Consider the following 143,677-nt stretch of genomic DNA (forward strand, 5'->3'; position numbering starts at 1 on the left):
ATATAGTTGCAGCATTTTATTTCATCCCCAGGGTTTCTGTTGGCAACGTCGTCAAGGTATGTGGTTTATGCTCGTTTTTTATTTTCGCCTCGTAGAAATATTTTTTTTTCCTGTTTTGATAACGCGCTCAAGCTTACTGCGAGTCTCGTGGGAGAGGCAAAGCGAGAGGGAGTTTCACCCTGCAGAATATCCTTGACCTGAAACCGCGTATCTGTATCGTACGCCCATATATATCGTCTTTTCTTTTGGCATCCAGGTTGGTCTTTACATGCGTTTGCTTTTGCGTGTGCATATATGCTTTTGTACCCTTTAGAATGTTTGCTTAAGGTGCATCAACTTTCAGCCTGTATTATGTTTTTATTGCTCCATTTTTTTTTCAGATTTCTGAGAGCTAGAGAAAAATTTGGCCATTATTATATGCTAGTGCCGTAGTGCTCCGTACATTGTGTGTTGAATGGTGAATGGTGCATACATATGCGTCTCCTGTTTGTATTCATTTAAATGCAAAGAGCACATCTAATAAACTGAAATTACATCTGTATTGCGCTGCTATTTCCTGTTATATGGGCGGGGTCTGGCGACTTTTTGAATTAATATTTACTTTGTGTGTAAAATTCTAGAACATTTCATGTTCTTGTGGCGGGAGCAGCGCAGCACGAAACAAAGAAGAGAGGCGGGAATCAACGCTGACTAACAACCAGGTTTTTAATCCACGTTCCATCGAATATATACATCTCGCTCGTGCAATAAGGAAAGGACAGAAGCATGACAAACGCATAAGATGTACACGTGGTAAAAGATTAGGACAGCGCACGCAAATAATCAATTTCTCTGTCACGAAGCGCTATCGAAAGTATGCTGACGCATATACGTCGCTCTTTTGTCGATTGGTGAAGGCTTTTTCAATCTCCCTAGTCCGTTGATCAAAATACGATCAAAATACGAGCCGCATTGACGAGATCCTGTCATCATGAGGTTCAAGGCAGTTTTTGACACCCAGAACCGTCGGCTGAAAGCAGCAGGTTGTGCGACGAGGCTGCTATGCAGTGTCGCTGAAGGGATTCTGCAAGCGCCTAGAGGCAGAAAATATGTCACAACCACATCAGAATAAAGGAAGCCGCACGCGGTCATTCCTTGCATTAATGGCAGTTCCCACAGTCTCAAAAGGCAAGAGCTGGTGTAAAAGTGCTCATGTCAGCACCCAACAAGTTAAGGAGCCTGCGCGCCAGTCAAAAGCGAGCAAAGAAAAAAAATCAATGCAAGAAAAAACACCTGAAAAAACATGTGAAATGTGTGAAAAGCGGAGTTTATGAAATACCTCTGTCATGCGGACGCACCAACATTGGTCAAACAGGGCGCTGTTTGAATAAACGGTTTCGAGAGCACAAAATGTCCCTAAAGAGCGCCATCAGCAGTGAATTAGCAAAACATTGCAGAGAGCATGAATGCGCTCAGCAGCTTATCAACACAATGGTCATCCCGTCGTATTTTGATCAACGGACCAGGGAGATTGAAGAAGCCTTCAACATCCGACCAAAGAGCGACATATGCGTCTGCATACCTTCAATAGCGCTTCGTGACAGAGAAATTGATTATCTGCGTGCGATGTCTTAATATTTCATCACGTGTACATCTTATACGTTTTTCATGCTTCTTTCTTTTCCTTCTTATACGAGCGAGATGTATATATTCGACGAACGTGCATTAAAAATCTGGTTGTTATTCAGCGTCGTTTGGTTTGGTTGGTTTATGGGAGTTTAACGTCCCAAAGCGACTCAGGCTATGAGAGACGCCGTAGTGAAGGGCTCCGGAAATTTCGACCACCTGGGGTTCTTTAACGTGCACTGACATCGCACAGTACACGGGCTTCTAGAATTTCGCCTCCATCGAAATTCGACCGCCGCAGCCGGGATCGAACCCGCGTCTTTCGGGCCGGCAGCCGATCGCCGTAACCACTCAGCCACCGCGGCGGCTTTATTCAGCGTCGTGTCCCGCCTCTCTCTTTGTCTCGTGCTGCGCTGCTCCCGTCACAAGATCATGCACCAACCAGCCCAAATTTTCACCTTGTTAAAGCACATTTAAAGTAAACAGGTAAGTCTGAATGGCCTAGCCAGCAAGCATTCACGCGAGTTGACTATCTGGTGGTGCATTACACCACCTGTAACGTAAGCATGTGCCTGAAATTTGGCACATATGTGCGCTTAGATGCCTGAAGTCTGCATGAAAAAGAAGAAATAATTTTATTGAGCCAGAGCCGAGAAATCTAGCATAAACCTTTTGGGGCTGTCCCTGGGACGCACAACTTTTTGGACACGGCTAGTTGTGGGGACGTTTTTTGGACGTCTTCGGGAAAAATGAGAACCTCCTGGGGACATTCCAAATGTCCTGATGGGATATTTCTGGGAAATTTTGAGGAGGTTTTGTGTTTTTTGGGGTATTTCGGTGACATACGCTGCAAGCTTGACCTCCAGCTCCAGAAAGCGTCCCGACTTCGGCCCGCGGAAACCTCTTCGCTTGGAGTCGCAATCGAAGATTTTGTCTCGCTGCTTCCGCCACTCCCGCACCAACTCAGAAACGTCGAACTTGCGGCCCGCCGCGCAGTTGTTGGTTTCTTCGGCGTAAATGATGGCCTCCCTCTTGAACGCTGCAGTGAATGAGCGCCGAATGCTTTTCGAACCTGGAGAGCTCACGGCGAAGCACGCGGCCGGCAGTCGAGTCAAAAGCACGAACTCCAAGCATCACCAAACAAAGAGTGATCGGTGTCGGGCCGTCGGCTCTTCCAGCAAACATAGGCATTCCCCAGAAGCGCCGCTGTTACGTATTGCGCAACCAACTGAAATAGCGGCTCTTCCATCAGCTAGCGACACTCCCGGGCGCTGGCGCAGACTCCGCGATTGGAACAGCGGGACAGCGGCCCTTCCCGCGAGTGAAATGAACTGAAATTGGTTTTGGGGGGAAGGAAGTGGCGGAGTATTTGTCTCAAATATCGACGGAAACCCAGTTGTAAGGGAAGAGATAAAGGAGGGAGTGAAAGAAGAAAGGAAGAACGCGGTGCCGTAGTGAAGGGCTCCCGAATAATTTCGACCACCTGGGGATCTTTAACCTGCTGTACTGACATCGCACAGCACACGGGCGCCTTTGCGTTTCGCTTCCATCGAAACGCTGCCGCCGCGGTCGGGTTCTAACCCGGGTATCCTGTTCAGTAGCACTGAACCATCGCGGTGGTTAACGGTGTGCGCAGTAAAAATAAAAAATGAAAAATCCTGGCCAAAAAGCCCGCGGAATACCTGAATGCTACGCTTGGAGCCGTAGAGCAAACAAAAACTTCTAACATCGCAGTAGCGTCCCTGATAGATTGTTTTTTTTTTGCTTTTATTGGCAGTTCAAGGTTTCGTTTCGATTGTAAGTCGACCCCCCCCCCCCAACTTCGGAATTTTAAATTTCAAAAAAGGGTCGACTTACAATCGTGTAAATACGGTACATATCCAATAAGATGAACAAAACCATGCAAAAGGGCAATGACTCACAGTGGCATGCAGTTATATGCAGATGTCTTGGCTGGCCAGATATGTAACGCATTTTATAAAGGGAATAAAAGATACCAGTCACATTCCCGCTGTTGTGAAGAAGTTGATAAAAAAATCAATAAAATAAAAAATGGAGCAATTATAGCGCAGGTACGACCGAAACAGTGAAGTGTTTAATTTTTTTTTATGGTCAAATGTTACTTCAATGTGTTTAATGTTCTTTATTTTTCTACCATTTTTTAATGTTACTCATAAACGTTAGAATAGTCTCCGAACGTTAATGACACATGTCAACAACATAAATGTAACATTCTCGGAAATGGCGAAGCAGTGTCTGGCAACTAACATTATTTGCCTGCTTTGTTTCTTTTTCAGCTTTTTTTTGTATATGTACATTGGGTTCAATAAATAATGACACAGCGAGTTAGAAGTGTTTTCTTTTCACGTTTAACATACGCATGCATTTATGACACCTGACTAGAGCCATTCATCTATCTAATTTGAGATCATTGTTTTCATTACTGTAGACCAGCTTCGCGCCAAGTTTTAAGCAGGTTCTTTGCAGAGATATCGACAGCAGTGCATAGGAAGTACTGTAGACATTAAACTGCCCTCTGTGTGCATCTACTAGATGTACAAATGTTCAGCCGTAATGTCTGTACAACATCCTATTTGAGAGGTTTGAAGTTAGAAGTTTGAAGTTTATTTCTTAAAATACATGAGAAATGCATGCATACACTGATTGATCGTACAGGAAGAGGTCCCAGAGTAATATGCTGTAATGGGTCCTCTTATAATAAAATGGATGAACTAGTGACAATATTTAGCAAGCAACTGCAAACAGTAATGAGTTAAAGCATATCAGGTAAGCACTGTGACGTATTAGATAAAAGTACATATTGAACACAAAAGCCAGAGAAATCAACAATAGGATAAACACAAAACAATTAAAAGAAACAAAAATCAATTAGCCTAGCAGTTGGAAATAAACATATTGAGCTGCAATTTAAATGACAACAAAGAGGAAGCTATTTTAATATCATAAGGCAATGAATTCTAAAGTTTGATGAATGAAAATCCAATTAACTGTATGAATTCTAAAGTTAGTGTGAATTTTCGGAACCAAAAAATTATTCGAATGTGAAAAGCGTGTAGCATTTCAGTTTGTGATGTCCTTTATGAGTATGAATTGCAGATGATTATGATCATTAACTACCCTAAAACCAAATACACTAACGTTGAATTGAATGAGATTATTAAACTAACATTGAATTTAATGAGATTATTAATGCTCAGTACGTTAAGCTCGTTATACAAAGGGGATGTAGGAAAATACCAGTTATTCCATGTTAGAATTCTGACAGCCTGGTTCTGATCAAGTTGAAGAGATGATAAATGGAGACGGCATATATGTCAGCCTCCTAGAAATAATGCAATAATATAGATGGCTATCAATGAACGCATAGTAGAGAGTGATTAAAGTATGCAAGTTAAAGAAATGACGTGCTTTTAGTAATACTCTAATTCCAAATGAAGTCTTTTCTGTAATGCCTGTATATGCCAGTCAAATTTTAAACAAGAATCTAGAACTATGCCATTAAACACGCATTGATCAGTTGGATGGATAGTATGGTAGTTAATATACAGAGGACAAATGTCTTCTCTAATTACGGCCTTGGAGCTTAATATCATAAATTTTGATTTGAGAGAGTTAATCTGAAGCTTGATTTTAGTACACCACGCAGCAACATTAAGATCTTGATTAAGAGTCTTACGGAAAACAAATACTTATTAGATGATGACAGAGTGGTATCATCCGCATACAAAAATCAGGCAGAATAAGTGAGGCAGTTTGGGAGGTCATTAATGAATATTAAAAATAGAAGAGGACTGAGAATTGAAACCTGAGGGACTCCGATGTTGATAGTTCTTTTGTCAGAGAGGAAGCCAGAGAAGCTTGCAATTTTCTCCCGGTTAGGTAGGTATAGCTGCGTAACAGATTTAGTGGGGTTCCAACGATACCGTAACATGCAAGCTTAGAGAAAAGAATGTCATGGTTAATCAAGTCAAATGCTTTTGAGAAATCAAGAAATACTGAACCAACAAAGTTGCCTTTGTCAATTTCTAATTTACACCAGTCAGTAAAATATTTTAAAACCCAGTTCGAAATCCAAATTGTTTAGAATATAAAACATGGAACTTTTCCAAGTAGATTGACAACCTTCGATGAATTAGCTTTTCAATGAATTAGCTTTTCAATAACCTTACTGAAGAAAGGAAGAATAGAAATAGTCTGGTAATTAGAGAATGAACATTTGTTGCCTTTTTTAAACACCGGGATAACCTTGTTCTTTTTTAATTATTGTGGGAAGACATCTGTCATGAATATAAGGTATGTTATGTAGGTTAGCACATCTGCAATGATATCAATTATCGCTTTCACATGACTTCCATGTGAATACTCTCTAGGCCTGCTCCAGATTGCTTGATGCTCATAACAAGGTTTCTTATTTCGTCAGGGAAAGTTGGATAAAGGAAGAATGATTGAGAACAGTGCATGGCTTGGCAAATCAGGAGGCGCTGAAGATGTTTGGAGAGGGAATGAAGAAAAAAAGGAACTACATGTGCTAGCTATTTTGATAGGGTCAGATGGACCCCTCATGATTTATATTATTTATAACATTACTTGAGCTCCTATTAAGGAAAGAATTGATCAAGGGCCATTGTTTTTTGCTATCTGAACCATTGATTATGATTTCATTTTTGTAGTAGTTATTTCTAGAGGCCTTTAATAGCACGTTTAATATGTTACTGCACTGTCTATAGCACTTTTTGAGACGAATATTCAGAGGCTACTTTTTAAATTTTTTATACAGGTTCTCCTTCTGTGAGTTAACCAGGGGTATTGAGACGATGCATAATTTTTCTAGCATCGTAAAGACGTAGAAGATGATTATAGACATTCAGTGAGAATGTTCCTGAATTCAGTATATGCCAACTCCGCATAAAATAATGAGGTGATATTTGTCCAAGCTGAGTTTCTTCTTACTTGGATAAACTTACAATAATCAAATATGGTCTTAACAAAGGAGCTATTGCCAATGCATGGACTGCTGTCGAAGCGGAGAAGTATGGTGAAGTGATCAGTAATACTAACCTGAAGAAGAAATGCTGACGGAGGAAAAAGGAGGTTGGTTAAAATATGGTCAACCATAGTTCCTGAATCATTTGTAGGGTATCGAGTGGGAATGTAAAGCAGAGATTCAGTGCTGCACCCTTGATACCAAAAAACATACTGGGGCTTGATGGGGGAAGTTGGATCTAACAATTTGATATTAATATCTCCCATGAGAACAATAGACTTGCTTTCTTTCGAAATAATATCAAGAATATTACTAAGGCCTTCACAAAAAGCAGGTGTGGATGAATGGGGAGATCGGTAAATGAAAAATGAAAATTAGTTTTTGGGGAAAGGAAATGGCGCTGTAGCTGTCTCGCATATCGGCGGACACCTGAACCGCGGCGCAGTAAGGGAAGAAGCCAAATATAGTATTTTTATTATCAGTACCTAAAACACTGTGCTCGACCTCAATCCAAACTGACTCACAGTCATCGACACGCATATAGAGATCGAGCCTCCGTTTATACCTTATTCCTGGGAGAATGAAGATGCCATGAGGAGAAGAAGCATGATGATTATATTCAGGAGAGTAAGAAGAAAAATAGTGTAGGTTGCGGTCGGAATCACACAGCCAGGTCTCCGAGAAGCATATAATCGAAATTTAGGGATGAAGACACGATGATAAAAGCAGTTGAAATTCAGGAAAGTGTTTGCGAAGACTGCGAGGATTAAAATGAGTAGCAGAATGATAAGACCTATTAAAAATGGAATTAACACTAATGTAGGACATGATGAGCTCTATAAATAACAATAAATCTCAGCCCAACCAAAAACGCTCAAATCGGATTCATTCCTGATCCGATAAACATTGCCATCAGAAGTCTGTCTAGCCTTTATCACAAATTCATCGGTCCACAAAAATTCCCAACCTTTTCCTTTGTTCAGTTTCAAAGCTTTACTAATTTACAACTGCTTGCTATGGAGGGTCAAATGATCATTCACAAACACTGGCTTACTATTTGTAGTGCTGGAGCCAATGTCACTTGTTTGCACGCAAGCTTTGTGGGCTTTATGATGAATTCAGAATTCAGAGTGCAGGAATGAAATCGGGCTATTAAGTGCTTGAACTCGGAATTAGAGGGGACTCTGTGGACAACCTCAATGTCTGTTGCCGAGACAGGACAGTCAGTTTTAGTAGCGATAGACTGAAGAATAGACGAGCACTCTTCACCCTGTGTGACAGGAACGCCCTTGATTTCTATGTTACTTTTACGGGAGTGTTGCTCCATGTCAGCAAGTCGTTTCTCCAGGGATCATTGCGTGCACTCAAGGTTTTGTTGGCAATGGTACAGATGCATTTCTGATAATCCACTGTGCATCCCCTCAATGCTGTGTGAACAAATCTGGATAACTACTCGACATGTCCAGCAAGTGCCGTATTTGAGAGAGAGAGAAGGTTTATTGACGGGAAAGGCACAAGCTGGCCGGAAAAAATAAATATCTGGCCTGCTACTCTGCACTGGGGAACGGGAAAAGGAGAAAAAAGAGGGTCACGATGGGGGGTGATGATGATGGGAGGAGGCAGCTGAAAATATACATAAAAAAACAAGGCACACTTCCTAACATCACAAACGCGAGGCAAGGCCCGTGGCGCTTAAAAACCGGGAGAGCACTCGCGTTGCTTGCACAGTCTAAAGACTGTATGCGGTTATATGGGACCCTGCACAAGCATGCAGGCCTGCCAGTTGTGACGGCACAAGCAACGCTTTGCAATAACCAGCAACGAGGGCGACACTTCATACCTCCGAACGAATATCATGCAGCCAAGCATATATACCCATTACTGAGGGACGTCACATGAGTGATAGTGGCGAATGGGTAAGAACCAAAGTCTTCAGACAAAATAATGGGGCTGTTCATGCAGTCTGTGGCGAGTGCTATCTAAGAGATGTGTTCGAAAAGTACTGCTATAGTTGAAAGACATCTTTATGGTAAACACAGTGGGCAAAGTTCTGGAAATCTGTGATCAAAATATATTTGCAATGTCGTTTTATAGTTACGACCAGAGGTGGGCAAATGCCCTCATTTGTACTTTTCCTCCCTCACCCTAACTTTTGAATCCATGGCCCTCCCTCACCCTTGCCCTCATTTTGAAATGTTATCTGGCCCTCCCTCGCTCTCGCCCTCACATCGTTGGTCCTCCCTCACCCTCACTAACAGTCATTTTAAAATTAGAGTTATATTTTCTAGTCTGCAACTTCTGGCGACATTACTCAGTAATAAGCATACAAGACAAGCCCTCAAGGCACCATTGGGCGAGAGGCTAGATGTTTATACTGTTGCGTGTGTGCGGGTACATGTGTGTGAGCTGTTTGAGCTAATACGTGAGACAAAACCGAGACAGTTACGAGTTGGCCCGAGAATATCACTCCGGCTTTACTTCTGGCACGCACTGCATGCATACATGTGGCCTGCACTGTATTTATTTCGACAGCACTCACTGTTGAACTTTGTTCCAGAAAAAAAAATACCAATTACTTCCTTTTCCAGTTCCTCGCTGTCTCCTCGCCAAGCTGTTTTACTCCGTACGTGATCAGGTTATTTCTCCTGCCTCTGTTTTCTAAATCGTCTGTCTGTTTCCTAACTGTACTAATTAAGCTGCCCCTGATGTTCCGATGTTGCCGATTCCATGTATTTTACCTTCGTGGCTAAGACATTTAGGCCCGACAACTGTTTCTCAACACCATCAATTCGCTCAGTGAAACCGGAAAGTTATTGTCAGTTATGTTTTGAGACGCCTTTTAGTTCATTTGAATATATTCTCAATCTTATAAATGTCATGCTTAAAAAAATGCTGTTGCGACGGCGTAGTGGTCTTAAGTAGCGGCCAGCGGAACTGATTTTTTGGTGCCACCGCGAGTTCGGATCCCGCTTCCCCAGCTTTAATTTTTTTTTTCTCTCTTCCCCCGGTGCGGTGCCGGCTTTCCGCTGCCGTGAGACTCTTATGCGGTCGCTTAAAATAAAACATTATTGAGGCCACTTCAAAATCAAACGGCTCGCTAAAATGCAGCATTTGGGCAGAATAATTGTAATCACTAACTCCCCGAGTCTGGAGTGAACGATTCCTGTGTTCGCCATTTTAGTGCTCTAGCGCTTCCACTCCGCCGAAAAGTGGTTGTCTGTCTGTACGAAGCCTGCTTCTAGCACGTACGTTGTGACGTCATAACAAACTGCCCATCGGATTGTGAGCCCACCGTGGCAGTTCAGTTTAATGATTAGTCGCGAGAGATGCCCAAGGAACAACATAGGTTTCACAAGCCCTACCGTTGGCAGCACCTGCCATCACAGGGCAGTGGCGCGTGGCTTAACCTCTACGCGTCCCTTCCAGGTATCTGTGAATTTAGAGAATGGCCAATTCTATCGCAGTACAAGTCTAAAATGATGCAATAACACGCAAACTTACATCATATGACATGCCAACCAAAGAAAGCATGTTCAGGCCAAGCAACAGCACAGAAAGTCAAGATAAACCATGCATGCGAAACAGGACTAACGGGGCTAGCGCACGATAATTCTTGGTTACCCCCAAGCCAAACCGCCAGTGATTTTGTTGCTTGGACGTCTACGCCTTACTCAAACACTGAGTGTCAATTCACTACTATGCCTGCTAGAAATTTGGTTCATAAAATCAGGCGCGCGATTGCGCGGTCACAGGTCTTACTAGGAACAGAAATAAACCAAGAGATGTTGTTATTTGGAGAGCATGTAACTTTTTTTCTTTTTTAGCACATCGTACATTGCAAGGCGGAGCGAGCGATGATTCAGATCAAGGTGGTTAAAGTGCTGCTTTATTTTCATGGTAAGACTACAGTGGTCGCCTTTGCCCTCTACACTGCGGCACCGCTTTCCTATACCGCAGTTCCAGAGAAAATAGAATATAGACAGAAGATATGACTGTACCGAACTATTCACTGCGTGAATAAAAAAAATGCACACCAACGCCGCCAACAGGCTTTGATTTGACAGTGGAATTTCTCAAAAGCATTTTTTTGCGCTGCAGCTAATTCTGTGAATCGTCACTTCATGAGCTGAAATCGGACTTAGTACTGTCGAAGAAGGCCTAAAACTGGGGAATTCAACAGGCTTACTAGGTATAATTTCTACATGTTTTACTCTACTCTCTGATCATCCTACAGACTCGGGGCTGATAATGAAAATGGTGACTGCGGTGCCACGGTTCCCGCTAGACTGGCGGCCACCGCACGGCCCGACCAGTGGCCCCTTGTTAGCGCACTATACAGAGTGTTTCACCGAATACTTAACTCAATTAAAAAGAAGGTTTATGATTTAGAATAGCGCTTTTTTCGGCGGTGTAGTACATTACGGCGACGGAGAAGGTGTGCTGCACCCTCGTTTCGTGTTCGCCTCGTGTAGCTCCAGAGTGCAGAAACTACGTCTTCCTCGAGATCTTCACCCTAAGAAGTAGCGCTTTAAAACGGGAATTCATAACGTGCGGCACAGACAAAAGCGCTAGCCGGGTGTACGGTTCAGGCCACCACCCTCGCCCTCAAACAGTGAATTCTGCCCTTCCTCATCCTCACCTCACCATGTCTTTCCTCTCTCACCCCCATCCTCACGTATTTTCATCCGCCCATCCTTCCTCACCCTCACCTCACCGAGTGAAATCCTCATGAGGTGAGGGTGAGGGTGCCCTCATGAGGGTTCGCCCTCGTGACGATGCCCATCTCTGGTTACGACTCATAACGTTTAGAAAACTATATTAAAACAATGTTTATTAGAGCGTTAAAATAGCGTTTTCTGTACAACTTAAACGTTCTAGTTAACTTTTAATGTTAATATAACAATACAATGCGACAAATAACATTACTGCAACTTGTAGGGCATTTTTATAACACTTTTCTAATGTTCGGTGCTACCTGGGAGGATATATAGCTTACAAATTTGGTTTATACCTGACGAGACAGCTTTAAACTTGTGAATTAAAAATGAATCCCTGACTTCTCGATCGTAGTGATTGAAACCCATATTCCAAAATGGTGGTTTTTAATTTAATTATGAATTATGAGTGACCCGAACGATTTGTATGCTTAGATAATGACAGGTTGCGTAGACTTGCATTGTGAGCCTTATGGTTGTTAAAGATGTCTGAAAGATCTGAAAGATGTCGCAATTTGACCTATATCTTGCAGTATATTATCGTTCAGGATGTGGCCGTCCTCGGAAAGGTGCGCTGTATCGACCACAGAATGGTAAGGTCTCGAATTAGATCAGACTTGAAGATGGAACGAAAGAAGCTAGTGAAGAGGAAGTCCATTAACGAGTTAGCAGTAAGAGGGAAAGTACAGGAATTCAGGATATCGCTGCAGAACAGATATTCGGCTTTAACTGAGGAAGACGATCTTGATGTTCATACAATGAACGATAATCTGACAGCCATCATTACGGAGTGCGCAGTAGAAGTAGGCGGTAATACAGTTCCACAGGATACCGGCAAGCTATCTCAGGTGACGAAAGATCTGATTAAGAAACGCCAAAGCATGAAGGCAACTAACCCTACCGACAGAGTAGAACTGACAGAGCTTTCGAGGTTAATAAATAAGCGCAAGGTAGCCGACATAAGGAAGTTTAATATGGAGAGAATCGAGCATGCTCTAAAGAACGGGGTAGCCTAAAAGCGGTGAAGAGGAAACTAGGCATAGGCAAAAACCAGATGTATGCGTTAAGAGACAAGGAGGGCAATGTCATTAGCAATATGGATAAGATAGTTAAAATAGCCGAAGAGTTCTACACAAATCTGTACAGTAGCCAATGTAATCAGAACGTTAATGAGAGATACAGTAGCGCACAGCAAGGCGTCATCCCGCCAGTAACGAAAGAGGAAGTAAAGAAAGCCTTAGGAGCAATGGAAATGGGAAAAGCAGCTGGGGATGAGGGTCAGGTAACAGCAGATCTGTTGAAGGATGGAGGGGAGATCGTGCTAGAAAAACTAGCCACCCTGTATACGTAATGCCTAATGACCTCCACAGTACCAGAAGCTTGTAAGAATGCAAACATTATCTTAATTCATAAGAAGGGAGGCGCCAAGGACTTGAAAAAAAAAACAGACCGATCAGCTTACAAGATATTTACTAAGGTAATCGCTAATAGAGTCAGGGAAACCTTAGACTTTAATCAACCAAATGATCAGGCAGGCTTTCGTAAAGGGTATTCCACAATAGATCATATTCACACCATCAATCAGGAACCGTTTATTGGGAAGACCAGCGCTCACAAAGAACTGAATGACTCGGCGGCGGCGTAGCAACAAGCATGCTCGGCGGTCGTCGATCAGAATGGTCGCCGCTCTCGGCCGTGCTCAATTTAAAGGCGACAGGAGAGTTTCGAGATGGGCCCGCGAGCAGAAGCCACAACAGTCTGGAACAACGTACAGAATCGGCTCCGCCTAGGTTCGATCAATCGAGTCGATCAATTTAGTCGCGCGTCTCGTGTCACAAACCGAGCGATAAAGCCTCGTGTCGGCAGCTTGGAAGAATGATCGAACAACCAATAAAAATTTTTGCGGCATTACTCCCCTCTAAAAGAACCGATGCTTTCTAGAAAGCATCGACCCGATGCTTTCTAACGAAAGCAAATTTGGCCAGAAATGAGCAAACTGAAAAAACAATCATTGAAAATGCAAGCACACTGTCTATTAGCGCGCACAGTAAGGTTTTAGGCGCACAACGTGTACTACAACTCGTCGTGCACGGCCCGCTGAGACGCTGTCACTCCGTCGGGAGCTACTTTGTAGTCGAGCTCTCCAAGTCGACCAACGATTCCGTACGGGCCGAAGTAACGTCCCAAAAGCTTTTCATTCTATCTGCAGCGGTGGATGGGGAGCACACCCATACACGGTCACTCGGCTTGTATTCCGCATGTCTTCAGCGCAGGTTGTAGCGTCGGGCGTAGGTGAGCTGTTGGTCTTTAATGCGCAGGCAGGCCAGGCGTCGTGCTTCTTCCGCGAGCTATAGATTGGCGGCGACGTCGATAAACGTTTTCTTCGGTAACGCTGGGTAGCATGTTGTCAAGCATGGTCGTGGCCTAGCTCCCTGCCATGTACGAGTCTAAAAGACGTTGCTGTGTGGTCTCTTGCACTGCGGTGTTGTAGGGGAAGACGACGTAAGGCAGCATGGCATCCCAGCTCTTGTGTTGGGCATCGGCATACATGGCAAGAAAGTTAGCGATGGTTTTGTTCAGACGCTCCGTAGGACCGTTGGTCTGCGGATGGTGTGCAGTTGTCCTCCGGTGGCTTGTTTGACTGTAGCGCAGGATGGCTTGCGTCAGCTCCGCCGTTAACGCTGTTCCTCTCTCTGTGATGAGCACATCGGGGGCGCCGTGACGCCGCAGAAAGCACTCCACGAAAAATTTGGCGACTTCTGCTGCTATTCCGTTCGGTAGGGCTTTTGCCACGGCGTAGCGGGTCAGGTAGTCGGTCGCTATGATGATCCACCTATCTCCAGACGGTGACGTTGGGGAAAGGGCCAAGCAGGACCATGCCGACCTGCTGAATGGGCCTTGAGGGAAGTTCAATAGGGTTCAGAAACCCTGCTGCTCTGCTGGGAGGGTTCTTTCGCCGCTGGCAATGTCGGCAAGTTTTCACTTAACGTGTCAAACAGGCAGATTGTTGGGGCCAGTAATACTTGTCTTGAATGCGGCGGAGGGTTCGAAGAAACCAGAGATGCCCAGCTGTAGGCTAGTCGTGTGAGGCCTAGAGAACTTCTTTGCGAAGACTTGCAGTATACAGTGAGGAGGTAAACGTTTTTTTTTTGGTGCGATTTTCTTCACGAGGTGTCGGGCATCATCATGTACGCAAAACGAAGACAATACCCGCTTGAACGAGGCTTGGGGTAAAGAAACCTTGCGTTCCAAGTACTCGATGATGCGTTGAAGGTCCGGGTCGAAGCGTTACTGCTCTGCAAAAGAGCTGGAGCTGATTGGTCCTACGAAGGCGTCGTCATCGTCGTCCAGCGGCGGTACATATATCTATACAGGGACTCGTGACAGGCAATCGGCACCAGAGTGCTTTCATCCGGACTTGTAAACCACGGTGACGTCGAACTCTTGGAGTCTTAAGCTCCATCAAGCTAGGTTGCCAGACGGGTCCTTTAAGTTGGCCAGCCAGCATAGCGCGCGATGGTCAGTCACAACTTCGAAAGGCCTGCAGGCTGTACAAGTACGGGCAGAAATTCGACGTAGTCCAGATGATAGCGAGGCACCCGTTGTCAGTCGTCGAATAGTTAGTCTCGGCCTTGGATAAAAAAAACAGCCAGCGTACGCGACTGATTTCTCTAGTCCGTCGCTTTCCTGAACAATGACAGCTCCTAGGCCCACGCTGCTTGCGTCGGTGTGAATTTCAGTCTTATGTTCATCAAAGTGCCCGAGGACCGGACGGAAATGTAAAAGACGCTGGAGTTCCTTGAACGCTTCTGCTTTCAGCGCTTCCTATTTAAATGGCACGTCTGTTTTTGTCAGCTGGGTCAGAGGCTCGGCGATGCGCGAAAAATTCTCCACTAGTCGTCGCTAATATGCGCACAGTCCGAGGAACCTGCGTACAGCTTTCTTGTTGACCGGCAGGGGAAACTGTGCAGTAGCAGCTGTTTTCTGCGGGTCTTGGCGTACTCCATCCTGGGTTGCGATGTGGCCTATAGACAGCAGCTCTTCATAGGCAAAGTGGCACTTCTCTGCTTTCAAGGTTAGCCCGGACGAGTTGATTGCTTCCAGAACGGTTCGAAGCCTTTTCAGGTGGCCATCAATGTTCGAGGCGAAGACAACATCATCTAAGTATAGCAGACAAATCTGCCACTTCACTTCCAGTACTGTCTCCTTTACTCGCTGAAACGTCGCTGGCGCTCATCAGAGTCCAAACGGCATCACCTGGAACTCGAAGAAGCCATCTGGTGTGATGAATGCGGTCGGCTCTCGCTCTCTTTCATCGACTTCGATTTGCCATGCAGCCGACTAGAGGTCCATCAAAGAGAAGTACTTGGCGTTGCCTAGCCGGTTCAGTGTGTCGTTGATGCGGGGAAGGGGGTAGACATCCTTCATCGTTATGTTGTTGAAGTGGCCATAATCGACGCAGAATCGAAGTTTGCCATCTTTCTTCCTCACCAAAACAACCGGTGCCGCCCAGGGGCTCTTCGATGGCTAGATGACATCGTCCCGAAGCATTTCTTCCACTTGGTCCCGGATGGCTTGGCGTTCTCGAGGTGACATACGGTATAGGGGCTCTGGCGGAGAGGTTGGGCGTGTTCGTCGGTCACAATGCGATGTTTGGCAATGGGCGTTTGTCGGATCGTTGACAACGAGAAGCACTCGCTGTAGCTTCGAAGCAGACTGCGCCTCTGGTCTCGTCTGTTCAGGGCAGGGCTGGGTTTATGTAGAAGACAGGCGTGTCATCTTCTCTAGGTGAATCATGGGATTTGATCGGACAGAGCGAAGGCGTCGCGAACTTCAGATAGTTCGTCTACGAAAGCTATTGTCGTTCCTGTGTTGACGTGCCGATATCCTTCGCTGAAGTTCGTCAGTACCACTTCAGCTTGTCCATTGCGGATATGGGTGATGCCTTCGGAATGCCGCTTCCTCGTTAAAGGAGCAACCACATGTTCTCCTCGATGGTACTTTCGATTTTCTTAGCTTCCCTGACACCTACGATGACCATGACGCTTGAGCGGGGTGTGACGTTCACTTGTATATTCAGGACACTCAGGCCAGTGTGATGCTCCATGGTCGACATTGAAAGGATGGCTTCGTCCGCCCAAAGCGTGATAAGCTTGTAACGCAGGTCGATGATCGCCTTATGCTCATTAAGGAAATCGATACTGAGCATCCGGCGGTGCGAATTTGTGGGCCATCCCAAGCGGTCGTGACTCCTCACCTCAGTTGCGTGGCGAATGTTTCATTTATCACCGAATAATAGGCTCCCGTATCGATGATGGCCGGCCGTCGATAGCTGCTTCGAAGTCCGATGTCCTGGCTCTTGCTTTGCACGTCGCCCTCGGCGTTGGGTCACGGCTTCGTCGGGTGCGTTTATCATGGCTAGGGCGTGTCGTCGGGGCTTTTATGGGTGGCCGCGTCATTCTGAAGTCCGATCGCGTCGTGGTCGAGCTCGTGTTGGTGTGCGGCGGCGGCGTAGCGGGTGCAGCGTCGTCATACGGCGTGGTCAGTGGAGGATTTTCGTCGTTTCGCTGGTGAACAGCCCCGCCTCCAAAAGTTGCTTTCTTTAGTTTCCCTTTGGGGGCTGGAGGACCTTCCGCGAAGAACCGCTGCGTAGCTGCAGCCCGGCGACGCGAAACGTGATGTAGTCGGGGATTGTGAGCGGAAGGGGCGGCTCGATGACACGTACTCCTCTCGACGCAGGTACTCGTCGATATCCTGTGGTCCTTGGCCGGGACGGGGTCGTGGGGCATCAACTGAGAAGCCACGCAAGCCCATTCTTTTGTATGGGCAGTGCCGAAGAATGTGCTCTGGTTCGCCGCAATGGAAGCAGGGCGGGCGGTGCTGATCGGGGGTCCTCCAGAGGTCAGCTTTTCTTGGCATAGCTTGCAACATACGTGGGCGGGTGGGCGATTAGGGTCTTTCGAGCGATGCATAGGTCTCCTGGCGCAGAGTGGAAGGACGACTTTGGCTGCGCACCGCGGCGGCATAAGTCATGGCCTGAGGGACTTCATTGGGACTCATCGTCTGGCGAACCTCTTCACGAACCTCATCAGTAAGTGGCTCAACCTGAGGTGGCGAAGAAGATGGCAAGGGTCGGCGAAACTCTTCCTGGACCATCTCACGGATGATATCCCGTATACTGTCGTTGGTGGTCGTTGAGGTGTCCGCATGGCTCACAGAGAAGGCTGGTCGCGTCCGGTCGTACTGCCGAGCCCGAATGTCGAAGGTCTTTTGGGTTGTACACGCTTCGGTTGTGAACTCGGCAACGGTTTTAGGTGGGTTTCGAACCAACCCTGCGAAAAATTCTTATCTGAAACCCCGCATCAAGAAGCACACCTTCTCCTCGATCTTGCTAGGGTCTGCGCGTCGGAACAGATGGCACATCTCTTCGACGTACACTAGGGCGGTCTCATTGGGCAGTTGAATGTGCTTCTCGAGCAGTAATTCGGCCTCTTGTTCGCGAACAATGTTTTTAAATGCTTTCAAGAGTTCTTTCCTAAATTCCTTCCACGTTCGCATGGAAGCCTCGTGGTTCTCGTACCAGGTTTTAGCTGGGCCATTCAGGACGATAAAGACGTACCGCAGTTTTGCTTGGTCGTCCCATCGGTTGAACGTCGCCACAGGCTCAAACTGGTCTGGCCATTCCTCGGCGTCTTCATGAGGTAGACCACTGAATACAGGTGCAGCACGTGGTTGAAGAACGAGCGGTGATGATGCAGCGTCGCCCTCCATCTTCAGTAGCAGTGCATGTCCACGGTCCAGCACCTCCACCAGATGTCACGTAGTGGGGATGGCAGTCAGAAAGACAGTGAAAACGGCTTCTAAAAAAAAGTTTCTTGGGCAGACGTGCGCTTACAAAAAGCTGAATTACTTGGCAGCGGCGTAGCAACAAGCGTGCCCGCCGGTCTCGGCTGTCTCAATTTGAAGCCGAAAACGAACTTTCGAGATGCGGCGAGCAAAAAAACGTTGAGATCTCTGCTGCTACCCGCATTTGAGGAATGCAAAAGCATTGACGCCTTCTCGACACTCGTCGCCTCTCTTTGCCTTTCTTTTAGTGGATTGACGTTTGCTTCTAATTAATTAATCTATGTCAATCAAAGTTTTTGTTAGATTAATTATCACTCATCAAACACATTTCAATCCATTTCAAACTTTTTCACTTCTCTGCCTATCTTCCCACTGTTTTGCTGTCCACGGCTGTTTTCTCGTCCACTCAATATATCGACGTCCACGCTATTTCGATGTTTTTTAGACATTATTGGCTCTAATTAACTAATCATCCTACTGACATCAAATTTTTTTGCACATCATCCTCACATCGTCCTCTATCAATCACAACCATTCGTTTGATGCTATCTCTTCTGAGACCGTCACAATCGCTGCGGGCAAGTTTTGGTGACACGCTTTGGTGACACGAACCCGTCGACATAGCCTAGAAATGCTTTCGCATTAATAACCAAAACAGCCTGGAACAACGTAGAATAGGCTCCGCCTGTGTGCGATCAGTCGAGATAAATCTGGTTGTGTCTTGCCATCACAAACCGAGTGCTATAAAGCCGCGTGCCGGCTGCTTGGGAGAATGAACGAACCACAATTAAAAAGCTCTACGTCAATATAAAGATATAAAGCATGTGTGAGGTCCAATTTGAAATATGCGTCGGCACTGTGACACTCTTGACTGTCAACAATCTCAAACGACAGGCTTTTTTAGTCAGAACAGCGCTTTTTTCGGCATAGAGTTGCCAGCTAAGACGTGGTAGCTATAGTTGGATACAACTTAAATCTGCAGTGAAGCTCCGCCCAGATTCAGGACCGGCGCACAGAATTCCTCCACGAGAAAAATGTAGGCCGTTGTTAAAACTTCTCTTGTCACCTAAACAAGAAGCTAACCATGAGAAAAAAGTTATAAGCTCTAGAATTTTGATACCTGGCTGGTTTAATAAAGTCAAATATTAAAAAGCTGATTTCGTTCACTTTTGTGACTGGCTAGCGGAGTAATACAGTACGCCGCGGACCGTGGCCCAGTGTTAACAACTGCTGTTTTTTCAAGTTGTATCCTACTATAGCGCGTATACTGTTAGGCTTCTTATCTATAGGATTGTAGCCCACCGTAAGTATACCCAGATTTTAGAATTTCGAAAATGCCATTCCCATCGTTCCCGTCGGCGCTGCAGCGCAAGACATTTTTTGGGCCACACACGGGTGAATGCGAAATTGCGCGGCCTGGCCAGAAGAGCGCTAGCCACGCCTACAAGTGTCCGATTGGGAGCGGCGAGCGGGCAGAGAGCACGTGTCATGCGCACCGATGTGTGACGCGAATTTTAGTGCGATAGCACTACTTAACACGGGTCCCAGCCAAGAATCCTGTGTGAAGCCTCGGAGCAACAAGTTCGGGTTAGTTCGGAGGAGCGTCGCGCGAACAGATCAGCTTCGCTGGCCACTGCACGAGGGCACTAGGCTGTCGCCGCAGGCGACCACGCCTCGCGTTAAACTGCAACACACTGCCGCGCTGTGCATTGCGCGTCGTCACCAACTTCCATCTGCGGCGCGAACAGATCAGATCAGCTTAACCCCATATCAGAGCTTAATACGACTCTCTGCCAGACGCGCAGACAACCCAGCTAAGTAAACCCATGAGCCAACCAGGCTAAACGCATGCTTTCGCTAGTCTACTCGGTTTAGCTACGTTAAAACACTACCACTTCTTTAAAGCTATAGGCGTATAGAAAAATTTCTCGGATTGCTTCTGAAATGCAGGTACTCGATTACAGCAAGCGCTAGTGTCTTAAAGCACTTAAGTACGACATAACCGATAGCATAACGAGAGCAGCATGCGCTGTGTGCATCGCTAACCACCGATTGTTTTTTTTCTCATTACTATTAAGGGCATCATGCAATCTCCTAGCGACGCATCGTGAACGCGGCTTTGCACTGGGCTTTGCCAATAGGTTTTGACACCAACGCAAGACTCTTCGCTGTCAGCCCGGCAGCAGGGAAGAACCAGGCCGACTGGACCTGCGGCTGAGTGTCGGGATTCCAGGGACCTTCCAGAACCAAAGATTAAATTTACGCGTGGAAAACCAAAAACCTTTGCCGAGAAAGGGGGAGGGGGGACAAGCCCACATGGATGGTTGTTCGGGCTAGTCCGTTGAAAACGCGTTATTTCGGAAGAGCTATATTTGACAAGGACACCGGGACAAAGACAAGGGGAACAAATGACGCAGAGATCCAGTTCGGAGCAATTCAACGTTTTGGGGTTCTGTTGTACACTGCGCGCGCACACAAAGTTACACGTTCCAAACTATTCACTGTAACGCTACATAAGATTGTATTCACCACGCGCGTGCAGAAGAGTCAGCAAAGAGGGACGTTCAATTAAACAGCAGTATACGTAGGCAAACTTCCGAAGTCATTGTCCTGCAGAGACGAGTCCTGTTTATTCACCCTTTCGATCGCCCCACATCGCTAGAGCGTTATCGCTGGCGTATATGCTGATAACAGCACCTCCATATGCAGCACGTGACGCTATTCCCTCCAGGAACGCGTGCATTTTAGTGCTTGCTTGATGAGCAAAAACCGTGTGGATGCTTGACACATTTACTTCCCGTTCTTCGCTCTCGCCGCCGAACCACGTCACCAGCAGGCGTGAGGGCTCACGCAGTACTTTCCCTCTCTGCAGGCGTCTTCGTTCGTCGAAGTTTTCGGTCTCACGCAGGCGTTGTGAAGGGTGCTCGGGCGGAATTTTGTATGATAAAGGAGGAGGAAAAGAAAAACGCCTTAGAGAGATGCTAAAATCATCTGAATTGATATCTGGCAGTCGTAAGCGGGCACAAGCGCTCGTTTACGAATACAAAAGCAGACATTAAAAAGATAGCACGCAAATTAAAGCCCGGCTTGCGGGCGTGGTGACGGTGGGCGACGTCAGACGTCGGGGACGACGTGATGATTGCCCCAGTCGTACAGCGTCCTGCCGACGGCGTTGACGGTGAGCAGAACGACGCCGACGAGCACAATCTTAAGCACCACGCCCAACACCACCTGCAAACGCACGGGTACGCATTATAACCAATGTAATGCTTTTAACGCATTTCATTCGGAGAAATTGAGAATAACATGGTTTCGTTAAGTGAATGCGGCCACTCGCACATTCTATTCGCCAGTATTCGCGCGTTATAGTTAATTAGGAACTGAGAACTGATTCGCTCACTCTATTAGATTAGTTCATCCAAAGGTTACCAGGAATAGTAACGAACATCTAAAGTATTTTTTTCGCTAAAAAGGAAAGAAAGCTTGTTATATGTTAAAAAAATGCGAATGACACATCGCTCTGCATTTGAGCCGTGGGCTCATATATGTTGGACGCATATCGTGGGCGTCGGCTAATTAGCTTAAAAATAACTTGAAACTCTAAAAATAAAAAAAACAAGCGACCAATTCGCGACCTAACCGACCACTATCCCACGTACTTTTTGAAAGCTGCGCATGGAGAAGGCGAAGACAAAAAAAAAACAGCATGGACAAGTGAACCGGCGCAGGCCATTAACAGGCGTTGTTATCACTTCTTTTATCTCTTCAACTTCCCTAGGCGCAGCTTACACCATGTGTCTTTCCACCAACCATGCATTCACCATTCACTTGGATGCATAAGGTGGGCGCATACGTACGAGTCGGACGAAAGGCACGCGTCCAATCTCGTGCATCACCACCATGGGTATGGAGATGGGCATGATGACGTTGCTGGACGCGCCCACCACCACCGGGATGGCGTAGTACATCGGGTACATGTTCTTGCTCTCCGCCTGCGGTGAGGGAAGACACGCAGCCTTGCAGGCATGTCGCGCCTAGCGTATACGCGCGCTAGCTAAACGGCAAGAGCACTGCAGTCCGCGCTGGGAGCTTTATATAGTTGCGGAAGAGGGCTGTAGCTCCTGAACTTGTCCAATCCCTGAAGTCTGCTCGTGCATTTGGAAATAGCGAGGAGCTAGGTAGAGTTGTAGCAGCTATGGAGCCAACGCCACCAAATCAGCTGTTCAATTCACAAAGGTATACTTTTAGCTTTTAGCAGGTGGTGTATACGCGCATGAATTAAAACAATTACATATATATCGTTAAGACATTGATCAGCGCATTTTGCAAGTTTGGCTAACGAATAGTAACGTTAAGTTATTCAAGCAGTCTGTTACCAAAAACGAACTACTCCTGCATGGAGAGATCTTCGTGGAATCGGTGCATGGTTTGCTGATGCGTGTTATGTAAATGGACATTAAACAGGGTTAAGAAGGAGTTAGCATTAGACAGTGGTTGCAAAGTAAACGCTCTTTTCCGAAGATATCCAGCCGACCTTAAAAATGACAGTTCGCACATTTTCTTCGGTGCAGTGTCAGCCGGCTCACTATGAATTCGATCGGCAGGTCAGCGTACGTATAGAGCATAACGTTACAAAGCAACGTGATCAGCCGCTGCGGCTTACCACCATCCGAGAGTGGAAAACACAATCTCAATTCTGCAAGTTCCTCCAACTCTCAACAAGCGAGGAGCAAGCTCGACGACGGCAAGAGAGGGCCGAATTCTCGTCAACGTCTAGCTCAGGTTTTTTTTGCGTGGACAGCCTATATCTTCCATGCAGATTTCACTTTTGTTGTTCTACTCCGGACGCTGGATTGAGCGCCCCACACGGGCATGCGGTGGTGGTGTAGACTCACGATGTCTTGCACGATCGGCATCATGAGCAGGCTGAGCGTCCGGTTGTTGGTGGTCTCGGCCAGCACTGACGAGATGGTGGCCAGTATGGCCTGCACTTCGATGTGCGAGCGCGCCGTCCAGAAGGTGGGCTTGAACAGCTTGAACAGCTGGGGCAGCAGGTCGTAATCCTGCGCCCACGCGCAGATATTTTCAATGAGACACTTCCAATAATCTCACCCTGCTGGGCGTCGCCATTCTGCTCGCTGGACTGCAGTGTACGTACACCTGGTGTTAGCACGGTGGAAGCGGCAGCGGAACCGGTTCACAACAGTCCAGAGAGGAGGCAAGTTTGGCATCTACGTGTACACGATGGAAAGGTCCATATACCTCAACGACCTTGCTGGCCACCTGGACGGCTCCGAGCACGAAGACTATGCCCCAGGGCACCCTGGACCAGGCGTGGCGCACCATGGACCACGTCCTGGCGAAGAGCGAGCCGGACGCGCTCACCAGCAGCGCCGCCGACGCCAACAAACACAGCAGCGTCAGTCTGTGTGGGTCGCGTGCGCATGGGAAATGTCAGCGAGACCGCAGCGGTGGCCTACACTGGCTTCAGCATCTGGGTCGAATGCGTCGAATGTGGAGTTCGGCCCCCAGTGCCGATGGGCGCCAAATGGGTACGGGCCTCCCCTTGGCTAGGTGTGCTCGGTTTATGCGAGGTGAAAGGCTTGGAAAAATCTGTCGTAATTGACCCCACTTAGTGCCGATCTAAAGAAGAGCAAAAAAAAGGAACGCGTACGCCAGAAATATCTTTGGATAGTCTTTCCTTGCTGCGATAAAAACAAGTCGTAAATGTCAAGGAGTGCTCTTCCTGTTAGCGCCGTCTATCGAGCCCTTGACTGCATATGCTCATCCATCAGGTGCTGTTCGGTGTTCCCCGTGGGTTGAGGCGTAGTTAAGTTCTGATTTAAGGCCGGTTTCGGGAAACGCTATGTCCACAAAGGAACCATGGTTACGTATGACACAAAACTAAGCGCTCTTGACAAGGCGAGTAACCACGAACCTTCAGTCTGGAACTATGACAGCTGTCGCAGTGTGAAGAAATTTAATCCTCGCGTCACACGACTTGTCTTTGGGCACCCAACAGTGGCTGGCGTCACTTTGCAGTTAGTTTAAAAGGAAGTAATGGCTGTCGAAATGGAGCTACTTCGCAAAGGACAAACCGCTCTCGCGTGAGTAGCTAATCAACCACTAAACAGCAAGCAAATGTGGGCTGTTCCGTTGCTGTGCTGTTTTCCTCACTGTGTACTGCAAGCATTCGGATGCCGATATCCGCTTTAAATTTCCCTCGAGGTGATTTCGAGCACATCTAACGCGACCTTCACCGCGCAGAGTGCAAGCCGTCCAGGGGGCGTTTTCTTGCCTGATGTCACCTCCTATGTATCCCGCGGGCACGCACATCACCAGGCACAGCACGAAGCCGTGCACGGCGAGAGCGCCCGCGAGTCTGCGAGAGAGAGAACAGGAAGAGTCCGTTTCATTTCACAAGCTTCCAATCAGGCCGCGGTCCGTGTACTCACGATTGCGTGCCGAGCGCCTTCAGCTTGGTGAAAGCAGTCTGCACGGCGGCTGAGTGCTCTGTGTTCGTGTCCTCCGGCTCACTGCGCAAGTGAGGCAGACTCGCAGTGCATCTACCTCCGAAAGATGACATTCGCCGCGTAATACCCCTGTCACACGGGCATCTCGAGGGCCCTCGAACCGATAGTCGATCGTCTCAAAGGCGATCGAGCGCTGCCACACGGGCAGTTTCAATGGCGATCGAGTCAATAGCCTATCGAGTCAACGGAGCAGCGCGGAACTCCATCGAGATTTCGAGGGCCTTCGAGCGCTGCCCAAGGTTGCTAGCGTTGCTTCGAGTGGCGCCAAGCGCACTTTCGTACACGACGCATTCACGATGCAAAAGCATGAACAAACATTATTCGCCTAGACTTTAATGCAAGCAGTCTGTACAATAATTCTAGAATTGTATCAGACTGGTTTTAAGCGCGTTAAGCGCATTAATTTGGCGTTGCGGTCTTTGCGTTGTTTGCGTACTTTGACAACATGGCGGCGCCCTGCCCGCTCGCTTCGCAGCGATAACAACTTCGTCGCTAATTCCTCAAAGCAATGTCGTCTTCTAAGCTGTTGTATTCGCCTTCGATTTGCCCATTCTTACCCTCGCATAAAGTTTCAAGAGACAAATAGCTTTTGTTTTTCAGATATCAAGGCGACTTCCCATGTGTTAAGCCTGACGAAGCAGCGCTCCGACGCTAGAGTGGCTGTACCGACGCAGTTGGACTGGCTTGGGTTTGACTCGTCTTGTATTAGAGTGGTTACAGCAGTGTCTGCATCTGTCCGTCGCGTACGTGCAATTAAAAGGGTTTTAAACGACATGCGCGTATGCGTGTGTTTAAGCATTTCGTATACATTTATCAAATATTTTTGTTATTTTGTAAAATCTAAAGTAGCGATTGTGGCGCCACACAAGCGTAGCGTGAGACACGAGAACCATTTCAATGACCATTGAGATTTGCCGTGTAGCAGCGACACAACTCCTTCGAGTTCGATGGTGGTTGAGAATCTCGAAGACCCTCGACTCAATCGGCATTGAAACTGGCCGTGTGACAGGGGTATAAGTCTCCAGGTAGATTCCGACCACATAAGTGCACCAATGTCTCAATAATTGAGCGCATTTCCTAGCGTGCTTAGTTAACGAGATTTCATAGATTGTAGAATGCTACGTCCTGCAAAAAAGTGGGCAACAGAACAGGATAATGCAAAGCGCTACTCGTGTTAAAGGTGAGGGGAAGGGGTTGAAGCAGGCTTCGTAGACGGCGCCTGATTTCCTCCGTCCTTGAGGCCTTCATTTTACTGCGTTAGCATTAGAGCCCTCATGTTTGAAAGATTTGGCCATCCATCCGGTCCGTCTGAAGCCTGGGTTGGCAGATGGCAAAGTGAAGCGAGGAAAATCCTCCTCTCCCCTTTCAGGGGCAGGAGGGAGACCGAAAGTGGGAGAGGAAGGACAAAGAGAGGTGGTGGGAGCAACACCCTCTTGGTGGGAGGCGCCGGGTGGGGCAGAGTGGGTTCGGCGTCTACCGCTGTGATTGATGGATTGGATCGGGGGAGTGGAGCGGGGTTGTACACAGCGTGTCACACGGTAACTGACGGACTGCATCATACCACCCGCTCGCACGGTCTGAACCCGGCAGCGGCTGCTCCATCCGGGGGGGGGGGGGGGGGGGGGTTGACTATAATGATAACAGATATTTTGCCGCATCAGTCGCACTGATCGCCAAAGATGTTTTCCTCACCTTTTTTTTCGCTCCTACCGCATGTCACGGCCAACACACAAAGCCGTTGGCCAATAATGTGTAAATATTGCTGAGCAATTTTAAGGCATACATGCCTACCGTCACGTGATCCATGTGAGCTTAGGAGTTCGTGCCGAGGGGCAGTCGTAAGCCGTTGCAGGCATACGTGCTTAAGATTTTGTCCAGCACAGAAGGCACCGTGCGGCATGTTTTATTTCCATTTTTCATGCCACTTTCATTTACTTGCTCGTATATTTTTTCGTACAAAAATAATTTAACAACAAGGACAGAATACTTTTGCTGATGCAATAGCAGCCAGAAAGGGTGACGAGTGAGTGAGGGAAACAATATATATATTACCCACATCGTCTAGAGCGCATTAGTTAGGTGGAGACCATCCACAAATTATAATCTCCCATGTAGCAGGAAGTACAAAAATGGAAAGTTGATACATTTGATACAAAACGCAGTATGATGTATGCATGAACAGTCGGAGCTCGGAAAGTACAGCACAATAACAACTAAAGTTATTAACAGGCTCTTCGTAAGAAAGGGAGAACAAATCGGCGTCACTTGTGACAATTATTCCGTGGTAGCTGCTTTCTTTTATTTAAAAAAAGGTTAATTGTTTATGGAGGTTTAACGTCCCAATGAGACTCAGGCTATGAGGGACGCCGCAGTTAAGGGTTCCGGAAATTTCGGCCTATTTAAAAAGGAATGACGGATCGAAATGAGCGCTGAGGTGTCATACGCAAACATTTCCATCGAGTTTTTTTCCCCCACGACAATGAGCATGCTGGATCTAAGGCGATGGCGGTGGTCATGCAGCAGGGAACCGGATGCGATCACCTCGATGAGCGTGGAGTGGGTAGCGAAGGTTGTTTCGAAGTAGATACGAAAAATTGGAGCGGACACTTAAGCTCAGCCTTAAAGGTATGACTCTATAGCGTAATGGGTGAATTCCTATATATACACAAGGTCGTTCTCTAATTTACATTCATAGATCCCTGGGAGTCCTCACACCCCTCCTGACGCAGTCGTGCAGTGGTTAAATGATGCGCCACTGCTCTGCGATGGGAGGTGCTGCCACCGTTGGGCCTTGTGAGACCCACGTTGCTTTTCCCGAGCGACCAGTCATTTATTTAACTGCCACGTGCCACGGTGGGCATTTGCTCACTGTCCCGTGGGCATGTTGTGATACCGCCACAAGATCACGTCACCTAGGTGGCCCACCTTCATCCTCTGGGCCCCACCTGCCTGAGATCATGGTCGCGATTTTTCGCTCACAACGCCAACGCCGACAATAATAATAATAATAATAATAATAATAATAATAATAATAATAATAATAATAATAATAATAATTGGTTTTTGAGGAAAGGAAATGACGCAGTATCTGTCTCATATATCGTTGGACACCTGAACCGCGCCGTAAGGGAAGGTATAAAGGAGGGAGCGAAAGGAGAAAGGAAGAGAAAGGTGCCGTAGTGGAGGGCTCCGGAATAATTTTGACCACCTCCCGACAATGCCGATACCGGATTTTCTGGACAACGGAGCATTTAACGCCATCGCGTTAAAACAGCAGCAGACGGGGCCAAAAATGATTGGGAAGTAGTGTGACGGCTTTTCACCGGCAACACTGGCACGCCGATCGCTGATCGATCGATAAGTGCGGAGCAGTGCGCACTCACTAGGGAAGCACGTGCGCCCAGGAGAGGTAGCAGTAGGCGACCAGCAGCGCCGCCACGCAGCCGGGAAGCGTCAGCACGCACCACGAAGAGGCCGTCATGTCCGCCTCCGGGGAGGGCACGCTTCTGGAGGAGCCAGCAGTAAAGCATTAGTAAGGGCAAGGCGTTTGTGGTACAGCGGCAACTCAGACGACAATGCGCCAACACAAGGTGGCTTGTGGTCAGTCGCAGCAATAACGGTAGCTAAACGGATCCGACACTGAGGAGGAACTGAAGTCGGCTCCTACCAATTCTATTGACAAAGCGAATACTCTCACCGAAAACGCAGCCTTGATCAGAAGCGGTTTGACTTTTCGGTTTTTACTTTTTGAGAATTCGGCGGACTTTTGTATTTCAGAATGAAGTTTCCGGTTTTTTTTTTTCTCATTGAATGTTATTTTGGGCGGATGAATAACCAGATGTTTTCGGTGATGTATGCGTAGGACCCTTCGTGTTCGGGTAAAACCAGATTTTACCCGATATTTGCACCCCGCGCCAATTTCTTAATCACGCGACAGTTGGTTTCTACCCGAAAATAAGCCTTCCAGGAAACTTAGTTTCCATGTGGACAAAGCTGAAGACACCGCAAGAAAAGCGTTTGACATCCTGCGCGGACATCCTGTGCGGATATCCAGACGGGTGTTTTCAGTGAAACAATGATTTTAAACTTATGTTAGGAGTTTTTATTCAAGGCGGCGATTAATTTGAGGCCAAGTTAGAACAGTGTACATTTGGGAAGCGAGAAGCAAACGCGCGATTACCGACCAGACGCCTTATTCGCACCGCTGCATTAAGCGCTACCAACACTAACTGAGTCTTTGTCCAAGGATCTCCAGCGTATAAAATGATCGCAGTGGCGCTGAAAGAATGTGGTCGCAGTGTATAGGTAGAAGCAATGTGAGAGGGAACACGGGAGCGCGTGGCCTCCGCGCTTTGTGAAGCCCCGCCGCCGAGAGCCGGTAGGCATTTGCGACAAAGGCCCAGTAAGCATGGTCGACTGCTCTGTTCGCGCATGCCCCTCGTGCCGCCAATTCTCGTCGGCCCTCGGCGGCAGTAATGCATAAATTAAGACAGATAGGTGTTTCACGGACGCAAAAGTGCGGCGTAGTACGTGATATTGTACGCGGCAGAGTAATTAACAAATGAGAAAAAAGAAGTACCTCAATGTAGAAAAGATTTACAGTAATACCTACTATTTGCAATTGTTTACAAATCAACGTGAAAAAAAAGAGCATTTTATGTCCCTCACAGAAACGAGCGCTCATAGCAAATTGTCTGCTGCTACAAAATATGACCTGATAAAACGCGAATTATGAAACCTTTTTCTGGATAGCCCGATCTGTGCCCGAATTTGAGGTGAAAATAAAACTTGAAAAAAAAATAGCCCTATATATGTGGCACTCCCGTGCAAGCAAGAGTCACCTATAGTTCATCGTGCCGTTTTTGTCACCCTTATGGCATTCGATTTGCCAGTAATTACCGCACAAATAGGCGTGTTAGAGCTTCGCGTGTGCAAGGGAATGCTATCGTCATTAAAAAGTGAAGTCGTATGATGCAACTCTCAGCGAAAAACTGAAGTGCAAGTCGGCTGCCAACAGGTGGTTTGTCTCGTTATCCTTGGGTTGTTGCTTTGGTTCGAGCTAGAGGACAGGGCATCACGCGGTCTGCATGTTCCGTGATTACTGCAAGGCAGCTATCCATTTTTATTGCGCGTTCAGGAATTCTTTTTCAGGATTATATCGCCCGTAAGGCGTCCTATTTTCCCAGGTGTTTCTCATAGGCGACAGGGAGGAAGTGGAGGCACGTTTAAATTTCTTCTAATGCGGTGTGCATATACTATGTCAGCGACTGCCGAGGTATCGAAGTTACTTGGCGAGGGCCGTGAGTGCGTCGGCGGCTGGTCCGGTCCAGTAGCTGCACAGGCTGCCGAGAACCGTCATCAGCGACGGCCCCATCAGGAACGCGTTGTGGATGTCCGCGCGACGCCTGCAGAAGCACCAAAAAAGGTGTATAGTATACGATATGTTAATTAGACTTAACACTCCCAAGTGTGCACAAGGCCTATGAGGGATGTCGTAGTGGAAGGCTCCGGATGAATTCAGAGCCCTCGGGGTTATTCAACGTGCACTGACATCACACAGTAGACGGGTGTCTTTCGCTTCAGTGGAAGCCTGGCCGCCAGGGCCGGGAACCGATCCCGCGTCCTCATGCACAGAAGCCGAACGAATGAATGAAAAGACTTGATTGTCGCAAAGGAATTCTCCCTGCGAAGGTGGGGCCCTCAGTACAGGGCCTCAGTGACCCTTGTCACCCGCCGCGGTGCCTCAGCGGTTAGGACGTTCGGCTACAGAGCCGGAGTACCCGGGTTCGAACTCGGCCGCGGCGGCCGCGTTTCGATGGAGGCGAAACGCAAAAGGCGCCCGTGTGCTGCATGACGTCAGTGCACGTTAATTTCCCTAGTGGTCTAAATTATTCCGGAACCCGGAACCCTCTATTACGGCACCTCTTTCTTCCTTTCTTCTTTCACTCCCTTCTTTATGCCTTCCCTTACGGCGCAGTTGAGGTGTCAACAGAGATATGTGAGACAGTTACTGCGCCATTTAGTTTCCTCAAAACCACTAATAATAGTGGCCCTCACAGTCTTTTGAGCTCTGTCGATCAGTCTGAGCTGTTCATGCTTTGAGCAAGTCAGCGCAGCTTCCCACTGCTCCGGTGTTGGTGTGTTGTTTATTAGCGCTACCCCTGTACTTTGACACGCCAATTTAACGTGCTAAAGCGTTGGGAGTTCCCAGCATAGCGGAATTTATTCTTCTGTGTTGCCGGATAGAATTTGCCGAGTAGACAGATTGGGGTATGTATTAGTCTGCATTTATCGCCGGGCAACTGACTGCTCTCTACTAAGGTTTTTGTGGGGAGGGGGGTAGGTCCTCCTGAGGGCTCGTTGGTGTTCTCAGGTGGCTCCATGTCACCTAGTGACTGCGTCCAGCTCGCAGTCGTTGTGCGCCTCCCGGGTGGCGTATGCTGGGGCATCGGCACGTTGGTTCCCATTGGCAGTCTTATGGCTTGGTGTCCATGTGACGAAGCATTTCGAGGTGATTTTTCTTGCCTTGAAAATGCGGATGGCCGCATTGGACATGCGTCGAACCTTCACGTTTTTCACGCGTCTTGCGAGTCTAATTATTCGTGTAGTGGTCTCCTCGTTCTATTTGGCGATGGCGAGAGCGATCGCCGCTTCCACAGCCTCGACGAAGTCACGCCCTCTATCTTTGGGGGAGATGAAGATGGGGCTGTGGAAAAACGGTTAAGCGACCTGTCAGCGCAGCTATGTGCGAAGCGCCAGCCTGAGACAAAACGGCGAGAGAGTAAACATATAACGCTGACGGGCAGACAACCACAAACAATTACACAGTGCTGGAATTCGTGGTTGTAAAGTGCAGGCACCTGCACAGTGCAGACTGTCTAAACTTAGCGACGTGATTCACTACTCATATGCCCACAGTGTGTGTTGTGTGGTAGCACATTTTGAATTAAACTGTAGGACGCGTGTTCAGGTTGTGTGTATTGGGCGTGCAGCGTGTATAGTCTAGCGCCTCGGGTGTCGCCGCTGTTCCTTTGCGGCAAGGAACTGAGAACTTTCTTTGCCCGATTCAACCGCCTACATCCTCATCGTCATATCATGGTTCATACTGCAGCACAGCAACAAATCACTATTATATGGGGCCCAAGACGAGCCCCTTAATTGACTGCCACGCCGTCATACAGCACTACAGACAATAAAGCCGCATTATACACTCTCCTCTATGCTCCATGCTAGACCACTTACAAAGCACACATTGACTTCAAACCAAGCCATTACCATCCCCACAGTTTGCCCACTTGTTCCACACCACCCTCTTCCCTTCGCACTGTACCACCTGCGGAGCCTGCACCCCCACACTCTATCACTACATCTGGGCATGCCCACATCCCATCTGTGTACTGTTATGACCTGCTGGCGACACGACATTTGACCATCCGATGACCCAAAAAAAAAAGGATTCCCGCTGGTAAAGTACCTGCGGAATGTTTTCCACGCTCGGTTCGGGGGGGGGGGGGGGGGGGGGGGGGGGATGGCCTTTTTTTTGACTGGTTCTCAGCAAGAAGCGACCGACGATGGACATACGACAGGGGAGTGGGGGAACGGTGTCTTCAAGTAATTAACCGTGACCGACAGGAGCAAGCTCCCTCAGGAGAGAGCTGCAGTTGTGGCCCGCGGCGCCGCACGAATCACCTGTGTGCCGCTTGCAAGACTGTTGCACTCATTAGGAAATAGTAGCGGACATGTGAGTTCTCCTCGCCCATTGCCACGAGTGCCTCCGCTTGCTACATGCTGTGCAACTCTCCCATCTTGAAGAAATGTGCCACATATTGTATTGGCCACACGCCTGGTGAAGGGGCGGACCTTAGGGGGTTTAAGGAGCGTGCCGAGTGAGAACGAACGCTCTAGGCCCTGGCGACAAGGCTCATCCAGTCGCTCGACGCATGAACTCTTGACTTTTGACTGCTTGCTTTTCTTCATAATTTAAATACATTTCTTGAAACTTCTTGTAAACCCGCTTGTTATCGTTTTCCCAAACTTCATGTTCCATCTTTAATCAGCCCGAAGGCTCGAACACGCTCCCCAACGGAGCCCGGGTTCGAGTGAGCCCCTGCGTCAACAACAGTACCACCCACACCTACCTCAACCTCTTGGTAGAGCGCGCATCTGGCCGTACGAGCTGGTGAACAGCGCAAGCTGATTAACTGGGCTAGGCTGGAGGGGAAAGCCCGACGGGTTTTGTACTGAGTAGCCCTCCCGGGAAGGTTTTTATCTTTACGTTTATTATCTCTCTCTCTCTCCCTCAAGCGTCCAGCCAGAACGCGGCAGTGACTGCGTCTCTCCTGTTATAAAAACCTAAACACATTGGAGGTGTCTATTTGGACAGGGTATGTTGCTGGGCTAGTTGGTACTTGTCGAACATCATGGAATCGCAGCGCTGGCAGACGAGGACACAGATGACATGCTGTTGTGTGTGTGTCCTCTCCGTCCTCGTCTGCCAGCGCTGCGATTCTGTGATGGTCTACTTGGAGTGACATTTTCCACGTCTCCTTCTTGCGAATACAAAAGCTACAGTGCGACGTATGTTGCAGCTCAAAACTCTCAATGCAGAATCTCTTAAAATTGTACGCTGACAGAAACCACGAAGTGCGTTGTAGTAGCCAGGACAAACAACATTTAGTTTCGAGTTTCGACTGTAATTTGTATATAAAAATCCTGTACTCCTAGCTAAACGTGTACAAGAGCCTTTTGCGCCTTGAGAGCTTGTTTCATTTATGTGCTCGAGCAATAATGGCGGAAACCTTGCAAAGCAACCAGTGTGCTGATGTGCTGGTGAGGACATATAAATCTAACTACAGCCGTTTGGCTGCAATTGCTATTCGTCTGTAACTACTCTATGATTCCGGGGGCTCGAACTTGTAACATATTTGTCGGAGGAGCTCTTTTCCTTGGGGGAAGAGTAGTTCCTCCGACAACGGTCGTGTCCGTTTATTTCTGTGAGCAAAAGCCGTCCCGTTCTTGTGTTTAGGCCGAACTGGCATTGAAGATTTTATCGTCAGCGCCATATGATCGCCTCTCCAAAGTTCTCTGTATGAAATGCCTGCCCCTCGAATGCCTGCCCCTAATGTACTTTTTGTTGCCCCGCTTCACTTGTCTAGTGTGAATGTCCATGTGAATGTTTAGTGTGAATGTTCATGCATCGCACTCCCGTTTCAATTGTACATATGTAAATGAACTTTTTTCTAAACACACCTCAACCGCGCCATGGGGGAAGGGAGGAAGGCAGTGTCTTGGGCGAGCCGAGAAGCCAACAAGAATTGCCCAGGTAATGTAAAAAGCACCACTGGCGACAGTCGCATAGTGACCACTTTGAGCCGAAATTCGATCGTCTTCGGCGTAGACCAAAGCGCAGTTATTAACCGGTTAAGGGCAGGTAAGGCGCAGCAACAGTCTCCCTCGGTGGACACCTCAGCCACACCAGGAGGGAGTGGAAGAAGAGAAAAAGGGGTGCTGCAGTGCAGGGCTCTGGATTAATTTCGTATCACTGAGGCTCTTCAACGTGCACTGGCATCGCAGCGCACACGGGTGCCTTTAACCTGTCGCCTCCATCGGGACGATAGAATACAATGGCTTGCAGACAGGACTAAACACATGCTGTCATGCGTTTGGGAGTAGAAACGCACGGTAGCACTGCGGCACATAATAATAATAATAATAATAATAATAATAATAATAATAATAATAATAATAATAATAATAATAATAATAATAATTGGTTTTTTGGGAAAAGGAAATGGCGCAGTATCTGTCTCATATATCGTTGGAAACCTGAACCGCGCCGTAAGGGAAGGGATAAAGGAGGGAGTGAAAGAAGGAAGAAAGAGGTACCGTAGTGGAGGGCTCCGGAATAAGTTCGACCACCTGGGGATCTTTAACGTGCACTGACTTCGCACAGCACACGAGCGCCTTTAGCGTTTTGCCTCCATAAAAACGCAGTCGCCGCGGTCGGGTTCGAACCCGGGAACTCCAGTAGCCGAGCGCCCTAACCACTGAGCCACCGCGGCGGGTTTGCCGTTCACAAGATTCCGCGGTGCTGCGCGCACTTCTCCGGTAGTCTGTTGTAAGGATTATTACATTTCGTTCTTCTTCTGATAGCTTGAACACGCTCCCGTGCACTTTCCCAATGCTGCCACTTGGATGCATGCCAAAATGCCGTTTGAAATAATCGGATATGCCTATGCGTGTGGGGCGAGCAGCGGGGCCGGCGTGGCGATTAATGCTCGCAAAGTCACAACACCACTCACTGAGATGGATTCGGTGGGTGACACGAAGAAAAACGTCGGAGGAATGCGTGGTGTGCACTTGCCCGAAGGCATGGTGGTCGCTTCGTGCTTACTTTTTGCCAGCGGCATAATCCGTGTACGAAGTTGGCCGCTTTATCCGGTCCTTTTCGCAGCCGCACCTGTCCGTCACGTTGCTGACAGCGTGCGACTTCCCCACAGGAGCCACCAATAGGCTCTTCGATAATCGAAGCAGTGAGCGATTTGGGAGCGCAGCCAGTCTAGGATGTAGCGAAAAGCTCACGACAACGCGAAAAACGCATACAGACAGTGTTTGAGAATTGCACCGTTGCGCGTGATACGGAGCGCTTCATTTTGAGAGATGTGAGCGCAGAAAGTGTACAGGGACACAGAAGTAGTCTACGACAAGACGACAGTCTTCTATGTTCCCGTACTTTTTGCGCTGATAGCGCGCAAAATTAATAGTTCTGTGCAACTAGCCCAATTTTCCGTTCTTCTACATGGAAGGCATCACTACTGAGTTGTGCGACAAGAGGGCACTAGTGGTGCGTTGTGAGAAGCAATAAAAAAATCTGTATTTCTTATTGTGAAGAAAGAGCGACTCTAATAGTTACGGTAAGCAGAAAACCGCGCTTGGCGAAGCCTAGCAGGTTTGCGCGGAGAAACAGCTCCCGTTGATTAATGCGTTACAAGCGGCTAAGCTTAGTTGTATGCGGCCATTGTTTTTTTTTTTTCAGTTTCAGCACAAGCTGCTCAGCGGCGGCACCTTGCAGTACTTACTTCATCTGTCGTTTTCTTCTCGACAACTCCTCGTTTAGAATGGCTGGAAGAAAAACAGACAAGCTGCTGATAATAACACAGCCAGCACGATTATTGACAGCGCATGTACTACAGGATGCTCAGCTAATGCCATTGAGATTGTAGTCGCACATATCCTCATGGCTTTCACGCACATCAACAAACGCGTCGCTCCCAGTTTCACGGGTCGGTTGGCTCTCACGTGGATTACATGGTTTGCTGCCTCACTCTTTGGCTTGTTACCCATTGACTAGCTTGACTGGCTGTTTCTCTCATGGGCTGCCCCGACAGCCTCACTGATTTGTGGATTGGCTAGTTGATTGACTGACAGTGATTGGCAGTGACTGAATGAGCGGTCTTTCGCACCCTTCAGCCGACGTGGATGGAGCTATCGTGTACTGACGCGGCGAGCGGCATACCGAGCGAGGAGGCGGGCCGGGGTCCGCGCGAGTCTTCCCGCGACGACACCTTGCGCAGCGAGATGCTCTTCCGGGGCAGCCAGCGGCGGTCGGGCGACGTCGACGCCGCCTGCCCCGCGGCGCTCTGCGTCGAGAGGCTCGTGTCCGACAGGATGCGCGGCTTTTCAACCACGTCGCCGGGCCTGCGCGCCCAACACGCGCAAGCCATGTAGTTGCACGTGGCTCCAACATGAAAGGGAACAAGCGTATTGCAAGCGTACAGGAATTCTGCTGTAACTCCTAGGCAAAAGTTGATAATGTTTCAAGGGACATCATCCGTCCCCAGGAAAATTAGAAGCAACGAAAATGGGGGCTTTTCACTCAAAATAATGGAAGATGCTCATTGGTCCAATGCTGTACGAGAGTCTCCCAAGGTGAGGTCGGTTTGTAATGGGGGAGTAATTACTCATTGGCATCCACCCAAACGCAGCCGTAAGGCTGAAAAGAAAAGCTATACAGCTTCGAAACTTGGCAGTTAAAGAAAAATTCTTCCTGGTACGGGGCACAAACCCGGAACCACCTCTTCACCTGAGTAATAGCTCTTCCAACTATAAGCTAACCGCGGCGGCTAGCATATGGTATACGGCGAAAGCGAATTGGTCAATAACTCGAAGTGGGAAAGGTGTTGGTTCAATGTTTTAGGGGAATCCCCCAAGGTAGAGTAGGTTCGTCCTGGCCCGGACCAGGACGAATTTTTCTTTTAGTGCGAAGTGTCTGTGGAAGCTTTGCATCTTTCCTTCGTAGCCGTATGGCTGCGCTTGGGTGGATGCCAATGAGCAATTATTCCCTTATTACAACATAATCATTTGTTGAAAGCATATATCAAGTGTTGCAGCTCCCGCTGTCCATTTTTTTTGGTACTATCACGGCAGCGTCGTCCAGATGGTCCTTCAGCGTCTACCGTTTAGCTGACGTGACAACGCTTACTGCTCGTCTGTTCACAAGTAGACGAGCTGCAAATGCAAAGCGCTCTGCGCGCATGCTCGTAATCTTGTTCATTTCGCAACTGCGCTCCTTCGGGGACGCGAAACGACCGTCTCTGGTCGACGTTGCTATACTGTATCACCAGAATACTGGAGGGCTGTGCACGCGGTCGTCCACTGATAGCGTGAACACGAATGCGATCCTTTAGGCATCAGGTGTAGTGCGAGTACGAACCTATACCGCTGCACGTCCTAGCGGCACGTCCCTGCGAAATAGCTCGAACGATCGAAAGGTGGCTGTCGTGCGCGGCTGGCTTGGGCACATCCGGAGCCCCAAGTAATCAGGTACGGAACGCCGCCTGTATGTGGACGAGAGTGTGTACGCTGTGATCCATTTCCTTTTGACTCCACATGGTACTAACGAGTCAAGCGGACGGCGACGGAGGGGAGTTCGGTGTGCGCAGGCGACCCAGCTTGGCCGGGCCCCATTGTTCGCAGCCGCGCTCCGAGAAGCAGCAACGAAGGCGCGTCGCCTTTCATCCCTACCGCGGCGACGCTGCCCAAGGCCATTACCCGGGCGGCGGTCGTTCAGTGTGTGGCTAGGAGGCAATTTTGAAGACGCGTTCCTCATGTTCACTGTGAGCGCTTATCAGCTCCATATGACTGCCAGGCACTTCCTGTGCACGTGGGGCATCAGGAAGAATTGGGGAGCGGTGGCGCCTTAAGTGGCACGGCTTTCGACAATCTGTGCGGCCCTCGCATGCTCTTTAAGCGAGTAATCATGCCGCCCCGCGGGGGAGGATGGAGTGATCCGAGAGGGGAATTGTTAGTATTCGTGACAATGACCTGTCCCCTCTCCCCAATCTTTGATTGGGCGTGTTTTACGCTCCTCTGTCTCTTTTTCAATGTGTTTTCCTCTCCCATGTGTTTTATTGGATGTGTTTTCCTTTCCCCGGTCCTTGATTGGATGCGTGCTTGTGTTTTGACCTAATTGGTCGGTGTCCCCACTGAGGGCGGGGACTTAGGGATTAAAAGAAGACGTTTTGGTGGGACCGGGGGTTGATTTCGTCTGGTCACTCTGCGGATCAATCACTATGTACATAGTTGTTCTCCTTGTTGTACCTTCCGTTCTGTCTTAACTATTTTATGTGTGATTAAACAGTTTACTTCCTGAAGTTCCACGAGTAATGTGACTGAGCAAGTTTAGAACCTCAAGACGTCGGCATCCAACAACTTCTACCTTTCCCCTTCGGGCTGACATCAAGGAAGAGAAAGGGGTAAAAGGAAGCCAACTGGCGCAGTCGACAGAAATGCGACGTCTTCCTACTCGAGGCAACTGAAGGAGGGCGGAAGTACAAGGCGGCGGACGAGCTATAGCGTGGCACGTCCAGAGGAGAAGATTTGAAGAGTGACAGCTGGTCAACGCCGACGTGACGGTGAAGGTCCAAGTCAGCGGGCAGCTGAAGAAACCAGGTGACCAGAGTCAAGGAGGGCGCTGTTGATCAGGAGGAGCCGACGACGACGCGGATCAAGGAGACGAGTTCCAACCGGGACCGTGCGGCGCAGCGACCAACTTCCGGGCCAGTCTTCCATGCTGGGGCACCGGCAGCCTCGTAAAGCGGAGCTTCGGTAGCCAGGCGAGTACCTTTCTGTTCCTGTCGGGCTTGTGCTTATGCCAAAGCCTTGGGTTTTGAGAAGTGACAGTGTTAAACAGAAAGAGATGGAGAACGGGGCAGGAAACGGAGAGTTGGCAGCCGCGAGTCAGGCAAATGAGGGTCCGACGTACCCTCTGACAGTTAGCGCGCCGGCGCAACAAATGACCGAGTTGCAAGTGCAATTACGAATTGCTGAACTAGCGGTGGAAAAGGAGCGGTTGGCTTTGGAAAATACAAGGCTGAATCTTAAGCAGAGCGGAACAGCGGGTGGGCTTGGTGAGAGCGCGGGAGCGAGCGTAAGAATGGACGAGGACAGAAGGTTGAAATTTGCTAACCTTATGAAAGGCGTCCTCACGCCGATGCCGCTTCAAGAAGCCCTGGTACCAGGGTGGTTCGAGGACGTAGAGGCCACGTTGGGGTCATACGAAGCTCCAACCCAGTGGTGGGCTGGACTAGTTTTGTCACACCTAAGCGGGAGGGCACGCATGCTACTCACGCGGTTGTCCGCAGAGGAAAGGAGCGAGTACGCACTCCTGAAAGCTAAAGTGTTAGACGGCTTGAGGCTCACTGCCGCCGAATACAAGCGTCTTTACTCATCCGCGAACAAAAACCCAAATGAGACGTGGGAGCAGTTTGCGGTACGCCTGCAGAACTACCTGGAATACTATTTAAACAGCTGTCAGGTAACTTCGTTAGAGGAGTTCAAACTGCTAGCCGTCGCGGACCTACTAAAGGAAGCCCTCAGTGCAGAGGCAAGAGCGCACGTTGCTCTAAATGATAAGCCAGGGTTCCTAAAACCTAGTGAGATTGTCACGCTGGCAGAAAACCACGACGAAAGCCGAAGATATAAGGTCGGGAAAGCAGCGAGCGCGGCGGTGGCGACGAACGAGGCAGTCGAGGTAACACAGCGCGACGGAACCCAGTCCCGACCAAACAACACGCGGCCCCGGGGACGTGGACAGTGTTTCCATTGCCACGGGCATGGGCACATCGCAAGATTTTGCCCGAAAAGACAAACCGCGGAAAAGCCAGACATGGGGGGGCGGACGCGCAGACCAGAAATCAGTAACCGCCCGAATATCGGTCCCCTTGCATGACAGGGAGACAGTGCACGGCTCAGTGGAAAGGCAGCCCGCGGAGGAGAAAGTCAGCGCCGGAGAGGTGACATTGTTGAGTAGCGGGAACGCTATAAGTGCGCGCATTGACTCAGGGGCCGACATCACGGTCATCCGCAGGTCGCTCGTGCCGCGATATGAATGCGCGGGGGCAACAATAAAACTCACCGGGGCTTTCGGAAAGCAGGTTGTCGCGGAGCTGGCGTACGTACCCCTAGTAACAACTCAGGGAGCACCGCGAGTATCATTTGACCCGTCGGAGCGGGGCATACTGTGTGCAGTCACAGACGAGCTTATAACTGGGATAAGCGCGTTAATCACTCCCGAAGACTATGAACAGCTTCTGAGCGATCGTGTCCATGCGCAAGAACAGGGAGAAGCCGAGGGTTCTGACGAAGAAATCGAAGAGAGGGAGAAGCGGGTTGACGAGGTTCTAGCGGGCGCGGTAGCAGCAGATTGCAGCGAAGGGGAAACCGCGGTGGCACAGACGACGCGGCAACGGTTTCGCGAGGCGCAGATTGGAGACGAATCACTCCAGGAAGCGTGGGCTCAGGCTAGAGAGGGAACACACGGCATGGCGGTCCGGGACGAGCTTTTGTTCCACCAGGAGCCTGTTGCTGGGCATCCATGTACTCAGCTTGTCCTCCCAACCGAGCGACGCGCAGAGGTGTTAAAAATGGCGCACGACTCAGTGTGGGCAGGTCATCTCGGCGAGCGGAAAACGCTTCAGCGGATAAAGGCTTCATTCTTCTGGCCCGGGGTCACACGCGACGTGAAGCAGTACTGCCGCTCATGCCACTCATGTCAGGTGAAGTCGCGTGCACGCACAGCAGATCGAGTGCCGATCGCGCCGATCGCTAGACCAGAGGCCGCATTCCAAGTGGTAAACATCGACTGCATAGGACCGATAGAACCACCGTCAGCTCGAGGGCACCGCTATGCACTTTGTGTAGTGGACATGAACACGCGTTGGCCCGAAGTCGTGTGTTTAAAAGCGCTGACCGCTAAGGCCACGTGTGACGCTCTTTTGCAAATATTCGCGCGCCTGGGAGTCCCTGAAACAGTGTGCTGTGACCAGGGCACAAATTTTACCGCAAAGCTTACACAAGAGCTTCTCAGAAAATTGGGCGCCTCTCCGAGGTTTTCCACGCCGGACCACCCTCAAAGCAACGGTCTGGTCGAGCGCTGGAATGGAACATTCAAATCCATGCTATTCCAGATTATTCAGGAGCACGGACGTGACTAGGATAGGCTTGTGCCATTCTTGCTCTGGGCTTACAGAGAGGTCCCTAATGAGACGACCGGGCAGTCGCCGTTTGAGTTAATGTATGGCAGAATACCGACCGGACCGCTATCCATTCTCCAAAAAACTTGGACGGGAGACGGCAGTACCAGATTCTTTGGCAACGCCGGCGGCAGAGTACCTGTCAGCTTTGCGCGAGAAGCTGGCCGAGGCAAACGCAAAGGCTAGTAACAACAGCACGGTAGCGCAACGCAGGTACACTGGACAATACAACTTGCGCGCTGTCGATAAACACTTCACAGATGGGCAGCAGGTGTTGTTGCTTGAAAGGGATGGCGAGGGAAAGTTGATGTCCAAGTGGACGGGGCCTGTGACGGTAATGCGGAAGACGCGCCCGTACAGTTATCTGATCAAACTCGACAATGGCGCATGTCGGACTGTCCACGCAAACAAGCTCAGAGCATACCACGCACGGGTGAATGTAGTAGGGGTGATATTCGAGGGCGACGCGGAGTTCGGCGACGTGCCCACGTTCCCCATGCGCTCAGTGCCAGGCGACGCGCTGCCGCCGGGTGCTCTCGAACATTTGAACGAAGCGCAGCGCCGAGATCTAGAGGCACTGATCGAGGACAATGGCCAGGTTTTTAAGCAGTAGGCCCGGCAAATGCACGCTAGGAGCGCACAAAATCGTGCTAAAGGAGGGTGCTCAGCCACGGGCTGGCCATGCGTACAAGGTCCCGATGGCGTATCGGAAGGAAGTGGAGAGGCAAGTAGATGAGCTCCTGGAGTGGGGACTAATATATCCCGTTGAGAGTCCTCATGCTCACCCAGTGGTTTGCGTCGCTAAAAAAGATGGGGGGCTGCGCCTGTGCTGCGATTATCGGAAGTTGAATGCGATAACCGAGCAGGACGCCTTCCCGATGAGCCTACCGTCCGAGCTGCTGTTCCGAGTAGCGAAGGCCAACTTCATCAGCCTAATAGACATGCTAAGAGGCTTTTGGCAAATATCCCTTGACGAGCAGGCACAGGCCCTCACGGCATTCGTCACTCCGGTGGGGCAGTACGCATGGAGGGTCATGCCCTTCGGCCTTCGAAATGCGAGTTCGACATTTCAGAGGGTCATAAACCAGGTACTAGCACCGCACCGCGAGTACGCATGCGCCTACATAGATGACCTCGCGACTTATTCAGACACCTGGGAGGAGCATTTGAGGCACATTCGGGTGGTGCTCGCTTCGATCGCAGCCGCCGGGTTCACCGTGAACGCAGGCAAATGTCATTTCGCGAGACGAGAAGAATTTTTGGGCCATGTGTTTGGGTCGGGGAAGCACAGCGCTAATCCAGGAAAGGTCAAGGCAATAGACGAGATGCCGAGGCCCCAAACAAAGAAGGAGCTCAGAAGCTTTCTGGGCTTAGCTAACTATTACCGACAATATGTCCCCGACTATTCTCGCGTCGTGCTCCCACTGACGAGCTTAACTAACAGGCGGACACCGCAGCGGCTCCCATGGGATGACGAGGCGCGGAAAGCTTTTGATGAGGTGAAAGCTTGCTTGAAGAGCGCATCCTCACTTCATGCGCCTGACCCAAGTAAGGAGTTCGTGCTCGCAACCGATGCTTCGGACTACGCGGTGGGTGCCTGCCTTGCCCAGTGCGATGACGAGGGCCGCGAGCAGCCTATCGCTTTTCTGAGCAAAAAGCTCAGCCCGGCTCAGACCCGCTGGGCGACTATCGAGAAGGAGGCTTATGCCATCATTTGGGCATTAGGGCGACTTGAAGTCTGGTTGTGTGGCGCACAAATTAGGGTCATAACGGACCATAACCCGCTCAAATATTTGACTCTGAGTAGTCCGCACAGCGCCAAGCTGACACGCTGGGCACTCGCTCTGCAGAGATTCGATATCCGGGTCGAGCACAAAAAGGGGGAGCAAAACGCTAATGCCGATGCAATGTCGCGACTCGTAGCTGCCAACTAGAGGCGTGGGGGTATCCGGGGACTGGAGTTATGTCATTTATGGAGGTGTACCCTGAGGCTTTGGCAACGCATATGGTTCGGCAGCGGCAGGTGGTGCTTCTTCGGCTCCGGGCCCGCGGCACGTTGGTCTGTTCGGTTTTCTGTGTGTGCTTCATTCCAAGATGTTATGCAGCACACTTGGTGGGGAGGTGTCGTGCGCGGCTGGCTTGGGCACATCCGGAGCCCCAAGTAATCACGTACGGAACGCCGCCTGTATGTGGACGAGAGTGTGTACGCTGTGATCCATTTCCTTTTGACTCCACATGGAACTAACGAGTCAAGCGGACGGCGACGGAGGGGAGTTCGGTGTGCGCAGGCGACCCAGCTTGGCCGGGCCCCATTGTTCGCAGCCGCGCTCCGAGAAGCAGCAACGAAGGCGCGTCGCCTTTCATCCCTACCGCGGCGACGCTGCCCAAGGCCATTACCCGGGCGGCGGTCGTTCAGTGTGTGGCTAGGAGGCAATTTTGAAGACGCGTTCCTCATGTTCACTGTGAGCGCTTATCAGCTCCATATGACTGCCAGGCACTTCCTGTGCACGTGGGGCATCAGGAAGAATTGGGGAGCGGTGGCGCCTTAAGTGGCACGGCTTTCGACAATCTGTGCGGCCCTCGCATGCTCTTTAAGCGAGTACTCATGCCGCCCCGCGGGGGAGGATGGAGTGATCCGAGAGGGGAATTGTTAGTATTCGTGACAATGACCTGTCCCCTCTCCCCAATCTTTGATTGGGCGTGTTCTACGCTCCTCTGTCTCTTTTTCAATGTGTTTTCCTCTCCCATGTGGTTTATTGGATGTGTTCCTTTCCCCGGTCCTTGATTGGATGCGTGCTTGTGTTTTGACCTAATTGGTCGGTGTCCCCACTGAGGGCGGGGACTTAGGGATTAAAAGAAGACGTTTTGGTGGGACCGGGGGTTGATTTCGTCTGGTCACTCTGCGGATCAATCACTATGTACATAGTTGTTCTCCTTGTTGTACCTTCCGTTCTGTCTTAACTATTTTATGTGTGATGAAACAGTTTACTTCCTGAAGTTCCACGAGTAATGTGACTGAGCAAGTTTAGAACCTCAAGACGTCGGCATCCAACAACTTCTACCTTTCCCCTTCGGGCTGACATCAAGGAAGAGAAAGGGGTAAAAGGAACACAACTGTGGCGCTCTCGTAGCTTTGCTGTTGCACCCGACGAACAGCCCGTCACCAGCGTGCGCCTTGGCTTCTTGATAGCCAGTAGTGGTCCGGAAGGAGAACCGCATCACTGACCTCCTCTTTTCTCCCCACGCCCATTATCGAACGGCTTGAAGATCGGCTTTCATACCGAGCCAGCTGCTAACTCTTCTCTTAATCTGTCCCACATGCACTTGTTACAAAGATAGCTGCACCAGGGCTCGAGGTTTTTCGGGAGTTGCGATGTCGTCGCGGCCGTATTGCGGTAGAAGGCGCCCGTGTGCTGTGCGATGTCAGTGCACGTTAAAGATCCTCATGTGATCGAAATTATTCCGGAGGCCTCCACTACGGCACCCCTTTCTTCCTTTATTCTTTCACTCCCACCTTTATCCCTTCCCTTACGGCGCGGTTCAGGTGTCCAACGTTATATGAGACAGATACTGCGCCATTTCCTTTCCCTCCCCCCCCCAAAAAAAAACAATTATTAATTAGAAGGAGCACTAATATTATTAACAGCAGTTCTTTCAAGACGGGAAGCTCAATGCCTTCAACAAACTAGCGTCACGTGACCACATTCTAACCGTGAAAAGCAGTAGCGGGAGTGTGCAAACGGTGGTCACGTGATACTGGTTCATGATGGCTTGGTTTTATGGGGTTTAACGCCCCAAGGCGACTCACGCTATGAGGGATGCCGTAGTGAAGGGCTCCGGATAATTTCGACCACCTGGGGTTCTTTGGCGTGCGCAGACATCGCACAGCACACGGGCCTCTAGCATTTCGCCTCCATCGAAATGCGACCGCCGCCGTACGGGTTCATGAACCACGGAGAAGATAGTTCATCCCGGGGCGGGGCAAGAAAGTTGGCAGCTTTTCTTTTTTCAGTTACAGGTGCTCTCTTCTTCGCACCTTGAAAGCGAGCCAAGTGGGCGCATGCGTGTACTCACACGTATGCGGCGTACTCGTCGGCGCCAAAGTCGACGACCGACGCCCTGCGGCCCAGGTTGCCGCGGACCACGGTGCCGCGGCCCAGGGTGCCACGGCCGACGCCCCCAAAGCGGGGCAGGGCTCCTGGCTGTCTCAGAATCGAGGCCCGCCGCTGCATCATCGCTGGCGCCGGAGCCTCCACGGGTGTCAGCGACTGATCGTCCGCTGAGGCCTCTTTCTGGGAGCGGGTCGCATTCTCCGTCGACTTCCGCTGGGCGGGGAAGCAAGCGCGGCGCGGGCGACGGGAGCGACTTTCAGGTTAAACTTCGCTGAGAATCTTAGTGCGAGGAGCATTGCTTTGTCCTGTACTCGGAGAATTCTTATAAATTCATCATCATCAGCCAAGTTGTGCCCACTGCCTCTCTCATCTCTCTCCCCTGTCCTGTGCCAGCTTCCGGGCACCTACCCCCGCAAACTTCCAATTTTCATGCGTCCACTGCTACGTTTACCTTCTGTTGAAATCGATTATCACTAGAGGCCGGATTTTTAGGCATTAAAAAAGCGCGTTTTGGCGACAAAAATAGGCAGGCAAAACAACGTTTTAGGCCTCCAACGTCGTAAAAACAGGCAGAATAAATTTTTACATGAATGCAAATAATTTCAAATGAAGACGTGCGTGACATGTATCTACGACAGGAAATCAAAACTGTTATTGTTTATGATGTCAGAAAGGCGCCAACAGTTGAACATAGCCGTGCAATTGTCCCACAAAACTGCTGGACTAATGACGATCAATTTCCTTAATTCAACAAGCACACTGTTCATATTCCTGCTCAATGGCCACTGTCGCTTACTCGAGCGTCACATATAGTGAAACAGGCACGAAAAAGAATAATTGAAAGCTGGAAATACTGATTAAGAAAAGCGCTACGTCATGTCTGCCTGACGCAATTAAATTAAGACACAACAAAAAGGACAAATTATAAATGCAAGAGAGAAGACGATTTATTAAGCAATTAACATGTTCTTACATGAGGACTGTTTAGGTACAACTCTGGCAATTTTCTCGTATACAATGACATCCTGCGAATTGCACAGACAAGACGTCCGAACACTGCCAAATACAGTTCCACCCATTCTGAAGTGCACGTTTGAAGAAATCTGTTTGGAGAGCAGGCGGAACGTAGTCTAAGTATCATTGTGAAATTTGTGGAAGCAATTGCAAATTACCACCATCTCCAGATTTATCGATTCAAAATTGTGCTTCTTGTCACTGAGAATGAGCTTGTACGCTGAGAAGGAACGCTCGACATCGACAGATGTGATTGGAGCGTAGATGTACTTGGGAACATTCGATGACTTAACTTACACAGGGATCCTAGAGGGCTCACCAGCAAGGACTCCTGAAACTTCTCTAAGGACAGAAAATTCCTCGTTCTTGTCCAATAACGATTGTAAATTCGCACGTGCCTTTTCGGCTACTGGTGCTTCACGAACAGCAGAGATTCTTTGCTGTGCATGGAGAATTAGCGCAATGTTCGTAATTAGAGTTTCTCCCGAACTTTCAAGTTTCTCGATAGTATCTGCGAGGAACGTGAAGTTGGCGCACAAGTAGGCGAGGTCTCCTTGGAGGCTATCCACAGAGAGGACATCTTGAGCCTTTATGACTGCAGCACTCTCGTCACCTGAAAAGCCATTAATCACGACCTTGATGTCCGAAATGTAGCAGTTGTAATACTCAAGAGCTTCTAGCCATGTTCCCCAACGTGTGACGATGGGCTCTGGCGAACGGGGTACGTCCGGCAACTTCTAGTTGAACGAGCGCACGTGAGATGGTGCCTCCAGGAACACGGCCCTGGCTGAAGCAATGCGCTCGTTGACGTCAATGAAGTGCTTCCTCAGTTCTTCACAAACACAGTGGAGCGCATGAGCTAGGCATGTGACATGCACCATCTGCGGCTAGAAGGTCTTGAGAAGATGAGCTGCCTTGTGCATGCAGGCTGCGGCGTCTGTGTAGAGCAACAAAACATTGGTGTCATCGACTCCTGCAGGGCGCAGAGCCTTCAGGGATCCGTTTACAAAGTATGCCATGGACTCCCCGTTTGTTCTCTACAAAGGCTTCGAACACGCAAGGAAAGCCCTTGTTTTATCGTGTGCTGCAAGCTTCCCAGCTAGAAAGTGAGCGACAAAGCGCCCCTTGACGTCTGTTGTTTCGTCTACGGAAATCCAAATGCGGGAGTCGCTACGCTCTTCTCTGATTCTTCTTAGCGTTTCTTCATACAAAGGCCGGAGGTAGTTCTTGCGCAACGTAGACTCAGACGGCACGTTGTGGTTCTAATATTTCTGTAGGAATTGTTTCGGTACAGGATTTTCTATCTTTATCCAAGGAATATTTGCAGCCACTAGGGCCTCCCACAGATCGGCGTTGAAAGCGTTCGTCCTGTCGCCCTTGAATGCTATTGTCAAAAACGACTGGATGTTGAGGGCTTGTTGCGCTTAACCTTTGTAAGGTGACCTTCCGTCTTCTCATGTTGTGCCAGGGTACTTTTGCTCGCAAGGAATCTGCGCAAATGCGTTAGGATTTTTTAAAATACGAAACGTATATTCAATATCACAGCATCGATAAACGTGCTAAAATACCAAGCATGCCGACATGCTAGCACAATATAAATAAATACGATGAGCATCAATAAACATTCCAACTTTCACAGCGAAGTGCTCGAACCTCCCTGCCGCGTCCCATTTCATGGTAGAACTGCACTTCATCAGAGGGCTGCCACGCGCGTCATACGACCACATCGTACTTGAAGCGCCAGGAGAAGCTCTGCTTCCACGGGCGTAATATTAATTTGACTCAGCACGTGCCCGGTGTACGACGTCAGTCCGCTAAATTCCACTGTGGCAAATATTAAAGCACCACCGCAGCGGATAAGGTACCAGAATTCAATCGGGTGCTAACATGGCGTGGCGTACCTCGGTAATTCTTGCTGGCATACACATGTTATTTAGCCGTGCAACTACCAGGCGGACCTAGTTCTAACGAATGTTTAGAGCACAGCATAAAAACATGCCCCCCCCCCCCCCCCCATCATCTTTTTTAAACATCGTCTTTCAGTATCAACCGATCATTTGGTCGTTCGATCAACAAATGTCTCAATGTTCACTTAACGCAGCACTCAGGGACGGTACATAGAATTGTGACTCGCTACCACAAGGATTCTAACTCATTTCGTCCCAATAATCTCATCCCATTTCGTCCCAACCTTAATGGTACTGAATGTTTAGAACTTTATAAACAAAGCTTGTATGCAAAATAAGCAACGTATGAGCGAAAGCAGGCACCCAAAGGAGCGCTGTCTGCACTTTTCGAAACAATACAGGCGCCTCCTTCCTTTTCTTTGCGCAAGGGGCAATATAAACGAAAGGCAACAACAGCGAATCCCGGCCATGACGCCTAGACGCCAACCAACGCGGCGCAATGGACGACTTCACATTTCCGGAATGAAATGAAACGACCACGTACAGCACGTAAAAAAACACGTCGGCTCACCTTTTTCCCGCGTGGTTCGCAGAGCACGGTCTCTCCGTTTATTCTCTAGCATGGTGTGTCAAGTGTCCACTGTCGAATCGACACAACTCCTGGGTGTCTTTCTTCTCGGCATGGCTGAGAAGGGCGGACCGCTAAGAGACCAGAAGGGAGGGATGGCCGGGTCGTACGGGCTCCCTAGCCGGGTCGAATCGCGTAGAGCCAATTTATCCCCCGGCGGTGAACACCTTAAAAAGTAATTTACAAACAAAACAAAAGCCGCGTGCGCAGCACATCATCTTTTGCTCTTCACTCTCATTTCCTCTGACGGCTTTCCGCGGTTTCGCATTCGCCAACCGCTCGCGCCATGTCAGCGCGGCGGCGTATGCTGGCCGGCACGTCCCATTTCAGTGCTGCTAGCGGTTGTTTTCCGGGAGTTAGTTGAACTAGAGGACTAGGTTGAGCATCATAGAGTTCCGAACAGTCAATGTTGCCGGGTAACATGAATAACGGCCTCAAGCTCCACTCAAAAGCGAAACTTGAGGCTAAACAGTGTTCATATAGGCGCCGATTTTGAAAATAGGCTTTTATAGGCATTTATAGGCAGTCAGGCACAAAAGACCAAATAGGCATTCAGAGGCACTATAAAAACCCCATATAAGCCCTTCTTAACCTTTACTTCATGCTCACATATAAAGTGGGGTGATAGGAGCACAAGGATCAAAATAGGCATTTGCCTAAATACGGTCTCTAGTTATCACCTCTCCGTATTCCATTGCCCTGCCCGTGCCCACTCCTTCTTGGCTTCTTGAATGGCTCGGTACAATTACTCGTCTTTGTAGAGGAGACCGTCACAGACGCCGAATAAGCTTTTCAAAAACCTATTTGTCATGTGGTTTCGTTTCGTGTATCTTTTGTAAAGCGAGCGTGGTATCACGTTAAATACACTACTCATGTTCTTTGCACCTTAAGATCAAACAAAAGATCTATTTCAATGCGCTTTTGCGACGCTGCTTTGTCATATCAGTGTCATGGCACTTCGAAGCTGCCGGATTTGAGTCAAGCCATTTGTTTCAGTAGTGGACTTTCACTCTTCCATGACTCATTTATTATTATTATTGCTTAGGTAGACTACATTTCAGATCCCCACATAACGCGACACAACAGAAACGAACTGTATGTTCAGTAGACGTTGTAAATTGTCGAGGGTGCTAGATCGGAACGAATAATGGAACGAACTCGGATATGAGGCGCAGTTGACATTGACAGGTACCAAGGCTGGAATTATAGGCGCTGTTGCTCTTGACGGCTAGCAACGTTACTTGACCTTACTTGTAACGCGGTAGGGTTATGGGGCCCGTGTCGTATAGAAAAGCCGGCGTTGTCGCTGTTGCAACAAGAAAGTCCACAACTTAAGCAAATAAATGAAATAGTCTGATAAATTAGTGCCAAGCATTATTATTGGTCCTAAACGTCTCAAAATAGATTAAACATGCAAATTAAATGCAGTGAAAGGTAAATTTGGATGAATTAGCTGGGAATCGAACCCAGGACCGGCGGACTGCGAGATGAACACGGTACCCACAGGCCACGAAAGATCATTAGGTCAAGCTGAATAACGGTGGACCTAATGAATGCGTTGTCATGTTTGATTTAGTTATGTGTCACACAGACAAGCATTGATGCGTAAATGAATAATTATGAGTATGCTAATCAGGAATTAAGTCGTTGTGCGAGTGTTCAGTAGGCAATGCGAACCGGACCCGGTAAGGCTATCGAGTTCTATAGAACTCAAAGGCGAAGCTCCATCATCCCCCAAGTTTTTGATAATTTGCGCGGAGAATGATGAACCGTCCTGTACATGGTCAAGTCCCATAGATTTAATGAACTCAATTCTCTTGTCTGTATATTTTCGCACGTTTCTACGCGTCACTGATGTTTAGGCTAACCCGGCGGGCATTACTTCCGGTTAACACTCTGTGCTGTTCATTTATATTTCCTTCAGTATGGAATCACTGCTTTTTCTGGCTTGCCGGGTCTATTGCAATGCGTTTTTGCGACGCTGCTTTGTCATATCACTGTTATGACACTTGGAAGCTGCCGGGTTGGAGTCAAGTCATTTGTTTCAGAAGTGGACTTATACTCTTCCACGACTCTAATAATATGATTTCTTACATAGACTATAATACATTTCAAATCCTCACATATGCGACCCAACAGGAAAATTCAAATAACCACTGCAATGGATAATCTCTGAAAAGTTTCAGCGCGGTGCACATCTGTATCAAAGATGCTGCTTGCGGTGCTGCTTGTGATCAAAGGTGCGTTGCTTGCGTTGTCTGGCGATGCTGACGTCAACGCTAGCCCCAGGAGAGATGCCATTTCTGGAGCTCAGACAGACCCTTGGGAAACATCATCTGTACTGCAGGCAGTCCACCGTATAAAATGCACATGTATCTATTGTCAATTATTAAGGCTCTGCCGCAATGGCAGAACAGTGGTAAGGCAAAACTCGGAAAGTTAGATGAAGCAATAACATGCCTTGAGCAAGCGTTGTTAGTAGCCGATAATATGTGTCTTACTCGAGATTCGTGCCATCCTCATATCTAATCGGAGACGTCGCAAGCTAATGCATGTTTGAAGGCGGCGGCAGGCGATGCTGGCAACGCATCACGCCGCAATAATCTTCTTGCTTGGGAAAAGGGTCAGATACCCTTTTACCAAGTATTTAACCCCAGAAGAGCCGAGCACCAGGCCGGGGAAGATCTTGTAGCTGTTATAAAACCGATGGCTATCCAACGGCCCTTGGGATCTAACCCACACTATAAGCAGAAAGGAGTAAAAAGGGAGTGAGCTGACCTCTATAACGCTCTCTTTTATAAAAGGGAGTGTGCTATAAAACAGCTTACTCCCTTTTTTACTCCCATATAGGCGTATTCGTGTTTAGAGTACAGCAGCCCTCAAAAAATTCAGTGGGGCACTTTGTTGACCTAAAGTGCGTTGAGGCGAAAGCCTTTAGCGCGGTATTCCTGATTGTGTCACTGATGTGTGGTTAAGATGTTAAGTACACTAAGTACACAATAGTTTGTGAATCTTAAATGCTGGAGACACTGGAGGGTGTTTGGAAGGCATCTGTCTGATTCGACGCCTTTCTGCATACACTCTCCAGCGTCCCAGACAAGGAGAATTACATATGCGTTGGCAGGAAGTAGCGGAGTCGTTAGCCCTCGGCTGCTGAACGGAAGGTGGTGGTTCTAATCCCATCTTGCACAAAGATCTTTTTCTTATCGATTTGAAAAGCGTAACGGACGGACGGACGCGAGCATGATCCATTAAAGGCTTTAGCCTTAATACGAGGTGGATGCCCTACCGCAAGGTCACTGCTTAGGTTTCAGCGTCATGATCAGACCGAAACGTGGGATGGATCCAAGGACTTGGCCATTTCTTTATGCTTGCAGAATTTGGCCATAACTTTTAAAAAGTCAACATTGAAAGAGCGCATAGGATTGATTGTTCACAGGACAATAAAAACGGTCCGGTTGTTGGGAAGTTCTGCTACTTTAAAGACAAAATTCTATTTTGCTTCAGGGAATACACTGAAATTACCAAATATGCTGTGCGAGATTTTTCGTTGACAATACGTCAGACTCGCATAAAGTTTTTGAATTTGCGAAGGCAAAAAGCACTTCCTGCAAGATACCGTACGATAAACTCTTGCTTGACGGATTGCGTTTATGACGCAGTTATTTTACACTGTGGTTAAATCGAAAAGCTGACTATATGATAGCGCAAAGGGAGTAAGTAGCTGGGGACAGTCGCCCGAGAGGCTGCCATCCTAAATCCGTCCAAACAGATCGTCATAGTGAACTGAACTTTTTGTTAATAAACTGCCGAAGCTTAAAAAATTGTTGCATTTACTAGCCTTATTCTATTGGTGGAAGCTAAAGTTGTAATTGGTACTGAATCTTGGCTAGATGAAAGCGTTAATAATGCAGAAGTCCTTTGATTTGGGTTTGAGATATAGGAAAGACCGGGATGAGCATGGTGGTGGTGTTTTTCTTTTAGTCGATAAATCACTCCCATGCGCTCACATTAAAATAAGCTATGTTGTATATGAAAGTGCCTAGCGCAAGCTTATGCTTCTCAATGGTGAACATGCCGCGTTCGGATCGTTGTATGGAAGTCCAGGTGACAGCAACATGGGACCGCAACAATCGCTCTCAAGCGTAATGGAGGGCTGTGACATTGGCTTTGTGACGATTTCAACATGCCTCGTGCGTTGGGTTAACAATCTTCCCGTTACTAGTTGCCGCTCTGCTCTCTGGTTTTTAACAGCATGGTTGCCACAAACGACCTGTATCAGTTAGCAGATTTATCAGCTGGCAGTACGAAGATACAGCTTCTAGACTAGATATAATTTGCGCAAACTCCAGCAGCATGGTGCAAGCTGTCTTGGCTCTCCATGGCATTAGAGGCCATTGCGCTGATCTGGCCCGGATATCGTTCAGGAAGCCACGCACCATTTCTACTCCACCTAGAAAGGTGTGCCTCTGCTAAACAGCCAACTACGCCTAGGTCTCGAGGGCTACTTTGAGGAGTTTTTGATTGCGAGTACATTTTCAAATGTTGATGCCCCAAAACAGCTTTTTAAGAACGCCCTCTATGCACCCATAGAGGAACATGTTCCGTCTAAAATCTTCATTTGCAGCCAAAAGCGAAACAAACCGTGGTTCACCGGGGAAATTAAACGTCTACTAAACCGCAGTCCCGGCTCCTTAGGAGGTGTACTAGAAGCAAGAACGTTGAATTACTTAACAAAGCAGATTAAATAAGGATTGCAATTAAAGAATAAAGCGTGACAAGGATACATTTGACTCTACCCTAAGCAATAATATTAAGCGCTACCCAAAGGAGCTGTGGAAATTTGTAGTTATTTCCTTTTAGTCGATAATGCATTTCTGACCGGTAAGATTAAAATAAGCGATGTCGAATATTTAGGAGTCTATTGCAAACTTATGCACCACAATGGTGAAAACAAAGAATTTTGCTTGAACTCAAAATGGCAAACACGAATGTACCATCCTCTCCTATCTGTAGGGGACAATTAGCTACATTGTTGATGAAGTGAAAAAACCAAGCCAAGTTCTTCTAAGTAAATTTTATGTGCACCCGCCAAGATTCGGTTCTTTGAGCCAGGCAACTATTATTCGCCGAATATTCCAGGTATAACCGTTTATTACGATGGGATACAAAAATTGCTGTCTGAGTTAGCCAAATTGTACCATCGACCCAAATGGCATTCCATGTCTTGTGTTGAAATCTTGTGAACTTGTTGTTGCAAAATTTATTGCTATCGTACTCTGCCACTACCATCGAAGCAACTACCTTAGACTGGAAAACAGCTAACGTTTTTCGGTTCTTAAAAATGCTCTTTTTCGGGGTTTCAATTAAAGGCCCGCTTATCATAAGCAAGCGTAAGCAGCAAGACATTAGAACGGATAATATATTGTAACGTCTATCATAATTTAGCGGAAAACAAATTCTTCACTCGCGTTCAGCATGGCTTCAAGGACCAACTGATTTTTTCCATGACACTTTTGCTTAATTTGATTCTGTTAAACAGACCGAATGCATCGTGTTGGACAACCAAAAGGCTTCTGGTACGTTTCCGCATTACCTGCTCCTTTTTAAACTCTACTACTTAGGCTTCGAACATTGTGTTCTGGGTGGCTGGATTATTCGACAAACCGGAACCAAAAGTAGTAGTAAACGGATCAGAATCAGAATTAGCTTCCGTGTCATCAGATGTCTCAAGGTGGTGCGTAATCGGACCACTTTTATGCTTAATACTTAATAATGATATAGGCTTCGACAACAATCACGACGACAGAACATTGGACGGAGACCTAAGCCGCATGCTTTCGTGATGCCGAAAATGGCATATGGCGTTAACGTGCACTGACATCGCACGGCGCCCGTGTGCTATCCGATGTCAATGCACGTTAAAGATCCCCAGGTGTTCGAAATTATTCCGGAGCCCTCCACTACGGCACCTCTTTGTTCCTTTCTTCTTTCACTCCCTCCTTTATCCCTTACCTACGGCGCGGTTCAGGTATCCAACAATATATGAGACAGATACTGCGTCATTTCCTGTCCCCAAAAACCAATTATTATTATTATTATTATTAAAGGGAAGCTGAACTCTTTGTTTTGGGAACATCTGGGGATAAGAGTTAATGACACTGCCTTGTTAAGTCACTAGGGGATGAAGTGCAAAGCATGATCAATGACTTAGATGGGCAGAGTAGAACGGTGGGTGTGAAATTATTATGCAGAAAACACAAGTAATGTTCAACAGTCTCGGAAGGGAACAGCAGCTTACAGTTGCTACCCGGGTGCTGCAGGTGGTAAGGGAATATGTCTACATGGGGCAGGTGGTGAGCGCTTATCCGGATCATGAGAGGGAAGTAACTACAATAATAAGAATGAGGTGGAGCGCATTTGACAGGTTCTCTTAGATCATGAATGGCAGTTTACCAGCATCCCTCAAGCGAAAAGCGTACAACAGCTGTATCGTACCGGTACTCACCTATGGGGCAGGAACGTGGACGCTAACGCACAGGGTTCAACTTAAATTGAGGACAGGGCTACGAGCTATGGAAAGGAAAATGATAGGTGTAACGTTAAGAGACAATCACGAAAGGCATCATGAAAGAGGGCAGGGTGGGTCAGGGAACAGACGCGAGTTAACGATATCCTAGTGGAAATCAAGAAGAAATGGGCTTAATTGTGTAGGACATGTAATGCGAAGACAAGATAACCGCTGGTCCTTAAGGGTAACGGGGTGGATTCCAAGAGAAGGCAAGTGTAGCAGGAGGCGGCAGAAAGTTAGGTGGGCGGATGAGATTAAGAAGTTTGAGGACATACGGTGGGTGCCGCTGGCATAGGACGACGCGAATTGGGGAGAAATGGGAGAGGCATTTGCCCTGCAGTGGGTGTAGTGAGGCTGATGATGATGAACTATTGAGAATTCCACGATGCTCAAGGATACACATCTATGCGAGATTTGTTAGCGCTAGCATATAAGATGGCTACGTAATCGCCGACTTAAGCTACGCGGTGTCAAAACAGCGTCGGAGAAGTGCGGAGATGATTGGTGATGACGTCTCGAACCGTGAGATTTCAAATGTCCGCTGCTTTCGCCCACATCCTGACATACGCCGTCGTATGCCACCCAACAACGTTCCGCTGAGTTTCCCTTTGGCGGTGTTGATTTCTTTGCTTCAAAGCAACCGTTTATGCGTCGGAAATGTTCCGCCGCCGTAGATGACGTCATCTCCCGGCCACAACTCGGCTTTGTTTTCTGGGTAGGAGCCTGAAAGCCGTCCCGGCTTTAACAGGCCATTGCGTAACCTTTTGAAACGCTAACCCAAAAAGACTTCGCAAGCTTTACATGCAAGTTTCACACTGAATTCGCTTCCTTTAAGCTCGACGAATTATAAAACCCCCTCAGTAGTTGGCCTTTTAATGTTGCCACGAGCTATAACATACGCTTCTGCAGAAAACGGGCTTACACAGAAGGAAGGAAGGAAAACGTTTATTGAGCTCTAGAGAGTAGGTGAGCAATTTGGCGGAGTCAGATGGCGTCTTCCGTCTCCTCAGCAATGGTTGTCTGCCCCTAGTCCAGGGCTCCGCTGAATGCCGCTGCCAGCTGTGCTCGCCGGATGAGCCCAAGTTGGACGTCCTGACGGTCGCTGGAGAGCATTCCTTCCCATTGCTCCGCACTCGGGTTGGGTATTTTTGGTGCCACCTCTATTTTCTGGCAGGCCCACGTTATGTGATAGAGTGTGGGTGTTTCATGGCACCATGGGCATTTGTCTGTGTATTGCGTGGGTTGTATCTTGTTGAGTGTATTTAGATTCGGGTATGAGCCCGTCTGTAGCAGCCTCCAGGCGACGGCGTCTTCCCTGGAGAGAGATTTATGTGGTGGGGGGTACCGTTTCCTGCAGCCCTTGTAGTGGTTTAAGATTGCCGAGTAATCTCTAGGGACAGGTTCGGCTTCCTCGAGGTCGCTTGTGGGGGGAGCTCGGTAAAAAGTGTACCCTCAAGCTACCCTGTCGACCGCTTGGTTGCCTTCCACTCCCGCGTGTCCCGGCGTCCATACTGTTGTATGTTTTATTGGTTCTTCTTCAGTGCTTTGTTTGGGTCTGTCCCCAGAGCGGAGTATGCGGAGCGCTCTGTGACCTATTCTGCCTAACATGAAGTTTCGGCATGCCGTTTGAGAGTCGGTTAGTATTGTTAAGGATCGCTTAGTCCGGTAGCCCTCCGCTGCCACTAGAGCGACGGCCACTTCTTCAGCCTCGACTACCGTGCAGTCACGTAGCGACGCGCTGATGATCTCCCGCATGTCCGAGTTTATCACAGCCGCTACCGCGTTGGGGTTGTTTTGTTCCGTCCTTCTGGGGTATGTGGCTGCGTCCACATACACCGTTGTTGTCTGGCGGGCTAGTGATTTTTGGATGTACTCGGCTCTCGCCTTTCTGCGTTCTTCGTGTAGGTTGGGGCCCATGTTCTTGGGGATGGGGGTCACTCTAATTGTGCCCCGTATGCCGTCCGGGATAGTCGCGGTTCGCTGGATTTCTTGTATTTGTTCGTTGCATCCCAACTTCTGCAGAAGCTCCCTGCCAGACGGAGTCTGCTGTAGTCTCTGCAACTGGGCGACGTGTTGCATGCGATGCACGTCCGCACTGCACCGCAGCTGAAGGCCCCGGGGGCTTACACAGAAACTACTTTTTGGATAGACAGCAGATATATATAACTGAAGAAGCAGAATACCTGGAAGTTACACTTTTGTTAAACGTAACCTGAAATATATATGCAAACCACGTAAGAGTAAACGTTGGCCACGTAATTAATTTTATTCGGAGAAATTTTAGAAAAGTATCGCGAGAGGCCAAAGAGGTATACTTTTCTAACGTGCGCCTCATTTCAGAATACGAAGCTGCAGTCTGGGACTCCGAGTCTGTAACCCTCCCTAATAAGATGAAAGCCATCCAAAATAATGCAGAACGATTCGTAACAAACTCCGGTCACATTAACGCTGGTTTCACTGTCCTAAAGAATGTGCTGAAATGGGACACGCTTGCTGCGCGCCGTACAAAAGATATAGATGTTCACTGCTAAATCAAATAGTTGAGCATTGCATGACATGCAGTCAACCGCTATGTTTTCTTAAAGCCGCCTATTTTCGTGTCACAAATAGTGACCATAGCAGAAAACTACGCGAAATTCGCTGCCGAACGAAAGTATTCGAGTTTTCGTTCTTTCGCCGAATCATTAACTGCCTGAGGTCGTAACTAACGTCGGGCAGAGACAAGCAATTCGCAAGTGTAATAAGGGCGTGTCTTTGCGGCAGCTTGCAGTAAGTTCAAGTCCACGTTACGTTTTGCAGCGTATTCGTCTTCGTTCGCTTTCCTTTCTCCATAGCAATGATTCACGCGGATCTTTCTCGTGCTTCTTTAGGACTGTTTTTGACGTTACACATGCCGCGCATGGTTTATTAACATGCCTTTGTCGCAGTGATGATAGTTCTGTTGCCGTGCTGCACTTTGTTGTTATAGCGCTGATGATGCTTTGTTCACTTAAACAATGTTCGCGTTTTTCACTGTCGGGTGATGTCATCTAGAGTTATATTTCTCCGCGGAACGGAAGTCGAATGTTCTACACCTTGCGCTTAGTTACTTGTAATGGGTTATCATGCGGAACTTGTTCACCAATGCTAGCTCCACTTTAAGTTATAGAAATTATGGGAACACATGAAATAAAAGTATCTGCTTGCTACTGTTGTCGTGGATCTTCGAGGTACCATTGAAGAAGCAACGCAACTTTTCATGTTTCAGAAGAAGGCGCTGGTGTACTTTTCAGGCCGATGCTGACACTGTGGCCGCTCCTTTCGACAAGGTCACGCGCAAGCCTCTTTCGTTCATAACATAGGGTGCCTCAATGCCAGCGCCGGGGTGGAGACAACTTAAACGACGCCGCCATATTGAATCACAACTGGCCTCACCCATGTACCGCGAAATGCTCGACTGGTAGCCCAGTGTAGCTCTCGCTGCAAAAGGCCGTTCAAGTTAAAGGACTAGAAGCGCGCCGAGAGCATGAACGGCGCCGTTACAAACGCTAGCGCCGCTGATCCCGTGTGATTTAATATGGCCGCGCCGCTGAAGTTGTCTCCACCCCGGCTGCGCTGGCATTGAGGCACCCTATTCATGGATGGAATGGATGGATGGAAGGTAGGAGCATCCCCTTTGAAACGGGCGGTGGTTGTTGCCACTATGCTCAGCTTTTTTTCCTTTATTTTTGTTTACTCTGCTGTAAGTAGTTAACACAATTCGCCATTTCGTTTAAAAAAACACGGTTGACAAATAACACGGTTGACAGCGCCACAGTGCGGCAGAACAAAAGATTGAAGTTTTGCCTTATTTTTTCGCGCTCGGCGGGCATTTTTAATACTGAGAAAGAGGACAACGCAGGTGGTATGTTGTCAGAATAAAAACCTCGCAGGACGGTTACGACTGCGTAAGGGAGATTCAGCGATAGCGGTTTAGGAGTTTAGTTTGGACCTTTGGTCACGTGACCACTGGTGTAGTAGTGGTCACGTGATAGCGGTCACGTGATGCACCCCTGCGCTGGCAGACGGCTGTTCCAGACAGAGCCACCCGTAGGCTTATGCGACCCAGGTTGACCGGCGTAACCAGTGGATGCTAGCACACCCACCGGTTACGCCGACGGCGACGGCGGCGAGAGAGCCAGGGATGAGCGCCTAACAGCTAGCGCTCTAAAATGAATCGGCTGCTCCTGAACCGCCTCCGCAACTTTACAGGGTTTGGCCTAAAGCGAATATGCAAAATTAAACTTAGCTAATCAACCAATGAACGAAATAAAAAATAACTAGGTGTTGCGAATAACACGTAGTTAGCATCACCCATCCTTGTCTTGCTTCAAGTAAATCCTCGCCTCAAGTAAAACACCTTGTGTACGATAGCTCTTCTACTGCCTGCCTTCCTCAAGAGGTCGAAGCAAGTCGACATGCACGCAATTTGAGACGCGTCCGACTGAGACGTGGTGCAGTTTGTTTCCAACTAACTACGCGGTACGTTGCGTTAAAGGCTGTCTCGCTTGTCTAGCTGGGACCGCTGCTAATGCTTGCCTACAAGTGACCCCCTGGCTGGGTCAGCCTGCCTGTCTTACCTCCTTGGCCGCCGCCAGATGGGACGGACTCTCGTGGATGACCAGCGTGCGCTTTTCCGCGACGCTGGGCGCCTTCTCCGACGACGCCTTGTTCTGCTGGTCTCCGGGGGCCGGTCCAGTCGGGGACGTGACGGAGGACGGGTCTTGCGTGCCATCGGAGGCCACCTCTGGCTGGGTATCGCTGGGGGGACTCTTCACGCAGCTGGGAGAGCCGACTAAGTCGGGGCTGGCGAGGCCAGCATGCCCGTGCGGCGAGGTCTTCAAGGTCGCCTGCGCGCCAGTGTCGGGCTTGCCCCCAGCGTCCGTCGGGCGGGCTTCGCCGACGGAGGGGCTGACAGCGCCGGGACTTTTGGCGGCATCGGCGCTCTCCTCAGCGGCACGTTTTTCCGCGTCCAACCTGCGATCCTTCCTGTGGCTCTTGTGTTCCCTCTTGCCCGATCCTTTCCTGCCGCGCCGGCGCGACTCGAATGCACCGCTGTCTTCGAGCGGCCGGCTGCTGCCTCCCGGAACAACCAGCGCCGACAAGTAGGCCTCCGGACTCAAGATCGCCTCGGGGCTCGCCGCTGCTTCGGCACCTAACGGCGTTTCGTCGTTCGGAGCCCCTTCGGGACTCAGGGCAGCTGTCGCGCTTAGGCATTCGTCGGCCTGCGCAGGCGCTGCTGTTTTGTCGGGACTGCCGACGTTGTGTTGGTTGCCCGCCCTTTTGGACCTCCTCTTGATCGCCGAGCGTGTGGCGGGCTCCTTGCCGCCGCCTTTTGGGTCATCCTTCGCGCCTTGCTTTGACCGTCGTCTTGGGCCGTCTTTCTTTCCGCCACGTTTTGTAGTCTTAGTGTCCTCGTTCGCGCCGTCGTCGTCACCTTCGACGGCGCGCTTGTCGTCGTCGGTTGTCCGCTGTTTCTCGCCGCCCGAAGCCTGACGCCTGTCATTTGCCCCGTTGTTATGCTCGTTATTGTTTCCGGGGTTAGGTGCAACTCTGGCCCCGTGGCGAGCATTGTCTTCTGCCGCGAGTTGGTGCTCATCCGCGGCTGTGGCCGTTGGTGCTTCGGTTTCACCTTGAGGAAGTGACGTGTGATCCACGGGATTGGGAGGCTGTGCGGAGGGCTTGGTTTCTTTTGGTGCCACTACAACCAGGAGAACCAGCATTTAGGGCGTCACTGGCACTGTAGCTGCGTAGCGTATAGTTCTTAAAGTACAGTCGCCAGTAAAAAAGATTATCGCTAGTGACATGCCACAGAGGCGGCAGATGGCAACGATCGGCGCTGCGGTTACGAACACGCCGGTAACAGAAGCGCCAGGCGTGTTCGCAAAGCACGGCGCTGCGCCAGCCGCACGATGCGATTCTCGTCGCTGCGGTGACGTCATTGTGCTAATCTTATTTCATCGCGACTATGTTACTGTCAACGATAAAACACAGCCTCTATGCTTTGGTTTTTCTCGCAGAGTTAAAGATTCTTTACTTGAGCTAACTACCGCAGCCTGTAGGTTCGTGATGGCAATATTCCTAGGTTCTCTCCGGGGGTTTGATGCCTGAATACGCCAGTAATGATTTCCTAAGCACTGAAAACGAGCAGTTGGACTTACGCCTTGCGGAACATTATGAAGAATTTAAGTTTAATTTAGCGCTGTATCTTTAATAGCCTAACTCACCATGCCCAAGAGTCGGTGCTTTTTTTTAACATCATATAAGCCTCTACCTCTTCCAGATGTGCGACGGACCGGGAGACAAAGGACAAGAGTGCCGACAGCATGAATCAATACGCCACTTAACGCGATTCCTCGTTCGTTATACCACGGGCAGTTTGGTGCGCGTAACACAGTCGATGTCGGCAGCTTTCGCCTCCGAGAAACGCAGGCGAAGACAGACGTTAGTCTAATACAACGTACCGCCTCATTTTCGATCTTTTGGCAGATTTTTAGTTAAAGGGGTCCCAATTTCATTTCTATTCAAAGTGTCTGCGTCTTTTTTGTTTTTCTTGTTTTGCAAGAGAGCGATATTATCATAGCTGCTCAACTTGTGGCAAAACACGAGAACAACCGCGTCCACATCAGTAAGACGGCGCCGGTGACGGGAGTTATTGTTCAGAGCCTGTCCGCGCGAGGAGCGCTGGCTGAAGCAGAACCAGAGCGTTCGTAATTAAATCCCTTCCCTCGGTCAACAAACTGCACGAGAAAGCAAGCGGACCTTCGACATTTGAAATAAGTGTGCGCTAAACAGACGAAGACACAGGCAGAACAGGGCACTAACATTAAAAGGGCGCAACTTAAAAGTTTAATTGCGGCTGTTATAGAAGCAAGCCTGGCTTAATGCGCCGTCATTAAAGCTGGAAGTTGCCGTTTGTCCCGTTCTTACTGTCCTCTTCTGTCTTTGCCTCCGTCCATCAAGCGTGTACTTGTTTCAAGGATCATGAACCAACTCGGCCGTGGAAGTCTTACTTCAGCAGACCCTCGAGAAATCGTACTTAAAGTTGGGAGTGAAGGTTTCTTCGAATTACGCGCAGTTATAATTTATGCGAAGCTTTCCGATGCCCTCGACGTTGACGAACCAAAACATTAGTTCGAATAAACGGGAAGCTCGGGATAAGAGTTGGAATTACCTATAGAGTCTACTCAGACCGTAGGCATCTACAGTGGTCAAGGCCCACTGGTGTGGGTGACCTGTAGCCGGACTGGACGAAAGTAGAATATTCGGGACTGGAGTGCAACCTCGGAACGTAGCGCAGAATTCCTTTTGAATACAATTCGTTCAATCCTGTCAATGAGAAAGAAGCAAGGCGCGGGAGGCTGAAGGATTATCTTTCACGGCGTCTAAAAAATTTGGGAGAAACACAAAGGTGTTTCGGATGATTCCAAAATTTGCCCACGAACCTCGACTGAAACTGTTCAGTTTGGATCACGAGATTCTTGTTGTTTGCCACTTCATACATGAGCTCGTGAGTTTTCAGACAGTGCATAACCCAAGATAATTATGAGTCTAGTGTTTGGAAAATTTGGAGTTCCGATTGAAACGTCACAAAATTCTGTTGTTTGTTGCCATTAGCAGTCGCTGAACGGAATGGGTGATCGTTTCCTCAGCAGTCGCTGTGTGCGTAAGGTGCAAGGTGGCACTTGCCAATAGCTTTTTTTAGCTGAACAGACAGCTCTAGAGAATATTCCTTGGACCCTGATTGGTAATCAGGACATTTACACATGTGGATGACTGTCTCGTTTTTACTGGTGCGGCGTGTCGACACCAACCACCGAAGATCCGTTCTTCCACCCGCCACTGTGCATGCCATCGCTCTTCAGTGAAATAACCGCGCTGTTTAGGTACAGCAACAAATCCTGCAGATAGGTAATGAAAGCAATATAAATCGATAAGGGAAAGGAGCAATGAGTGAGTCAGCCTTCCGTCGCACTTCAAGGAGAATAATATGCACTGTTGACGAATGTAGTACGGAGATCTTTTTGTTTAGTACGTTTTGTTTGTTATGTAGGTGGAAGCTCAACGTAATTTAGGCTTAGTGCAAAATATGTGGAAAGTCAGCGAATGTGTTGTATTTTTTCTTACTAACGTGTCTCGTCAGTGCTGTTGAAATGAGTATTACGGTGTCTGGGATTCAACGTCCCGGATGTGCACGTGGGTTAGTAGGAATTACACTTTTCGTTTTGAAACAAAAAAAAACGATAAAGGTACGCCGAATTAAATTCTCGAAATTCAGTTTTCACCACGAAAGGTGAGCATTCTTGGCATGCGCACTACGGCTAGTTGACTTTTGAGTAGCAGGGGCGGGGTGAGACGATGTACCGTTTAATTAAGTAGCGCAGTTGGGCACTTTAAAGTATCGCTCCACTATAACTTTACTTGCACGCCTCTGCATAGTGACTTCGGCTCCACTTCGCCACCAAACGTCGTCTGCTATATATAGAGTAGCGCTGTTCGCTGTCGCCATCCGTTTAGGGCAGTTATTTAGTTACGCACGTTTCTCCACTACATGTGAGGACGCTCGAAACCATGTCATGGTGCATGGTGCTCGCTGAATTCTGACATCTAGTAAATTACATGCTCATAATTACTCACGGACGCCTCAGTACCGATCTCGAGGATACGTTTCTAAGAAACCCGTACATTCACTAGACACACCTTTATTCATGTTCAAACATCGAGCCGTTGTGGCGGAGTGGAAGCGAAAATTGGTTGTTTGGGAAAGGAAATGGCGCAGTATCTGCCTCACATCTCGGCGGACACCTGAACCGCACCGTAAGGGAAGGGATAATAGGAGGGACTAAGAGAAGAAAGGAAGAAAGAAGTGTCGCAGTGGAGGGCTCCGGAATAATTTCGACCACCTGGGGATCTTTAACGGGCACTGGTATCGCACAGCACACGGGAGCCTTAGCGCTCTGCCTCCATAAAAACGCAGCCGCCGCTGTCGGGTTCGAATCCGGGAACTGCGTATCAGTAGCCGAACGCGCTAACCTCGGAGCCACACACAACAATTTCTCACCCTTAAGAGTTTAAATCAGCTGTCCCCAGACGAGCACCCTTTTCCAATTGTTCGGTGCTAAAAAAGGGTGCAGAGATCAGCACCCTTAAAGAAGGGTGCACTTCATGATACTTTAGAGGATGCAATGATTGCACCCTAATTAAAGGGTACTATTTTTCCATAACACCTTTACGAATGCATTTTGGAATAATAATTGGTTTTTTGTGGAAAGTAAATGGCGCAGTATCTGTCTCATATATCCTTGGACACCTGAACCGCGCCGTAAGGGAAGGGATAAAGGAGGGAGTGAAAGAAGAAAGGAAGAATTAGGTGCCGTAGTGGAGGGCTCCGGAATAATTTCGACCACCTGGGGATCTTTAACGTGCACTGACATCGCACAGCACACGGGCGCATTACCGTTTTTACTCCATAAAAACGCAGCCGCCGCGGTCGGGTTCGAACCCGGGAACTCCGGATCAGTAGTCGAGCGCCCTAACCACTGAGCCACCACGGCGGGTTGCATTTTGGAAGGGTGCTCCACACTGGTCACCCATGAAGCAAAATCCTTCGACTGATGCGCGCCCTCTAAACTTTCATGTTGTGAACCCTTTCTTAAAGGTGCTGATCTCTGCACCCTTTTTAACACCGAAAAGGGGTGTTCGTCTGGGGACAGCTGATTCGCACCCTTAAGGGTGAGAATTTGTTTAGTGTGCACCGTGGCGGGTCCGTCTCGAATAATAATAATAATTGGTTTTTATGGAAAGGAAATGGCGCAGTATCTGTCTCATATATCTTTGGACACCTGAACCGCGCCGTAAGGGAAGGTAAAAAGGAGGGGGTGAAAGAAGAAGGGAATAAGAGGTGCCGTAGTGGAGGGCTCCGGAATAATTTCGACCACCTGGGGATCTTTAACGTGCGCTGACATCGCACAGCACACGGGCACCTTAGCGTTTTTCCTCCATAAAAACGCAGCCGCCGCGGTCGGTTCGAACCCGGGAACTCCGGATCAGTAGTCGAGCGCCGTAACCACTGAGCCACCGCGGCAGGGCCGTCTCGAACGCCAAATTGGTTTTTGGGGAAAGGAAATGGAGCAGTATCTGTCTCATATATAATAATAATAATAATTGGCTTTTGGGGGAAAGGAAATGGCGCAGTATCTGTCTCATATATCGTTGGACACCTGAACCGCGCCGTAAGGGAAGGGATAAAGGAGGGAGTGAAAGAAGAGAGGAACAATGAGGTCCCGTAGTGGAGGGCTCCGGAATAATTTCGACCACCTGGGGATCTTTAACGTGCACTGACATCGCACAGCACACGGGCGCCTTAGCGTTTTTCCTCCATAAAAACGCAGCCGCCGCGGTCGGGTTCGAACCCGGGAACTCCGGATCAGTAGTCGAGCGCCCTAACCTCATATATCCGCGGACACCTGAACCGCGTCCTAAGGGAAGGGATAAAGGAGTGAGTGAAAGAAGAAATGGAGAGGTGTGCCATAGTGGAGGGCTCCGGAATAATTTAGACCACCTGGGGATCTTTAACGTGCACTGACATCGCACAGCACACGGGCGCCTTAGCGTTTTGCTTCCATAAAAACGCAGCCGCCGCGGTCGGGTTCGAACCCGGGAACTCAGGCGCGGTTCAGGTGTCCGCCGATATATGAGTCATATACTGCGCCATTTACTTTCCCCAAAAACCAATTATTAATTATTATTATTTCACATATCGGCGGACACCTGAACCGCGCCGCAAGGGAAGGGATAAAGGAGGGACTAAGAGCTGCACTAATAAGCTGCATCTAAACGTTAATAAAACAAAGTATGTTATATTTAGGTCAATAAACAAGGCACTTCGTGCTGATTTTACAATCATGTTGCGTTGCAAAATATTATAAGAGGTAAAAGAGCAAAAATTCTTAGGCGTTTGTTTTCGAAATGACAGGTCGTGGAATACACATGTACATAAACTAGCCGCAGAATTAGGTAAAGCTGTTGGATGCATATATAGAATAAGTAAACTTATTCCTCTATGGTTAAAAAAATTGGCGGTGGTTTAGCTCTGGTTAAACCCGGAGTGACGCGATAGCTACAGCAGGCCGAGTGGAACTTGCTCAGTTGAATTGCAAAGTCCCTCTTTCGCTGCTCCGTTTCGCTGGGCGTTCCTTCTTCATCTTCGTCCCACTTCACACGGCGCAAGCGCACAGCTGAGGCAGCTCGGTTTCACCGGCGCGCCGCGCCGCCGGCAGCAGCGGCTGCTTCACACCACGTGGCTGGTCACGTGACCAACCACGTGACGAACCAAGTGATCAGCCACGGCGCCGCGCCGCCGGCAGCAGCAGCTGCTTCACACCACGTGGCTGGTCACGTGACCAACCAAGTGACGAACCAAGTCATCAGCCACGGCGCCGGCAGCTGCTCCGCATTACGTGCGAACCACGTGACAGCGTGGCAGCACAGCCACCCTGTGGCTGCGCCGCCACGCTGAAGGCTTGAAATGCTACCGTAATGTAGCTATCGCTAAAAAACATTGTACAACACAATTCTTGCTAAGCTATCACACTGCGCACTAATAAGGGGAACAACTACTGCTAATAATTTTAACCTGTTGTTAGTATTACAGAAAAAGGTATTAAGAATATTTGAAAACTATCACGGTAAGCTACGCGATCTTATTACTGAATGTCTATTTATCAAACGTACAATGTGTTTCCAGTCACACAGGTATACTACTACAAATTATTGCAACACATAAACAACGGTAAGCTATACCTAACTACTTCAGGTCAGACTATGTAAAATTAGTCCCTGCATAAACAGCAAAAAAGAATGAAAGTAACTAGAACCAGCTACGGCCGACAGACCTTAAATATTCAAATACCGCATTTATTAAATAACATTTCAGGAAAAGTCGACTTTCAACATCCCAGGTTTAAACAATATGTCAAATTATATTTGATAAACCACCCCATCTATTTTCCTTAATAGTACCATCCACCATGCCTATCATAAACAATGTGTATATGTATAGTCAATATTTTCTGTGCCATATGAGATGCCATGTTGTGCATATTCGTTATATGTGTATGTACGTATACATATCCATATTTTCTTTTAAGTGTCACTATGTTCCGTATGTAATATACATATAACTTGTGTTTTTTAATAATTTGATCACTTTTCATACAATTTGCATATAGAATGAACAATTTTTGTCTGTTTGCACACATTTGTACTGTACATATCCACAATGAATTTTTAGTATGACCACCATCATGTATTTTGTGCGCTCTGTTGAAATTGCTACCTGATGCAGGAGCCTCTGTCAGGTCTTGTGCCTTTAGCTCCTGCTCCACTTTCACGGTAGAAATAAAGAAAAAAGGAAAAAAATAAAAAGAGAAAGGCGCCGTAGTGGAGGATTCACCGCACAGCACACGGGCGCCTTTGCGTTTCGCCTCCATCGAAACACGGCCGCCGCGGTCGGGTTAGGACCCGGGTACTCCGGATCAGTAGCCGAGCGCTCTAACCAGTGAGCCGCCACGACGGAGCGAACGCCAAAGGCACTGGTTCGTTTCCCGGCCTAGACCCCGGTTTTTTTTCCTACTACAGCTACTACTACTACTACTACTACTACTACTACTACTACTACTACTACTACTACTACTACTACTACTACTACTATACTACTACTACTACTACGACGACGACGACGACGACTTTTTGACCGAATGAGCTGTATACGCTGTCGCGTAAAATGGCTCAGGCCGCCGGCTGAACAGTTCACTGAAGCCGCCGGCGTCAAAGCTTCAGCTGAAGTGGTGGTGCTAAGTGCATAGTCGACCCCTTATTTTCTTAGCTGAGCATTCCCTAAACTTATAAGAGTACAGCTTCTTGCTGTAAAACAACTCGTTCTTACCGAGCGACCCGTTAGCGTTGCCGACTGTGTTCATGCGTGCGGCGCCATCCGCGCCGACGGGTTCTGTAGCATCTGCGCCTGATTGACCCTGACGGTGTCCTTCTGGGTTGGTCTCCGGCTGCTGCTTCTTTTGGTCATGCTGCTGAGGCTTCTTTTGGTCATGCTGCTGCTGCCCTTTCGTCTGCTTCTGCTCACCGGCGACTGTAGCCTGCGTGGTCATGAGCGCCACAGTCGCAACTCGATCCTGTCAGAGCTAACCCATCGGGTTTATATATCCCGAATTCCTGCATCGTCCGATGGACCAAATTGCTGCAGGCGGTTAAAAAAACACAAAAAGTAGCCGAAAATCCAACACAATATATGAAGCCGCACGTGGCTGCGTGCGTACATTGACCTAGCGTGCATTGACCTGTACGCAACGCCCGTTGTCAAAAGCGTACATGCCTGACGCGCATGTCTGTCGCTGAATTTAGCTGCAGCATCGACTACAATGCAAATCATGGCAGCTAAAGAGGTCATGGCGGCCCTATCACGCGAAAAATGCAGCAACCTCATAAAGACGTGGCCGTATATGCAGCTATTCGTGTAACACACCACGTCATCATGTCATCGTCGATTATTCTCTGGGCCACGAAAGCGTAGAGGGCTGCAATTACATGCATTGCTTTCCTGTTTGGCCATGATCTCGCCTTGAGCAATAAAAAAAAAACTACCTGCGGCTCAACTACAGCTAAACCTGGTTAGAGAGCGAAAGCTGTGGTGTATCGGGCAACTATAGACGCGGCTTGGCGTCGGTAACGTTGAGTGCGCTCCGCACACTGGATAGGCAGTGCGCCCACCCTGCCACCTTGGCAGGTGGCAGTTCAATTAATGGTTGATCGCGAGAGGTTGGTCACCCAATGAACGCTGCGGCCTATAGCTTCAGTGCCGCGTGTCTGCCTCAGGGTTGTCAGCGCTAACGCACTCAGCCCACATATCTCTCTCTCTCTCTCTCTCTCTCTCTCTCTCTCATCACCGCTATGTAACTCAAAGCGCGACTGAGAGTTGGCCAGTTATGCGTCTTCCTTTCCTCAAAATCATCCGAGTCAAGAACGCTGTCATTGCCAACGGCCGTGAACACAATGAACGCCCGCGGTCTATAGCGTCAGTGCCGCGTTTCTGCTACAACATTGTGAGCGCCAACGCATGCAGCGCACATTTGTCACTACGGCCACGTAGGTTAAAGCGCGACTGAGGTGTCCACTGTCACAAGTGGGCGGGGCAGCCATGCGCCTTTCCTTTGCCTTCCAAGAAAATTGGATTGATTTTGAAAATTGGTTTTGAGGAAAGGAAATGGCGCAGTAACTGTCTCACATATATCGGAGGAGAACCGCGCCGCAAGGAAGGGATAAACGGGATTGGGCTGAAGGTCCTTCAAGGTCATTCTCCGGCCCATTCGACGACTGCTTTAATTGCCTAGCGTAGTGAAGCTTATCGCTTCAATAGAATTGAAAACAGCGCCTGCGTTGTGACGTACGTCCCAAAGCGACTCAGGCTAAGAAGGACGCCGGAGTGGAGGGCCCCGGAAATCTCGACCACATGGGGTTCTTTAACGTGCACCGAATCCATGTAGTACACGGGCATCTAGTTTTTCGCTTCCATCGAAATGCGACCGCTGCATCCGGGATCGAACCAGCGTCTTTCGGGTCAGCAGCAGAGTACCATCGCCACTGAGCCACAGACAGAACAACCGGTTAACACACTAACAATTTTTTTTGTTTTCTACTAAAGTTGAAAACAATTTTTGAATATTATACGCGAACCCGCTGCAGTGGCTCAGTGGTAAGGGCGCTCGGCTACTGGCCCGGAGTACCCGGGTTCGAGCCCGACCGCAGCGGCCGCGTTTCGATGGAGGCGAGACGCAAAGGCACCCGTGTGCTGTGCGATGTCAGTGCACGTTAAAGACCCCAGGTGGTCGAAATTATTCGGAAGCCCTCCCCTACGGCACCTCTTCTTCCTTTCTTCTTTCACTCCCTCCTTTGTCCCTTCCCTTACGGTGCGGTTCAGGTGTCCGCCGATATGCGAGACAGATACTGCGTCATTTCCTTTTCCCCAAAACCAATTTTCAATTTTCAGATTATACGCCAACTAGAAGACATCTAGTACGAACAAAAAGGAAAAAGGGCGCTTGTCTCGCATAATCACGGAGCAATAACTGACTTCTGTTCCCTTTCATATTGGAGGGTCCCATACACTGCAACAAGCAGCTGCCCATACGTGCCTGCATGCGTCCACATTTCTAGCGCTAAATGCGGGAGCCCGTTTACAGGCCCAGAATTCCTGGTAACTGCGTGGCTTCGACTTCCGTCGGTCATTTATTTGCATAAAGGCGTGAGCCTGCCAGCGACACAATCAATATCCTCTTCTCTACAAGCCTAAGAAGGAGGCAAGATAAACAGCAACTCTTTTCAGAGTTTTATTACACACCTTGTCAATAGAACATAAAAGAATTGCGGAGAAACTTTAATATTTTCTTGTAGAAAAATTCCGTTCACAAATGTGGAGATTAGTTGCGAGCACAATGAAACTCACGAAAGCTGATTAGAAGCCATCTTTTAAAGCAGTTGTGCTTTAAATATATAATGCAAAATTAAATATAACAATTCAATAAATGAAATATGCAATGATTTACAAATTTAGAAAACGCCGCTCGGCCGCTCCAAACCACGCGAGCAGGAATCCGCCATTTTGGTGTTTTTTTAACAGTGATTCAGTGGATAGGAGGCAGCAGCTCTCAGACAGCAGATTAACCATGACCTGCATTTTCAACGGCATGATATTTGAATGCTAATTAAAGACTCGCTCATAGGTAAGGTGCTTCTGAATTATTATCCACAAGCGTGCACGCTGGTAGCAAAAGGAGTATGTGAAGGTCACTCAAGCAGCAACGTGCCGTGGTCAATAATGTTACTTCGGGTGCTGGTCGTGGCGCATCGGGTTACTCGCCAATCTCACTCCCTCCCCGCCGACCACTACATGTGCTGCATGCATCCACAAAAACCCAGGGCATTACCGCCGCAACTACTGAGGTGATACACCCTCGTATCACTATAGATTCTCGGACTGCCCGCACGTTGAAATCACGACCGCCCGCAGCAGAGCTTGTCAGTGTCGTCACAGATCCTAGCCCAGAACCAGCAAATTTTGAGGGCCAACTGGCTCACGTTACCGCCCCAGCTTCTCCGCGCATGTCGGGAAGCCGCGGTTAAAAAACGCCGTAACTGGTGTAGGGCCATATAAAAATAGGCATGATATTTCATTAAAGACGTTTTTTTTGCCTCTATTTCTCTCTCACTCTCTCCAATTCACATGCTCCAAAACATAGTTCAGGTAGACCGGCGGTTGTAATAGACAGGGAGATATCAGAGTGTATTAGGGAACGCACTCGCCCTTAATGCAGCTTAGCCGAAATGAAGATAAAGAGTTTAATGCGGGGAAAATATAACAGATGTTTTCTCAGGTTAACGGAATGGATTTGAAGCGAAGACCAGTGCATCTGGGGCGGCTTTAAGTCATGTGGGTATTCGAATGAGACTAGGAATTCTGCGGCGCAAGGCGGCGGCATGTAGCACGGGTCAGGGTTAACAGGTGAGATACGGGAGGGGCCTTTGTCCTAAAATGGACCTAATCCGGATGATGACGAGTCGATTTTATATTTCCGGTTGAGCGTACGCCTGCTAAGGTTGCGCAATTCACCTGGTCAACAGAGAGCCTCTTGGGAAGGCTGTGGGAGTACACGGCGAGCTTCTCGAAGAGGCTGTCCACGTCCCGCTTCACCGGGGTGGCCGTGTTCGACGCCGCGCCGGAGCTCTGCCGGCTGAGCGGCGATTCGGCCACCTGCTGGTCCATGCACTCCTTGTAGATGACGGAGAACACGCGGTCCACCATGTACAGCAGTGGCACGCACAGCACCGTCGTCGATATGAGGGTGGCCCCGAGGAAGGTGGCGCCGCACAGCGACAGGAAGACGCCGTTGCGCCGCAGACCATAGCGGCTGCAGCCCGTGTACGCGATGCGCTTCACCAGGTCGGTCAGCGAGTCCACCAGTACCACCAGGTAGAGGAGGATCACCATCAGCAGCGCATCCACCTGCGTCCGGCCGAAGCAACCGAACCGATGTCTCCGAAATGAAGCAGGCTCCAATCGGATCTCTGCGCTTTGTCACCTCGCTACGACACAAGTGGACGCCTGCCCGTAGTGACAAGCAGTGCAGTGTTGAGACGATCGCGGGCGGGCGTCGTGCGCGTGTACAAATAGTTTGTTGGTACTAGTGCCATTTACAATGTTCCTAACCTTTTCCTTTCTCCCTATCGCTGCCCGATTTCCCTGCACATTCGCTGTCCCTTTATTTCCAATGGTCGCTGCTCATGTGATTCAGTACTGATCGGATAGCAGATTCTGCGGCTGGCAAACATGTTTTCCGTTGTTTTTGTTTTGTTTAATCACCTTAGCATAAATAGGGAGCAGTCAATCAGCCTCGCTCACCTGTTCGCTTTTTCTAGGCGCTCTGACGCTCACGGTAGTTTGTGCATGATATCCATCGGCACTCACTCGCGTGCAGTCTTACGGCTGCTGACGTTCGCCGAGACTAAGTCACGTTTAGTACATCAAGTGCCGCTCGCGTTCACTTTTGTGCACTAGCATTCAAAGGCCCCCGCTCGCTTGCGTCGCTGGCGCCTGCCGTGAGAATGTCGTACCAGACGTAGTTCAGTGCGACTGCAGAGAGCTAGGGTTGTACGATTTAGCTAACACTCATATTTTAGAGCACGGTTTGACCAAATAGTCTTGTATTGCAAGAAACACAAGGCACGAGTGTGTTCATAAGAAACTAAGAATCATACTTCTCGCTATACACCGCCAGCATTCCCAACCACACTGGCTCATCCTGTGTCATCCTCAACGGTAATACAAGCGGGAGCAGCATTTTTCGTTTGCAAAGGCGCAACTCACACTCAGCCTTACACAACCCTTCGCTGGACTACGCACTGCAGGAAATGGGGGTGGACGGGAAAGGCCTAATACTACTGCGTCAGTGTGCTGCAGACAGAACGCTCGACCAGAACAAAGCAACCTAAATGGGTTTGTAAGCTCGGACAGTCCTATCGCAGAAACGACGTATTGATAAGAGGAGATTTCAATGTGTTGCATGAGGGATACCGGCACACCGCGGAGAGGCAGAAAGCGACTCGAAGCATCGACACAGGGAACAGGCCTTCTGCTTGGTAATGATAGTGACTACCTAACGCAACGAGGCACTCAATCACACCCGAAATACACGTCACCTGACTTCACACGTGCAAGCTATGCAAGATGGCGCTGCGGCACTGCTTCGATGGACTGCGACCATTTCGCGATTCTGTGTGCGCTCAGCTCAAGGCTTTATAAACTTAAAGAAAAAAGTCTCTAGATTAAACTGGCAGCTCTACCGAGAGGAATTGCAATATCACGCCAATAACTTCCTGCGGAGAAACTACAATACTACGGACAAAGGAAGCGGTCGCCAAGGCAACTTATGAAGATACCCTCACACACCCGACCAACATCTGTTAATTTTGTAAGAAGCGCGGGCCTGTGCTGTCAACGAATAGGTGAAATCAGAAAGAACTTGCTCAAAAGTGGACAAGAAGGAACCAGCTGAAGCCAGAAGGTATACAAAATGCATGAGGAGACGTTTTGGTCACTGCAACATTTTTTTTTCCGCAAAACTGGAACGCGAAATCACGGTCACACTTTCAGGGCCATGCAAGAGAAATGTAGAAGTAAGGAAAAGCTTGGAAATGATTCCAAACTTGCTACTGACCAAGAAAGTGGGTCAGTTTCACTCGGCGCTCAAGGCAGCTTCGATAGTTAGTGGAAGGGCCGCAGTTCCAATCGCGGCGGCACCGCCACTCGGAACGGCAGCGGCGCCGGGGAGTGTCGATAGCCGACGAAAGAGCCGACTCCGCTCGCGCGTAGTCTTGTCTCTGACGATTTCGACTACTGCCGGGCGCGCGTTTCACAAGTTTTTATAGTAGTGCTTCGTCAATCGTCATTTGTGCTCCGGGCCCGGTAAGCGACCGGCGCTCGTACACGGCCACATTCAAGATTGCTGTTGTGACGTTCCTTGTGTGTGCTACGAGGTTCCGCATTCGACGGCGCGGCGTAGACGGAGACCCAGATGACAGCGGCATCATCAATTACCCAGCCATGCTCTTTGAGAGTGACGACCAGAACGAAGGGGTTTAAGCCCAACCGGACCCAACCGGACCCGCCGCCGCCGCCGCGGGGAAACGGGCTTTATTCTCCCCAATTGCCGTGGCGGTTCCAGGGGAGGCCTCCCGAGCACATCCCAGGACAAGGGACCACTTTCCCGGCCGATGACCCGCGGGAACTGTCAGCGGGCCAGAGCGCGCCTTACCTTGAGGAGCGAGTGTCAGTTGATGGATGGAGAACGGAGGCCGGTGACCCGCGGGAACTGCTGTCAGCGGGCCAGAGCGCGCCTTACCACAGCCGACGCTATGCGCTACCTCGAAGACAACCTTCTTTCCCTCGGACTCAACATGTGAGGGGGGCGAGACCATAAGTGCGGTGGTATGTTTGTGCGCCCAAGTGAAAGCCCTAGCCCCCCTCCTTCCCCTCCGGCGTGGGCGTCCTCACCCTAGGGAGTGGGGGGAGAAGAGGATATAAAAATTGACAAGCAGTACGGAAGAAGGACGCTCAGGACGACATCGTTCGCCAAGAGGGCCTTCAGCGCCGAAGCCCGACGGCGTGCAGCTTCTGCCAGCAACCGCTCGAGCCCAACTCCGGAGCCACTCCATCGCCCCAATGAAGTCGTCGGCACGTAAGCTCGGACGCCCCAGCCTCTGAATCTTAATCATGTATAATTATTGAATATATCTGTTTGTTTAAACTGAGCCATACGGTGTCTCTTTGCCTCTCCGTCCCGTGTGGACCTGCGCATTATGGGGGTCATCACACTGTCGTCCTTTACGGCGAAGAAACGAACTGCGCGCCGGGGCGCAAGTTTGACGTTCGCAACGAGTGATGCAAGTGTGGCAGCTGCAGCGAGACAAAATTTTCAGCTGTTCCAGTCGATGCCATGATTTGGTTGTTTGCTAAGTGCGGGATTTCGCTGCACGACGACGTTAGAACGACGTGCTGCAGCACCGCAGCAGCGATCGCGTCGGCAACGCTAGGTGGACGATTGCGCAAGTGTAGACAAGTAGTTCAGTGATTAATACATTTTAGTTTCGGAATGTGCCCACGGGCACGCCCGCGCGGGGCAGCGAATAGCGGCTGGCGATAAGCGGCGGCCGCAGGAAAATGCTATCGCATTCTATTATTAAAGGTCAAGCTTAAACGACCTCCAAGATTTTCTTTCTGAAATGCGATATGGGGGGTAGACTTATATTCGAGTCGACTTACAATCGTGTAGATACAAGGAGCAAATGTTCCAAATTTAGCGTGAAGTTAGCAGTTCATCATCTTTGCGGGGCAAAGAGAAACTAACCTATGGCAATCAGGATGCAGGCGCCGCGAATAAGTTTGTTCCTCTGCCAGCCAACAGTGTACTAAAAGCCATCTTCAGAAATGCTGAAAGCATCACTGACAGAGAAACACAGACAAGGACGAGCGCTTGTCCTCGTCAGTATTTCTCTGTGTCTGTGATATTTGCAACGCTTCCGAAAATGGCGTATATGCACCAACTAGCCAAATCCATTGCCCTCCCGAGCACTAAAAGGGCTAGTAGCATTTTGAAGCAATAAGTTAAAGATCATCTTTCAAACAAATGCAGCAATAGGCCACGAGCCTCTGCACCGTATGTAAACAAGGGGTCTGCACAAATACTTCAGTATCTTTCTCGATCCCTGAATTAAAAAAAAATTAACATTGCCCAAGGAACCGGTAAAGGAACTCTCCAGGTTCAGAACTAAGCACGAAGAAGTTTGCTTCCAAACAAATAGCCTTCCACAAATTTTAACTATTTCAATCCGGACTCCCTGAACATTGCACTGCATCATTGAATAGTGCCATTCTCTGTCAGTGAAAATATAGCACAAGCAAGGAAGTTGAATTAGTTGTACCACGTACATGACCTTGACTGCAAGTAACAGAGAAAGTAAAAATTAAATAACCTGAGAAGTACAGGCAGTAGCACAAAGTAGTTTTCATGGAAATGTACATAAATACAACTGCTCCTAAAAAATTATCACCAGAATGGTTAAATTTGTAGCTGATAGGTGGTGCCAATATATAGAGTACCGCAATCCCACTCTCTCCACCAAAAGATTTGAAGGGTATATGGCTGCCACTTCTCGACACTTCCAGCAGGACGACCATGCCTGTGGTGTCCTGTGTATGTTTTCGTAATATAATTATTATAGATGACAAACTTCTGCATAACTTTCAGAGCCAGCTTCAGTGATATTGTAAACTAGCAGTCAGAAGAAATTGAAAACACTGATTTTTGAAACTTGTTCAAGCAACATCTTGTACATGTGTGCAGGACCCAGAGGAGAACCCAAAGACTTTGGAAGGGCACCTGTGTATGCAATTCCCTACAAATACTTGTTCTCGCTGTTCCGACCATATTGGGCCATGATAGCCATATTTCTTCCAAGCTAGACAGCGCGGGGAAACGTAATCCGGTACTCCTTTAACAATGCGTCCGCGCTAGATCCCTCGATTTAAACCTCCCTTGCTTTGCGTCACCGTGCCGGTCAGGCCTACAAAAAATTTTTACGCCGTTTCCAACGTATCCGCAGCAGGAGTATCTACGGCCTGAGGGATAAGGTTTAAGTCCTGACTTTGCAGCGAATTTCTGCCTCAAACTTGCCTTTGGGGATGTGCATCAATGCCGTTTTCATAGAGGTACCAATAGCCAGAGTTAGTCTTCTGGGCCCATTTCCAAACAGCCAGCAGGTGTATCAGTACGGACTTTATTACAAGCTTCCGCCAATCGATACCAAGTGTGTGCTTACGGTGAGGTACTGCGCGGCGAGCTGTTCGGCAGACATGAGGTTCATCAGGGGCAGGTTCACCATGTGCAGGATGGCAATGGCCGGTTTGGGCGCCGCGTTGAGCGCCCACATGATCAGCACCAGAAGCAGGCAGTACAGCGACGAACTGAACTGGACGCACAAGTACGCGGTAACGAGCGTGACAATTTAAATGTTTCATCACAGCCGAGACTTACCAATCTACATATGCTGGATTGCTGGAGGCCTGCTGAGCACTTGAAGGAGCAGGTGCGTGCCTCGCCCGGCCGCGCAGCTACCACTGCAGGTGCGCAGCAGGCATCCGATAATTCGGCATGCGTCTAGATGAGCACGTCTCAGCTATGGCAAAACTAGAGGCTTTTAGCAGAACGCAGAGGTACCAGAGTAGACGGGTAAAGATTTACAGCACACCTCCTGCGCAGCACGCCCAGTTGTAGGGGCACGGCCACTGTGCGTGCGCAGCCGGAATCCGATAAACCTGTAAACGTCCCCATTAAAACGTCTACGGTATGCTAAAAGCTTCTACTATCTAATTAAGCAGAAGCACTCACACTTAACGACAGCGCGCACTGTTTAACAAATTGGCTATCTATGCTGCCCTTCTTCGGCAGATAGTGCGAAGAAATGCAGCCGCTTCAGCGGCACTTGACGCGAATCCCAGCCTTCCGACTACTGAAGGGCAACCGCTGCATAGGCTGCCGTCAGACAAGCACCTGTCTCCCTGTTTTGAGTACAATGTGGGTAAGGCGCTCAGAGAAAAGACGATAATGGCGCGAGCAATATACTGCATCTTTGAAGCGCTTACTGTATGCCACGAGGTGATAAGTAACGTGAAAGCAAGCAAGAAAGCAATTTTTAACGCACAGATAATGCAGCAGTCGATAGCCCGATGACTTACGAGGGGCACGCAGAAAGACTAAGGCCATGTGACGTGATCGCATAGTTGGGACCTCAAACAGGTGTGCTAGCCTTGCGTAGATTTGTTCGGTTTCCTGTCAGATTGAGATTTGGCTTGAAAGAGGTACCATCTGAGAGGCGACCGGTGCACAGTTTTATGTTAGCATGTCATAGGGATGGAGATGTACTATAGACTATAACTGTTGCTGCCCTGACGATGACTGCCATAGCCATACCCTGCTAAATACACCGGTTCTCGCCCTGACAATTACAGGTTTACTCGTCCAGACGCTGATAGTAAACTGATGTTCAGACTCTGTCACACCTTTAGGTTAAGTTTAAGCCTTGCCAACCCTGGGAAAGGCGCGCCATCATAAGGTTAGTTTATTCTTTTCATTTCAGGATTGGCGCGTTCTTTACGAAGGGGGCCTGAGGCGAAGCTAAATTTGACTCAAAGTTTTGCTCCTCAGATTCTTCTTTGTGCTACGTTGCTGGAACTAGACAGGCAGGCGTGGCACTTAAGGCCAACTACGTGTACGTCGTGTAAGTGCGCTTTTTTCTTTTTTTTTCCGGGTGTGGGGGCCTACAACTCATGGCATCTAATTTTTGTTCAGAGGACAAAAGCCTCCAAAATACAGTGCGAGCACGGCGAGATATGCAAAGAAACACAGGAGCGGCAAGGGTGTAGTGGTTCAGCTGTCCTAGAGAGTATGGCCCTAAGGCCGCATACGAGCAAGCAAGAGCAATCGGTGCACTTTGCCTGGGCACAAGCAGAAGACTCAGGAGAGGAAATGCTGAATGCTGCCCAATATGAGCTAGAGGCGCTGTTTTACAACGAGAGGTGTACGCGGGAATTTCTCCAGTGGGGAGAGTGTATGCACGGTAACCAGAAACTGCCGCCTTCAGCAGTTATCCAGAGGGAATGTCGGTCAACTCCATATGTTGCTTGAGCTGTGAGGGACAGGCCTGAGAGGGAGCGCTTTAGATACCACGCCGTCTGTGGACATTTAAAATGAACCGAGTGTTCTCTTTCGTACTGCTCATGACTGTATGCACACGAGGCGAGCTGACTGAGGCGTGGGTCCCCCAACATCACCGCGAGGAAGAGAGGCCGTACCAAGGTCCTGTAGTACAACATGGGCGACAGGTAGAGGGGCATGAGGAGGCCCAAGTGTGACACGCTCCGGCACCGGTCGTCATCGGTTGGCGTCCAGTTCCGCAGGGAGTACACGGATTCCTTGCGACCCCTGACGAGCGGCACCGGCGGCTCCGGGACCACTGCGATGAGCTCTTCTGCGAGAAAACACGCCGGACCAGGCTAGATTCTGTACCCCACTCTACACTACGCCCAGAAAGCGTGGCTTTTTTCGTTGCCGCCGCGGTGACTCAGCGGTTATGGCGCTTGGCTTCTGACCTGAGACACGAATTCGATCCGGGCTGCGGCGGTCACATCAAGATGGAAGCGAAATGCTTGAGGCCCGTGAACTGTGCGATGCCAGTGGACGTTAAAGAACCCCAGCTAGTCGAAATTATCCGGTGCCCTCCACTACGGCGTCTCTTATAGTCTGAGTCGCTTTGGGACGTGAAACGCCACGAACCAAACTTTTAAGAGAGGTGGAATCATCACGCCAAAGGAGAAGCGCTTCAGAAATAAGAAAATTTGCGCTTGCTAAGCGTGGCGCAGGCAAATATAGCAAATATTAGTCCCGCACGTCTGCCTACCTGCTCCTGTCTTAACGCTTGAAGAACCACAGTTACACCCGGTTTGCAAAAAAGAAAAGAAAAACAATGCACGGTGCATACATCGGAGCGGCCTTCCCCCCGAACCACAATGCATCCCCGGCGACATAAACGTAAGCAGGTTAGGCCTCCGTACCACCGAGCTGAAGCTAGCAGCGCCTGACAGCACGCTAAATGCACAACGCGCCGCGGATTTCTCCCTGCCTGTAAGTCTTTGCCTGAGTGAAGTCCGCAAAATTGGTTGGTGAGACGCGGCTAGCTCGAATAGGTTCCATTCACGGGCAGTAGACTGTTGAGACCCATGTATTGACCTAACATTTAAGTAACCACCAACCCGCCGCGGTGGCTCAGTGGTTAGGGCGCTCGACTACTGATCCGGAGTACCCGGGTTCGAACCCGACCGCGGCGGCTGCGTTTTTATGGAGGAAAAACGCTAAGGCGCCCGTGTGCTGTGCGATGTCAGTGCACGTTAAACACCCCAATGTGGTCGAAATTATTCCGGAGCCCTCCACTACGGCATCTCTTCCTTCCTTTATTCTTTCACTCCCTCCTTTATCCCTTCCCTTACGGCGAGCTTCAGGTGTCCAAAGATATATGAGAGAGACACTGCGCCATTTCCTTTCCCCCAAAACCAATAAAAAAAAAAGTAACCACCACCCGGTCGCGGGTGCCAGCAGTAGCCCTCGGACCGGACGTTTGGCTGTCGAAGCACTTACTGCCTCCCGGCTCTTGGCTGGGCTCCATTTCTCTCCGAGATCGACTGTCCTTAGGGCTACGGCGAAGGCCAGCGCGAACTGTGCGCGTGGAAGAGCGTGCTGATGCCCCCTCTCGTTCTTGTCGTCTTTCGTCCTTTCAGCAGGTGCGCGCGTCTCTCGGGATGAGCTGATGCTCTACCCTTCGCGTTATCCCAGGTGTTTCCTAATCGCCTGGTGAAGTTTAGATCGGTTTTCTTACAGAACTGAGCGAATAGGTGCTCACCACGAATGGGAATGCCGTATAGACCAATCGCACAAGAATTCGCCCAAAGCTTCATTTTTTTCCGCTTTGCGCGGTTTAGGTTTCTGGAGATGATAAAAAAAAATCCCGCAGTGCTGTCATCAGAAGTGCAACGTTATTTGAAAGTTGCAAAAACCTCATGGGCGCAGATAATTAGTGACCACGACCGACGCTTGCTTGAAACTCTTTATCAAAAAGCGTGGCAGACAAAAGTGCACGCATTAGCTGAAAACAGTGTGAAGTGTCTAAATAAAGGAACACTGAAGACACATTTAACCTTGTCTATGTCGATAGATTTTTCTGATGTCAAAGACGCCACTTTCACTGTCTAATGACGAATCAGCTACATTTCCTGAAAACGGAGCTTTCAAGTCCAGCTTTTTTGGACACCACTTTTAGTTGTGAGGCTTCACTGGAACGTTTTAAGGTATGCTGTGAGAACGTACTGATGAGACTGGTTTAACCTTCTTATCCGTAGCATAATCTTGGTTTTAAAATTCGTCCCGTGCTCACACAGAGTAATCAACATGACTGATTGAAACAACTTTTATTTCCATCAGAAAAGGCGCCTCCCTCCCAACCGCAAGGCATAGAAACCAATAAGGTGCGTCTCTGACCAAACAAAAAAACAAACAAACAGAAAACCAAGGATATGAGAACATATATTTATTTATTTATTTTTATTTATTTTATTTGTACAAACTGCAGCCCCCCAGGGGCTATTGGAGGAGTGTGGAAATAGAGTACATGGAAAGAGTAAATATGTTCATAAATGCAAGCGTGCGTACATAAAAAGTAGAAACAAAATACAATATAATATGAACAAAGCAAGGTGTCAGTGACATTCAATGGCAGCCAAAAATTGCGGAAAGTGAATCAATTTCACCAGGCAGGGAGTTCCAGCACTCGATGGTACGAGGGAACAAGTTGGATTTGTACATGCGAGTTTCAAGTTTCAGGTTTCAAGTTTATTTTATTTACATCATAGATGTGGGTAGGTCCGGGTAATAAGTGCTCGCAGATCACTTGAGGGACCCCCGGACCCCCTTCACATGGCATACAGAAGGAAATATGAGTACTATGTAAAAGATTGCAAACATCGGAAGATTGGCCAACACTATAGACAAAACTTTTTTACACAGACACAGATATAACTACAAAATATTTTATACATAAAAAAATAGATATACTGAAACAGCGTTTTATTGCTTATGTAAAGGCGGCTTTAATTTAGCGCAAGCTGCTTTTTGAAATATCGACATTCATATACTGTGATTGGTTTAATAATTGTGGCATATTGTAACGTAACATTTGATTCCCATAGTTGGCGCGGCAAAAAGGAATAAACCATTTTGCTGTCTGTGCGTAAAGTGGAGAAATTTTTAAACAGTCGTGGCGCTTAGTAGATAATGCAGCAGAAAAGGTAACATGCGTGTTCGTTGACTTAAGACACGGTGAGTTAATGGTCGTGTAAATACATTCGAGGCACTGGATGTACCGGCGTGTTGAAACCGGAGTTAGAGACAATGCGCGACCCCGCCGCGGTGGCTCAGTGGTTAGGGTGCTCGACTACTGATCCGGAGTTCCCGGGTTCGAACCCGACCGCGGCGGCTGCGCTTTTATGGAGGAAAAACGCCAAGGCGCCCGTGTGCTGTGCGATGTCAGTGCACGTTAAAGATCCCCAGGTGGTCGAAATTATTCCGGAGCCCTCCACTACGGCACCTCTCTCTTACTTTCTCCTTTCACTCCCTCCTTTACCCTTCCCTTACGGCGCGGTTCAGGTGTCCAATGATATATGAGACAGATACTGCGCCATTTCCTTTCCCCCAAAACCAATTATTATTATTATAGACAATGCGCTAAGGTTAGACGAGGGCGACAATTCCCTGTCATAGCGACAATAGATAAAAAGAATTGCCTTCTTCTGGACAGATTCAATTTTATCGCAGTATAATTGCTGATACTGGTTCCAGAACTCTGAGCCGTATTCGATAAGCGGTCGGATTAGCGTTTTGTAAGCTAGAAGCTTCGTATGAAGTGGTGATGCACGTAAAGTGCGTCGCAGATGCCCGAGTCTCTGAAGTGTTTTACTGCATGTTAGATTGATGTGCTTCGACCACAACATGTTAATAATAATTGGTGCTGGGGGAAAGGAAATGGCGCAGTATCTGTCTCATATATCGTTGGACACCTGAACCGCGCCGTAAGGGAAGGGATAAAGGAGGGAATGAAAGAAGAAAGGAAGAAGAGGTGCCGTAGTGGAGGGCTCCGGAATAATTTCGACCACCTGGGGATCTTTAACGTGCACTGACATCGCACAGCACACGGGCGCCTTAGCGTTTTTCCTCCATAAAAACGCAGCCGCCGCGGTCGGGTTCGAACCCGGGAACTCCGGATCAGTAGTCGAGCGCCCTAACCACTGAGCCACCGCGGCGGGGCCCACAACATGTTACGGTGCATTTTCACGATATGCGAAAAAACTGCGTTCATAAACAGCATCATGCTAAAAAAAAAGAAACACTTATCCAGATTTTCTGAGTACGGGAGAAAGTTAAGTATGAAACATTAGCATCGCCACCACCAGCCATTTTCGAAAGCGAACTTCAGTGGCAATCATGACAGATTTTCGCGCGGTTCCCTGAGCGTTGGCTGCACCGCCATTCACTCCCAGACAGTGTTGCCGGAGTCCCTTTAAGCCTTCACGTCACAAGTCTGAATCGGCGGGCGGGGAAAAAAATCCATTTTTTTAAAATCTGGTTTTCTCAGCCATGAATCTCTTGCTGCCGGAAAAACATCAGTATAATGGGGGTTTCACTTAAGGTGTTACGAAATTTGTAAAAGATACAGCTAAGACGTGGAAAAATGCCATGACAAGAAACGCTCAAATAACTCAAAAAGCATATTTCTGAGACTAAGAAAAGAAGCGTGCTGACGTGTTCTTGCTGGCCGCTGCTATTTTCTACATCTTCTGGTGGTTCCGGCTTGTTCATCCTTGGTGAGCCCGTGCTACGTTGGTAGGTGCTGGCCAAGGCGTAGTTTAAGACGCAGTTCATGTGAACCTGAGAGCGCGTTTTGCTGAGAGATGTCGTTGACCTCCCCAGGTTGGAGGGTCGGCAGCTTGGTTTGCCAGCTTGCTAGCCCAAAGCCTGCCACTTGAGTCCTTCCACAGAAATGGCATTGATGCAGTTCCCGTGGCTATCGTCCCAATCGGTGAGGGTGTGATCAAAATGAAAACCCCCAAACTCATTCAGCAGGAGCTAAGATCATTGACTGCCCAATACCTGCAGATCTCTGAAGTGCGTCGAGGAATTGTGTGCAAGTCCGCGGACATCGCTTGTGTTGCAGACTTGCTTAAGTGCACAATTTTCAGCTCGCTGCCGGTGAAAGCATTCATTCCCGAACAGCTTGCATGTGTCAAGGGTATCGTAAGAGGTGTCGACCCAGCATCATCCCCGCAAGAAATTCTACAGGAATTTCAGGATGCAGGCGTTGGGGTCCTTTCAGTCTACCGCTGCAGTAGAGAGGTAAAACGGCTCGCGTGTTGCTACTGAGTCGGTAATAACAACTTTTGCTGGCTCTTCCTGCCCTGCTGAACTAAAAATCTGGCCGATTGTATACCGTGGGGACCCTCTAGAACCCCGCCCTCTTCAATGCACCAACTGTTGGCGGTTCGGGCATAGTGGCAAAGCATGCAAGTCGGATACCCGCTGCCGTTTATGTGGAAAGGGTCATTCTGCTGATAATTGCACCTCAGAGCAGCCTCATTGTTGCCTCTGCAGCAACAGTCACTCAGCTGATGATGCCAACTGCGCAAAACGTAGTGAAGAGCGTAGCTTGTTGGACATTATCAAAGAAGCGGTGCTCAAGAGCCAATGCTTACGCTGTTCTTAACAGGATAAAAGATTCATATGCTAGTCGTGTGCGCGCTTCTCTTGGGGACATTGAGTCCAACTTGACTGCCTCAATTGTGACCACAGTAGAAAAAGCTCTTAATAATGTGGTTGAGCGAATGCCAAACACTTTCTCTGAGGCGTTGGTTCAGTTTGTTGCAGTTCAGTCTGCGTCACCATCAACACCCGTCCTGGCAGCAACGTCTGCATCTGTTTCAGCTTCTGCAGCTAGTGCTAGCCGCTCTACATCACCTTCTGATGCTCCCCAGGTCCCACCTCACATCTCTGTTTCTAGCAGTGAATGTCGCAGTGACATATGCACAACATATGTCGAAATGTCGTGCCCTACGCAGAAGCGCCGTGCTTCCTCATCACCATCTAATTCTAGTTCTCCACAGATGAAAGCTAAAAAGGGACCTCCCAAACTTCATCCCCATGTTGATATCCTTAAAGGCGGTTTCGGCCTCTTCAATTGGTCAATAATCATGGAAGGTATCAAAGTGTTACAATGGAATTGCCGTTCCGTCTTGTCTTCTCTTCCATATCTAGACATACTTATTCACAAGCATAAGCCTGATATTGTACTTTTACAAGAAACGTGGTTATCACCATATAAATCATTTTCAATGAGAAACTTTCGAGTTTTCAGGTCACATCGAAATGTTGGCGGGGGAGGTGGATTGGTAACCATGCTATCTAAAAATTTGTCATCAGGCATCTATCTCTAAGAAAATTCTTCTCCCTGACTGTGAGGTTTTAGCGATCAAAATTTCATTTCCGCATTGTGCTGATATTACAATTGCTAATGTCTTTTTTCCTCTAGGTGTACACAGGAAAGACTGTTTAGACAGCTCGGTGAATGGCACAAACAGTGCAGTCATCGCAGGAGATTTTAATTCTCACCATAGTGACTGGGGAAGTCGTACTGATTCCTGCGGCCAGCTTCTCTGGTCGTGGCTGTCTGCAAATGCGGTACGCTGCTGCAATTCTAGAGAAATAACCTTTATGCGAGGGGTTGCTCGCTCAGCCATTGACTTAACATTATCAGCACGTAGGCTAGATGTGACTGATTGGTCGACAGAGGATTCGGGTACGTCTAGTGATCACTTTCCTATAACTTTCACTATCCGGTTATCTCCTGTTAAAACTAGTTGTGTAACCCATAAATTTGTCAACCACAAAATTTATAAAAATCTGCTGTCCCTGTATAGATTCATGGAACGTAACAAGAGTTCTGCCGTCCCTCTTCTCACTAGTTCAACACTGTTATCACCACAAAAGGCTCAGGAGAGCCTGGAGTGTATTGCTCAGGGATTGGCGTTACGCTTCCAGACGCAGAGAAACGTCCCTTTGTGCACAATTTCACCCTCTTCGGATTATACCGAGGTTGACGCATCAGAGCTCCTCTCAGTCCTGGCAATGTTGCATCCTGCAGCTCCTGGACCAGATGGTGTCACTGTTGGTACGATTAAAATTTTAGCCCAGGAGTTTACAAGCGCCCTCTTAGATATCGTCAATGCTTCTCTGGAAAATGCATGGATTCCAAGCATTTAGAAGACGGCGAAAATTATTTTATTAATGAAAGATGTAGGAAAAGGATACGTCTTAGATAATATTCGGCCAATTGCGCTGACTTCAAATTTAGTCAAATTAATAGAAAGAATAGTGCACAGTCGCCTCACAAAACATGTTCATGACATCAACGGTTTCAGCTCAGACCAGATTGGCTTTCGTCGTGGATGCTCTATATGGTCCGCGCATGTGGATCTAGAGAGCAGAATCCGGCTCTCGCTACGCAGAAGAGAAGTTTCAGCTTTGGTCACTCTTGATGTAGCAAAGGCCTATGACAGTGTAGAGCATACTGTTTTACTTAACAGACTTGCTCAGTTACATTCTCCAACCTACATTTATGCGTGGATATCTGAATTTCTGAAGGACAGATTCTTTTACTGCGCCGAGGGAACCCTATGTTCAAACACATATTACCAATCAATAGGTGTGCCGCAAGGATCGGTGCTATCCCCTCTGCTTTTTAATATTTTGGTCTGTGGCATCCCCATTCGTCCTGATATAACAGTTTTTGTGTATGCAGATGACATAGCTTTTTCCGCCTCGGCCAGGGATATCCACTCCCTTTACCACATTCTGCAGGGATATCTGGATGCTCTTGGAGTATGGTTGCAGGGTATTAATTTATCCCTGAATGTAGACAATTGCGGAGTTTTGGTATTTCCTCCAGACAGGCCTTTGCACATTTCATTAGTCGATCGCTCTCTCCAGATTCCACAAGTGGAATCCGTAAAATATCTGGGTGTTACTTATCACCCACCATTAGATTGGAGCCTTCATATAAAGAACAATGCGTTTAAAGGAGAACGTGCTCTAGGCCGGCTGACAAGAATCGCCAATAAAAAGTTTGGTATGCGCCGCGACACGTTATTGTTACTATACAAAGCCTACGTAAGACCTATACTTGAACTTGGTTGCATTCTGTTCTCTGGTAGCGCAAGCTACAAGATTCAACCCTTAATCTTACTGGAAAGGCACGCTCTCCGTGTCTGCCTTGGTCTCCCAAAATCAGTTTCAAACGCCCTGCTTTATCTGGAAGCCCGTATCCCTGATCTAACTTCCCGTTTTCAAATACTCACGGCGCGAACTTTCCTCAGGTCGATGGACCCAGTGACTGATGTCAGTACTCCTGTTTTTGTGTCTCAGCCGGCCTTATTCTTTTCTCATCATTGGTCACGGTATCAAGTGCCACAAATTATGTTAACGCAGAACCTTTTAACACAGATTGGTGTTGATCTCAGTTCTTTGCAGTGGGTTGATGACACGCCGGCAGCAGTGGAATTCCATTTCGACCACATCTTCCCATCTCATGCGAAACACATGCCCGCAAACATTTTAAACGGTATTCTCTCGGATCACATAGAGGAATACCCCCATCATACGGTGCTTGCTACCGATGCCTTCGTCAACTGCCAAAAAGCTGCAGTTGGCATCTTTTCGCAGGATTTGGCATGGAGATATTCTGTCCGCATCCCAGATTATATTCCTATATTCTTTGCGGAATTTTTGGCTCTTAGAATGGCCCTTCACAAAATTCCATGCCATGTGTTTCATGTTCTTATTCTCGCTGATTGTTTGTCAGTGTTAGTCTCCCTTGACACTTCACAAGAAGATTTTTTGAGCCGTATCCTGCGATTTTTTGTCCCATGCACTTTGAAAGTGGTCCGTTTTGTCTGGGTCCCTGGCCATGCAGGTATTCATTCAAATGAGGTGGCTGATTACTTAGCAAGGTCGGCTCTTGACGGGTCAGTGACACATCCCGTCCCGAATTTCAGCCTGCTGGCGATTTCCAGGTTTCAGCGGTTCCTGCATGTATCAGCCAGGTTACGAGATCCCTTACTAAATACCACAGACTATCAGCACTTAGCATATAATTGGAACGTCCGTTCGTGTAAATCCAGGCTGTGTGAGGTAACAATGGCGCGGTTGCGGTGCAGGATTCCAAGTTTGAATTTATATCTATGCAGGTGTGGGTTGACACCGACGAACCTATGTGACGCATGTGGGAAAGTTGAATCTTTAGACCATTTTCTCCTCTACTGCCCAAAGTTTGCACTTCAGAGAAAGATTTACCTGGAGGTCCCTCTCTCCAGGTTACGGCTCCCTTTATCTTTGCCAGTATTATTATCGTTTGGTGCGAAGGCCAAGGGATTTGCATTGGGTTCTATTTGCGGGTTTCTCCACGATTACATAATTGCAACTGGTAGGTTGATGTGCTAATTCTTTTAAAGTTCTACGAGCTCTTCTTTTTTCACCAAAATGCTGTCTGTTATTTAACTGTCAATATTGTTCTGTTGTTTTTATTCATTGATTTTTCAAAATTCACGATTGGTGCTACAATTTTGTCGTCATCTTCCATGGAAACTTCTTTGTTTATTCAACTACGCCTTGGCCAATCCCCCCGCGTGGGTATGTGCCATATACCTGGGGGGAAGAAGAAGAAGAAGACAAGATTGGCATTCCACTCTATACCTTGGCCAATCCCCCCCACGTGGGTATGTGCCATATTACTTGAGGAGAAGTAGAAGAAGTAAGAAGTGACACGGACAAGCGCTTACTGACAACTGATTTTTTATTCAGGGAAAACACGCAATATATAGGCGAACAGTACCGGTGATAATCAGAGGCGGTAAACGTCACATGGTGTATAAGGCCATAAAAGCGATAAAAGACTTGCATGGTGAATATGTAAAAACGATAAAAAAAGAGCAATTTCACGTGGTGTACAGGCCACATGAAAAGGAAAGTATAAAAGGTTTTTTTAAAAACAAACATGAATTTCAGTTTTTTAGGCATGCGCAGATGCCAGCTTTTTTACACATGTTCCAAATTCAACCGCGGCCTTCTAGGAAAGCCAGTTCACGTTCATAGAGCAATTTTGACGGGTCACTCACGCATTCCAAACCCTTTTTTTGATGAAAAACGCCTCTTTTAACTCGCGAGTTAAGCTGTCTCGACTTCTGTCTAAAACAACAGTATCTTCTAAGCGAGGCATGCACTTACATTTTTTACAATGAATCGGAATATTAGATCCAGTGCCCTTGTCGAGTGTTCGGTCATGTTCCTTCAAACGCTCGTTCAGACACCTTCCTGTTTGGCCAATGTAAACCTTGCCGCATGTGAGCGGGATCTGGTAAACCACCCCTTCCTTGCATCCGACAAACATTCGAGCATGCTTGGTTCCACAAGTTTGCTTTTTTGGTTTTTGGTTATTAATCCGAGGACACAAGGAAGCCAGCGTACAAAGGGCGGAAAAAACTACAGGGATGTTGAACTTATTCGCCACTTTCTTCAAGTTATGTGCCACACGGTGCGAATACGGGACGACTACAGGTTTTACCCTCCTGTAATCCTCCGGAATGTGACGCCTTTTTGTACCTTTTAGTTTTTGAAGCAAGGACTCAGTTACTGCCGACAAGACGGTCTGCGGGAATCCTGCCCTTTGCAGCCGTTCGATCTGGAGTTGAAAGCTCCTTTGCATACAATGTTCACATGACCTCTTAATCAAGTATTCTAATGCTGATATGGCTATGGCTCGTTTGAATGTTTTTGAGTGGAATGACTTATATGACAACAGGTCTTTTTGAGCCCGTGGGTGGTACATCCAGCAAATTCCATCTTGTACCAAGGTGAGTTCCATGTCCAAAAACTGCAACTTTTTGCCTTCGGGATGTTCACAGGTAAATTCCAATCCATGGCTTTGCTTTCTAAATACTTCTAGAATATCATTCATGGTGTCAGGGTATGTCGATGGATCCTGTTTGTTTAAGACGACTAGAAAATCATCGACATACCTAAATACCTTCAGAACTTTCCCTTTGGCCAGAACAGTGTCCAAAACTTCATCAACGGCTGAGAGAAAAATGTTACTTAAAATAGGCGCCACACAAGAACCTATGCAAATACCTTTCTTTTGAATGTAGACCCGATTTTCAAATTCGACCACCGTGGCACTTAGGTAGAATTCCAACAACGTTATAAAACTGTCTATTGACATTCCCGCTGCATTTTGAAATGACACAGAACCTTTTTTCTCGATACAAGACTGAACGGCTAGGAATAATTCTTTGTGGGGAATAGAATAAAAAAGATCCTTAACATCGACCGAGAAAACGCTGCCTATAGTTCCACAAGTCTGAAGAAAGTCTATTACATCAGTTGACGTTTTCGTTGCAAAGGGATCCTCTACAACAAGTGAATTCAGATGTTTTAAGAGGAATTGGCTAATAAGGCGTTGCCAAGACTCGCGCTCGCTCACAATGCAGCGGAACGATACATCTACCTTATGAGTCTTGGCAGTGAAAAACATGCTTAGAGTCTTTTCCTTGCACTTACTTATAGCATTTGCAATCTTTTCCGAATCCAGGTTCCTACAGAGGGTGACTGCTCGAGATCTCACTTTTCCCGGCTTGAGACTTGTCACAGCGAAATTCTTTTCCACTGCAACGCAGGTCTTTTCTTGTAGCATCCCGGTGGTACCACCACAAAACCTCCTTCTTTGTCTGCTTGTAATAACCGCAGACCTCTGTCCTTGAAAAAAGTGACGACGGTGTTGAACTCCATTTGGCCCCCTGGGGATTTTTCCGAAGCTGTCCTTGACAGAGCGTCTACTCCGTCCAACGAGCATCTCTCACGGTTCTCCGGCGAAGCCTTCCCAGACACACGCCTGTTCAATGACAGAAGCTCGTGAGCCACAGTCCTATGTGCAAGGCTAAACTTCGACCCCTTCGCCAGAAACCGGCTCACTTCTTCTTTTGTGACTTGCGCCTGCCCCAGTACCTTCACTTCAGCACTGCAGTCCTTCATGTCAGGTGCCTTATAGGTGCGTTATTCAGCATATGGCACCACCAGAATTCTACAGCCTGAGCTGCGAGCTTCCTGTATGCCCGGAACGTTTTCTCGGCGATCCATTCAGGGTTTCTAGTGTGACATGCGACACGTAGATAGTCGTAATAGAGCCGCACTTGCCTCCACAATTCCGATCGTAAGATCCTACACATCCGCTTTACGTGGGCGTAGGAAGGCCGAACGGCGCCGAAAAGAGCGATGAATTCACCCGGAACCAGGCCCTTCTTGAGACAGAACGCGATGTACCTGGCACGGCAGGTTGACCATGTGATGTTTGCGACGAGGGCAGACAGTTGTGCCGTAGGAGAGAAAACACGTAACGAAGGGCCCACTGTATAAGAAAGGTATTCAAGTAGAACTTTTTGCTAGGCTAGTTGGTGCATGTTACTAAGAAAGAAGCGCCAACAGAGACAAGACGTAAGAAGTGACACCGACAAGCGCTTGTCCGTGTCACTTCTTACGTCTTGTCTCTGTTGGCGCTTCTTTTCTTAGTAACATGCACCAACTAGCCCAGCAAGAAGTTCTACTTGAATATTTCTGAGAACTGCTGAACAGCTTGGGCGATTGCCACAAAAAACCGATATATTGCCACGTTTGGCTTTTAACTGAGAACAAGAGCCGGATGGAGTTCTCCTCAGAGTTCGTTTAAAAAGGTGGAGCGAGGAGTAAGCTTGCAGGGGCAGGTTTATTATAGTCAACTTTGAAATACGAACCGTTCCATTTATACCATGCGTATTAAAAAAAAAGATTGTCCAAAAGTACGTGAGCTAATGTGTCTTCCCATGTGAACTATTTCGCTCGGGAAGCAGGGTCGTTCGGGACGACCTGCCCATGGCTGTCGTCAGATAACCATGGACACTCCAAATCCAAAGTGGAGTAGAACCGTCGATCACCCGGTTCTACGGCCGATTTATTAGCGGATGACGAATCCGCCTTTTTCACGACGCGACTGCGCATGCGCCCATCTTCTGGCGGCGGTGTCGCGAAACATATTGGGAGGGTCGCTCGCTCCACTCGAGACCGGTCGTGGAAGTGTAAACAAACCGGCTTCCTACGCGGGGCGCGTTGCTGCAGCCGTCCGGCTTTCAGCGCGACGCATTTGGCGATACCTACGAAATGTGTTGCATACGGCAGCAATGCCCAATATGTAAAGGGAAGTAAACTCGGATTTTTTCGCTTTCCGAGCGCTTCCCGGGACAGCCTTCGACGCGAAGCGTGGATAAAAAGCAGTTCGCAGGCTCGACGTTCGTGCCGCCCTTGGGCACCGTCAAGCACGTCAAGACTGTGCGGGAATCACTTTGTGACAGGTACGGACTAGGTGCTGTGTTTAAATGCGTGTGCAGTCTATCACGAAGTGTTTTATTCATGGGCAGGAAGGCCTCGAATGTCACCGCGGCACCCAGACTTCGTTCCGACGCTTTTTGCTTTCTCAAGCAAGAAGGCCAAATGGGCAAGTGCTGTGAGCCGCTTTCAACGCGCGATGGAGCGGGCAACGAAAAAGAAGCTACGAGAGCATTCACGCATGGTGCTAAAATTTTGTTGTAATCTCCTATGGAAATTTCCTTGTTTATGCCACTACACCCTGGCCAATCCCCCGTTGTGGGTATGTGCCATGTATTAAGAGACAGAAGAAGAAGAAGGTGCGTTATGCGTGTGTTCGAATCATATCCATGATGAAGAGCTCTGCGTGGTATCGCCGGAATGGATTAATGTGCGCCTCTCGCGCTCGTCTTTTATGGATGCGCATGCTTGATGAACCTATGCAGCGGTGTGTTGTGGGAAAATACAGTGAAATGCTAGCAGAGCTGCTTTGTTGCGAGTACGCTTGTGCTTTTATAGCTCGTGTAGCTATTCTGCAGCGCTTGAGCACAACGATTGCTTGTGAAAACTGTTGTCCCCAGTCGTTTTCTGTACTACGGCGTGCACGATGTAGTATCCACCTTTCATTAATGGCAGGCATATACAGCGGAAAACGCCAACCTCACTGATCGGGGACATTTCATTGAACATTATGTTCCGAATGTAGCCTTCATCTCTGAAGCGGCGGCCCTTGCTAGCTGGTGTTCGCATCGCATGCCGGATGATCGGAGATACTGAAGAACTTGCTCTTCGGTGGGCACTACAGCCTGCCTCGGACTTCGCACCAAGCCATCAGTCAACACTAGAAATACTCCAGGTAACTGGTGCTGCCCAGGACACGCCATCGTTGACAGATTCCAACAAAACGTGCTCCGCAGCGGCACTCAGTCCGGCCGGGTTGGGCGCGCAGTACCCTACCAGTGAGCTTCCAGCGTTGTACGCGAGGTGGCAGCACAGGAAAATGAAAAAGGCGGATTGCGTGGTCGCGACGAATACTGTGCTGGCGAACTTTATACTCCAGAGGTCGTCCCCGTGGAGGATAAGGGACAACGTAAAACCCTTCATGTAAAACCCCTGTCCAAGGGGAATTTGAGGACTAAATAAATAAATAAACGTTAGGAGTCACGGCCCCTAGAGGAGAGCAACCCCTTCCCCGAAAACGACACCACGCAACCACCGATGGCACATTCTCTACGGCGCCCATTCGCCTACCTACATGGCCGACATGGTGCAGCCCCTTGAAACATGGATAAATTTAAGGGGTGGTAGAAGGGTCGCCTTCACCTCGGAAGGGAGATTTTTCACGTTGGGGCACATTACTTTGGCTGTGAAAGTTCGAGGAATGCAGTGTGCGAATGGGACCGGCCCTTCCAGAAGCTTCCCTGTAACGCCCGGCACATCACCAGGGATAGAGGGTGTAAAGCACGTGATTAACTTTAATTTCTGCTTGCTAAATTACATGAATTGCTAACAAACTTGCAGAAACGGTCTTTCCGACGGCATTCACGAAAACAATCTAAAGGTTGCAGCTTGCAGAGGTGTAGTAAGACTCCTGGAAGCAAAAAAAAACATGCAAAAGCCAACGCTAGCGGCAGAAGAGCATAAAATTTCTGTCGTTGTAACGCTGCATTGACATGTAGCTCAGTTTTGAGTATTGCTCCTAATTTACTGCATGCAGCGGCGGCGTATCTGCGCCCAATTTTAACGTCATTGAGCACTTAGAACTGTCAATATTATCTAAATTTGTAATCGCATTTTCCTTATCTCACATTTTTTTTGCATTTCAGGAATGAGAGGACCATTAATTTATGGTGATGAAATTCTTGGAGTTCGAAACTTCTATCCGTCGCTTTCAGTGCCTGGGCATTACCGGCCTAAATTTTCCCCTGCAATAGCTCAATACAGGACACCAGTAACGGTACCGCTGTCGGCGTAGTATGTCATGGCCAAAACTTGTGCGCTTGCCTGCTGGCCTGTGAGATCATTCTTTAGGTTAACGAGCTCTCTGGAGAATGATGGGTCCTGTGTCATTTAAAGATCCAGGGGCCCCAATTCTGGAGAGTCTAGTAACTGAAAAAAATTAGCTGTGGTTCAACCCGGCTGCACCTAGTAAGACGAGCGAAAGCTCTGTTAAGCACGTACGTTATCCAATCTCATGCCTTTCCATGTCGTAAAGATCATCAGACTCCGCTTGACGGCGACCATACATCGTCGAAGCACTGGTTCCGGCACGTTGCTCATCCATGGCTTTGTGTGAAGTTAAGCACACGCCACACGCTTTTATATAGCGAAAGGCCCGTCACGCAGTTTTGTAGCGAGTCACGTGGCATGACGTCAGAGCCAAGACTCCGCACCTCCCGGTTTGAAGGTCAAATTTCATAGCCACATGACCTTCAGCTTTCTGCAGGAGGAGTAGAGCTTTCGCTCTAAAAAATGGTTTTTAGCGTTTTGCCTCCATAAAAACGGCGGCTGCGTTTTGCGTTTTTTTTTAATTCCGGAGCCCTCCACTACGGCACCTATTCTTCCTTTCTTCTTTCACTCCCTCCTATATCCCTTCCCTTACGGCGCGGTTCAGGCGTCCAAAGATATATGAGACAGATACTGCGCCATTTCCTTTCCCCAAAAAACCAATTATTATTATTTTGCGTTTTTATGGAGGCAAAACGCTAAGGCGCCCGTGTGCTGTGCGATGTCAGTGCACGTTAAAGATCCCCAGGCGGTCGAAATTATTCCGGAGCCCTCCACTACGGCACCTCTTTCTTCTTTCACTCCCTCCTTTTTCCCTTCCCTTACGGCGCGGTTCAGGTGTCCGCTGATATATGAGACAGATACTGCGCCATTTCTTTTCCACAACTTGCAACCAACTATTATTATTGTGGAAATGGCGCAGTAACTGTCTCAATTCTCGGCGGAAACCTGAACTGCGCCGTAAGGGAAGGGAGGAAGGTGGAAGCAAGAGAAGACAGAGAGAAAGAGGTGCCGTAGTGGATGGCTCCGAAATAATTTCGACCCCGTGAGGATCTTTAACGTACATTGACATCGTACACTGCAACCTTTGCGTTTGGCCTCCATCGATACGCGGCCGCCGCGGTCGGGTTCGAACCCGGGAACTCCGGATCAGTAGCCGAGCGCCCCGATCACTGAGCCACCACGGCGGTCTACTAGCTGGATGTGTTGGTACCAAACATTGTACCAGGACTGATTAGTTTCGTTATAAGGGAGTAATTACTCATTAACATCCACCCAATTTACCACCTCCATATACTGTGGTAGAGCGACTGCACCTGACAGGGTGTGGCCTTGGATTCGATACCAGGACTAGGAAGAACTTTTTTTACTACGAAGTTTCAATGAAAGCTGTAGAGATTTCCTTCAAAGCCACAGTGCTGCGCTTGGGAGGCTGCTAATAACCACCTTCACACCAGTGCAGTCTAAGCCGACTGGCTGGAGCCCACATGTGGAGGTGACGGCTGCGCGGCGGCAGCTAGCTGACCCGTATTTCCTGTTAAGTCATCTAAAATGCGACTGCAGTTGCGATTGCATATGGACTGCAATGCAAAAGGGAAATTACGAAGTTGGTGCTATGAACACTTACGAATTTTATTAATGTGCGCTTCTAACAGAAACCGGGAGCGTTAGTATTTATTTATTACAATTCCTGAAGCGCTGAAGCAATGTAGCGGAAAGCGGAGCTGGAACAAAGTACTTACAGGCAATAAAAACGTATACTAAAGCAAGTATTTGCGCGCGCGCGCACGCACACGCACGCACACGCACTCTCTTTTCTTTGCATGCTGATAATGGCACTAAGCTCGCGCTCCACATTAACAAGGTAAACATAAGCGGGATATATGAGCAATAAAATTATAATAATGGAAAAGAATGACACGTAGCAGGAAAGCAGATTAAACTGCAAAAAAAATGGCTGGCGGCTTAGCATTGCCAAGAACGAAATATTGCGCGAAAGCACAGTCTTTTGGACACCAGCGCCACGTACATGAATGCGCGATTGATGTGTCCACTGAGCAGGGAGCCAGCTATGCGCGTCTTAAACTTTGTCGTCGCCAATGTCAATTTACCCAATATACGCAGGCGGCCTATGCTCCAGTGCCGCGGTTCTGCAGGAATGCTGTCGACGCCAACGCGTATTGCTCTAGTGCCGTGTTTTTGCCACAACATTGTCCATGCCAACGCACGCGGCGCCCATCTGTCACTATTGCCACATAGCTCAAAGTATTAGTTGATGAAGGTGGTGTGCAATGTACAGAGTGAGAGTGTGTTGCAGTTTAAGACGAGAACTGTTCGACTGCGGCGATATTCATATTCATATTGCGCGTTCAGTAATGGAGACAGCATCAGATGAGATCGGACAAGTAGCTGTAATTCAGATTGACCTTGCCAAGGCCTTTGATAAAGTTCGTAACGATTTCTTGTTTGCGGTCTTAGATTGCGCAGATATTGGATATGTTTTGCTTAGGGGCATAAGACTGCGCTATAAGGACTCCTATACAAGGCTAATTGTTAACCAAGAGCTAACCAAACCCATTCTATTGAAATAATCTGTTCGCCAAGGCTGTCCATTATCGCCTTTTTTGTTTTCCCTATATCTTGAACCCCTTTGCTTCAGTATTATTAACTGCGCAACTATCCATGGTTTCTCCCTGGAGCAATGTGAAATTAAGATTTTAGTCTACACAGATGACGTCGCCCTTTTTTGTTCTGACAAAAAGAGTGTGCTTGAGGCTTTACATTTGACTGAGCAGTTTTGCGAGGTATCAGGTGCGGTTCTTAATCTATATAAATCCAATGGGTTTTGACTGGGCCATTGGGGTACAGCGCCATGTCATTTTGGTGCCATAAGCTGCGACTGCGGGACCCTTCACTGCCTATGTTCCTCTCCACCAATTTCGCAACAGTGGAGCGTACTGGGATTCGCACGTAGTCTCCATGAGGCGACAGATCCAGGCTTGGCTGAGTAGGGAATTGTCAGTGTCTGCTCGGGCTCAAGTCAGCAACATTTTTTTTATTTGCAAAACTTGCCTATGTGCTGCCGGTTCTCCACTGTGCGAGGAAGAAAGTGCAGGTGATGCACACAGTATCTGTTACATTCGTATGGCGTTCCCAATGGCAACCCATGCGTCGCGATAGCCTATTTCTTTCTCTATCTACACTCTGGTGGAATCGACCTTGTTCACTTATTCATGCATCAGCTTGTTTCGCGTTTTTTTTTCTTTTTCAAATCGGCAAATTACACTTCTTTAGTAGCTGTGCTTATTAGGCATCTCATTGCTCATTTGCCTTTCATATTCGCACCGACTGGACACACTTGTGAGGGGCTCTGACACCTTCAATTTCCTCACTGTGCGCTTTGCTTTAGACTACCTGTATAGCCTCTCCATAAGGCAGATGGCTCAGACACTTATAGAGTATTGGTTCCTTGTACCGTTGTATCGGCAACCATTTATGGAGTTCCTTAACACCAGTGTTTTAAAACGTGTTAAGCGAATTTGCATTTCTTCTGCCGCAAAAACATTCTTCTTTAAACTGGACACGTCCACGCTGCCTGTGAAGGCATGGCTTCATGCTGGGAAGATGCTTGCGCCATGGTCGGTGAACTGCCGCCTGTGCAGTTCACCAGAGACAATTGACAATTGTTTTATTGTGTGTATTGATGCTGTGTTCTTCTGGGATTTATTACAACGAACAATTAAGAAGGACATTGACATCACACCCTACAGTATCCGTTTTTTACCTGTGGAGAATAACTGTATTGTGACATATGATCGATTTATGTTGCTGGAACTATTTAGCCTCTGGAAGAGCCGCATGATGGACCGCCGCGCCGAATCACCACGGTCTTCGAAATCTTTGTTTCGGGAACAATGCGCTTTGGTGCGGGGCGTATATGCTGCCCTGGAAGAGCCGCCTAGCTGGCTCCCCTACCTGGATGCATGCGTGTGCCTCCCAGACTTTTGATGTTGTGGAAGGAGGGGCCATGCAGGGGTATGGTGGCCTGGGTGCTTTGTGGCCTAAGCATGCTTAGGTTTTTATTTTCGGCCCTATTTCCATGCAATAAAGAAAAAAAAACTGCGGCGATAGCCTATTGCTCTCATGCAGTGGCCAGCGAAGCTGATCTCGTCGCGCCACCGCGGGTTCGAATCCCAGTCGCGGATATTTCATTTTTTTATTTATTTGTTTCACGTTGTACAAACCCACAAACACCGCAAGCATATGAACATCGCATGATCTTGCTCGGGGTTTACCCATATTGCAACAGTGCTTTCGCACCAATATTTAATTTCAAGGCGGCTCGATCTTCAATACGTTTTTAGGCAGCGGGTGGGTCGTCTTTTCGGGCGAGAGTTGAAGCCACGGCGATCTGGACGTGTCCGCTCGGTGGACACACCAGGCTTCGGGCTCAAGTGAGCTTTGCAAACTTCGGCCTGGGAGTGGCTGCTCAAACGGGGTGGAGATCAATCCAGGTACCTTTGTCATTATATATATACTTCTCCTAGGAGGAGTTAAGTTGAAGTTCGAGTTTTCTCGCTATCGGATAAACGTCGACATATGTTTGAACATGATTTTACGATACTCTTCGAGAATATGCGCAGGCTTGCCACTAGCCTGGTCGGATGGCCTACAATCGCTGAGCGCTGGAAATTAGTAAAGAATAATATGCCGCACTATGGGCGGCGGCTGTGCCAACAGTTTTAGCGTCACAGATATTCGGTACAACAGTCTGGCACACGAAAATTAGCTGAAGTTCTTGATTATGCCGACAAGGATGTTCAGTGAAGTTCGGCGACATATTCCTGACCGCGTGTGTGTGTGCGCGTGTGTGTGTGCGTGTGTGTGTGCGCGCGCGCAAGCGCGTGTGTGTGTGTGTGTGCAAGTTTGAGTTCATTTGGGTAGAGGTTTATTTCAAGTGGATGTTTCGAATGAAGGCCGTCCTTTTTCAAGACTGAGGTTACATGGTTTTTCTCTAAATCACTTGCTTACCGAAGTGCTTTAGTACCTTTGCAGTACAGCACTTGCGCTCTCATTATTGAAATATTTCCGTACACTGCAGTGGCGAGAATGACCCGAGAGCAGTGAAGGCAGAACAGCATTCCGGTGAGATACGATTCCGTTGATTTAAGTTAGATGAATCAGGAGGCTGCAGATGCACTGCGAACAGCAGCGAAGAAAAAGTCGTACTCTTATTTGGAACATGGAGGAAAAACATGGTTTTTATTTTCACTCAAGGCGAAATCGGAGAACAAAGAAACCGTCGAGATATGCGGCATTTCCTCTAACAGCTGGCAACACTGGAAGAAGGCACTCTTCTGGGTGGGGAGACAGAGAAGCACAACTGGGAAAAAAAATTATCAACCGTATACACCACGTACGCGTATCTGTCCGGCCTCTGAGTACGCGCGCAATAAAACGTGGCAACAGATCGACGCTTTTGTAAAGAAGCGCCCAAACGCCGTTTGTATATGCCTCCCATCTGAGCGCGAAATAGTCATTGCTGGTTAGAGGCCACTGTTCCATACCTATATATATATATACTCTACATATTCTCTGCGGTGCATAGCTCCGAAACGAGACGGCCTTATTACAGACAAGGAGAACATGGTAGTGTGTATAATGTGTGTGTATACATATATAAACGCGGTTATAAATGGAATGTTAGGGATCGCGCGTGCTGCTCGCGCCTCTTGGAACCAGCCATGAGGAACTGAAGCGCACGTGTCCGAGGATGACCTCCGCTGTACCGGCGTAGACTTTCAATGGCGCCTGCAGAGCGCACAGTCTTCAATTGTTGAGCGGGGCAAATTATTTTACTGGGTGATGACAGTCAGTAGAACAGCAGGTCTAATGTTATTCTGCTGGTGCGCCGAAGTCTAATGCAATGCTCTACGAAGAGCCAATAGAAGCTTCGTTTCGCTGAGTCCTTCGGTCGCTGTTAGTGGCTCGAGACAAGCGGGAAATGTTAGAGAAGGCGTCCCACGCAGAATGAAAGCCGCGTGTCGTCTGCTCTGGGAGCTCTCAACTCAGGGTCCTTAAAAAAAATAAACTGACTCAATGCTCCTAGCTGGAAAAGCGTAATAAATTCTTGGAGCCTCTTTGAACCAGAATTCCTTTTAATGTCTGCTAGAACGAACCGTCTACTGACCTACTTCGACAATGTGGCGACACTGGCTAGGAACGTTGCAGAAACTGCAGTGTATGTTTCTGACCTTGAGATTCGAAGCTGCCTGTTGTTTGTAAAGCGCGAACCATTAGCCATGTTGCGCACTTCGCAATTTTTTTCATGCTGAATACAGATGCTGGACTGAACACGCGCTAAACCCAATGTCTCATAGCAAAGCACTAAGACAAAAGTAATTGATGGATGGGATAGCGTGCTCAAAGCAGGTGATGCCAAAACGAGGACGGGAGGACACCGCGGCAATTTTTAGGAAGTGAGTGGGGCGCCTTTTGCATTTCGTTTGAAAGGCACACCGCAGTCGACAGACATGCAACAGCAGGTGTCTAGAGAAAGCCTCCTCGTCGCGTCGTACATGGGCCCGAAAGTGTAGCTGCAACGCACATTGGCCGGGCTGGAGGGCAACAATAACAAAACCTAGATCACCACGAGTGCTCGTGAATGCACACAGGAAGGCAGAAGTTATCTGCAATAAATCGGGCGTACGCTCTGTTCAACAATTCTGTCAGCAGCGACCGAGTAATGGTCCTCGATGTGACCAAATGCTTTTTCTTCTCCTGCTATTTGATAGGAATGATGAAACGTTTATATTTTTTCTGTTTGTTCATTCGTAGATGCGGACTTCGTAAACACATGGAGGAGATGGAAGGAAATAACCTATGCATTAAAGCGCGAATTTCGCATTGAACTGGTGGCTGCAACAACCGGCCGCTTCCTCCTGCATGGAAGCGCTGAAACATTGCTAACAGCGTTAGAGCACGCCCGCATTGTCGCACGCGAACGTTGAATCACAAACCACCGCGACACGCCAAGTTCCCGTCGTTCGATAAGCGGAAAAGCCGCAAACATAATTCAGCGCATCGCTCAAGGCACCCGGTGTTAGTCTGCACCGCTAGTTAATCGTCAACATGAAGGAGACACAAAAATGTTACGGGACACACGAACACACCAAACGAACACTGTACACATGAAGCGCATCGTTCCTTCTCTTGGCTCTTTTTCAACCGCGGAAAGAGCGCAGGTTAGCAACACGCGACTTCCTCCTTGAGACGCACTGTGTGATGCAGGGTAGCAGTACTTGCTTATGAAATATTAAAAAAAATCTAGTACGAACTTGTCCTTTCCTATGCATTGCGCCAACAGCAGGCGACAAGGTTAAGTAACAGGCAATGGCGATCGAAGGAAGAGAGTTGATGAGGACACGAATGGTCCAGCGGCAGTCTGCAAGCAGGCGGGCACCCGCCAGGTGGCGACGCCGTCGAGCAGAGGAAGCAAGGGAGCCTGCCCGCCCGCTCAGTGCTCGTTGATGAAGTCGGTTTGGCGCTCGGGGCACCCTCTGGTGCACAACTTGTGACCGGATCGGCGAAAGGAAGATGCAGGAGTCCTGAGGAACTAGTGGGTCAGCTGTGAGGACCTCACCTGGAGGGAGCAGAAAAAGAGATGCGCAAGGCGGTTTGATAAATGTTAAGCAAAAGCAGCTCAGTCACAGAAGGACATGCCGTAAAGCTCTGCTAACAGCACTCACTATAGGGCGATAGGGCTTCGATGGTATACGCGGGGTAGTTGAAAAGAAATGCGAAGGACTTCTTGGGCATTTAGTTGGCGACAGAAAGATACGTATGTACTTGTTGAAAGGTTACGAGTTGGAGCTGATGGCGGTCTGCATATGTAGTTGAAAGTTACGCAGCTGAGCAATAGTATGTGTGCACCTGATTTGTGGCGCCAGCGGCTGACAGCCATTAGATATTCGTTTATTCTATCGAGCACTCTTAATGCCAAACACGCACTACATACACCGGACCGCCCTGCTACCACGTAAAGAGCGCCACTGAAGCAAAACTACGTAGCACCACGCCATCGACAAGAGTCTCTGAAGGACCTGCGGCCGTTATCAGTGTGGCGTGGCCACAAAGCTCTGTGGAGGCGAGGTAACATACATCAAAAACCTTTGGTGTTCAGAACACAGGCCTTTCTACAGCTGAACACGAAAAACTGTGCCATTTTGCACAATTTTTAATCATGGATTATCAACTAGCCCACACCCTTACCTTAGATAATTCGCCAGGTGGCGGTCATATATGCTTCCTGTAGCTGCTTTCGATGTGGCTGGAGCTTCAATCAAAATTACTTTATACAGCACCAGTTTCTAACCTCGCCCGCTTTCTGGTGGGCTTGTAATTGTTTCGCTTCTTCCTAAATAGATCAGCACAGGTTATTCTCACGCTAGGCTCATGATTCTTCTTCAGAGTTTCGCCACAGCATTCTGCTGATATCAATTTATTCCGCGAATGGCAAACCTGTCGTCCCTCTTGTTATGCGTTATATGAAGGCAGACGAGACACGATAGCCGACTGTAAAATACACTTCCGGAATTGCGACACAGGAGTGTCATTCCTGGCAGCTTAGAGTGGGCCTGCATTATTTTTAAATTCGGTGCTGAGTAATCGACTTTCACCCAAACGGTAGGCCCTTAAGACCATCACACTTCAAGGCATGATGGCGTAATCTATGTCACGTAACGGTGTTCATCACACCCTTTTTGATACTAGAGGACAATGATATGCTGAATCACCTAGTTTCTTAAAAGTGACAGCAATACTATTCGATTTCTGGAAACCTAATCTTGCAGTCATTCACAACGTCAAGAAACGACGGGATTGATACCATGGGACACACATGGTTTTCATGATCCAGGAGCCCTCTTCAGGTCCCGATACGCGAGTTGCATTGTTTTTTGGTTTAGTCGGTGACTGCAACTTTTTTCGCCTCCATTGTGACTCCTGAGCAGACAAAATTCTGATTAACTTTTCACTAAGCTCGCTTTCGACTGGACTCCAGTGTCCAAAAACTAACATGATGAGAAAATGAAAAACTGCACACATGCGTACCTGGCGTAGGCGACATTGTCGTCGAGCATCATCATGCTTCCGTACAGGGAGCTGGGCGGCTGGAACTGGCTGCCTCCGTCGTACATCTCGAGTGGGTACAGGTCTGCGCCCTGCACCTGCACTGACCCGGACCCGTCGGAGGCGAGGTCGTCCGTAGAGAGGCGAGAAAACTGGCCATTCAGCTTCTTGCTCGTAGTCAGCGTGCCCTGGGAACCTGTGGGCGAAATAACGTTGTGGAGTGGCCGGTCACTAAACGCTTGCAGTTGTGCATCGCTAGTGCAGTGCTAAATGAAGCACAGGTTAGCGTGCAAGCGCGACGCAAAACGTCACCTCTGCCGTTGCTCGGTAGAGTGGCCAAGCGGTACTCTGTACCACCCAAGATCACTCTATGGGTACTCCCCTTCCAGCCTCTACAGCATCTATATCGCTATAGCCTTCTTAGTGGGCACGCAACTGCTCACTCTGTCCCCATTTGCCTTAGTGCTTTGCTGTCACACATCAGACAATCTGTCTGACATGCCGGCCACTTATCCTCGGTGACGGTGCGTGTCAAAGGCAAACCGAACTAATTTTTCCTAGACAACTGTATTGACACACACCAGCACATTGAAATGGGAACACAGATGTGACCAAAAAAATAGGCATGTTCAGCCCCCACCTGTGATCTTGCTTGTGTGTATCACTGCACGTTCAGCTGATACAGATGAGAAACAAATTTGTAGTTTCTAACAATGAAATAAATCTAGACTGGTGGCCACCTATTTTAGTCCCCTTGGTCATAGAGGTTCTCAATGCTACCTAGAGGGAAAGGTGGTGCCACCACCTATGCGAGTTTCCTAAAGAGCACTTCATCCACCATGGGAATGCTGGGAAGAGAAGGTTTCTTATTTGGCTTGGGTAACGAAAAAAGGGTTAACTGCACGAAAAGGTAAGAAAACAGGAAGAAACACACACGACACTTAGAAGCGTGTGTGTTTCTTCCTGTTGTCTTGCACTTCCGTGCAGTTAACACTTTTTTCAGTAGGAACCAACTAGCCTGACTAATCTTACTGGCTAGTGTTGGGTTAAAAAACCTGGATTCTGCCTCTAAATCAGCAGCTGTGTCTCCTCTGCTCGCCAATGAAATAATTTTATAGTGCACTTTTCGCTTCTTTAATAAATTTAACGCAAGTGTTAGGCTGGTGTATGAAAATTTTCACTACATTACTTCGAGGTTTGCCACACGAAGAGTAGTATTGTAATGGCTGAATCCACAATTCATGCCCAACAATAGCCAAGCCAAATATGGAACATCTTCCCAGCATTCCTGTGCCTCTCCATAATGAATGAAGTGCAGCACCGCCTGCTAATTTCCCTCTAGTAGTTTGGAGAAACTCTGCGTTTGGCCACCATTTTCAGTGCAACTAGCCCAATTATAAACTTTCGCTGTTCTCCAAGTGCGGCATTGCTGTGGCGTGTCTGCTTTTAGCCCTTAAAAAATACCCCTAGTCTTCACTCGAATGGGAAATGTTGAGAGTGATAGTTCCAGGTGACCTTCGCCATGCAAGGGCATCACGCAATCATTACCCAAATTTCTATGCGACATTACCAAGACCGACACTGACCCAATATACCCCAACAACATCGCGAAGATATCGTGATGGTTCAGAAGGTGGTCACATGACAACGACGCATGCATATACGGCTCTGACAACGGCAATGACACCGCAAGCTGTGAAGAGCTTTCCAGGTTAACATAGTCACAAAATAACTCAATCGAACGGCGTCATACACTCACGTCACAGTACAGTGAACGCTCTGCAATGCAAACAACGGCATATACCGAATGGCGCAGCAATGCTTACCGTAGAAAACGGGCGCCACCGTCGGCGCCGCCTTGTGGAGCGTTCCGTAGACAGAGGGCGTGTAAGGTGGACCTCTGGGCTGCAGACGAGCCTTGATCTCCTGGTCGCGGGCCTGGCGCGCCAGCTTGTTGTACAGGTACACCTTGCGCAGGTACAGGCACAGCATTACCAGCGTGGCACACATAAGGTTGGCCACGGCGATGGTCGCATCCCGGTAGCGGGTGGGCAGCTGCGTATCGGTAAAAGAACAATCCACCTTTAATTCGTGTCGACTTCGGTATTTGTCAAAAAGTAGCGTCGGAAAGCCAAGCGATTGTCGCGATTGAGGCAAGCCAGGACGTTCCCTTCGGGATCCAGCTTCCATCAAATACTCAAAACCATTTGAAAGAACACTATCTGTGATGCCATTCGACTGTACTACTTGTTGGTTCGAAGTTGACCGTGTCGGTTTAGTTTTTAGTTTTATGCCACTTTTTTTTATCTGACGCAAACGACGATCCTGAGGTGTAAAAAGGTGTACACTCCGTGGCCTTGTAAAATGAATGTGCCCTGACGGATGTACAAAGCGAAGGAAGAAGACAGAGCTTCGGATAAATAAGGCCCTCAACTCTGGTCAGTGAAGGCTGCACATTGGATGGAGTCCACAACCTTTGGCAGTTATTGCACAGTCTGCAGGAGATCGCGTTTGTTTTAGCACGAAAAACGATGAGCCGTAAGCTGTTACAAACTGCCGCAGTGGGACCCGCGTTACAGCAGTTGGTCCGCATCGAGTAATCCACGTCTGTTGTTCCTCAGCCGCGCTCAAAGCCGTATGCAGTCACCAGCGGCCGCGTGGAGTATCGACCAACCTGCGTGCCCAGCACGGTCCAGGCGAGCCAGGCGAGGGCCACCGAGATGCAACAGGCGAGGATCCAGCGAGACTCGCCATTGTTCTCGCGGCAGGGCCACGTGAGCACTGAGAACAGGATGGTGACGGCAAGCAGCAGCATGACGTACACCATGGAGACGACCAACTCATCCTCAAACGAGGCCGGTGGAGCACACCGCCACACACGCTCGTACAGGCCGATGCGCGGAGGCATCAACACCAGCCACGCCGCCGTGAGGACAACCTGCGCACAGGAGAACCGTTAGCAACATTCGCAGAGCGAGCAATGTCACTCACGTGCGGTTAGCCAGGCGTGGAGAGTAGGTTTAGAAAACTTTCGGAACACTAGAACTAGGTAACCTCTGTAAGCTGTTTTGTGGTTGCATTAAAAGGCAAGGGGCTTAGTCTTACACCAACATTTAATTACAGGAAGGTGTGCTTTTGAGAGGAGTAAAATCAGACACATGGTGGAACGCCCCATTAGGGCCCAAGCGAAGTAAGAACATCGTCGCTGTATAGAAACCTGCTTAGAATTTGAGAAACTGTGCGTAAAAACTTGGGTTCACTGAAAAACCTAACGCAATTTACCTTAATAAAGGGTAGGCAGTTAAGACAATTGAGGTGTAAGTCTCACCTGATACCCTGCACCCCAAAGAATAACTGCCACCTCTTTTTCATTGTTCAGATCATTCTGCAAACACTTGATTAGTGCAATGAAGGGGAATATTAGCTATTGACATCCAAAATGATACATATGTCTTCTGGAAGCAACAATGACTTTGTGCCCATGGTTTGAATTGAATGAAGATGATAATAAAGCTAAGTTAATAGAGTTTGCGAACACACTGACGGTTGCAACCATCTTCCGAGCTCAGGCAGAAGCGCTTGACGGAAAAAGAATCCTGCGTGTTTCCGGTAGTAAAACTACAGTTCGCAGCTAGTGCTGGCGTACGCGTCCACGCACCTGTATGACAACGAGTCCGCAGGCGACGAGTAGCAGTCCGGCGGGGCTGCTCAGCTGCGTGGTGTCGTGGTGCATGCGTTGGTGGTAGCCCATGAGGCGCCACGTGTTGAGCACCTTGACCAGCATGCCCGAGAAGATGATCGAGTAGGCGAGCCCCATCAGGAAGCGGCGCACGCCACAGCTGGCCTCTGTGGCCCCGACCACGAAGGCGAAGTTCACCGCGTACAGGGCGAGCAGGCCCACCTGCGTAGAGAAGGCACGGGCGAGCGACGTGAGAAGAGCGCCAGCAGGCGTACACTGGGAGATGAGCAACCCACTGCACTGACCAGTTTTTATGCTCTAGAGAAAAAAAAAGCTAGAGGACGCTTGCTGCATGCTTGTTAGCCCGTCCAAGACTTATGCTGGATCGAATGGACTTATTTCGTGTCTGACGATGGTGGACTGTTTGGACTCTGGACATCTTTGTCGAGGGTACAGCGCAAGCCGGACATATGTAACAAGAAAGTGCCACAGGAATGTTAAGCATTTTGGTTAGGTTGGGTTAGATTATCACGTTGTAAAAGGCTGTTTCGTTAACAACGTAAGGAATTCGTATACATCAGCGAGCATCAACAACTGTTCACATTTTTTTTAATCCGTAACATACGCGATACGCCCGGCATTATACGGTTAACACTTAGGAGCAAATCGGATGTGTTTCAACTGTTTTGAGACCGTGATAGGTCATATGTGGCGTGACAGGCCACGGAAGCAAAGCTATGATAGTAATGATAGTGCATGTTAAACACTACCCTGTAGCAGAAAAGATTCAAGAGCAGCACTGCAGGTATAGCAGCTTTGGGGGCATTTATGAAGTTTGGTACTACGTTCCGCGCTCACCAGGATCATGTAGCCAAGCACGGTGGTGCCCACGGTGACGGGAAACGCCATGAGGAAGTAGAGGGCGCAGATGATCACTAGCACCATGCCGAGTAGCGAAAGCGCCGTGACAACGATGCCCCACACGGTGCGGAAGTTTGCTGTCAGGGACTCGCGGTGCTGACGCAGGTACTCGTTGTCCGTGGCGGCCGCCGTCCCGGCCGCGCTGGACGCTGGGCAGCGCTCGTCGCAGTCGCGCACGCAAGTCGACATGGGCGCCACGCCGCTGAAGAAGTCCACCTGGTCGTCGTTTACCCGGAGGACCTTGTTGCGGAACGAGCCAACCTGCCAGGTACGCAACAAGCCGCAGTAAGCAATACCACGCGGCAATGTCCCAACACGGACCACTTGTAGTAGCGGCGCAGCCGCGGAAGTCTTGGTAACGTCTTAAGAATAGGTAATGAATAGTGCTGGAAAAAAGAGACAAAAATTACAAGTGTGGCCAGGGATATGTCAGTAGATTCGAGGCCTTCCAACTAATCTTAGGCACAGTAAAAATATTGCGGCTGTGAGCTACAGCCGCTTTCATGGCATACACCGCGATGCTACAGAAGAAGCTGCAAATATATTTTTTACTCTCCAGCTTAATTTGTCCTGTTCCCAACTGCAGTTTAAGAACAGCTCTAATCTGACTGTATGGATGAATTTTTTTGACAATATAACCCAAAGAGGAAGTACATTAACCGGTTATAAATGTAGCTATTGGGTGTTTTCAGTTGCTAGACATATAGAAATGCAGGAATGGCACTTCTATTTAAATGCTGTTTACATGTGATTGACTAGTGGATTAGTAGAAAATAGAGCCATCGAGCCAAGCCACAAAGTGGCCAGGAGATGCTATTCCTAACTTGTATTAACCATGGCCAAATTTGCAGAGACAGAAGGCTTAGAAGAGTTTGTTCAATCTGACATACACACGTAATAAGCGGTTAGCTCCAGCACACAGCCTGGACATGTCAACGAGCGCTTTGTGTGCGTACAATCTTTATTTCTGCCTTTATTCTGTGGCATTCATAACATCGGAATGTCAGAACCAAGATTTTCTACACGCTTGTAAGTATGGCAGTTTTAATCCATATGTCCCAAAACTTTTGAAATTTGAAAAAAAAAAAAAACATTTTGATTAAACTCCAGCATCTAGCAACATCTTTTTATTGGTGGAAATATTTTTCTCAGCACCCACTTTTGAGCGCCCTGCAATTTGATATTAGGCAAATTCGGTACCTGTTACATGTGGTAAAGCTTCAAACATTTGACATCGACTTAAAAAAATGAAATTTTTCATCACGCGCATTGGTTTTCTTATGCCAATGCGCACATTTTCTTGGAGAATCACAACGCAGCCGATGAGGTCTACTCGGAAAAACGGCGGATCTTTCTGAACCCACACAATGCACAAAAGTGAATGAACACAAAACAACCCTCACAGAGGAAAAGTTTAGAGCCTCTTGAACCTACGCTAGTGAATGCAAGCTTTTGCAAAATAAATTTTAATGTTACTGAGCAAAAAACGCGCTGTCCTACATGTAAGCCATTAGGCATGAATGGGTTAAGGTGTCATTAGCTACAGTGAGAGCGACATTACACTGATCAGAAGAGCTTAAAAAAAAATCTGACACATCTGAGCCTAAACTGAACTGCTGAAGTAATCTGTTGATATATTCCATTTGGGTGATCTGCCAAAATGAAGAACGCCTATGCAGACTGGCGCAAAATGTACAGTTTCGCAAGAAGCGGGACTCACGTTCTGGTAGGTGTAGTTACGAGCGCTGCTCCCGTTCAGCTTAAGAAGGCGGTAACCGAATGTTGTGACCGTGGAGGGCTGGCACTCAGAGCAGCTTTCGGGGTCCGTGCCAAGCAGCTCAACGCTGACTTCGCTCCGCAGCAAGCTCTTCTTGCACCCTTCGAGACTCTCGAGTCCACCCATAAGCGCCGACGGGCAGTTCTTCGTCACATGAGCCCGCACTGCCTTAGCGATGCGCGTCACTGTGTCGACCGTGTGATACACATAGCGGTCCTGCCTAAGTTCCGGCCTCCAAGCCTCACGGCCTGTACAAATGCGGCCGAACTGCTCGTGCACCCGGCGCGCGTTCGGCAGGCGGCATCCGAACTCCAGCTGCCAGAACTCTTCGAACCAGGCGTCCGGTATTGGCTCGTGCCTTCCCAGCGTCAGCGAGGACACGAAGCGGGCGTAGTCAGGAAGTGGCTCGTTGTCTAGCTGCAGAGAGAAGACGTCGACGTCGGCGCCATGGAGGACCTCAAGAAGCATGGGGCTGTTGCTGAAGCCCTCAGTGCCAACCCAGACGAAGCGCTCTAGTAACGAAGCCCTCCTAGCTGCCGCCACAATTCGGGCACTGACTTGCTTGTCTTGGGAGAGCACCACAACGACTCGGACATCGGGGTCTGTAAGCTTCATGACCGTGGCGAGAACGTCTTCTTCAGTGGCGTCTGGGTCGACCCTCTGAGAGTCGGCGACACACAGTCGAAGCCTTGCTAATGACTTTGTCACGTGATAGTAGGCGTCGTGGCCGAACTCATCGCCTGCATAGAGGAAGTATGCGTAGCTCCAGTCGTAGTGGCGCAGAAGGCCTAGCATTGCTTCTACTTGCCACCCGACTGGCGGTAAGGTCTGAATTCCAACAGACTGGCTGTCTTGGGAGAATTTGGGAGTCCTGCTGGTTAATACCAGCGGCACTCCAGCGTTCTTCAGCACGGGTTCGACTTCTTCCGCCACCTATCACCATAACCAGAAAAAATAGGTGTCACAGGAACACTCCACAAGGAAGTGAATCATGCACAAGAGGCGCTAAGATGTCCCAGTATTCTCCCTGAAAGTGCGCGGTGCACATCTAACAATGTTACGTTTTTTGCATTTCCGAGGTAGCCAATATTTGCCAAAGACCATACAGGTCCCAGCAATAACATTATGTTTTTCATTTGGTTTATCATTTAAACCTCTTAGAAGAATTGTTTGAACTTATCACCATGCAATGTATTGTAGATGTATAATAATAGCCGACATTTGCCTTTGTTATCGTGTTTATCCATGCCAGCGGAGTATACACTCAAATGCATGACTTAATTTAGCACTCCAAACCAATGCTTGGCCAGGTTTGTTTTTCAAGCTCGAGGCAGTCACTATGACAAAGGAAATAAATTAACGAGATGCCATAACAATCATTAGCTCATATGTTAATGTAGCAGACAGTTTAGAGGGAGAAGGCAATGGACAGTAGGATGAGACACGCATGCATTCAACTAACCTTGGTCTCAAAGGTGACCATGGACACAAGGGGTTTCGCTTTGGCGTCTCGCAGTGAAGACACCATGTAGTTGTACACCAGGGACTCAGCGCGCTGCGGGGTGCCACAGGAGTCGAACACTACGGCATCCAGCCGGAGGTCGTCGGTGTGGTTTCGGTTGACCCGGTCCAGGGCATATGCGATGGCAAGCATACTCTGGAACATGCCGTTGTTGTGCAGGTCACCGCAGGAGAACATGTCGACGCCCCTGTGATGGACAGGCAAGACAGCTCCAATGGTCAGGCTCGGTCCTTCGTCGGCCGAAAGCATGGCTTGCACAGCGGGATCCCGAGACACATCTTGAGTGTGCGGTGAGCGGTTGCAGTCGGCGTCGGCATCGCACGAAGAGTTCACAGTGTACGGCGATCGGCCAGGCGCGACTTCTGGCAGGCTGGCGTTCATCTGCAGGCCTTCGTCCCTGTTGTAGGTGCCAATCTGTGGCAAAGACGAAGGACAATGAGCAAAGAGGTGGCGCATTTGAAAAAAGGCGTTTGTGAGAACCAATGTCCTTCTCATAGAAACCAACGGGTCCAATGCCAACATTGTATAGCCATTGAGTTGCAAAGAATTTGTGCTTTCCAGAACCTTCGCGCGCCACGCCAGTAAAAATACAGCCTCCACAATCGAGGAATTATTTCTTTACCTTGGAATCGCCCGTAGTTCCACAGTGCCAGGCACTTGACGCACAAAAAAAATGCCGCGAAAAACAAAAAGCAGACACTGAGCAACGATAGGTTTCTGATCAGAAGAATGACGTTCAACAAAAAAAAAGAAATTAAACTAACTAGCAGCATTACAAAAAACGACTGAGGAAACCCCAAGGTAGATGAATCGTTGAGAGGTGCATGCAAAAAAGTGCTGGCTATACCGGCCTGCAGCTTAGTTGAATCACTTAGCAAGAACCATGATGTCCCTCCATTTTCTCACCCTGCTCTTTTTCATCACCATCATCATCAGCTTGACTAAGCCCACTGCAGGGAAAAGGCCTCTCCCATGTCTCTCCAGCTAACCCTGTCCTTAGCCAGCTGCGCCCACATAATGCCACAAACTTCTTAATCTCATCAGAACAACTAACTTTCTGCCGCCCCCTGCTACACTTGCCTTCTCTTGGAATTCACTCCGTTACCGTTAAGGACCACGGTTATCTTTCCTTTGCATTACATGCCTTGCCCAAGCCCATTTCCTCCTCTGGATTTCGGGTAGGATATGTTACTAACCCGCGTTTGTTCCTCCACTCACTCTGCCTGCTTCCGGTTTCTTAATGTCACACCTATCATTTTTCTTTCTGAACCCTGAACCCTTTTCATTAGCCTCCACGTTTCTGCCCCGTAGGTTAGTACTAGCAAGATACAGCTGTTTTATACTTTTCTCTTGAGGGGTATTGGTAAACTTCCATTCATGATGTGAGAGAACGTGCCATATGCGCTCCACCCCATTCTTATACTTCTAGTTATTTCCCTCTCATGATCCGGATCAGCGATCACTACCTGCCCTAATTAGACATTCTTTTACAACTTTCAGCAACTCGCTACAAATTGTGAACTGGTGTTCCCTTGCTAGATTTTTGAACATTACTTTGGTTTTCTGCATGTTAATTTTAAGACCCACCGTTCTGCTCTGCCTGTCTTACTCATTGGTCATGCTTTGCAATTCATCTACTCAGTGATTCTTTATCTCCTCTGTTCTTTCTCTTTCCAACTTAATTCTCTCTTTTAGCTTCTGTCTTCATTTTGCTTCTTCTTTATCTTATTCTTGTTCTTTAGTTCCTTCTCTCCCCTCTTTCTTTTCTTTTTCTTCCCTCTCTTGGCTTCTGTCTTTCTTCCCTTCTGTCTCACTTCTCCCTCTTGGCTTTGGTTGGCTTGCCTTAGCTTGCGTACTTCTAGGACTGCAGCTGCTAAACTACAACAGACTTCAGCTACATGGCGACTTGGCGGGGGTCCGTACACCAGATGTCATCGTAAAAACACTGCACTGAAGGATGAGACGACTCCATGTCAAGCGTGGAAGTTAAATCGCAATGTCCTTGGACATCCGTGATATTCATGGCTTAAAAGTTAAAAGTGGGCGAGCGAAAAGCGGGCTTTGTGATGACGATGATCACGACAAACACGCTGTGCCCGACAAGCTCTGCATCAACAGCTATCGCTGCATAAAAAGCACGCAGATCAAAATCCGGCGTTTTTGTTAAGGCCTCCATCCATGCAGTTCATGCTTCTCGCATGAACCTTCGAAATCGCAAAGTGTATCAATCGAGAACTGAACACCACAAACTGAAGCGGCTCATTCATGTGTGAACACAGGCTGCAGCAGAGTGAAGCAGTAAACACAAGCAGCTGTGCAGTGAACTTTGTGGCTAACCATTCGCGCAGCATTGGTTAGAAGCCTACTTCGGCTTCTTACACTTGCCTGGGAGAATTCCCCGGACAGGCCAGCTGCACCGGGACTCCAATAGTAGGTGACTTGAACGCGGCCGTTGCCGCTGTTGCCATCGGCAAACTTGAAGATGGACCCATCCTGGCGGGTGATGCGCACGTTGCGAGTGAAGTTCATCACCATGCTTCGGTAGGCGTCGTCCATGACCAGCTCGCAAGGCTTGTCCTCACTGGGGCACCTGAGGAAAGAGGATCGGCAACGGGTGGGGGTTAGAAAAGCGCGCAGGAATCAAACAAACATGATGTTATGCGGAGGCAATAACGAATGTTTCAAAACACGATCCAGAACTGAACAAAAATTGTTTTGACCGAACGGAGCAAAAGATTTCTCTACACAGGTCCACAGGGGTGGACGCAGGCCGTTTTAAAAAGCACAGGTAGCTGCATTAAATAAAATAGATTTACTTCAGATAGCGTAATGTGGGAAAATTTGATCTGAGAATGTGATCATGCAAGCTTTACAGAGCATATAACCACTTGTAAGCTGCTGATGCTCATATGCATTCCATGGCTAAAGTCTTTATTAATGCGGCAGCATCGGAAGCCTAATCAAGAAAAAAGAAAACAGAACCGGCATTGTGCTCTGTCATAAAATTTGCTGATTGGTCGAGACAGTTATGATGTAATCAGGAAACAATCCGTCACCTGCCCCCTCCCCCCGCCTCTCTTTCCCCCTCGCCTCCACTGTCTCCCTGCATCGCCGCAAACAGAAACCTCATCACGGGAAACGAGGGCTTTGTGGTCTGTCATAAAATTCGCTGATCGGTCTAAACAATCGGTGTCATCAGGTCACATGACATGCCACCTACTACCGCCCCTTCTCTCTACCTGCAGTAGCCGCAAACAGAAGCCTGTCGACGGATGAATGAATGAATGGAGCTGTTTATTTAGAAAGGGAGACTCAAGGCTGTTTGTTAGGGAATTGGGTTGTTAAGGAAGGAAAAATTAGGGGTCTATTGATACATGAAGGGACGGCATGGGTGGTCTAGCCACTTTTTACACTGCTTTAAAAGCCCGCGTTGTGGTCTGTCATAAAGCTCGCCGATTCTAATGCTATCGCGCTTCCCACGCGCAATGCAATTAGGTGTTCTCATTTCTTTTGAGGAGGACACTCGTAGTTGCCCAGTAGGCAAGGCTTTGCACGCAGTGAAGGGACAACGAAACACGCCTCATGCAGTCAGGCAGATGGATATTTCGACAAATGATTTCACGTCTCTAAGACAAGTGCACAAATAGAAAACTGTTCTGCTATAGTCGGATACAACAGAAGAACGCAGCGGCTTTTCTCCATTAAAGGATCCACTTCCAGCCAATGGCGTCGGCCGTTTCTCATGAACCTGCTAGCGTGACAATGCAGGGAGGGGACGATCCCCGATCATGGAGGAAGGGGACAATCCGCGATCATGGAGGGGTGGGGGGACTATCACCTTTGATCTGCCAGTCCCTGCATTTTCACACTAGTAGGAGCATGAGATTCGGACGACACAATTGGCTGCAAAGGGGTCCTTTGACGGGGAAAAGCCGCTTCGCCCTTGAGCTGTATACATCTATAGTACTACAAGTGGATGATTTAAGTGGACTTTTGTAACTACACGGGGATTTTATGAGGCGCCAAGAGCGCTTGTCAAATGTACATTGCATGTGAAGTGCGAGCAAAACGATCAGGGTCGCATGTAAAATGCACGCAAAGAGGATATAAAAGTTCCATAACAGTCCTGAAAACGAACATTTCACTGGCCACATAAGCAGTGTGTAACGGTAAATATTATGCTTACGCGGCAGGAAGGACTAGAATAGGCTGACGCCGTGCCAAGGTACACCAGCGCTTCTGTCTGTCGTGGTCGCGTCCTCCAGTTTTTGTAGTTAGGCCTAACGAACCATTGATAAAAGAAAAAAAAATGGAAATTCGGGGAGACTTGACCTCGTCTTGCGCGCCTGGTCGAGACCGCTGGCCAGGGCGAACACAGCAGTGACCGTTGACGCCGCGGTGCCCCTGTCCTCTTCGTCCGGCGACGACGCTCCACTCCCGCTGGCGGCCATCGACGGCGGCAGCGAGTTGGCGCAGGCGGCAGGGCCCCTGCACCCCGTCTTCTGCTCGACGTAGGCGCGGTACCAGGGATCGCGGACGTTGCCTGCGTAGCTCAGGTGCTGCAGGTGGTCGCGGAATCCGGGAACATCTGCCGGCATCAGGCGCAGGGACAGTGAGCCCACAGCTACGTCCGGGTGGCGGGATAGCACGTCCCGGAGGCCAAGCGCGACGAAGGTCAGGTCGGACGACTGAGGCGACGCGGAAGACGCAGCCTCGTGCAAGTGAGCCAGCAAGGCCTCAGCCGCTTTGTCCTTGAGGAACAGAACCACGACCCTGAGCGGAAGAATGAACGAGTGGCATTCTCACCACAGTGAAAAAGCTACTTATCGCAGACATTTGTATTCTTTGCAGGTGATGTACAACGAATGTAGGTTGGTTCAGCAGTGCCTAGCTGCCACCACTAAAATTGCGCACTAATGTCGTTGCGCTTTATTTTGCTGTCGTTGCTGTTATTACCTACGCGCCCGTCAGGCAGAACTATTTTCTAGGAACCAGATCGACTCCAGAAAGTGGATCGCTTGCTCAGCTAGAGCTCGTTGAGAATCCAACTCTGCCGAGTTTAGCTGACTGCTCCAAGTTGTGGACATGCCACAGGACACTTTGATGTTTCTCCAAACATCCAGGTGTCCGGTGGCACTTTGCAAATGTGAACTGAAGCCCCACAATTGCGCTCGTCTTCGCCTTCGTCATTTAATACAGTGCTGAAGCACAAAGTTTCATGCACAGCATATACCATAATTGTACTTAAACTGATCATGGATCTTCTCTGGCATTTAAAATGCAGAAAAATTCATCAGGAGTACGTTTCAGAAAATCAAGAACCCGGTATCTCACTTAGAGGGATCTCTCGAAGCACGGAAGAATCTCTCTATATAGTAAAGATTGTGACAGCCAACGAAGAAACGACAAGGAAAGGATGCACAACAGTCTGGTCTCGTGTGTCCTTTTCTTGTAGGCTCTCGCAGTCTTATTACGACCTGAATGTACACACCACTCTCGATCTGGTCGGAGCTTCGGTGGCTACAACCCATTTGTCTTTAATTAAAAATCCGACAGGACGACATTAATTGAGAGCGCGCACAGAGCTAGAGACCCAGTGGCTAGCTTCAGAAAGAAGGCAAGCGACACCACGCAGTTCGAGACGCACGCGAAATCGGCGGTGACTCACCGGGCGCCTTCCCTTCGTCTCCTGAGTAGCTGCGTGGCAGCGCCGCGCAGTGTCTCCTCGGAGGTGCCGTCCCCGAGGCGCAGCGAGGTAGCGAGGCGCAGAGGCCCGCCTTCCACAGCTCGCTCGAACTGCTCCCACACGTCTTGCAGCTCATCGTCCTGGTCGTCGAACACCGCCGACACGTAGGTCCACTTGAAGTGCCTGCCGAAGGAGGTCGCTCTCATTGTAGACAACCTGCTGCACTGGGACTTGATTCCTGACAGCTCGAAACAGCTTTCTTTCATACTTCAGCCAGCATAACAAAAGCGTGGGTTGAACGTCTACAAATAAACACGGGGGAAAATGGGCTAAGGGTTGGGTTACAAAGCCATATTCTCGAATTTGTGTGTCACGGAGAACTGCGTGTTACAGTGCAGAAACGTGGCTGTCTGTTCAATGAGTAAATTTTGGTACATTCAGCGAGAACGCTCTATGAAATTGGAAGGCGTTGAACCCTTAGGTGATCTGTCTTGACCTCCGAAATTAGTTGATTATGGAACAAATTTTGTCCCCTGACTGGCAATATAGCACTTGCCGGTTCACACTGTGTTGCCTCTTTGTAACTGATTCTGTTCTCTAGAAATCTAAGCTATAAACGAGCAACGTTCTCTTGAGCGACCAAGTAAATCAGACGCAGTTAAGCACGCTGTGAAAAGGGCACGTTGTTAGAAATGCGCGTTGCGCAATCGGCAGGAATAATGCGCACAGCTACAGAATGAGGCGGCGAACGCCAGCTAACTACAGCACCAGTGATGAGCTCTCATCATACCTGAGGACACGGAGAAAAGCCTGGGCCACCTCTGCATTGGAGGGGAGCACCCTGAGAAGACTCTGGTAGCGGCGGCCGCCCAGTTGCGAGAGCGACGAGTCCGAGGCGACGGTGGGCACGCCGGCGGCGGCCGCCAGCACGTCGGCCGCCGGCTTGACCGTGCACTGCCCGCCGCTGTTCCTACCGGAAGCGACGAAGCCGAACACGCGTTCCAGCGAGGGCAGCCGCACACCAGTAGCCAGTGAGGCGAGCGAGCCGCTGGCGAAGTTGGCGAGGTCCCGGTAGGTCTTCTCGCGGCTGCCGCAAACGTCGAAGACCACCGCCCCCAGCCGTACACCCGGCAGCACCGACGGGCTGGCGTTGATCTGGTCCAGCGCCCAAAGGAAGGCCTCGACGCTCCGCACGCCGGACTCGGAGACCCTCGGCGAGCAGCGGAACGGTGCGTCGCCACGCTCGTGCACCGAGAACGAGGCGGCCAGGTAGACGTGGTCGGGTGAAGGCACCACCAGGAAGTCGACCGCCTTGCGCGCGCACTGGTGCTGGCAGGTGGCCACCATGCAGGCTGAACGCAGCTCGGAGAGGGCCACCGCTTTGCCGTCGTTGCCGCCGTAGGTGACAACGGGCATCAGCTCGGTGAAGCGGTCGTCGACAAGGTGGCCCGCCTGCGATGGGTGGGAACCGCAAAGCCTCTCAAGAACGGTCGCACTTACGAATGGCGAGAGGAAGAACTCTAGCGCTATCGACCGTGGTGCGTTCTAATATCAATGAAAGACGTAGCTACTTTTTTGCCTCGTAAAATTTGTATATTACTGCTGTCTTTATAGAATCGTGTAATGTATCTCAATATCAAACGATTTTCTTTTATCGCAGTTATGCTCACAAATTTTATTCTTCTTTGCACCTCAAGTATCGCTTGTACTGTCCGCCCAATTGTCCTTATTATCAGGCGGTGCGAGCTTGCCAAGCTGCCCCCAAGGAAGCTTTTTTTTCACTCCCCCCCCCCCCCCCATGTCCTTCAGGGCATGTAATGAAATCAAATGACATGAAATTATGCCTTAATTGTAATGGCGCAAGCGCTGCTTGGCCAGACAGCACCATGGCTAACGTGTATGATCTCCATGCGCCGAGGTCGACGACCCTTTTTCCTAGCATTTCACCCCAGAGATGCGTAGCATCACGTAGCGGGAAAGCGGGTATCCACTGGAAAACCGGCGGGTACATGGCGACACCATGCTCGGCTCCCATATACGAGGTGCACGCTCAGACCATTAGAACACCGCTGCGGTCGGTACGTTTTTCAAGACGACCGGGACGTCACAGACGGAGGCTGAATGTATTTTCTAACCCTGTCGGCACAGTGGCTCTTCTTTTAGCATTATGATGCATGTAACGTGAAGTTGACATACCGGTAACAGGTTACGAAGAGTACGGCTCGTAAAAAACACATCCAAACCTTTAGTTTTGTTCACTTAGGGCCGTTTCACATGGTTCGACTGTAGTCGGATACAACTTAAGTCTGCAGTGAAGCTCCGCCCAGATTCAGGACCGGCGCACAGAATTCCTCCACGAGAAAAATGTAGGCCGTTGTTAAAACTTCTCTTGTCACCTAAACAAGAAGCTAACCATGAGAAAAAAGTTATAAGCTCTAGAATTTTGATACCTGGCTTGTTTAATAAAGTCAAATATTAAAAAGCTGATTTCGTTCACTTTTGTGACTGGCTAGCGGAGTAATACAGTACGCTGCGGACCGTGGCCCAGTGTTAACAACTGCTGTTTTTTCAAGTTGTATCCTACTATAGAGGGAAAATTCGGTGCTTTCGCCGAGGTCGCTGTGCTGTCTTCGGGATTGCTTTCACGTGGAAAACGCACCGATAGCCAATATGGTCGAAGGGACACTTAAGTCAGGCACACTGCTGCTGGCATTTGCCGCTGCGCTGCTGGCAACTACCACGTGACCGCATCCGACACGACGTTATGGACATCCCCGTCGATCGCTCGCAGAAGTGCGACGTCGACGCTGCGATTGAATTCCAACCCGGCAGAAACACATTGCAAGTCGTCTCCAACCAACACCCTCTCAATGCTAAGGCCTCTCCACCGGCCGCGTGACGTCACGCCAAGGGACCGTGCAGGCCCCGCGCTCCGCGATTTCAGCGCGCCGCGCCCGTCTGCACTATTCGGGTACTGCCGTACGTAGCTGCCTTATAAGTGATTCCTTCATTTTCATTTTTGTCGTTGCTGCAGAAAAGAAATTCGCTAGTTTGTGCGCGCCTTAGGCTATCATTTTATCTGCTTTATATATTTTTTTTATTGCAGAACACCTTATTGTCAAGAAAGTTCGAGCTGCTAATACAGTTTTTTATAATAAACAATTTAGCATACGGCCGCCAATTTCGCATTATTGGTCATTATAATAAAAAATTGATTAGTTAATTTCAATTAATCATCTAATTATTAGGTTCTATCACGTACATGATGTCTGCCGTGCGGTAAAATCCATCCGCACAGACCGCACATGCGTATATCTAGTTGTTAAAGTAGAAGTTCGTGAACATTGAAAAAAAAAACACCGTCTACTGCGCATTGTGTTAGTTTTATTCTGTATTGTGTTTTGCTTAAAGCTTTCACACACAGCAATAATGACACTCACAATAATGTTGCGCTGTTGAGTATTTGTACAGCTAATCTGACCCTTACAATAAAAAACGACGAGACACCAGCAATGAAGTGTGCGCAAAGCATTTTTATTGCTTGGGAATAAAACTTACTTCTTCTTAAGCGTTGCTGCTTTCCGGGCTGCGGCCTTCTGCTGCGCATTGTCTTGTATGGCATCATTTCTTAGTTTGCAAAAGTTGTTTAGAACAACGTTGGTTGCAACGCGTACTACCAAGCGCAGGAGAGTTTGTGCAGTGTGGCCATTTTCACATGTCTCAATGTCGTGTTCGTCCAGGAGGGAAATCGTCTGTGAAATCACGACACCACGTTGATTTCTACAGGAGAGAAAATCTTCCGCGGTTGCTCCAAAAGACAACTTCTCTGCAACTAGTTTAGTCATCAGTACCATGTGAACTGTGCATGGCTGGGGAAACTTCAGCCCTCCTCTCGACAGGTTAGCTATCATGGCAGTATTTTCCGCTTCGATCTCTCGATTTTCAATCACCAATGTGCTGAAGCAAGCAGAACATGAAAGCTTCTTTAAAGCAGCATGAGCAGCGTATCCTGCAATGTAGACAATAGCATCCATGTCAGAGTGGGCGTGTGTAATATCGTCGTCGCTGACAGCCACAGAAAAGTTGCATGGGACAAGATCCTCACTTACGTCTTCAAACTCTGTTTCCTCGCGTGGAAATGTCAAAAGTTTTTGAAGACGAAGCTTCTTCTCACATTCGTAGAGCTGACGCACGGAAATGTGGTACTGTGATCCTGCCAGCTGGCGGTAACGGCCGAACCGGTCTTCTAGCGCATCCGTCTGAAATTTGCCCAGCAGTACGTACTTGAAGTGAAGTTCTTCTAAGCAGTAGCGCGAGAGTTCTACCAGAGAATAGCATGTCAGTCGCAAAGCACTGTGAGTCTCTTTCGTCAGCGAGCCACTGGTGATGTTTATTCTTGCCCAAGCGTCCAACCAGTCCACAACGCCGCTCAGGAAAGCTAACTGTGTGTCATCAACAGACCTTACAGGGTCTTGCATGCTGTCCCTTAGCCTCTGGCCTTTGCAAGGGGTCTTAACATTGACTATTTGCCACCATGTGAGGATAACGTCAATGAAAAGAGCAGTCGACTCAGCTTGAGGAATCTTGAACGCGGAACCATGTGTCCTGAGGGCATTTGAAACAAACTGATTAATGACGTCGAGAGCGAGCTTTACATTTTGCCGCTCCATTGAGGTTGGATTCACGGCTTTTGCGTTCAGTCTGTAAGCAGCCTTCACAAGCGACGTCTTCTCTGAAGAATAAAGCTGCCGCACAGCTGCGAAAGAAGCAGCTTTCATACGAGGAGGCCCTTCGGGCATTGCTCCACTCAAGTCCATTTCAGGGAAATAGAGGCATGTTCCAGGGTTTTTCTGGTTAATCCAATTGTTCCTAATGCACTTCAAGAGATGCACAGGATCGACCACGTAGAAAAGAGGGCGAGCGTTATCGGCTGGATGGGGATAGACAATGCTCACCTGAGGACTTGTAGCAAATAACGACATCATCTTGCGGTTCAGAGCATTGTTGTCCGTTATCACAGCGATAATTTTGAGCCCCATTTTCTCAACATTAATGATTATGTTCTTAGCATGCTCGTGCAAAATTTCTGCGCTCAGTTTGCTCACAGGTAATATGTGAATGACGTCCTTGTTTGCAGAAAGGAGTGATTGTACCATGAACACATGGGCTGTTGTTGCTGGTTCCGTTGAATGAACCGACGATCCTACTATTGTGCCCCCTTTGTAGTCGAAGTATGGTTTTATGTGGATCTCATCGATCATCAGGGTCACTGTCTTCTCGTGGTCTTTCATTGATTTGACTCGTTCTCGGATGTAGGAGAGACAGTGCGGTTGATTTTGCTCCACAAGAGGGTCAGCTTTGTAATTTGAGCAAACACGGCGCAGTGTGGAAGGATGGGGCAGAATGATTCTTGATGCAGCTCTTGTGAAGTGATATGCGTGAGGAGAAATTGAATTCAAAATACTGGCGAATACCAGCAGCTCTGCGCTATACACATGCTGTTTCGCGAGGAGAAGCTCTATCTGCTCAACCAGAAATTTCAGCAAAGAAGACTGTTCTTTCGTCGTATCACTGTCCTCAATGAGGTCTGCAAGCAGTGAACCGACAAACTGCAATACTTTAGTATGTTTCGACTCTTTCGTCACCTCAGGTATATTATGCAAGCCTATCTCGAGTTCTTCTAGCAGCAAGGACAGGCTGGAGGTGTCGCATACTTGAGCTGGCAGAATCCTGCCTGAAGGAAGCGACAGAAGCTTCACTCCATTCAAGAAAACAGAAAGTGACAGATCAGGGAGAACTACCAAGGCGCATTTCACATTAGGTGAAGGATCATTCTCGATGAGAAGGAACCTAACGCACTGCTCATCGACAGAAACGGTCCAGAATTTCGTGTTGCAGATTCCAGGCAACTTAGATTTGAACTCCTCGTAAGATGAAACTTTGTTTCTTTTCTGTTCAAGCTCATTAGACTGAAGTGACTTCCTCATAGCCTCCTGCAAAGCAGCGTTTTCCCTTCTTGCTTTTTTCGTCTCTGGCGATTCACTCCGTCCAGGCGTTGAGGACAAGTATTTTGGGCAGTTTGGAAAAACAGAAGGCGCAGCATCAATCTTCAACTGTAGCCTGTCACGCTTCACCTCTATTATTTTCCCTGTCAGTTCATCTTGGTGTGACAACGTCGTAATGAAGTCGCCTGCGTGGAAGTGCAGTTCACACACCTGCACGAGAAAATGAAGCAAGGCCATTCGCCATGACTCTCCATTGCCTAAAACACTAAGTAAAAAGAGTCTGAATAGTGAACAGCTTTTACATATTTACACAGCTTTTACACAAGCCTTATGCACATCCACAGAACTAAATGCTTCCTGGACAATTCATACATAAGTGTAAGAAGTGATATCATTGCCTACAAAGACAGCATGCCTTTCCGGGAGCGACAGCTCACAACTAAGATAATTACCAGCGCCTATTAAGCAATATTTCAGAGTCTTACCCTCGAATGCTCTGTAGGTGTGAAATCCTTCCGTGGAATGGCTCGCAACCAGGCTTTTCTTCGTACTTCGTCTCTTGGGAAGCAATAAACACGTACTTTGGGACCATTCTGGTAGTTCCCGCGGCACCCGGGAACACAGCACCGGCCCATGTTTCACGAAGTTGCACTCGCTACACGGCAGGCAATCAGTTTCCCATTCGTGCGCTAGCACAGGTACGCACGCCACACAAGAAACGGCCACACGAAACAGACACAGCCGTGCGAGGAGCGAACGGAAATGCACCCAACGCCAGGCTGAAAGACTCAAGCAGCAGCTAGACGCTCACTGCAAGACTGCGTTCGTGTCTGTGCTTGCCCGGGCAAGCGCGAGCACATCGAGGGAGACAACCGAGCGGAGCGGAGCCGCGCTTGGTGAGCAGCCTGACCGGACACTTGGCGTGACGTAGCGCGTGTGGAAAGGAGGGCCTGGAGAGGCCTGAAGAAAGTATTTAGAGGGTGTTGCTCCAACCGGACCGCCGCTCCCTACCGTCTCAGACCACCGGAAGTAACAAAGCCAGACGGTGAAAAGTCGAACGGCAAAAACCGGAGCACGCGAAACGTGCGTATACCCGCCGCGGTAGCTCAGTGGTTAGAGCGCTCGGCTACTGAGCCGGAGCACCCGGGTTCGAACCCGACCGCGGCGGCCGCGTTTCGGTGGAGGCGAAACGCTTAGGCGCCCGTGTACTGTGCGATGTCAGAGCACGTTAAAGATCCCCAGGTGATCGAAATTCTTCCGGAGCCCTCCACTACGGCACCTCTTTTTTCCTTTCTTTCACTCCCTCCTTTATCCATTTCCTTACGGCACCGTTCAGGTGTCCAACGATATATGAGAGATACTGCGCCATTTCCTTTAATAATAATAGTAATAATTGGTTTTTGGGGAAAGGAAATAGGGCAGTATCTGTCTCATATAACGCTGGACACCTGAACTGCGTGCGTGCCTGCCGTAAGGGAAGGAATAAAGGAGGGAGTGAAAGAAGAAAGGAAGAAAGAGGCACTGTAGTGGAGGGCTCCGGATTAATTTCGACCACCTGGGGATCTTTCCCCAAAAAAACCAATTATCCTTATTAAACGTGCCTATATGACCAAGAGGTGCTGTTTGTAAAATCCGATATCTGTATAAACGAGTGCTTATATCGTCTCGCTGTATCTTCGTTCAGCGACTATAGTAGAAGGAAAATGCCAATAAGGATTATTGCTTATTAAGTGCAACTAATTTTCCATGATCACAGTAGCGGTCGCCGAGGAAAAGCTTTCCCCAAACCCAAGCTTCCTATTTAGCTTACTGCGTTATGGAAAGGTGCCTCGTCGGCTACAGCGAGGATGCCCCTTGGAGTTGAATACTTCAGTTCCACGAGGTGTCCTCCTGCGTCGCAGCTAGCAACTGATGCGAACTGTGCTCATGGTTTCGTATGTACTGCTACGGAAATGACTTCTGCCGATAGATTTCATCGGGACCGTCCGACTTCAAGAGAAACATGAGCAGCCCATTGGGTCTTTCTTTTCTGGCTGTTCCCAGTCATTTGTTATTATTATAATCTTAGTATCTTCTTGTTTTGTTACATTTTAATAATCATGACTTGCGCTATTTTATTGGAACTTGGCTGTTAGTAAACAAGACCAAATATGCGTAGAAAGCACATGTAGCTGACATTGCCGAAGAACGTGATTTTTTTTTCACATAGGCTTAAAGGGACCAAGAAAGGGGGCCTCAATAAAGGTGCGATATGGCTGTGATATTAAAAGACGACGGCTGATAATTATCCCCAGCAAGAATTATTCTAATGCGATTTGTGGAAGCTGAGTTATATGCAGACAAAATTTGAACTTCCGCGTCTTCGCGCCTTTCCCTCTCCTCTCGCACGCCAAAACGGCGGCGCTCCTCCGCCGGCCCCACTCACCCGGCCCCTTCCCTACCTCCGCCGCCTGCGGCGCGCGCGGAGTGGCCGCGGCCGTGGTAGCACGTGACGTCTGAAAGAATTTGGCGCTCTGAACCAATGATAACCCCCGGCTGCCGACGTCATTTGCAAGACGTGACGTCGTCTGCCAGGTTTTCGTGCGAAAGCCCGGTACCGCGCGTCGCCGCGAGGTGCAAAAGCGCTCGCTTTTGAGGTCTCGTACGCGGCATGGACGCTCGGTGACCTGTACTCTACATAGTGCAAGCATTTTAAAGCCAAGCTCAAGCACCCCTTTTTATGGCCGCTTAAATTAAACAAACGAACGAAATGCGGCTAGGAAAGAAGAGCATCTGCACTGTGTCGTAGTTTCGTATTCCTTGCTCTATCAGCTTAGCCTGCGCCACCACTGCACTCTCCAGCTCATAACGAAATCCGCGTTTCGTCCCTGCTGCTTGCACAAACTCTGCACTGCGGACTTCTGCAAAGAGCGAACTCACCCTCTGGGGCGCGATGCCGGCGGAGGACTTGCGCACGTTCCAGAGGTCGACGGCGATGTCTCCGTGGCCGTGGTCCGTGAAGGTAAACACTTGCTCCTTGTCGCCAACACGCATGGTGGTGGCACGCCGTACGTGCTCGTCCAGCGCCTCGCCGACGCCCACCGCGGTGGACAGGAGCCGTGCGCAGTACGACGCGTCGGCCACCTGCGAGGCACACCGGGAGAGGCGCATCAGAGCGGTATTCGCCGTCACACAGGCATTACTGCGAATTGGTGCTGAACTCGGTCGTGACAGCAGTCCGAACTACGCAGGGGGAGTAATGGCAATTCATTATTCAGTGCGCCGATATGCGCCAATCGCGCGCATATCGGTCGCAAGTTATGAAGCATCAAGTCCAGGACTGACATTGCGTCCCTTTCAACGTACAAAGCCTGAGGTCAGGCGCAGGTTCAATGCGGCAGTTTAAGCCGCCAGGTCCTGGAGATGCCCTAAAAAGAGCGGCACGACAGGCAGAAGATATGCTGCAATGACCTTTAAGAAATTCATGAAAGTAATTTCCAGTACATGGTATGACGCCTGGCCGGCATTTTTTTACAAACTAGACATTCCAATGGCTAGGCTGAACTAATGAAAGAGCATATAGTCCAAGCCCAGTTTTTTCGCAGCCGACTTCTTAATTAGAGTACCGTCGTGACTGAACCTTTAGCAAATGGGAATCTGACTGATCCAAAAAAGAAAACGAGCCCAATGCAATAGCGTATTATGGTACGTACAATACAGTCCGCAGGCCTTACACTGTGGCCTGCGGCACACTGGCACAGTCCGGCCCGCGTTACACACTGGCCAACGGCCACTGTGGCACACTTTGGCCCTCTGTTCGAGGATCGCTATTCGCTCCGGCCCGCTGTACACTCAGGAACGCTGTACACTCGGGAACGCTGTAATTCGAACGCTATAGATTCTGGTCCGCTGTTCACATGGCAACGCTGCACACTTCGCAGAGCTGGAAGTGATCCCTGGGGCACCCGATACCGAGCAGCTGCTGTTTAGTAAATACATTAGACATGAGACGGACCCGCTCACCTCTCGCGAGCCGCCGCACACCTGCTCGCGTAGATCCCTCAGCGCGGTGGCGGCCACCAGCACGGCTTGCATGACATCCACTACCGAGCGGCTCGGAAGGAGCGGCACAGAGCACTCCTGGCCCTCCTGGGCGCCCTGGCACGTCCGGGCCTGCGACCACAGCTTGCTAAAGAACCGGTTCTGGTCGGGCCGCAGGCGCTCGTAGTACGACTCGAAGTCCAGCACCTGCGTAGGGGCCGAGAAACGGTGGCCAAGGTGTCACGTTGAACGGTTAAGAAGCGAGTGCTGGACGGGTTCGCATTCCATCGAAGAAAAAAAAATTACAGACGACCAGTGCGATTCATGCGGTAGAGTACTGGTTCAGACCTTGCGAGCGGGTGGTGTGATCCAGCCTATAAAACGGCGCGTGACGCGGTGTATCCCCGCTCTCCTATTCCGATCTAATGCAGCAATCACGGCGTGATACGCCGTACACCCTCAACTCTGACTGGCAACCGCGGTGTCTTTCTCGCCGACCGTCGCCCCCACCTCTCTTCCTCTTCCCTCCCCTCCCAAACAGTGGAGAGGGGGACTTTTTCACTGCAGATTGCCTCCGCCAACCTAGGCTCCACACGCCAGCAGGAACATCGGACACTTTTTGCAATAACGGGCGCTCTAATGATCACGCATTAAAAATGCGGTTTGATTAAAGGTGTTCGAATGGCAACTTACAGATAACGTGCAGTTAATCTGGTTTAGGCTTCAAGACCTAGCAGTAAAGAGAAAGGCATAAATTAAGATTTAGAGACTATGCTTGAAGAGTAAGCTCGTAACCCTTGCACCACGTATGAACAATATTCAGTTCCGCAGTGAGAATGCGTTAGCGATAAAAAAAATCTTTCACCTCTAAAATAGATCCTTAACCTCTGCCCCCCTGCATGGAGAGAATCCGTGGCACAGTAAAAAGAAAGAAAAACTACGCCACTTAGACGTACAACCACAAACAACAAATAATTTGCACAATCCCACCGATCCTGTCTGCTATCTCATTAAGCGACACTCGAGACTTGCTGCGCGCGAGTTACCTGGCCGTATTGGGGACGCAGCAGCACGGCACCCAGGGCGTCCTCCTCGTGGCCGTCAAAGCTGACAGGCTGCCCACCGCCGTGCATGAGGACCAAGTCGGCGTGATCCAAGAGTCCCTCGGACCGGGCCCTGCGCAGCTCTGCCAGGAATCGCAGTGTGTCCTCGGCGTTGGTCCACAGCACCACTGCTCTAGCGCCGCTGGCCGCAGCTGTTGCAAGGCGAGTGATGATGTTGGGGTCAAGGTCCCGACCGGTGACCAGCGTCGCTTGGACTGCGAGGCAGATGCGAGCAGTCTCGGCGCGCTCCTTGAAGGCGTCGGCGGCACGGGACTCGCTCTGGCTGGACACGACGGAGACGTAGCTCCAGTCCAAGCTCTGCAGATATGTCACTGCTGCCTCGGCGATCTTCTCGACTGGAAGCGGGACCTGATAGAGGTAGCCCTTGCGGGGATCATGGGAGGCGGCTAAGTCCGTGGTTGACACTAAGGTGACGTTTAGGCGGGAAAGGAGGGACGCAGCCACGCGCGTGTCATCGAGCGACAGGGACGAGGCCACAAATACTGTGGGAACTCCTAGTTCAGAGAAGTGCTCCAGCACCGCCGAAACGTCCCGGGTGAGAATGGACGCCGAGGAGCAGGTGTCGATCATGCGCAATTCTAGCTTGAGGCCCGGGAAGAGGTGGCCGTTAGAGTTTATCTTGCGCACCATCCAGCTGGCGGCTTCCATATCTTGCACGGCCAGACGATTGACCGAGTTGCCGCACTCGAACGCGGCGTGACCGGAGTTGTGCAGTGGGAGCAAGACCGGAAGGACGATGTCTGCGGCACTCACCCCAGCGTCGCTGGCCGGCAGAGACGAAGCCGAAGAAGAGACGGTTGCTTCTGCCTCTTCCAGACGGGTCGTACGGAACCTGGTGCAAAGAAATGCGGAGTTAGCGCGTCATTGCTTATTTCCTGCGTTCTAAACGTTGTTTAGCTTGACAGCTATGAGAACAGTTTGAATACGAATTGGATACACATTCAGAAACTGGGTGTCAGACGCTACAGCAAGGAGTGTCTATTCAGCTTACCTGATGCAATTATGACAGGTATCAGCGGAGCATAGCGCCGGCATAAATCGCGTGTCCTTCTGCAACAGCTTGGCCTCCTCGGAGTCGTAAAGTATGAGCTGTATAAAAAAAAATGAAACCGCAAAAACATTCAAAGAAAACAGTTCGACATGCGACTTAAGCGGACAGTAACAGAATAAATAATTGCAGTTGCTATGCTCACTACCGCCACACAGAACACTGACGTGGTGTGTGTGTGTAGAGATCAAAGGTAGAGGGTTAGTCACCTCATCAATTTTGCCACCTGGAATTCTGCCAGAATATCCTACAGCCAGCGTTTGGAGAGATAATCGATCACTTAACTTCCGCGGGATGGTGCACGTTAGGCCTGTCACATGAGCAAAGAGAAACACATTTTTTTGAGGCTGCACTTTTCAGCCGAGTAGCCCTGGCTTTAGCACCGGTTGAGTGTATAATCGCTCAAAACGAGCAGCGGGCATCATCCAAGGAACAATACATCGCTGCGAGCATTTTTTACAGTGTCTTCACTCTAAACAAGTTTGCCGGAGGCACTACTCCATGCCTAGACACAAATTAGGCGTACAAGTTAGCTGACGTCACTGAGCTACAGAACAGGGCCGTTTTTGTGCCCAGTTATGTATCACAGCGACTCTGTCGTGAACCAGTTTGCGCAGGTTAGTCCTAGATCTCGGCATATAGACAGCAGAAGAAGTGCTCAGCAATTAATAAATTATAGCAGTAGCATGTAGCACGCAGGTCTCCACAGCTCTGAAGACATTTCAGGCGATCGGCTTGTCTCATATCGCTGAAATAATTTTTTTTTTCTGTGCACCCGCATCCCGGTGACATTTACTGCCAACTTGACATTCGCCGCCACCTACGTTTAGTTCCAGACATGTTTAGAATGCAGAAAAGCAAATCTCGCCCATGGAGGTCAACCTACTTGTTTGAAATCTATTCCCTTAACGGCGTCGTACAGGAACCGAGTCAAGGCAAGGTGGCTTCCGCCGAGCTCCCCCAGGACGTCCGAAGCGGCGCGCGCTCCACGGCTGGAGCCAGCGGGCGGCGCAGGGCTGTCGCCACCCGTCTTGGAGGCTGCGGCGCCGGGCTCTAGGAAAGAGCCAGCGAACTGGCGCCTCGTGAGGCGCCGCAATTCGGGGCACAGACCCGGCTGTCCGCGGCACAGGGCCTTCCAGGCGGAGCGCAGCGCCTGCGCCAGCGTGAAGACGCCCCGGGCGGCCGGCAGGGCGCGGGCCGTACGCACCAAGGCGAGGGCCGGCTCTCGACTCAGGGAGAGGTCAGGACACGGAGCGGCGTTCTCGAGGCCAGGGACCCTGGAGTCAATTGACAGTGCGGGATGATTTTGTCACTTCTCAGAAATGACGCCGACAGGTACAGGTGGTCGCAGGTGACGTTAAACGCCCCGTACGCTGCTTATATTTGCAGTCATTGCCAAGACAATTTCTAAGTGGTTTATGAAGCCATCGACGACATATGTAACCTCGAGCTACAGCACTCCACTGCTGGCCAACGATGTGCAAAATTCAAAGCCGAGGAGTGTTGCGCTCATGGGGATAAGCGACAGCTATAGAGATTGGGATAGAATATCACGGGGCAATGACGTAAGACTTATCGTTCTCTTAGTTCTAGCTTTTGACGCCACTGCTTTGCCCCGGTGGAGGACGAGAAGCATAGTTTTTTTTGGGGGCGAGTGTTGAAACAAGGAGCAAAAATGAAGTCCCGAATGCCATTCAGTGCGCCGTTTGTATAGTTGCCATCGCTGTGCTGGCGAGAAAAGTGACAGTGCGACAATATTTTTTTTACCGTTTTCGGCGAAGAGGCGGCCCACTGACCTCAGCTTTCGTGAAAGACTGAGTGATAGGCACGAAGAAGAACGATGTTCATTGGTCAGCGTAACAACAGACGCTATAAGATTACTATTTCAGTAGAACACATTCTTAGGCAAGTTAGTTCATTGCTTGAGTAGATGAAGCGCACAAAAACACAGCACACAGGAAAAGAAAGACACGAGACACGCGCTACTTGCAACTAGGTTGCAAGTAGCGCGTGTCTCGTGTCTTTCTTTTCCTGTGTGCTGTGTTTTTGTGCGCTTCATCTACTCAAGATTACGATTGTTCGTAGCGTGATGCTCAAATAAGCGTGCAGAGTATATTTTTGTCCGCATAACACTTCTGGCGCCACGGCCAACCTTGTTACAGATAATTTACTGCGTAGCTTCGTTCTGGCTTCGATGCAGCTCAAAGATAAAGTTCAGAGACCTCGCATTAATTGCCCGGCGTTTTCGACAGAACTGTTCTTCTACCAGCAGCTCCGACGCGGGCTGGAGCAGCCGAAGAACTGGTGTCATTTCACTCTTCATTTGGACACACACATTGGGTTTGAAGAGGCAAGATGGGTTTAACGACTACTATAAATATACTGTGCAGGTGACCTGTTAGAGAATAGCTGCTTCTTTACTTAAAAAGGTGGTTCGCGACTGAACAAAACATTGCCAAGATTTTAGCGTTTCTGCGGAACAATGAAGTGTCAACAGATGCATCGCCGCCACCCATGAGGGTCATGCCTGCATGGGAGGTCCGGATAACATTGGCACAAGTCAACGGGTGAACGCGAGAACCTTGGGTTGTGGACAGCTACTCCTACACCGTCGCAGCGCACACAGACGAAAGCTCTATGCAGCTGCCGCCGGGACAGAGAGATGCCGCGCACCTGACACCCTGGACCCTGCACCGCTTCTGCCTGGCCACCAGTTCCAGGTACCAGTGGTCCTGCGGCCTCCGGGCATCGGCGACCTGGGTCAGGTTGGCCCAGTGGTCCTCGAACGAGCCCACCGTGGGCGGGTACGGCGCGAGAGAGTAAAATCCGCCCCTGTTGAGGAGCGGACCCAGCCGGCGCAGTGCCCCCTCGCCGGGCACCCAGGCGAAGAACCACTGGCGGTGGCGCAGGAACGAGTCCGGGTCCGAGGCGATGAGCTCGGCCAGCGAGTCGACCGCGTCCGGCGCGGCCACCACGAACACGGGCGTGGTGTCCTCCAGCTGGGCGAGCAGGCTGCGCAGCCTGAGCCGCGCCCGGTCGCCGCCTTCGACGGGCAGGCTCTCGACGAGCGTGACGCAGGGCGAGGCGGCCGACACGGAGCGCTGGCTGAGCGCCTTGACCACCGCCAGACTGGGCTCGTCGTGCGAGTGGAGCATGGCGAAGTGCTCCCACTTCATGTCGAACGCCGACTCGAGGAGCAGCTGCAGCGGGACGGAGTGGCGTCAGGCGTAGGGCCATGTGGCCGCAAGAAAAAGGTCAACTTTCGAAAACGCCGCGTAAGAGGAGGCCGCAACGGAGTGTTTGGCAGTTTTAAGGACTTTCGCGCTGAGGAGAATCCACGAGATGCGAGTCATGCCGATCGGCAAAAGAAACACTGGAGAGCCACAGGCTGCTATGTGCGTAGTGAACGACCCCACAATGAGTTCCACAGGGCTCGCCAAGCACAAGTGATCGTTTTCTTGAGGCCCCAATTTGCCATCCTTCCGTTGAATTGGCATTGAAACCCATTAACATCAAAATACTCATCGTTACATTTACGAAGAACAATTTAAGTTCCAAGTTATAGTGCGCAGAACAGAGATAACTGCATAAGATCTAAGCACAACGGTTGTCACTGACCGACATTTCCTTGATTGGCCCCTCGTCACGATGCGGCGCCATTAAACTGCGGTTTACTCAGCCTTGCACAGAGCCAGCGGTAACAAATATGCACTACAGGTGTCACAAATGACCGCCAGACGTCGCAGCTTGCTCTCACCTTAGCAAGGTACTCAGGCGGTGCTATGGCGCTGGCTTCCATGGGGATGGTTGGGACGTCGTGCTCCCTCAGAAGACTGCCGATCAGCTCTTCGTCCCTCAAAGTGCTCGTCATGAGTGTACCTAGCGACGGGAGGAACGAGAGAGAAAAGTCAGCACTTGTTTCGAGCAACATAACATGAGCAATGTGTTTCATGCCGTGACAGCAATGTGTCATGTGCCTCGAGAGTGTTGAAAAGGGCGGATGCCACGCTACTACAAGGCATTCGTACGGATTGTGCTGAGGCTCCTGCACAGACCTAAAAGGTGGGACTCCAGCGGGTGGAAGCAGAAGAACGCACTGGAATCGTTGCAAGCAAAGAAATGAAATCAGGGTGCAGTTTTTGCGGTACGTACTTCTCATCCCGACGTCCATGTCGTCGCCGAGCAAAGAAAGTGGGATAAGAGGGCAGTACTTCAAGAGGAACAAACATATTTGTTTTCGAATAAAAGTTAGGGGTTCTCAACTTCACTTTTGTACGTTTCTTTTTAGCCGAAAATAGCTGTATAAAATTTTATGGAAATTGGTCTATTTCAAGAAATTTATAGCGAGTATCCTGGGGCTTGAATGCGAAGCTAATTCACGTATCGTATCTTGCCGTGATGTTTATTATAGCCAGTAAATAACACCGCCAGTATTTAGAATTTCGCCAATCAATCAATCAATCAATCCGTCAGTCAGTCCATCCTATCGATCCATCGATCCAAAACCTTATGTGCTGTATTTATGCGACCTTACTCTTATCCTAATAAAAGCGCTCCGCCTACCCTTGTATTGTCGAATTAATTTCAAGTAGTAATAATAATAATAATAACAATAATAATAATAATAATAATAATAATAATAATAATAATAATAATAATAATAATAATAATAATAACTTGTTTATTTCAGTTCATGAAATACAAAAACCGAGGACATACAGGCTAAAGGTGTTGCAAACACCTGACAAGGGCCTGAAGTCCTGGACATTGACAATCAGCGGCAAACAGCAACAGTTTTAGAAATTTTGCGCAGAAGCCATTCAAAATCAAAACAAAGTCAAAACCTAGGAGGCAACTTAAAAGTAGAATACACTTGCATGAAGGAAAGAAGTATAAGGCATAAGAATGAAAATGCATTAGAAAACACACAGGTGGAATTTGTGTCGTTCACCTAGGAAGCCAGCATTGTGTGACGTTCCTTGTGGAGTGTGACTTTCCTTGTGTGTGCTACGAGGTTCCGCGTTCGACGGCGCGGCGTAGACCCAGATGACAGCGGCATCATCAATTACCCAGCCATGCTCTTTGAGAGTGACGACCAGAACGAAGGGGTTTAAGCCCAACCGGACCCAACCGGACCCGCCGCCGCCGGCGCGGGGAAACGGGCTTTATCCTCCCCAATTGCCGTGGCGGTTCCAGGAGAGGCCTCCCGAGCACATCCCAGGACAAGGGACCACTTTCCCGGCCGGTGACCCGCGGGAACTGTCAGCGATCCAGAGCGCGCCTTACCTTGAGGAGCGAGTGTCAGTTGATGGATGGAGAGCGGAGGCCGGTGACCCGCGGGAACTGTCAGCGGGCCAGAGCGCGCCTTACCACAGCCGACGCTATGCGCTACCTCGAAGACAACCTTCTTTCCCTCGGACTCAACACGTGAGGGGGGCGAGACCATAAGTGCGGTGGTATGTTTGTGCGCCCAAGTGAAAGCCCTAGCCCCCTCCTTCCCCTCCGGCGTGGGCGTCCTCACCCTAGGGAGTGTGGAGAAGAGGATATAAAAGTCGACAAGCAGTACGGAAGAGGGACGCTCAGGACGACATCGTTCGCCAAGAGAGCCTTCAGCGCCGAAGCCCGACGGCGTGCAGCTTCTGCCAGCAACCGCTCGAGCCCAACTCCGGAGCCACTCCATCGCCCCCATGAAGTCGTCGGCACGTAAGCTCGGACGCCCCAGCCTCTGATGTATAATCTTAATCATGTGTAATTATTGAATATATCTGTTTGTTTAAACTGAGCCATACGGTGTCTCTTTGCCTCTCCGTCCCGTGTGGACCTGCGCATTATGGGCGGTCATCACAATTGCATGAACTTTGTTTTTAAAAGTGTTTCGTGTGTTGTTTTCAAGTGCTAAATCTGGAATTCCGCGGTAGGTGTTTAATAAATTTGGTATCTGATAGTTTAGCTTCTGAAAACCATAATTTGTACGGGGCTTAAACGTATGGTAATTGTGTCGCCGGAAATTATAAGCACAGCCTAATATGCGATATTGTTGCTCGAAATCATGTTTATTTACTGTAACGAGACTCTTAATTACATTGATAGTTTCTTCTTGTAACTTTTCTGTATGGTTAACAAGTTATACCTGGAAAAAGGATCGGATGTGCACTTAGAGAAGGGTCGGTTTGCTATGGCATGAACGGCTCACCACTGCAAGGTGAAAATTTTGTTCAGGTTTGTGGTGGTCTTTGTACCCCATGCAAGTAAACCATAGTAGATGTACGAATGAAAAAGGGAATAATGAAAGGAAAGTCATCCATCTTCGGTACGCATCCCTAAATACGATCTACAGTGTTTTCGCAACTGATTATGCAGTTCAAGTTTCTTTTGACAACAGGCGCTCATCGCTCTCTGCGGATCCCGGCTGCATTCGTGTTCCATAGCGTACAAGCTTGGCCGACTCACCGATCACCCTGGAGCTGTTGGCCGTGCCGACACAGGTCTCGGAGCTCCCGCGTAGAACAGGCAGGAGCGCGTCCAGCTGCAGGTAGGCCCTGGCCTTGTGGCCGCAGGAGTCGAACGCTCGCATGCCTAAGCACAGGAAAGCGAACAAGCCGCGTGACAGTTATAAATCACTTTGGCGAAGCGCCCCGGATAAGGCAAGCCGTGTGCGGAGGCACGCTCGAGGTATAACCTGCGCTATAACCTGAGCTATAACTTGCGATAAAACCTGAGATATAACCTGAGGTATAATTCCACCACATTGCCACACTTAAGCTCCACGCTAAACACGGTATCTCCCAGCAACAAATGAGCAATTATAACATCTCTTTTTACCCTCGAGATAAGCTATTGGCCACGAGCGACGCGATTTTTTTTATCGACCTTCAAATGCGCCTTGACACGAGATGTGCAACCTGAGTTTTCCAACAACGCAGTGTGCCTCTTAACTTCAGACTGCTGGCTCACGCCGCAAGGAATTTTAAATCTTCCACTCCGACCATGCTTACCAAGCTTATGTCAAAGCTAGGGCACTCGTACCACTCGTAAAGCGTCCCAGTTTTTGCTTGTTTTTGAGCTGCAGTTCTAGCACCGCTCCAGCAGCGCACGCACCGACGTGTTTCCTTTCTTGCAGCGAACGAGGTCAACATGGCCTGACTGCACGTGAGCCAAAACGGACATGATCCAGCGTCAGCACCATGAATAAATGGTGGCGTGAAGAAATAAAGCGCGAACGTAGAATGAGCGGCGCGATTTTGTTTTTGCATCGCACCAACATACTGTCCAGCATAGTGTTCAAGACGCGCTCTGTCATTTGCGAACTATATATCCTCATGTCTTCAGAACAGGACCCTCAGCGGCCGTGAAATGCCGCCGAACTCCACGCCGCGGCGAACCAAAGAGCTCGGGGTGCAGTACGAAGGCCGCCGCGGATAGCAGGCGCCGGAAACGCTAAATGAAGACCGACAGCGCATTTGCGAGGCCCGGTGCGGAACGCAGTATCGGGGCCCCGATGTGACAGCCCCTTGCTTATAGCCGGATACGGCTAGGCTTAGCGAGGAGTGTCGTTCATGTGCTTCTCTGATTCAAAATGAATTCACGGCGCTCCTGCCAATTAACACTCGGTGCAACTCATTACGCATGAGATTTCCTGCGTTTTTATTTCACTATGCGCTCGCCCTTCAAAACCGCTTTATAGTCGGCACGTTCAGGCCCGGCCAAAAAATTGGCGTCTCGTCGTCACTTGCCGTAGATAACAAGCCACTGAAGACGGAGAAAAAAAAATGAAAATTGGTTTTCTCCGCGGTGGCTCAGTGGTTAGAGCGCTCGGCTACTGATCCGGAGTTCCCCGGGTTCGAAACCGACCGCGGCGGCTGCGTTTTTATGGAGGCAAAACGCTAAGGCACCCGTGTGCTGCGCGATGTCAGTGCACGTTGAAGATCCCCAGGTGGTCGAAATTATTCCGGAGCCCTCCACTACGGCACCTCTTTCTTCCTTTCTTCTTTCACTCCCTCCTTTATCCCTTCTCTTACGGCGCGGTTCAGGTGTCCAATGATATATGAGACAGATACTGCGCCATTTCCGTTCCCCCAAAACCAATTATTATTTTCGGGGAAAGGAAATGGGGCAGTACTTGTCTCAAATCTCGGCGGACACCCGAACCACGCCGTAAGGAAAGGGATAAAGGAGGGAGTGAAAGAAGAAAGGGGTGTCGTAGTGGAGGGCTCTGGAATAATTTCGACCACCTGGAGATCTTTAACGTGCACTGACATTGCTCAGCACACGGGCGCCTCCATCGAATGGCAGCCGCCGCGGTCGGGTTCGAACCCGGACACTACGGATCAGTAGCCGAGCGCTCTAACCTCTGAGCCACCGCGGCGGGTTGACGACGGAGAGCAAATTTCTCGCTCGGTGTTCGATTGTAGGCAGCCGTCACAGCAAAAGAGAGCAAAAAAGAAAAGAAAATCAAGGGCCCAACAAAGAGCGCGATCCACAGAAAACAACGTAATTGTTCGGACGACAGGCTTGATTACAAGATCTCCAGACCCCGTTCCTGTTACCCCAACCCTGCCTTCCCCTAGCGAAGTAGGAAATAGCCTACGAGAGACACCGAGATAGCAGCTAAGCCGGAGAAAGATATGGAAACCCAGGCTCAGTAATTAAACGAAACGAAGAGGCCATCGGAGCGGAACCGACAGTCGCTCTTGACAGCCATCACGCACGGATGCTTGGCCAGTGCGAAAGATGGCATTCCCTCCACCGTTCTTTTATACTTACCTAGTTCCCTACAAGAACATGGTTTTTTGTTATATCTGGCTTGCCGGATTAGTCCTCCAAACTGCTGTGGACGTGCATTTCACGCAAGCAACTGCAATAATCGCTGTGAGACAAGCCAAAAAAGGAGTGTCTCTCACTTTTTTTTCGAACAACTTGGCACGTACAACCCAAACCTCGGGAGAATGGGTCCCTTCAACGGCCTGGGGTCCTTTGTGTATCACTTCGCAGACACGGATACTGTACTTCATTTATATATTTTAAGTTTTTTTCACATTTGCTTTCCTTCATCACACAACACACAAGGTCTCCCTTTAACCAAGTCGAAAGAACGTGCCTCAATAGCCTAGGGGTAGCGTGTCTGACTACAGAAGGGTCATAAGTTTGATTTCCAACTAATTTTTCCCAGTTTTCTTTTGAGCTTAATTTACTTCACATCCTTACTCGTTATAATGACATTTGAGTCATGCTACCATCTAGTAATCTCAATTTAAATCATGCTTTAATCGTTTTCATTCCACGGCTCAATGTGTGACGTCAAGACACACTCGACCAGTCGGGATTTTTCGTGCACTGGTGACGACAACTACGCCGGGTTCTCTCCACTGAATGGGAACGTTAACGCTGTGGCGTTAAAGAAAAAAATTGTTGTCTCTCCGGGACACACGTATGTACTTACATGCACTTACTTCACAGGCTTATTATAAGATACCTCATGATCGCTGCGACTAAGCTGAGCTGGAGAGTAAAGCCGAATATTATAGCGCAACTAAGACAACCGTGAAGCTGTGACAGATTCCTCACACTGCAATCGCAACTCACCCATTAATTTTCTTTAGCAGTGTACAAGAAACAAAAATTGTTAACTAAGGATATCGCTACAGTATTCGCAAAGAATACACCACACGCTGAACAATTTAATAATAATGATAATAATAATTGGTTTTTGGGGAGAGGAAATGGCGCAGTATCTGTCTCGTATATCGTTGGACACCTGAACCGCGCCGTAAGGGAAGGAGTGAAAGAAGAAAGGAACAAAGAGGTGCCGTAGTGGAGGGCTCCGGAATAATTTCGAACACCTGGGGATCTTTAACGTGCACTGACATTGCACAGCACACGGGCGCCTTAGCGTTTTGCCTCCAAAAACCGCAGAAACTCGGCGACCATGGTCGCGATAGAAAAGCACTGCCGCGAGGGCGCACATGCAAAATGGCGGCCGAAGCGGCCGGCGCACTGGCTTACCGATCTTGACGCCGGGCACGAACCCCTGGTCCCTGTTGAGCAGCGCGACGGCCCACTTGAAGAGCTCGAGCGACTCGACGCCCTGGGCGAGGGACGGGCCGCAGCCCAGCAGGGCGTCCCTGGCCGGTTCGTGGGCCTGCACGAACGCCCCCAGGAAGACGTCGGCCGCCGGCTCCAGGAGCACGCCGTCGTCACCGCGACGCGGGGCGAGACACGCCGGCGCTGACTCGCCAGAGTCGCCGGCGACGGTCACGGCGAAGCAGGCGCCCACGAAGCAGCACAGGAGGGCCGAGGACATGGCGGCGAAGAGGCGGCGGCGTGGCCTGGCGGCGCTCCTCTGTGGCTGCGCGGCGGCCTGCTGGAAGCCCTGCGAGATGACGCGGAGAGGGAAGAGGCACGAAGCATGGGGCGACGATCTGGTATGCGGGCACTTCTCACTGTCGCCAGCGTCGCCTTGCGCACCAAGGAACAAGCACAGACAGGAAGGCGACAGAAAGGAATGAGCGCAATGGCTTTAAATGTCGGCGGATTTTTCTTTCCTTCCTTATTTAGTGCGCGCAAAGTCCCCCCCCCCCCCCCAAAAAAAAAAAAAAAAACTACAGCAACGTTTACTAAAAGAAATAAGAGTTTGAGCGTGAGTTGATACTGGTAGGCGTGATAGCTCGATGCACGGTTAGGCATGTGATACACCACTGGAACTCTTCATTTTCAGAGGTATGCATAACTACGAGTTTAATTTTGTTACTTTGGATGCAAGCACGGACACATCGTGGGATGGTTTGAGATGAGAAACAGCACGCTAGCAGCGCGGAGGATATTCACAATCTAAACCAAACCCCTTCATATTAGCAGACTGATCGTGGTCTGCTTGGCGGGTTCACGCGAACGGACCTCCCCCTGGCAGCGCCTTCGACCGATTCATGCGGCCGGGCCTCTTGCGAACATATCTTGTTCACGGTTGCGCTTAACCAACGCGCGTGCAGCGCGAATGTCCGATTAAAAAAAAATAAATTTGTATGACATCCACAAATGCAGGGTCACGCTATTGTACGGCTAAACAGAACCGGCCCTTGCCGCTTCTCACACTGTCACGACGGTTCAGTGCGGACGACGCGATCAGTTTTATTTCCGTACAACAAATGATGCTAGAAAACTGCAGGTATGCAACACGTAAGCGAGATCATTACGGTCTTAACGACTAAAATCAAGGCCGAGAACCTACTGGTATCGAGCCATGTATTGTGGATGCGTTGAAAGCTACACAAGGATGACAAACCACAAGGACAAAGCACCCCCACGATGGTGTCGAAAAAATCTGTCTCTAATGAGCAGTAAATAAAGCTTGAACAGCGAGTGTTTCGTATCCGAGAGCTAGTGCCCAATATTCCACATGAACAATTGTGAACCAGGGGCACTGCTGACTGCACAGGGAGGCTCGGAGTCATTAACTGTTAGGGCACCAGACTGAAGGCTGTGCCTCACTTTCACCGAAATGTACACATAGTTAATCTGTGACGCCGATAGCACGAACGTCATCGGCACGCTGTACCGCTGTACCTTTAAGCAACTTCCGGGATGGGTGCCGATGCAGTGTGGGCAGTGTAATACTAAGGTGTGCATATCTAAAGTCAACAAAGGAGAGGGAAGTCTCAGGGAGCTTGCCGACGTTTCGACAAGAGGACTTGTCTTCGTCTGGCCAGACGAAGATAAGTTCTCTTGTCGAAACGTCTACAAGCTCCCTGAGCCTTCTACCTTCCATGCTCACTTTGTGTTTGTAAGAAACTCATCTACCTGCCCTCTGTGTACCAAGTGTACATATGTGATATCAAGCGCGAAGGCCGACTGCACAGCATGGAACACCGACATGGCCACAACAAGCATCATCGTTTTGTAGCACGTTTTTAATTCTTAATGGCATTGAGCCAACAGTCACCTTCATTCGTCACCAAAAAACAGTTATACCTACTCGTAGTACTGAATTATGGCATATTCCGCATTTCCGCACAATCTACAAATTTCAGTCATTGGAGGACACAACCTCCCACAAATACTCAGTCAACCTCAATATGCCAAGATAATTTCATTTAAACAGCTTCAAGAATCCTTTTCCAAACTATAAGTAGTCGCGTTTCTGATATATGTTTGCTTCACTGACCTATTATTCCTCGTACCTGTATGCTAACTTGATTTCAGTTATGATTGTACAAATCTACAGTTTTATTCAAATATGTATGTATGATGTATTCTTGGGTTATTTCTGATAATATTTAGAAACTAAGCTTGTTTGTGTTTTGAATACTACACAAAGTTAATATTGTATAGTATCTGCTATTCTAGATGTTTCCATTGTTTCTCTTAACTATTGTTAATAACTATGTCGGCACTGTCTTGTAGAGGTTGTCTGGGCCATGTCAAGCTGTGATTTCACAGCTTTTAGCCCAGATATCCTTCCAAACTTCTGGTAAAATTAAATGAATTGAATTGAATTTCCCACATCTGTCACGTGTTGGAAGAGGAGTGGTAGACTAAACTGCCGGAATCGTCCTTTCTCCTTAAGTGGTAAAAGTTTCCCTCCGTCTATCCCCCACGCAACATGCAGGACGGAGAACACGTAGAGTGAATGCTATAGCGAAGTTTGTTTCCGCAAGCGGCTGAAACAAGAAATCCAAGTTTCACGGTACCTTAACGCGTAATCTGACCAGTGCTAAGATGAAAGAAATACCGCTTTGGTGGGTCACCAGACGCTGTCATTTGCAGTGGCAGAGACTTCGAACTGTGTTCGCTTTAGCAGCACTGAAGAGGGAATAATGGTCCTTCAGCACCTGAAAAAGCTGGGCAGTAACCCAAGAACACGTCGCCCAACAGATATATCCTCTTAAGGAAGAACAAAGATGGAACGAGAAGGAAAACAGACGCCTTCGCGAAGTGTCGATCGTTTTGAGAAGCGGGTGGGTCTCCGCGCAGCCCGATCGGGAAGCACGCCGGCGCCGCCAATTCGGGCCTCGGCACGCGGCGCGTATGTGCCGAAGGGCGACCGCCGGTTGACAGGCTGAGGCCTTGTCTGGAGACTCAGGACGACGTCCGGGTTCGGGGCGAGGCCACCCTGTGACGAGGCAACGCGCGGAGGCGTCTTGCCAAACGCGGGTGCTGTCTTGTTGCCGGGGGGTAAGGGGGGCTTCGGTCGCGCCAGTGGGCGGGACGAGCCCGTGTGTGAGTGCCGTGTGTTTGACAGTACGGATGCAAGTTTACTGTTCTTACGAGTACAGTAAACAGACTCCACTGCCTGTCGACAAGGCCCCCACTGTCGACAGGGCCTTTATTCTGGACTCTGCCATGTAGGAATGCAAAAATATTTCATGAGTGTGAAATCGTCGTAGCTAAAAAGAAATTCTTCTTGGTGTGGTAAATGCTATGGTTAGCGCTCAACTCCAGAGGTGCCTGTTGCACAGTGATCTGAAGGGGATGAGATCGGCTTTCCGAGGTCTAATTTACACGCACCCGACAGCCGCCGACAGATTCGGGTGAACCGCTAGGTTCCGAATAAAAAACTTTATTGTAAAGGGGGATTCTCGCGGCTTAGGTTGGTCCAGTCCAGTGCCCCGGTGGCCTTTGCAGTCTAGCGAGCCCTGTCGATCAGCTTGAGCTGTTCCTAGTAGCGAAGCTCGGTTGCTTATCACATACATGGCGGTTCACCTAAGATTTTACGTAATTTTTAAAATAGGCTTTTTGAGTCAGAAGAGTGCTTCTTTCGGCATAACACTGTCAGCGGTGCAGTCCATCAGAGCCGCCGCGTTTTTATGGAGGCAAAACACTAAGGCGCCCGTGTGCTGTGCGATGTCAGTGCACGTTAAAGATCCCCAGGTGGTAGAAATTATTCCGGAGCCCTCCACTACGGCACCTCTCCCTTCCTTTCTTCTTTCACTCCCTCCTTAATCCCTTCCCTTACGGCGCGGTTCAGGTGTCCAACGATATATGAGACAGATACTGCGCCATTTCCTTTCCCCAAAAACCAATTATTATTATTATTATTATTATTATTATTATTATT

General features: G+C 49.0%; 3 protein-coding genes across 4 annotated transcripts in view; all 3 read right to left on the reverse strand.

The window, feature by feature from the left end:
• Positions 1-20,681: 20,681 nt before the first annotated feature.
• LOC144120280 (uncharacterized) lies at positions 20,682-30,103 on the reverse strand. Its single transcript, XM_077652677.1, has 8 exons — positions 29,993-30,103; positions 28,088-28,210; positions 24,627-24,707; positions 24,470-24,553; positions 23,434-23,596; positions 23,067-23,234; positions 22,029-22,163; positions 20,682-21,402 (listed from the first exon to the last, which is right to left on the reverse strand). The coding sequence occupies exons 1-8, from the start codon at positions 30,076-30,078 to the stop codon at positions 21,286-21,288; spliced, it is 957 nt and encodes a 318-aa protein (XP_077508803.1). The 5' UTR covers positions 30,079-30,103; the 3' UTR covers positions 20,682-21,285.
• Positions 30,104-36,169: 6,066 nt separating this feature from the next.
• LOC144120281 (uncharacterized) lies at positions 36,170-80,830 on the reverse strand. Its single transcript, XM_077652678.1, has 8 exons — positions 80,803-80,830; positions 79,464-79,639; positions 77,432-77,581; positions 72,168-72,560; positions 68,433-68,640; positions 60,067-61,187; positions 45,311-45,561; positions 36,170-36,401 (listed from the first exon to the last, which is right to left on the reverse strand). The coding sequence occupies exons 1-8, from the start codon at positions 80,828-80,830 to the stop codon at positions 36,170-36,172; spliced, it is 2,559 nt and encodes an 852-aa protein (XP_077508804.1).
• A 19,117-nt stretch (positions 80,831-99,947) lies between these two features.
• LOC144122047 (uncharacterized) overlaps positions 99,948-143,677 on the reverse strand; it is a 214,512-nt gene continuing 170,782 nt past the window's right edge. For both annotated transcript variants that reach the window (XM_077655562.1, XM_077655563.1), the window contains 21 exons: positions 139,630-139,996; positions 136,078-136,203; positions 133,385-133,506; positions 132,301-132,827; positions 130,514-130,904; positions 129,571-129,668; positions 128,502-129,411; positions 127,438-127,662; positions 126,355-126,558; positions 118,221-118,882; positions 117,413-117,613; positions 116,077-116,517; positions 114,130-114,334; positions 111,685-112,158; positions 110,166-111,155; positions 108,383-108,706; positions 107,504-107,746; positions 106,520-106,783; positions 105,672-105,900; positions 103,828-104,041; positions 99,948-102,358 (listed from right to left, as the gene is read on the reverse strand). In XM_077655562.1, the coding sequence (XP_077511688.1) occupies positions 102,355-102,358; positions 103,828-104,041; positions 105,672-105,900; positions 106,520-106,783; positions 107,504-107,746; positions 108,383-108,706; positions 110,166-111,155; positions 111,685-112,158; positions 114,130-114,334; positions 116,077-116,517; positions 117,413-117,613; positions 118,221-118,882; positions 126,355-126,558; positions 127,438-127,662; positions 128,502-129,411; positions 129,571-129,668; positions 130,514-130,904; positions 132,301-132,827; positions 133,385-133,506; positions 136,078-136,203; positions 139,630-139,996 (7,221 nt within the window). In that variant the 3' untranslated portion in view covers positions 99,948-102,354. The remainder of the gene's footprint in view (positions 102,359-103,827; positions 104,042-105,671; positions 105,901-106,519; positions 106,784-107,503; positions 107,747-108,382; positions 108,707-110,165; positions 111,156-111,684; positions 112,159-114,129; positions 114,335-116,076; positions 116,518-117,412; positions 117,614-118,220; positions 118,883-126,354; positions 126,559-127,437; positions 127,663-128,501; positions 129,412-129,570; positions 129,669-130,513; positions 130,905-132,300; positions 132,828-133,384; positions 133,507-136,077; positions 136,204-139,629; positions 139,997-143,677) is intronic.

The sequence above is a fragment of the Amblyomma americanum genome, chromosome 2 (genome assembly GCF_052857255.1).
Source record: "Amblyomma americanum isolate KBUSLIRL-KWMA chromosome 2, ASM5285725v1, whole genome shotgun sequence".
Classification (NCBI taxonomy): domain Eukaryota; kingdom Metazoa; phylum Arthropoda; class Arachnida; order Ixodida; family Ixodidae; genus Amblyomma; species Amblyomma americanum.

What these genes read in the sequence shown, in the direction of transcription:
- LOC144120280 (XM_077652677.1), bottom strand. Translation starts at nt 30,078, where the DNA reads ATGGGGCCGTCGCTGATGACGGTTCTCGGCAGCCTGTGCAGCTACTGG. An exon ending in GCACTCACGGCCCTCGCCAA is followed by an intron (nt 28,211 to 29,992) that starts GTAACTTCGATA and finishes TGGCTCCTCCAG; the next exon opens with AAGCGTGCCCTCCCCGGAGG. An exon ending in TGGCCAGCAAGGTCGTTGAG is followed by an intron (nt 23,235 to 23,433) that starts GTATATGGACCT and finishes GCGTGGGCGCAG; the next exon opens with GATTACGACCTGCTGCCCCA.
- LOC144120281 (XM_077652678.1), bottom strand. Translation starts at nt 80,830, where the DNA reads ATGGAGCCCAGCCAAGAGCCGGGAGGCA. An exon ending in TGTTGTACTACAGGACCTTG is followed by an intron (nt 77,582 to 79,463) that starts GTACGGCCTCTC and finishes TTGTGCGTCCAG; the next exon opens with TTCAGTTCGTCGCTGTACTG. An exon ending in GACGAGTACGCCGCATACGT is followed by an intron (nt 36,402 to 45,310) that starts GTGAGTACACGC and finishes TTGGGCGCGCAG; the next exon opens with GCCCGGCGACGTGGTTGAAA.